At 41.7% G+C, this 139896-nt stretch overlaps 2 protein-coding genes across 5 annotated transcripts; one reads left to right on the plus strand and one right to left on the minus strand.

Annotated features, from left to right (window-relative positions):
- Nucleotides 1-67274: 67274 nt before the first annotated feature.
- Nucleotides 67275-109216, minus strand: BRD1 (bromodomain containing 1). 4 transcript variants are annotated; one of them, XM_056847778.1, is made up of 13 exons: nucleotides 109116-109216; nucleotides 99914-101291; nucleotides 96723-96879; nucleotides 96439-96570; nucleotides 94421-94549; nucleotides 93592-93904; nucleotides 91554-91814; nucleotides 88421-88525; nucleotides 79897-80032; nucleotides 79423-79550; nucleotides 71684-71793; nucleotides 70479-70633; nucleotides 67275-69110 (listed from the first exon to the last, which is right to left on the minus strand). In XM_056847778.1, exons 2-13 carry the CDS (start codon nucleotides 101275-101277, stop codon nucleotides 68927-68929), a joined length of 3174 nt encoding a protein of 1057 aa, XP_056703756.1. In that variant the 5' UTR covers nucleotides 101278-101291; nucleotides 109116-109216; the 3' UTR covers nucleotides 67275-68926. The 4 variants fall into 4 exon arrangements, with proteins under 4 accessions (XP_056703756.1, XP_056703755.1, XP_056703754.1 ...); XM_056847777.1 differs by having other exon boundaries at nucleotides 79483-79550; nucleotides 88421-88909; XM_056847776.1 differs by having other exon boundaries at nucleotides 88421-88909.
- Nucleotides 109217-129472: 20256 nt separating this feature from the next.
- Nucleotides 129473-133993, plus strand: ZBED4 (zinc finger BED-type containing 4). Its single transcript, XM_056846000.1, has one exon. It carries the CDS (start codon nucleotides 129609-129611, stop codon nucleotides 133107-133109), a length of 3501 nt encoding a protein of 1166 aa, XP_056701978.1. The 5' UTR covers nucleotides 129473-129608; the 3' UTR covers nucleotides 133110-133993.
- Nucleotides 133994-139896: the final 5903 nt, after the last annotated feature.

A 139896-nucleotide genomic window follows, 5' to 3' on the forward strand; every position in this document is an offset into this window, starting at 1 on the left:
TTCCCCCCATAGTTATGACAAAAGCTTTACACGAGGAGTAAGCACTGCTTTTGTCCTGTTAATAGCAATATTGTTTGCAATGGTCTGAGTAAGGTGGTTTTGCCTAGAAGGAACCAGAGTACTGGTAATAGGAATACTAATGGTTCTTTTCAGAGAAAAAGAAATAACTTTTGAAACATGTAAATGACTGACCATCTGTATAGTAAATTCACAGTGGGTAGCCGTGTTAGTCTGTTTGCAGTAGTCAAAAAGGGCAAGAGTCCAGTAGCACCTTAAAGACTAACAAAAATATGGAAAAAAAATGAAGAAGTGAGCTGTGGCTCACGAAAGCTCATACCCTACCAGAAAATATTTTTGTTAGTCTTTAAGGTGCTACTGGACTCTTGCCCTTTTTGACATCTGTATAGTAGACTTCTTTTCTAGGATGAGTTGTAAGGCTATTTAGAGATTTCTCCTTTTGAAAGAAAGATAGAATTAGAAATTTATCTTTTAATATGCATTTGCCTTTTTAGAAGAAGGAAATAATGTCTTTAGATATACATTGCAGGCTGAGTCCATCCTGGCTTTTTGCACTTGTGCAAAGCTTTCCTGTGAGTACACGCTTGCCAAAAGTGTACATGGGAATTGTTTTTGCAGCACACACACCCCCACATCCCATGCTGTAATAATTTCAGCCAATTTTGTTGACTTTCTTTTCATTGCTTTATAACCTACTGCTTCAGTTCTTTAAGGTCATTTTTTAATTTAAATTCATGTTTGCAGTACCTACCAATTTTGAATGTGAGGGGCATACTCTGTGATCCTTCATCCAAGCCATTAAAGATGACTTCTGTTCTCATTAATATGGCAAAGTCATTTTCTCATGCATCTCTTCCACCATGGCATATGCATGTGTGCGTGTGTGCGTATTATATATACACACAATTTTTATTTTTGGGAGGTGATAGATATTTGAAGGATCAGCCAGGGCAATCAATTATCTCTCTTGCTGTTGCTTTTCAAGGAGGGCGGATGAAGGAATTCAGAGTTAGCAAACACTGCACTCTTGTTGATGGATAAGATCTCTTGCACATAGGACAGCCAAAACTCACAACAAGGCTCAGTCATATCTGTGTGTGTATGTATGTGTGAGAGAGCACCAGCTCCAGGTTGCTGGATACCTGGGTATGATTCAATATATTTCACAGTCCCCTCTCCCACTGAACATCCTGTCCCTTCATGTATTCATACACACACACTCATAAATCCTTCTAGAGACCAAGGAGTGGAATGTGACTCTGACATTCCGTTAAACCCAGCTGGGGCTGGCAATGCAAGGAATGAAGAATAGCTGTGCTCTACTCTCTCCAGCTTTCCTGTACCCGAAGGGAGTCAAGCAAAAAGGAGCAGAAAAACCCCGTCCTCTGTTTATTTGTTTACATTTGTATACTCTACCTTTCATCATGACTCAAAGTGGCTTACAAATCACAATTTAAAAACATGTTGAATAAAATAAAACCAAAACTAACCCCCTCCTCTCCCAGAGACGTGTGTAAAGTGCCGTCAAGTTGCAGCCGTCTTATGGTCACCACTTAAGGGGTTTTACAAGGCAAGACGCTAGCAAGTGGTTTGCCAGTGCCTTCCTCTGCATAATAACCCTGGTATTCCTTGGTAGTCTCCCATCCAAATACTAACCAGGGCTGATCCTGCTTAGCTTCCAAGATCTCACGAGATTGGGCTATACCATGCTGCCTTCCCTCCATCCCCAAAGATACCTGCAGTCTATAAAAGCCTTTGCAAACAGAATGACCTTGCAGTACCCCCTAAAACATTCTAGAGATGGCACCCCCTTACTTCCTCATTGAGCCTATTCAACAAAATGGGAGCTGTAATAGGAAGGCATGGGCTCTAGCTGATGCTATAAGTTACCATAAGCAGGGGGACAACCAGCAAGTAGCAACCTGAGGACCACAACTGGCACATGGGGATATATGAGAAGAAATGATCTTTTAGATATGTGGGTCCTAGGCTGTGGTGCCTCTTCCAGCGGAGAAGCTTAATCAACAAATGCTTAAAAACTAACAATAAAGAATCTGCAACATCTTTTCAAAACAATCCATATATAGCAATTTTCCAACTGATTTCTAAGTAAGTGACCACGGGAGCTTGGTCTGCTAAACTTTTTCATATGATCCTAATCATGAACATGGAAAGGCATGTTTATGGGATCACAATATCTATATCCATTTGGGAAGCCATATCTATATCTATATCCATTTGGAATGGCAGGGTACACACTTTAATTAACATATAATATTTCTACGATACACAAAGAGAGTGACTTCCTGCTTTATGTTGGTCTGTCATAGTAGCTAACCAGGAGCTGATGTGCTGAAGTGACTAACAGTGCATTCCTAAGGAGAATTACTCCAGTCTAAGCCCATTGAAATGAATGGGCTTAGACTGGAGTAACTCTCCTTAGGAATGCACTGTAAGAGCCTGAGTTCTGACCTAAGAGATCTTGGGTTCAAATCTCACCTTTGCCACTCCGTATATTGAAGAAGAAGAAGAAGAAGAAGAAGAAGAGTTGGTTTTTATACTCAGCTTTTCCCTCTACCTTTAAGGCTTCCAATTGCATTCCCTTCCCCTCCCCACAACAGACACCTTGTGAGGTAGGTGGGGCTGGGAGAGTTCGGAGAGAACTGTGACTAGCCCAAGGTTGCCCAGCAGGCTTCATGTGCAGGAGTGAGGAAACAAACCCAGTTCACCGGATTAGCGTCCACCACTCTTAACCACTACACCATGCTGGCTCTGTTGCTTCAGAGAAGCCTCTCAGCCTCCCTCCTGATCTGCACCATGCCAATAGCAATATAACCCTTCTTCACAGATCTGTTGCATAGATTAGTATCAAATAATGGGTTTTATCCTGTGGATGTTCTTCAGGCAGAAGCAGGTCTTTCTTTGCCTTTCCCTAACAGCCTTCTGTGATCACAAAAATGCATTGCCAATTTACTCTTACAAAACAGGCAGGTAGCTCAGAAGGCTACAATGAAGAGGAGAATCAGGGCAGGTGACCCTCTTCTGCCATATTTGCACTCTGAAAGCACTCTATAAATAGCAGATGTTATTATTAGTCATGTAATTCAATGCAAATATGGGCGGATGGAAAAACCTTTAAAAAACTAACTGTGGTAATGTTACTTTCGGAGTTACTTTCAGGCTATATAGCCATGTTGCTTTCAGTCAAAAAGAGTTATTTAAAAGGCAAAGCTAGGTGTGAATTTTGCATGAAATTAATCTGTTCATTACAAAGGGAATATAAATTAGCATTGAGCAGGACGCTGGAGAAGCAGCATATATATTTCCTAAATAAATGCATGCTTGCCTGCCTGCCTGCCTGCCTGCCTGCCTGGGGCAGAAAATTTACACCCAGTTATTAATGTTAGAGTTGAAGTCACATTCAGTCTCCAAATTGAGCTTTCACTTTGGCATGGTTGCTGGAACTCTTGCAAACTTTTACCAGCTCAGGACTACCCATTGCATGTCCCTGTTGGTCTATCCCTTAGATTACCCTTTGAGATGTAGACATTTAGGACCCTCCGGAAATGGACTTGCACCTGGAACTTGTTCAGATATGTAGCCGTATGTCTTCTTGCCTTGTGCCTATAAACTATAACTTTGAGGTCTTCATACTTTTTCCAAACTTGGGTTGGGAGACTGTCACTTTGGCAATGATTCGTTTCCATTTGTGTGTGTCATTGCCCAGACTTGGCACATTCCCATTAATAGGGTAAATACATAAGCCAGCAGTCCTTAGGAGTGAGAAGAGAGGGGTTTTCCTGCCTGTACTCAGGGTCCTCTAAATGTGAAGTTGAGACCAAAGTAGAACATGAACCTGATTCACACTGTAACTCACAATATCATTCAATACTTTGGAACTTACCTGTTATGAACATATGGCTAGGGAGCAAAGTTAGTACTCATGTCCATTCCAGAAAATGCAGCTTCTGTAGTAGTAGTAGTAGTAGTAGTAGTAGTAGTAGTAGTAGTAGTAGTAGTAGTAGTAGTAGTAGTAGTAGTAGAAGGAAGAAGAAGAAGAAGAAGAAGAAGAAGAAGAAGAAGAAGAAGAAGAAGAAGAAGAAGAAGAAGGTTTTTATATGCTGACTTTATCACTTAAGGAAGAATCAAACCAGCTTACAATCACCTTCCTTTCCCCTCCCCACAACAGACACCCTGTGAGGTAGGTGAGGCTGGAAGAGTTTGACTAGTCCAAGGTCACCCAGCTGGCTTCATGTGGAGGAGTGGAGAAACAAATCCAGTTCACCAGATTAGCCTCCGACGCTCATATGGAGAAGTGGCGAATCAAACCTTGTTCTACAGATCAGAGTCCACTGCTCCAAACCACCGCTCTTAACCACTCCACCACACTGGCTAGTGGGGGAAAAAAAGGATTCAATTATATGTGATTTCTTTTTCTTTATAAAACATGAACCTACAGAGAATCCAGATTTCACTGTACTTTGGGACAGTCCCATTGCAACATTGATTTACAGAAAGCCTAAATGTAGCCAAACATTCAAAGCTCAGTTGTTGAGCAAATAATTCCTTTCCTGTTTAATCCAACTATTACAATAATGCAGAAATTAACACTGGTTGGTTTTGACAGAGTTTTATCCCATTGGTATAATATCTGCAGTGTTGTAAACTGGATGTGTCATAACAGAGCATATCTTCCTTTACAGATGAAGCACTTGAAGTTTAACATTGGCCAGGTGGTCACTGATGAAACAAGACAGGCCCCGAAGAAAGCATAAGATGAACTAGAAATGGAGAGTTGTTCACTGGGGAGTTCTGGCCTTGATTGGACAGTTGTGTTTGATGTTTGCTGCATAACCATATGGCTGGATTTATGGTTTCTGGTAACATGCTGATACTGTTCTGCTGAATAAAACAAAACAAATGTCCACCTTAAGCATGGGGCTGGCTCAGTGCTGCTCTGTATGTATTAAGGAATGAGATAAGGAGCAGCATACCTTGTCTCTCACAAAACTTTAGTCTCTGGGCTCAGAATACAAGCTTCCATGTCTCATAATGCTCATCCAGAATGAAGGTGAACCTTACAATCTCCAGATCAGTAACAAATATAAATAAAAATAAAAAATAAAACATTTATTTTGCGCTTTTCTTAAAACTAAAGCTAGCTAGGACAACATTATTCATATAATTTATGCAACAACCAGTTCATTAGGCAGAAAGTTGGCCTTGATGAATTCTCGTAGGTTCTCTCAAGTTGTGTCCAATCACTTCCAGGATCCATTTTGTTTTGTGTGAATGAACAGAGTTTATTTTTTCCTAGTTACTGAATTTTCTCCTAAACATTGTTCATCACAAAATCATGCAGACACAAAAATGCATTGCAAATTATAATTATATGGCATATAGTTATGGGAGATTAAATCTTTGTCCTGAATTCCTATGCTGGAGACTTTCAGTCTATCAATATGCCCCACTGAAGCCTATTAGGTAAGCAACGTGTAAAACCCAGAGGTGGGTTGAGTGTATTCCTGGCACTATAGAGAATGGAAAAGCCACATCCCCAAACAATCATAGAACATAGCACCAAGACTGGTGCTGTTTTCTTTTCCCTGAAGCATGTTTTTGTCAAAAGAAAAAGGCAGTTTTGGTTTTCCCACACTTCCTGGTGAAGGGGTGCTTCGGAATAGCCCTGGAGGTACCACATTTGGATCTGTAGCGAGCACCTATTCAGAAGCATCTGCCTCCATTATAAGAGAGTGCTTGGCTTGCAACATCCAACATTTTAGCATCCATGCCAGCCATTTTGTGGTGGTGCCCAGTCCCCATTCTCAAAATTTTCAAAAGTGCCCACAGGATATTTCCCCTTTTCTGGGGAAACACATTAAACACATTATAAACTGTCCCTTTGAAATCAATGAGACATAAATGTGCATAATGTTGACAGGATCATGAACCTTCTCTTCTGGAAATGACTAGCAGACGACTGCGATTTGCATGGTTTTCTCTCTGCCTTTGACCTAATCCTTCTGCAAGAGACATGGTCAACTGATGAAGTTTTGTTAAACGGGTTTCTTTCCTATCCACTCCCGGCTTTCAAAACCAAAACTATGGGATGATCCCGAGCTGGCCTCTGCATTCTTGTCTCACAAAAATTGGGTCTATCTCCAAAGGTGTTGGCTCTAAATCCCCCACTAGTCCAGGCCATTCTTTTACCTCTGGCACCACTTCAGCTAATAGTAATTAACGCATATATACTACCTTATGATGATGATTCTTTCTTTGCTGACCACTGGACACGGTTAATCCAATTTACAGTGAACTTGGAGCAACAGTATCCCTCTGCCCTTCTCATGACTGCAGGCGATTTCAATGCTAGGATTGGAAGGGACAACTACGCTCTGTGTCACCTGGCAGAACTAAATCTAGACGACATGTTGTCTGATACCTTCTCTTTCACAAGATCCTCTAAAGATGTTTCCACAATCAAAGCAGCGCTATACATGATTGAGCTTTGTCTTCCAACAAACAGGATTATTCTTAATGGGTCATCCCCCAGTGACCGCCTGGGGGAATTTACATATAGCTCAACCCATGGACACAGTGTGATTGACTATGTAATCGTATCTGCTGCCCTGAAAGAACATGTAGTTCATTTTGAGGTAGTGGCTCAATCCGAAAGTGATAACTTTCCACTATTTACCAAGGTAGCTATACAACGCGCCCCCACCCTGTTTATCTGCTGACAAAGCAGATTATTGCTACCAGCCTATCAGGCGGTCTCCATCTATAGGGAGAAAATTGGTAACTAAACCTATGGGCATTCCAGACTCCAGGTCCCACCTCCTTCTTTGATGAAAGCTTTTCCTATGGATATAGTTTGCAGGAAAGGCATAGGATACAGGGATTAAATGACACAGCAGAGACAGAATTAATACTGCAAAACAGATGTTCAACAAGTCTCCATCTAGCTTTCAGTTTTGTTGCAGCAATCAAGAATTCACCACCGGCATGCAGATTTATGTATGACACATTCCCAGTTGTGCATAAAAACAACTCTTTAATTGTACATGTTACTCAACAGCCTCATTATATATCGGAGGACAGATGCTTCATTTCCTTGCTGCATCGTTTCCTTGTTTAGCATCATTTGTTTGGGAACATTCCCTCATATTGTCACAAACTGTACAAGGAGGATTTTTGTCGTCACATTTCTGCAATCAGTATTCTTGGATTGGAGGTAGACTTCCTTAGAGGTTTGCTAAGCAATTACACAGTTCAGCTTTTAAGGTATAAAGAAGGGAAAGACACAGGGCTGGCACCAGTATACCCTGAAGTAGGGTAGCTGCTGGGGCTCAAAGCTTCCGGTGGGGCCAACTGCTGCAGACGCCCCGCCCACATATCTACTGATGTGCACAATCGCACCCTTCCCCTGCCTGCTTGCAAGTGCTTCGTCACCCACAGTCCTTGCTACATATGCTGCCTGTCGCTGTTGAGGAAGGGCATGTAGGTGGTGCAAGTGTGCCTGGTTGCCATGGCACTGGCACTCCCAGCTGTACCCACTGCCCAGCATCATCAAGGAAAGGGCATGCAGGAGGTGTAGGCATAGAGGTAGGTGGAGAAGAAGTGGGGCCTGGTAGTGGGCATAGAGCTCCCCTGTGCACTCCTTGCCCAGGGTCCTCAAAACCTGGAACTGGCCCCAGAGAGGCATATGAAAAAAAAAAAAAAAAAACTTCTGCCTCAATTAAAGCAATATTAAGGGCAGAACTGTTTGTTTGTGTGTGTGTGTGATTGATGTCCTGGAAACACAAACTGCCTCCAACACATATAATGTGAGTGTGGGATGAAGTAGCAGCTCATCAAGGGGAGGGGGTATCTGAGGCCCCCTCTGGCAACCCACTTTCTGCCTCATGGCTGTCTCTCGCCCTCACTGGCTTGGCCCAGGATCACTGATGCTCCTTCCCTCTTCATTTCCAAGGAGTCTTGCAGCACAGATAGAGCACTAGCTACTCTGGGAGTATGGGAGGACCACATCGTGGTGAAGAGGACAAGGCAGGGGTAGCAACCAAGGTAGAGGCTGCTGCCCCCCAAGAGCCACTGCCTGAGGCCACCTTGTCCCATCCCTAGGGCTATTCAAGAGAGGAGGTGACAAGGTGAAAGGGATGCTGAACCCTTGCTCCAATGGCTGCTCTCCTCCTGTACTTCACCCTCCCCCCCAACCAGGCTCATTCCATAGGCAATATGTGAGAAGATCAGATTTTTACCCATGTTTTAAAATTGCTAAATAGCAGGCACAAGGAACGTCCAGTTGGTGTTAGGGTTTTTTGGGGGGGGGGTTAACTCTTCCCTCCATCACCATTTCCTCCTCCCACCCGCCATTTCAGAGCTGCTTTTGCCCCTTGGGAAAAACATGTAGGCAAGGCATCCTGTACGTCTCCTGTGCACTTGAGAAGCTCCACCAAAAGAGTTGGCTAAAGTCTACTCAATGCCACTGAAGCCCCTTGCACAAGCAGGAAGTCTGTGTGTGCCTCAGAGATCAGCAGCAATCTGTGTGAGGAGTGCCTGGATTACAATGAAAGTATGGATGGCATAATTTATGTATGTGTGCATGTAAGTGCTGCCAGAGGCATGGTACAGCCTGATTTTGCCAGATCTCGGAAGCTAAGCTTGGTGGAAGCTAAGCTCGGAAATGGCAAACCACCTCTGTTATCAATTGCCTTGAAAACCCCTTGCTGTGGTCGCCGTAGATTGGCTGCAACTTGACGGGACTTTACACACACACGTAAGTGCTGTCAAGTTGCAACCGACATGTGGCAACCTCAGCAAGGGGCTTTCAAGGCAGGTGGGAAGCAGAGATGGTTTACCACTGCCTTCCTCTGCAGAGTCTTCCTTGATGGTCTCCCGTCCAAGTACCAACCCTGCTTAGCTTCTGAAATCTGATGATCAGGCTAAACCATGCCACCTTCCCTCTGCCTTGCCCTGACCTAGATAGCCCATGCTAGCCCAATCTCACTAGATCTCGGAAGCTAAGCAAGGTCAGGCCTGATTAGTACTTGGACTGGAGACCACTAAGGAAGGCCGGGATTGCTGTGCAGAAGCAGGCAATGAGAAATCACCTCTGTTAGTCTCTTGCATGGAAAACTCTATGGGATCTCCATAAATCAGCCGTGACTTGACAGTGCTTTCCCCCACTAGACAAATAAGAACAGGGGGCATAAAGAGAAAAGGCCTTCTCCATTGTATGTCCCTGAGAACTGATATCCAGAGATATACTGCCTTTGCATATGGAGGTCCCACTTAATTAACTGGCAGATCTATCATCCATTAATTTGTCTAGTAATTTCAAAAAGTTATCTAAGAACCTAGTGGCTACGGCATAGCCTGAAACTGTAGATTTCCTAACTCAGCAGTGTGTGCTATGAAACATTACTTCTTTTGGTCCGCAAATGTTACTGTGCAATCCTGAATTATGAGAAATGTCCTCTTTATCTGCATAGTTTATAACTTTTCAAAGCTCTATCATGTCTCACCTTAAATATCCTTTTTTCCCCCTAAATGAAAAATACCTCAAAGGCATTTCCTCTCGGGAAAGGTGCCCCCAGTGCCTCAATCATTTTGGTTGTTTTGTGCCTTTTCCATTAGAATCATAGAGTTGGAAGGGACCACCAGGGTCATCTAGTCCAACCCCCTGCACAATGCAGGAAACTCACAACTACCTCCCGCACACACACCCAGTGACCCCTGCTCCATGCCCAAAAGATGGCCAAGATGGCCTCCCCCTCATGAACTGCCTAAAGTCATAGAATCGGCATTGCTGACAGATGGCCATCTAGCCTCTGCTTAAAAACCTCCAGGGAAGGAGCACTTACCACCTCTCGTGGAAGTCTGTTCCACTGAGCAACCACTCTAAATGTTAGGACATTCTTCCTAATGTCTAGACAGAAACTCCTTTGATTTAATTTCAACCCATTGGTTCTGGTCCTACCTTCTGGGGCAACAGAAAACAACTCGGCATCAACCTCTATATGACAGCCCTGCCCTTCAAGTACTTGAAGATGGTTATCATATCCCCTCTCAGTCTTCTTCTCTTCAGGCTAAACATACCCAGCTCCTTCAACCTTTCCTCATAGGACTTGATCTCCACCCCCCCACCATCACCACCATCTTTGTTGCCCTCCTCTGGACACGTTCAGTGTTTGGTCTACTAAGACCCCAAGATCCTTTTCACACACACTGCTGCTGAGACAAGTCTCCCCCATCCTATAATTATGCATTTGATTTTTCCTACCTAAATGCAGAACTTTACATTTATCTCTGTTGAAATGCATTTTATTGGTTTTAGCCCAATTCTCCAGCCTGTCAAGATCATCCTGTATCCTGGCTCTGTCTTCTACCTTATTTGCTACCCCTCCCAATTTAGTATCATCTGTAAATTTAATAAGCATCCCCTCTATTCCTTCATCCAAATAATTTATAAATGATTTGTGTGTACTTTTGAGGTGGAACCACCAGAACATCAAATGAAGCCATACAACAGTTTTAGAGAAAGGCATTATAACAAGAATTGTTTTGTTTTCAATGCCCTTCCTACTAATTCTCTTATATTTGCATTTTTTCCACTACACTGGACTGATATAATCACTGAAATGCTTAGAATGGTCCCATATTTCTTCATTGGGGAATCCCTGCCAATTCCAATCCAATTGACATCTTTATCTAAAGAGTTTTTCTCCCCAGTGTGCATCAGTTTCCTTTTAATTACACTGAATGTCATTTGCTATTTTGTTTTCTGTTCTCCCAGTTTGGAGAGATTCTTCAGCAGTTCTTCATAGACTGCTTAGAATTTCAAGAACCTAAATAATTTGCTGTCATCCACAAGCTCATTTAGTTTACCCCTCACTCCTGACATCAGATCACTGATGAATAACACCAGCCCCAATACAGATCCTAAGGCAACCCAGTTGTTTAATTCCCTCCATAGTGAAAACTGTCTGTTTATACCAACCCTCTGCTTATTGTTCTTTAACCTATTTTGAGGCCTTAAAACTTCTGGTTTTCCCATGATCGCTAATGCTGAAGGACTTGTTCAGACTTTTGAATGTCCAAGTAAGTATCACCTAGCAAATCACCTTTATCTACATGCTTTTGGACATACTTTTTAAAAGTTAAAGAGGTGGGATCTCCTTTTGCAGAACCCATTCTGATTCTTCCTCAGTAAGGTTTGTTATTCTGTGTGTTCTGCAACTACAGATTTAACAAGTGGTAACCCACAAGACTCCCAGGTTGGGGAATCCGATCCAACCTAAACAACCACTTGGGATAGCTTGCCCTTCCCCCCCCCCCCATCCTTTCATTCACCAAGAGACTTGTGGGTATGGGGAATTTTGCTCTCCCATCCCCCTCACCAGGTCCAGTGGCAGAGGGGGCACAGTGGAGGAGTGCAGGATTCTGCTCCTCCTTGGCCACCCACACACTTTCAGCACTGCTGCAGCTTCAGCAGCAAGGGGGTGGCAGAGATTCTCCTTCCTCCTCACCAACCCACTCATCATCAGCATTGCTGTCTCAGCAGCTGCTTCAGTGGTGTTGGGTGTGACAGAGTGGCAGGTGGAGAGAAGGTGGATCCCAGGAGACAATTGTCTGTGCAAGTGAAGATAACTGCTCTCTAGTTTTAGATGGGGGGGAGCCAGCGTGGTGTAGTGGTTAAGAGCGATGGTTTAGAGCGGTGGACTCTGATCTGGAGAACCGGGCTTGATTCCCCACTCCTTCGTATGAAGCCAGCTGGGTGACCTTGGGCTAGTCACAGCTGTCTCAGCCTCACCTACCTCACAGGATGTCTGTTGTGAGGAGGGAAAGGGAAGGTGATTGTAAGCTGGTTTGAGTCTTCCTTAAGTGGTAGAGAAAGTCGACATATAAAAACCAACTCTTCTTTTTTTCTTTCTTGGTTTTTTTTTCCTGCAAATATAGGGGCTTTTGAGTTTTGAGAAAAATCTCCCTTCTGTCAGTGTGGCCCCAGTCCTCAGTTTTAAATATCCACCAATTTGGCCATGTGGAGAATTGCATAAGTGTGTGTTGTGCCACTTCCAACTTAGAACATCTTCCACTGTGAAGACCATATACCATGCAATAATTTATCTAGTCCCTCTGCCATTTCTTTGTCCACCTTCTGCACTGTTTTCCCACCTTTAGGCAACAAAGGTCCTTCTGTCTGCCTGGCTTGTTTCCTGCTTGCAATGTATTTAAAGAAATGCTCGAGGAGGGTTTTTTCTTTGTTTTCATGCCTTTAGCAATTTGCTAAATTCATCCCTGACAAAGCTTTTGCAGCACTTCTTCAGAAAACAATGGATAATGAACAGATTGAAAATCCCAGTAAAGATAAGATACAGGCATTGAACAAAACACAGTGTAGTCTTCTCTTATTCTGTTTCATCAGCAATCCAACAGTGCCATCTATCAGACTTTGTTAATACTAGATTATTGTGGAAATACAAATGCAAAGTGTGTTTCACACTTCTTGAAATACCTTCATGATCTCATTTAGCGAAATGATAAGGGAAATCTCACCCAAAAGCCAGAGAGAATCTTTAATCTAATTAAGTCATGTGTTTGTAACATAAAAGCAGTACATTGTATGTCTTGTTATTCCATTGCATGAATAGAAATTATCTTTTTCAGTGGCATGCAGTTCTCTTTGTTAGATATCACCGGACATACTGCTTTTCTTCTAGTAAACTACCTCATCTTTTCTTATTACGTTAACATCCAAATAGTATTTTTTAGAACACTAGAATGTTAGAATAGTTGAGCCAGATATGCTAAACATCACAGATAGATTATTTTAAAATGTACAGAAATATCTTGTGAAAGAACAATAATAAGTCTTTTGTTATCTTAAACATTTTTGTGGTTTGTGGATTAAAGCCTGTTCCATTATGAAACGTATCCTCTCCATGCACCAGAGAAAGTGGGGTCTTGTCCATAAAAGCCTTTGCCAGAATAACAGCCCATTCCTGAGCTCAGGGGGCGAAAGAGCTCAAGAGGCATGCAAGGAGCCGCTCTGTTGTCCAGGCCGCATGCATGGCACCCAGGCTGCTGGCACCGCCAAGAGAAGCACAGATGCCAGCGTTGGGGCGCACATGCTGGCATAGGTTTGCCAACCTCCAGGTAGTTATATTAATAAGAAATCACCATATACTATAAGTCAAGTTTAAGCAAAGTGATAGTACTAGGTGAATAATTCAAGTTCAAACAAATAAGTGTGTGTCAAAAACACGTTTAACTAAACATGACAACAACCAGCAATAAGTATGAAACAACAACTACGTACAGGGTATACACTAAAACAATACAAGCAAGACAAGTGTGAAATATAACGAAATTATAAGGTGAGTATGAATACTTTTCTTTCTTTGTACTTAATTATTTCTTCTTTGTTACAGGTATTTCCAATTCATCACAGCTTATTCAATATCAGTCCTAAGACTTTTTGACATGGAACATGGAACAAGAAGGGAACGTTGTCCGGATTAACTATTACGCTTTCGCTACTATAGCGTAGCTTCATCAGCCAAAGTTCCAATTCAATATTTCTTTCAAACTATAAATATACAAATAAATAAATTTCATAAGCCATTTAGCTTTGTCGTTGGTGTCATTATTATTATATTTATACAATGGAAATATTTATACAATGAAAATATCTGTTGAAAAGTAGTGAGCATACCTTCAAATTAATGAATTTTTTCATAGATTTAGCCAAGGTTATTTGGAGATCTTAAAGCGCCTCTGCGGCTGTTCATTCCTTCTCTGCATCTCATGATGTGTGCTTAATGAGACGCAGGTGTGTGTTATGTGACTGGTCAATCTACCTAATGGTGATCTGTGTGCTAGGCTCGAAATGGCTCTAAAAGGTATATTCTCAAAATGATGTTAAGCTTATCCAATATGCAAGGGAAACAACCAGGGGATCTGAACAAGAAAAATCAAAGAAAGCAAGACAAGTCTAAATCATTATTCAAGTCAAAAGTGGCATATGATTTAAACAGGTGTATGAATCTCATTTCCTGTCTTAATAGAATTTTTTGAACATTGTTAATTTCAAATTCCTTTATACACCCAGACTACGAAAAAATGAAGATCATTCTCGTTATGTTTCTTTTCAATAAAATGGGTGACCAGGGGCGCGTCAAGTACCCGGGCCCTGATCTGGGATCTGTGCTCCCCAATATGGAGCTTCACCGGTCGAATCGTACTCCCAATGTAAAGTTTAGCACATTTGCAAGAAATTGCATAAACCACTATACTAGTTGAACAGTTAGAAAAGTGTGTTAATTTGAAACTAAAAGTCGAGGTAGTGGAACTAAATTCCTTGACTGGCAAGCTTAACGCGCATAATGTGCAGGAACCACAGGGAAAATGTCCAAACGTGGTAACAGAGGGAGATTGGGGTAAAATATCAGAGTACACCAATGAATCTCTTATGGAGCTACTCCTGCGTAAGCCAAAGATAGGTTTGTCAGCTCAGCCTGGAATGCTGGAAAGGATGTGCCAGTGTTTGTTAATAATCTTTTGTATCATTCCTGAATGTCGGCTGTAAGACAAGGAACAAAACAACCTAGAATTGTTAGAATTGGGTTTATTTTTATTCTGCAACATAGTGCTTCATTCTAACTGGTCTGCTTTTAGCTTAGCCTCTCTTACAACATGCGTGGGATAACCTCTCTGTGTTAAGTCAGTGGTTAATTGTTTAGCTGCTACCTCAAAGTCGCCTGTGTGTGTTGAATTTCGCTTTATTATACCTAGAGCCTAGTACTATCACTTTGCTTAAACCTCCAGGTAGTAGCAGGAGATCTTCTGCTATTTCAACTGATCTGCAGCTGATAGAGATCAGTTCACCTGAAGAAAATGGCCACTTTGGCAATTGGACTCTATGACATTGAAGTTCCTCCCCTCCCCAAACCCCACCCTCCTCAGGCTCCACCCCAAAAACCTCCTGTCAGTGGCGAAGAGGGACCTGGCAACCCTATGCTGGCCTCCCTGTGCTAGTGTGACAGTGCGGCCCTGGGATGCCGGCTCAGCCAACCGCCAGTGTCCCAACGGCGCAAGTTCCCATGCTGTCATCCCAGGAAGTGTTCCTGGAGAATTCTGTGGTGCGGAGCTGCCAGTAGGCAACTTCCTGACCCCTTTCAGGCCAGGAACACCACCCCCACTCCACCCCCAGCAACAGCGTTGCTGCACCAGGTTTTTCCTGGTGCAGCCTTGCTATTCTCAATGGGAGAAAATGCCCCATTTTCTAAATTTTACCTTTTAAAAGACTTTTTTAAGCCTTTCAGTGGCTGGGGAACCTCTTTGGAGGCGCCGCAGCAGCACCTCAGCCACGCTGTTCCCAACTGCCAAAAGGCTCAGGAATGAGCTGTAAATCTGTTGGCTATTAAGGTGCCGCAAGATTCCTTTTTCATTTTCCCCATAACAGACGTACCATGGCTACTTCTCTGCAGCTTATGAAAGAAGTTAGACTAGGAGAATTATTTGAAAAGCCCAAATGAATAAGATCAGTAAAACTGATATTCGTCAAAGAGAGCTATTTCAGCATCTCTGACCTCTCTCTCAGCTAGTGGTATTTGCAATTAAATGGTCAGTCCAAATGTGTCAATCTAAAGAGTGTTAAGTACACTTAGGTCCCACTGATTCCAATACAATGTTGATTTAGGAGTGCTTCACTTTCTCTGGATTAAGCTCAGGGTTATCATGGGCGCACTTAAACAAAACTGATAAATGAACTGAATTAAAATCACATAAAGATTCAGTTGGTATGTTGGCCTGATGTTCTCAACAGAGAAAACGGTACCTAGTTTTTGCTATTGAAAGATATATTTATTTGCTTCATTTATGTCCCACTTTTCTCTCTAAAGAGGACCCAAAGCAGATTTAATCATTTTCTCTCTTCCATTTTATCATCTCAACAACCCTGTGAGGTAGGTTAGGTTCAGAGTACGTGACTAGCTCAAAGACAACCAACAAAATTCCATGGCAGAGTGGGGATTGAACCTGAGCCTCCAAGATCCTAGTGTGATGTTCTAACCACTACACCACACTGGTTTTCATATATTATGAATGTTAATCTGGGTTGGAATTTTAATAATAATATGTTTTTAATGTATGTGTGGTCTATGCTTTCTATTTGTGTCATTTGTAGATTTTGCATTTTGGTATTTGACAAAGGCTGCAAATAAAGAATAAACGAATGGATGGAAACTCATCAAAATAAAATTGATTTTTTAAAATGCAACCATGCAGTCATATAATGGGATATCTCATCCGATTAGGAAACTCATCAAGGAAGGCAAGCAATGCCAATTGAATCAAGGGAACATTACAGCCACTCAGAGGGTTTCAAAATGCAAATATATTCTATATTTCTAATTTTTTTTTATTGTTGGAGCAGAAATGTGTTTCTCACATTTTACCCTGACAAGTGACATTAACAGTTGTTCAAGAGGTAGAAATTCATCAAGTATGGTTTATTCCTATCAATGCCTACCCATATTAGAAAAGCTGTACCACTTCAGTGAATTTCTGTCATGCAGCTTTTAAAGCCTTAGAGCTTCTGTCAGGGAAAAAGGCCCTACCAGATGCAAATAACAAAAAATAAAGACTGATTGATTATGGAATTCACTGATGTCCTGAGCAAACTGGCAGAAAAGGAAGGATGCATTGCCCCTGAGTTCTCAAAGTGTCCATTTTTCCCTTATTGGAATGTGATAAAAATAGGCAGGTTTGGCAAAGATATGCACAAAATTTGTACTGGGGAAGGCCAGTGCATTCAACTCAAGGTTCTTTTCAGGAGCCCATCCCTCTCATATGCTGAAAACCCTTGGAGGAAAAACTGATAGCACCAATGTAGTTACCCCTTTAATTTTGCAATATCTCTCCCCCCCAAAAAAAATACTGAAAGATATCAGCTCAGACCCAGTCACAATACAGTTTGGGATGATATGGGTAGTACTTATGGGCAAATCTACATCTTTACATGTTTAGGGTTGCCAGCTCCCCTCTTCCCATCAGTGGGAGCTTTGGTGGGGGGGTCCGATTTGCAAGCGCACAGCAATCAAACGCAATAATGTCCCTTCCAGGGTAAACCCGGAAGTGATGGGAATGCTCTAGCATATCCCTAAAGAAACCTCTATGGAAACCATAGAGTTTTTGGAGGAATGCGCTCAAATGTCCCCGTCAAACCTGGAAGTGACAGGGATGCCCTAGCATACTCCTCCAAAAATTTTATGGTTTCCTAAGGTTTTTTTTTTTTTTTTTTTGAGGGACGTGCTAGAGCATCCTCGTCACTTCCAGGTTTACTTCAGAAGGGATGTTATTGTGCAACCTTTTAGCTGGCCTGTTTCCCCTGCCAACCAGCTTACGGACGGCGGGCAGGCCTGTTAATTGGCAGGAGATTGTCCACCATTAACAGGCACCTGGCAACCCTTTATAGAGTCAAACCATCTCTTGTTGGGTCTTCCTCTTTTCCAGCTGCCCTCAACTTTTTCTAGCATGATTGTCTTTTCCAGTGACTCTTGTCTTCTCATAATGTGACCAAAGTACAATAGCCCCAGTTTAGTCATTTTAGCTTCTAGGGTCAGTTCAGGCTTGATTCGATCTATAACCCACTGATTTGTTTTTTTGGCAGTCCACGGTAACCGTAACATTCTCCTCCAACATTTCAAAGGGACTTACTTTCTTCCTATCAGCTTTCTTCATTGTCCAGTTTTCACACCCATACATAGTAATAGGGAATTCGATGGCATGAATTAACTTGATCTTGGTGGCCAGTGACACATCCTTACACTTCAGAATCTTTTCTAGCTTCTTCCTAGCTGCCCTTCCCAGTCTCAGCCTCCTTCTGATTTCTTGGCTGCAGTCTCCCTTTCGGTTGATGATGGAGCCAAGGAATAGAAAGTCTTGAACAATTTCAATTTCCTCATTGTCAGCCTTAAAGTTGAGTAATTCTCCTGTAGTCATTACTTTTGTCTTCTTGATGTTCAGCTGTAGTCCTGCTTTGCCACTTTCTCTTTTAACTTTCAGCAGTAGTCGTTTCAAGACTTCATTATTTTCTTCCAGTAGGTATGTGAGGTAGGAGCATCAACATTTCGATGACTGAAAGGGGCTCTTATAACGGCAAGATATGTTGTTTTTCTCAAATATTGTGCTCTGAACTGGCATAGAGATACTGTCACAGGACTGTAAACGTGTATTAATAATATGTACATTTACTGACAGTTTCTAAACCTAAAAGTATACATCTCCTCTGGCTAACTGAAAAGCTGGATTTCTCAGTGAGATTCAGACTAATAGTCACAGCTGGGTGAACCAATCACAATAAACAATTTGTTTTGACAACTGTCATAACATTCATTAAATAAATTATTCAACAATGTCACCCATCTTTAGAAATCATGAAATAATACACAGATTGAGGAAAGCCTCTTTCTAGTTCTGAGAATGGAAGAAACATATATGGAAATGCTATGATTGCTAGACATCTATTAGTCAACAAGATTACTAAAAGAGAGCACATCAATGCATAGGACTATCAAATTGGCTCACGTAACTGTGTGAAGAATTTTCTCCATTTAGTGGCACTGCATTAGTTCCTTAATTAAAAGGGAAGCCAATGTAAACTTCAAAGCAAAAAAAAAAAACTACAAGCAACATGGCAATGTCTCTACCAAGTACCACAGCTATAATATATTCAAATCATTTTAAGAATGAGAAAGAGAGGTTTGTCAGCTCAAATCAAACCATACTATCTTGAATGGGTACTCTTAAGCTGCAGGATGGATCCTTGACCACTGAACAAATTTGACACCCAAATGAACTTCAGAAAATAAAAATGGCTATCGGGGTAGAAGGGGAGACTGGGCACTTAACTGCACGCTATAAAATCCTTGGGTCACATCCAAGTCTGCCCAAAGGACCAGGACCACTATCAGAAATTCATTGTGAGTTCCCAAGTGGGAACTCACTTCTCAGGCACACAGGAGCCCAATTCAGATCAGTGCCATGGTGCCCAAGGAAAATGGGCTGAAGCCTTACCCTCTGTGCTATTTTCCTGACCTGAAATGGCCCAAAAGATAGTCTTGCCATTTGCCTGCTGGCAGCAGGCAATCACTTGCCCTCAATCCCCTACCCTCAATAATTTGACAAGCAGGAGAAAAAATGGGAGTAAATGGAATTGATGGGAATGCTCTAGAAATTTCCCCATTTCTCTGTGGGCTGTACCATAGGGATTAAGGGAAACTCCTAGAATGTCACCTGGAAGTGGCATCAAGCCTCCTAAAACTTCATCTTCTCCTGGCACCACTCTCAAAATCTCCTGCCATTTGTCAGTGCAGGGCTACCCAGGGGTTCTTTGCCACATTAGAGAAACCTACATGTACCCCCATTGGTACTTGTGAAGCCCCCCCCCCCCCCCCCCCGCAAAGAAGCAAATAGCCTCCCAGCCTATTCAGGTCAGGAAAATTAGGCAGGGAGAAGGATTACGCATCCTTTCCCCATGTGCCATAGTCCTAATCCAGATTAGGCTTTGTGAACATGGGAACAGGGTTCCAAGCTAGGATATCTCAGGGCACATCTGATTGAAATATACTTTGGTGGATCTGGATCCAACTTGAGAATTTTGTAACATGTAGTTACTTCAGTCTGCACAACATCCTCTGGCCCTGAAAACAGAAAAAAGGAAGGATCCTTTTAACTACCATTGATTTCCAAAGGAGAGATTCTTCTTCCTTCTTCTGCTTTGACACACAGACAGAAACCAAAACAATAGAAAATAATACCACCCCAGTCAAACCTCTGGCAAGGAGAAAGGGTATTTTTTAATACTTCACATAAAACAAAGCATTTTTATCAATTTTTAGAAAGCTTCTTTACACTAGATATCTTAAACCAGACACCTGAAAAAATACTCATTTTAAAAAATATAAAACAAACATAGCACTAGCATGAAACAATCATCCTTACATTAGATGCAGTGGGAAGGGCTCCTCAAACATTACAAAGGAACCAGATATTGACAGGTTCATTCTGAGATATGAATGGATTTTTTCAAAGGATGTTTGCAAGTTAGTTTAAAAAGACACAGAGTGAATATTACTATAGCACAACACATCTTCTCTTTCATATTGTGTTCACTGTAGAATAAGTTATATTTTCATCTACAGCAGAGTTTACCCATTTTCCAGTCCCAGATTTTCCATAATATTTTCTGTGTGGCTGGTTCACTCTCTTCGTTTTCATTTATATACTGCCAGCTCCCATCTATCCACAGCTTTCATTGCTTGCTTTTCTCCATCCTACCGGACAAAAGGCTACTCTTATGACAGGACATGGAGAAACAGAATGGTTTCCAATTGGCAAATATATCAGATAAGGATGTATTTTACCTCCCTATCTGTTCAATCTATATGCAGGACATACCATAAGGAAAACTGGATTAGATTTAGATAAAGGTGGATTGAAGATTGGTTGGAAGGACCATTGACAATCTGAGATATGCAGATTACACCCCATTATTGGCAGAAAATAGTGAAGACATGAGATGACTGCTGAAGAAGATTAAAGCAGAAAGAGCCAAAACAGGATTGCAGCTGAACATCATGAACACAAAGACAGTGACTACTGAGGGATTACACAATTTATGACAATTAGGCTGATGATTAGGGTTTCCAACCTCCAGGTACTAGCTGGAGATCTCCTGCTATTACAGCTGATCTCCAGCCAATAGAAATCAGTTCACCTGGATAAATGGCCGCTTTGGCAATTCTGTGGCATTTAAGTCCCTCCCCTCCCCAAGACCCCCCCTCCTCAGTCTCCACCCCAAAAACCTCCTGCCAGTGGCAAAAAGGGACCTGGCAACCCTACTGATGATGAAGAAATTGAAATAGTTAATGATGTTCTATTCCTTGGACTATTTCCAATCAAAAGGGAGACTGCAACCAAGAAATCAGAAGGAGATTGGACCTGGGAAGGGCAGCCATGAAGGAACTGGACAAGATCTTGAAGTGTAAGAATGTGTTGCCAGCAATCAAGATCAAGATAAATCATATTATAGTGTTCCCATTATTATGTATGAATGTGAAAGTTGGAATTAAGAAAGCTGACAGGAAGAAAATTGATTGATTTGAAATGTGGTGTTAGAGGAGAGTCTTATGGATACCATACATCGCCCAAATGAAAAATAAGTAGGCTCTAGAATGAAACAAAGCTCAACAATCCCTAGAAGCTAAAATGACTAAATTGAGGCTATCAAACTATGGTCACATGAAGGGAAGACAAGACTCACTTGAAAAGACAATAATGCTAGGAAAAGTTGAAGGCAGCATGAAAAGATGAAGACCAAGCATGAGATGAATTGAATTAATGAAGGAAGCCATGGCCTTCAGTTTGAAAGACCTGAGCAATGCTCTTAATGTTATGTTTTGGAGGTCATTAATTCATAGGATCTCCATAAGTCAGAAGTTACTTGATGGCATATAACACAAACAATGGAAAAATCTGGTAGCTTTCGATGGTTCACAAATGCATGAAAACATTGGAATTACTTAGAGACATGGAAACCATTTTGATTCCCCCTTTGCACAGGGTTGAAAGAGAGTACACTTCAAGCTATTTCAGTCAAGAATATAAGAACACAAACAAAGCTGTCTAGTAATCGGTGCGACCATTGATTCATTAAGCTCAGTATTATCTACTCTGATAGGCACTGGCTCTCCCAACTTTGAGGGAGAGAAAGGAATTCCCAAACACCAAATTCCTGTGATACTTTAACTAAAGGATCTGGTGCTCGAACCTGAGGTCTTTTAAATGCAAAGCATACATTTTACCATTGAGGAATAGTCCCTTGCCACAAGAAAAGCCCTGTTGGATTAGATCAATGGTCCATATAGTCCAGTATTCCATTTTCCAGACGGACAAACTAAATGCCATCAGAAGAACTAAAAGTAGGCTATGGAAGCCAAAGTCTGCCCATCTTTCTCCCTCATAGTGACTTGTTATCAAAAAGACTCTGCCTCCGAACATGAAGGTTTCATTTGGCAATTATGTCTTAGCCACTGATGGACCTATGTTTCAGGAATGTACCTAATCTCCTTTTAAAGATATATAAACTAGCAGTAGGGTTGCTAATCTTTAGATAGGACCTGGATATCTCCCAGAATTACAACTGATCTTCAGACTACAGAAATCAGTTACCCAGGAGAAAATGGCTGCTTTTGAGGGTGGACAGTATGGCATTATTCCCCACTGAGATCTCTCCCCTCCCCAAGCCCCACCCTCCTTAGCCTCCACCCCCAAAGCTCCAAAAATATCCCAGTTCAGAGTTGGCAACCCTAGCTAGTAGCTCAGTGATCTGTTTGCTTTTAATTTGTCAGTTATCTTAGAAAGTCATCTGTTGCCCTCTACATTTTGTATTTATTATAATTTTTGAATCCCACTTTTCTCAACATAGAACATCAACTCAAGGCAGCTTCCAACACTAGGCAAGCTAATGAAAAAAATAGAAATCAGAACTTAAACACACCACCCCCAACAGACAATTAATGACAACAGCACCAGTAACCATCCTGCCAGGTATAATATGCCCCTAACTCAATACCTATCAAATGAAATATGATCAGATGAATAGTTCTCAGAAGAATAGTTTTCCTTTCACTAGAAGGAGATTTTGCAAAAGCTTGAGAAGGTTCATATCAGGCTCTTCAGAGACCCTCTCTGAAAATCTTGTATGGGCATGATTTTAGTTTAACATTTGCCTGCCCGCAGTGGGCAAGCTCCCACACTCATTCATCTGTGCTTGGTGATGTGATCAGCAGGAAGAAAAGTATGGAGGGAACACAATGTCACAGCCTCCTTTCATGATGCTCTAGGAATTTCTTCAATTTCTATTGTCTTTGCCATAAAGATTTGGGGAATTCCCAGATAATCTGGGGAGACTGTAACTTCCAAGTCATCACCCTGAAGAGACATCACAGTGTCTGTGATGCTCTCCCACCCCCGGGGTTCCACCCTCCATAACCTCCCAGTCTTCACAGCTGAAGAGCTGGAAACCCTAGTAATGGGTGTGTCCTGAACTAGCACAACAACGTCCAGACATCAACACTCTTCGCCAAACATATAGAAGCTTAAGTTCTGAGTTGTTAGTAAAGGTTGCCCAAACAGATTTGCCTTTCAAACAACACCCCAGTTAATTACTTCCTAGTCAGTGAAGTAAAAAAGGTAGACATAAATGTGGAACTATGATGGCCAAAATGGCATGTTTGTGCCAAGTTATTCCCCATGATGCTTGTGAGGAGAAGGAGAAGAAGAAGAGGAGGAGGAGGAGTTGGGGTTTTTATGCCGACTTTCTCTACCATGTAAGGAAGAATCAAACCAGCTTACAATCACCTTCTTTTCCCCTCCCCACAACAGACATCCTGTGAAGTAGGTGGGGCAGAGAGAGTTATAAGAGAGCTGTGACTAGCCCAAGGTCACCCAGCTGGCTTCATGTGTAGGAGTGAGGAATCAAACCCAGTTCTTCAGATTAGAGTCCACCGCTCCAAACCACTGCTCTTAACCACTACACCACACTGGCACTTACTATGTGTAGCATTTACTATGTGACATGATAACACTCCTGCCAGCAGCTGCCAATAATGTGAAGTAGGCAACATTCTCTAAGCAACATCATGTGGCAAGTGTCGCTTTACCTTATAGAGGGGTTAGGGAATAACATAACATGTACAAGACATTTTCAGTGGCAGCTCGGTGGCTCCAGGAACACACAGTTCCATCCTAAATGGAAGCCAAATTCAGTCCCAACAGTGCAATGGTACTTGATAAGCAATTAATTTATTACATACTCCCATTCTGTCCCCCTAACAATGCTATCATTGTGTATGTTTAAGTGAGAAGCTTGACCTTGGTTTGATCATCCTTGCAGCAAAACTGCGTTAAATAAACTAGTCTTATGCAGAAATGATTCCTAAAATGGAATGAGTTATTTTAAAATAGTAATCACCTGAGAGGGAACTGTTGCCTCAGCACACGCAAACAAACCCAGCTAGGCAACGACTATAGCCGCAGCATTACGATGCAGCAGTCCCTTGTTTATAGCCTAGCACATTGACATTCAATAAACAGCACTGCATAAAATTTCATTTCCCTGTAGGGAAAATTTCAACTTACTTTATTATTCCTTTGGAATATTTTAAATGAGGCAAAAATGAAGATAAACTGCCGTTGACCTTAGGCATTATAAAGGCCATTAAGGATCTCGCTCTGCTAGGCCCATCTGTTGCTTTTGAGGCCAACAATTCATTAACCTTATTAGTGCCAGCCCCTATAGCCTTGAATTGACATTTCCCTGGTTAATATGGAAGGCCCATTTCCAAGCACATGTTTGAATGGCTGATTAAAGAATTTTGTCATAAATTTAGGAGGAAGAGCTGTGCCTGGTCTGTTCATTGCTACAGCCAGCAGAGAAATTTCCAGTATGATCGCTTCCGGTGGACACTGACTTTTGTAAATATTCAGATGTAGCTTTCCATAACCCTGCTCTGCCTAATCAAATCAGCAGAAGAATAAAAAGGGGGGGGGGAACCACAACCAGACATCTTGGCATCAGTAATCATCTCTCCATTTGTAGCAATATAAATCCTACTGGTATATGATCCAGTTTTGTACAAGGCTTACTGATGAGCAAAAAAACAAAAAAAAGTAAAAGAAAGAGGGGGAAAAAAGAAAGAAAAATTATTCACTCAACTGATGTGCCCAGGAGCTAGAAATGATGTGAATATATAAAAATAGATTAGCAAAGTTAACCCTTTGCAATAAAAACAAAGTTAGCCGAATGGCTTAGCCTTTTAATCCAAATATGTGCCACATCCATCTAAATTCCCTCTTACATGGATATGTCAGTTGTAAGTGGAAAGAGCCTTACTTTCCTGATTATTAAAGTGATTTACTGCATGGATTAAATGACTCGGCTTTGCTGAGCTAGCATATGCAAGCATGTAGTGCAGACTGGGGGGGATGTGGTAGAGGGGGGGAGAGTCAATGTTACAATGGAGAAGCCTCAGCAGGATACACTGATAAGTTCCTAAAGAAATTTAAAACCACTGCCCTGTGGTTGCTGAGATGTGGAAGTGGCCTGTTCCATTAATTTCAGAGCATATCTACACATGTAAGAAAGGCACACGTGGATCAGTTTCCTCGACTGAAATAAACAGATTAGCCGTTCTTGGGGAAATTCTATGCCAAGTGTATAAAATAGACTTATGTTGAATCATAACACTGGTCCATCTAGTCTGAGGGGCCATGGCTCAGTGGTAGAGTATCTGCTTGGCATGCAGAAGATCTCAGGCTCTATCCCTGACAACTCCAGTTAAAAGGATCAAGTGGTAGGTGATGTGAAAGACCTCTGCTTGAAACAGCATTGCCAGTTACCCACTGGGGTCAGGAGAGATGCTCCTGTTACCTGCCATTCTTCTGGCTGTCGGTGGGAGAAAAATTAAATAAAAGATCACAGTCTGCTTAATGGTGTTATGTCACTTGCTGGCCTAGTGGTTATGGGGGAGTAGGGAAGAAGAAGAAGAAGAAGAAGAAGAAGAAGAAGAAGAAGAAGAAGAAGAAGAAGAAGAGGAGGAGGAGGAGGAGGAGGAGGAGGAGGAGGAGGAGGAGGAGGAGGAGGAGGAGGAGGAGGAGGAGGAGGAGGAGGAGGAGGAGGAGGTTGGTTTTTATATGCCGACTTTCTCTACCACTTAAGGAAGTATCAAACTGGTGTTAGAAACACCAAACCTCTTATTCCATTTTAAAGAAATAGCGGGAGACTGAGGCCAGAGAAATCCGTTTTAACATTTTATTGCAATAGAACGGGAGTTAACACCTTTCGGCTTGTCAACTCCCAGATTTGACAGGCAGTCTGTCTTCTTTTATTCCCTACCATCCCGGCCGCATTATTCCCTCCTCTATCCCCCCACTGGAAGGAGGGGAGGAGTTTACATCTGTTTCCAACCATACTATTGGATATAACATACAACTTACATCATTTTACACCATCCCCAACCCACACCCCTTTGTTTCATTGGTTACATCTTATTACTATTAATAAGCTCTTTGCCATGCGTTGTTTAGTTTGAGGGCCAGTGGGGGTACCTGGTTCCCCTGGTATCCCAGGATTCGATGGCACACCTGGTCCTCGTCACTCGAACTGTCAGCCTTTCTGTGAACTTGTCTGCGTGTCTGTTAGGATTTGCTAGTTTTGCCAAGTTCTAAACTAAGAACTTCCAGCTAACCTTCCCTTGAACTGTCTGCCTGTCTGTTCCTAAAATATTTTACGAATTGTCCTTTTCCCTGTTGTGATGAGTGTGTTAGAAAGGGACTTGTATTGTACCAGAGTTGGCCTCTTATAGTAATGGCTGTTGTGCTTAAACCCAATAGCACCTTCCACCTTGGTAAACCTGGTGGTGCTGCTTAGGTTCTGAGGTAGTCTGTTCTGAGGTAGTATGCTCCTCCTGCTCCTGGACCTGGTTGCCTCTGTGGTTCAGCAGCATCTGGAAGGATCCCCTCACTGTGGAGACAATCAGAAGATCCCTCCATAATTTAAGTAGCTAAGGAGCTGGGAGGTTGAAACTGCATAGACTCCTACACACTGACAGCCTGACCAGTGGTCCTTTTAAAGGGCTTTCTTACCTCTGATACCAGTGCTAGGAGGTAACATCAGGGCTTCAGCCTCCCTGCCCTATATGCTGGCCTTCCTGGGCAACTGACCAGTCACTCTGTGTGAAACAGGATGACCAACCACTGGTTTGATCCAGCAAGTTTCTTCTTATGTTTTAAATGGTTATTCTATTATTTGGGACTACATCCCCCAACAGCCCCTGTCTCTGGCCTAAGAAACAGTTGCCTTTTTCCTGAGGGGACAGCAAAGATGGGAGAGAAAGGGAGAAAAAGAGAAGGAAGCAGATTGAGAGAAATCTGCTGCCAGGAACAAGTGTTTGAGAGATGAAAGAGCTCCTGTGGGAATTATAAAAAGGTGGAGGCAAGAAGCTTGAGTCCTATTATTAGACTGCTGCTAAAGCTAAAGATTAGAGTTGCCAGCCAGGTTTTTCATTCCAGCAGGCGCAAAAATGGGGGGAGTGCAACATCATGCAATGTTGCAATGTCACTTCCTATTGTACTCAGAAGTCATGTTGTAATGCTCTAGGAATTCCCCCATCTCTTTGGTGAAAACCTAAGTGCCACCAATTCACTTCTGACTTATGGCGGCCCTATGAACTAATGACTTCCAAAACATCCTCACATTAATAGTCTTGCTCAGATCTTGCAAACTATGTTAAAAAAACATAGAGATTTGAGGGATTCCTAGAATGGTATGACATTGCTTACCAGCTCCATTTTGCTCCTGCTGGAGTGAGGCTGGGGCCAGGGACAGCAGCGGTCAATCTGGTAACCCTGCTGATGATGCTGATTAAAATAGACTGTGTTGGAAGAACCCTGAAATAAGGGAACAAGGGGACTCTTGCGACTTAACTGGCAAGCATAAAGACCTAGATACAAATTTACCCTTGAAACTCAATTATCATTTCCCACTCCTTCTTAGATGAAGCATCCCTGTTTGCTTACCTCATTAAAATTCTTGTTGTAAGTAAATGTCAGTAGAAATTCTGGAAGCCACCAGGGTTGAAAAAGAAGTTGATTCCTGAAGTGCCCCCTTTGCTTGCCTCTAATCTGCATAGGCATGCTTCTCATTTGTATTGTCACTATTTATTCATTTATTTATACCCTACCTTTTCCCCCTCATCAGGGCCAGCAAGGCAGCCAACTGTTAAAACGAGCATTATAAAAGAACAACACCGAAACAATTAAAGCCAGAACTGAAATGCCTACGTAAAAGCACAGGAAGCAACAATTCAAAGAAAATAACATTACGCGTTCTTAAGAATTGTGTCCCTTGTCTTCATAATGTGTCCCCCCCCCCCGCCCCGTCCCGATGTTTGGAAGCTCAAGAGGCAGTGTGATTTGAAGGCACCCACATTATAAACAGCATGCTTTTTATTTGGGGCACTACCCTGTCGGCTTTGTGACAGAATGGAGATTTGAAGGCAGGTCTCCAAAGTCCTAGTCCGACACTCTGGCATAATCTAATAACAGTCACTAAAACAATAAGAGAGAGTAAAATTCCTGTGAAGAAAAAAATCAGAATCAGAAGCAGTGAATCGATGGTCAATAAAAGCTGCAATAAAATAGAATTCTTAATCAAACAGAGCAACAGTGTGGTCAGCCCATACAAAGGATTTCAAAACAGAACCAAAAAAACTTGTAACCTGACAACCCCTTTTTGAGTTGTGGTTTTATTCCTTGTTTTAATATTGATAACTTTTATATGAGTTTGTTGTATTGTTTTACCATGTGTGTTGCTTCAAGAAGGTCTCTGGAGAGTAGAGTTGCCAACCTCCAGGTAGTCTCAACAAACACAGTACCTATGCTGAAAATAACGAGGTTGTGAAAACAGCAGCACGAAGGCTCACAATAATGTAAATATTGTATTAATTACTAATGAAAATAATTGTTAAAGAGCTTGGCAATATAATTTTTTTGACAATATAATTAGAAACAAAAAAGAAGAAAAAGCATTGCTTCATGCATATAATCAATTCAACACAAAGTAAGTACACCCAAAGCAAAATACATGTACACGGGCGAATTGCCCTCAAATGAGAAAAATGTTCCACTAACAAGTGGTAAAGAGTCTCTGTGGTGTACTTGATATATCAAGAAGAAGGTGATGAAGGAAGCCAAGAAGCCGAGACGACACCTCCGGTTTGGTATTCGTTTCGCATGTGCTTCTTCAGTCGGATGTTGCCATCATGTGAAAACTCTCTAGGCAAAATAAAGGCTTATATAACATAAAATCCATTGCTAAATATTTTCTGATATATAAAAAAGAGAATGTTCTTACCATATGTCTTACAATTGACCCAGGGGGTTCATAGACCACAGGTTCTCATGTCCTTCAGCGAGGTAACAGATCATGAAATAATGTCAGGGTATGAATTTTAAAGTAGCAGCTCATTACATACAGGTGAATTGAATACATGGCATTCTGAGGGTCTTAAAGCTACATATTACAAAAAGCAGGATAAATCAAAGTCACTGTTAAGTCCAGTAGGGGTCAGTGTTTTAAAGAGAAAAATGAGTTTCATTTCTTGCCTGTGCAAAATCTGGGCTACATTTTGATGATGAAAAGGTTTGGGTCTATATTTCCATAATGCAAAGAAGAGCATGTCATTCTCTGAGTGTCCCTTTTTCAGAAAATGCTCTGTTAATGGCGCTTCGAGATTCCTCGCTTCGAGATTCCTGATCTCCAGCCAATAGAGATGAGTTCACCTGGAGAAAATGGCCACTTTGGCAATTGGACTATACAGCATTGAAGTTCCGCCCCTCTCCAAACCCCGCCCTCCTCAGTCTCCGCCCCTAAAACCTCCTGCTGGTGGCGAAGAGGGATCTGGCAACCCTACTGGAGAGGCAGGATATACATTTTCAAAATAAGTGAAATAAAATAAACCACACATAATTAACACCAAACAGCAAATTCAGAAATAGCAGTCTTTTTTTCTGCTAAGCTAAGTAGTTTATAATCAGGAGTAATTATAATACCTCTAAGGACACACAAGATGGGTTCCCCAAAAAAATTGTAAGGAAAAAAGCGACTGAAAGAGAACAGCCTGTCACTTGACTCTGACAGAAATGGAGGAGATGGAACATCAAGGTTTCAAATGTGGAGGGTGTTGTGCAGCTGATCGCTAAAAGAAACCCAATAACAACTGCAGAGCCTGGCTTGTGAACTAAGTTATGTAAATTGAAGAATGCCCTTACTGTCAGCAGGTATATTATTTCGAAGAAGACAGACAACTGTGTTAATCTCCCTCCTGCTTAATCCCTGTCTCTTCACAAATCATCATGTCGACAATTTAAACAGATTTAGATGTGACTGAAATCAAGAACAGGAGATCGTCTCAGGATGCTGGAGGTTGATGCAGGCCTCCGAGAGGGGTAATTTTGTTTGCGGGGGAAAGAGAGTATATGTGTGTGCGTGTGTGTGTGTGTAAATCTAACAAATCTAACAAAGCAGCCCTCTAACCTAGCCCTGAGGATCAAATCCAATTCTACCAAGATACACATTAAGTCCTGTCGATCATGGCTTTGCCCTTGAAAAAGATGAATGATGATGAGCTTCACCTCATTCTGTTTGTCCCTAGAGATCAAGGAGAAATTTGGCTTTTCAAAAAAGAGAAGAACTTGCTTGGAATGAATGTGTTTATTGTTTCTTTCTTCAAATTTGGGAGCAATTGTTAATCTTTTGAAAGTAACATCTGCCCTTTAAGTAACAACAAATTACTTAAATAATGGAAACTAGGCACTGCCTGGGGAACTGGGACTAGGAGAATGCACTGTGGCTTGTGTGTTAAGAATCCTGAAAGTATTAAATTATGAAAGCACGGCTTTAGATTTAAACAAACTGATTCTTTCTTTGCGTTACAGTAGAAAGAATCCAACTCTTCCACATTCTCTCCAAGCCTAAGAAAAATGTATTTGGAGACAAGAGCCATTAATTTCAATAGAACCTAATTCTAAGTCAGCGGGCTTAGAGAAGTGTATATCAAAAATGGAAATCTACTCAAAAGTGAAGAATAATTTCAGGGTTTTTCAGAATCTTTTTCCCCTGAAAAATCTTGGAAATATTTGGGAGGGCTGAAAATGCCCGAAAAATACCAATAGGGTATTTTTGCAGGTATATTTTTGGCTTGGTTTCAGTCAAATTCACACTCTTAGTCATTGACTCAGGATGCTGGACTACTGGATCATGGATCATTGGCCTCGGGGGGGGGGGGGTTCACCATCAGAGGTAGTTAACTGGAAGTGAAAAGGCAGACACCAAAGACAATCAAGGGGAAAGACAACCTGACATACTTATTGTAGGGCACTATGGGGCACAGCTGCACCGAAGGAATGAAACTTGCCATCATAAGCTGCTGCTCAGTGGCTAGCAGTACCAGTGTGTGGGCCATTAACAGCCCATACTGGGTACCGATAGTCATGCATCTGAATAGCACTAAAATAGCAGCCTTCATACTTTCATCACCATCTCTTGACACCCCAGTATATGTGTCGAGTCTCCCACCAAATCACCAATCAGTTGTGGCTTCCTTTAGACCTCCAGTGAATCACCTCATGAGCCACTGCTGCTATGAATCTGCTGCCTTCCAGTTCTCTCCAGCACATGCCCCAACCCCTCATCAGGGTTACAAGGAAGTTGGACCACTGTTTTTACTTCATAAGGAGTTGCTCTTCTCTCATTTCCTTTTTTGGGCAAACACTCACTGCTATCAGCCCTGTACCGCTTAAAGATTCTAGATATGCTTTAAATGAGAGACATTCCCTTTCACTGAAAATTGCCAGGGTGTCTGTGTTCATGTTCTCAAGAGCTTCATCGATCACTGCCACCCTTATCTGATCAAATTAGCATTTGTGAGGCTAAGCCTAGCATAGCCAACAACCATCTTCAGCATAATCTTAATTACAGAGTGAATTATCATTACAGAGCTGGTCTGCAGGACCACAATTTGCAGCTCAGTGTCTTAGAAGAAACCCATCAGAAGATTAATTAGCGGTTTGTTAACTACCATGAAGATGAAAGGTGCTAATAACATTATCGTGAACACTTCCAGACCACAGTTTAAAAATGGGGGGGGGCTTGCCTTCTTGACTGCTCCTTCTCTACCTAAAAGACATCTCTTGAAGTACTTTGGCCCAAAGAAGCCATAAAATTGATCCTGAAATCACTTAGGAAAATTCTATGGTTTTACTCTTTGGGATCAAGTTGCTTCAATACTTGTCTTCTGGAATAAAGAAGGATGAGGAAAAGAATCTTAACTATGGACATTTTCTCACATGTAATCTATAACTCTGCCAGGGAACAGCTGACTTTCCCAGAGTCCTTTGGGAGAGGTTTACCTCAGGTTGCACAATGAGATAAAATTGCAATTGATGAAATTGGGCCGCTACTCCATTTATAAAGGCTGGGTGTTATTGGAAGAGGTAAGTAATACTTCCTCCTCCTAGCAGATTTACAGAAAGAGGTATTGTTTCTCTAGAGCTTCAGTTCTGTAGAGTTGTATTACTAGACATATCAATGTGAAGTTAGCTTTTTGGCTTAACATCATGTTGGTTCTTTTATTGTCATGTTTTGTAGTTCAAGGCTGTAGTGAGTCCATTTTTTAGAGGGAGAAAGGTAGTGTACAGATATTTTCAACACAAAAGCCATTTGTGTGTTCATACAACTAAAACGTCTCCGTTATCCAGCTTAATGGGGTTACAGCCCATTCCTGTAAAGTCGGCGTGTGGAGTTGCTGGGGAAGAGGCGCAGCGGCGCCTCTTCTTAAGCTGAGTTGCGCACGCCGCGTTTCGCTGCTTTTTTTGTTTTCAACGGGGCCAAAAGCCCTATTGAAAACAGTGAGGCTGTGCCTGCTAAATAGCAGGTGCAACACCGCTGTTCCCACCACCGGCGGAACCGGCCGGACCAGGATAGAAGGCAGCCTAATCGATGTCTCCTCCCCTCGGCCCGCCCCCGGAACACCCCCGTGAGCTGGCGCGGCCTCTCTACGCTGTTGCCGGCGCCACGGAAAGGCCGCACTGGTGGAGGGGCGAGGCGCGGTCCTGCGGCGCTCGCCCGCCGGCAGGACTGGCCTCGCTGCCAGCGTAAGTAGGTGTAATCGCACCATTACACGCACTGACACTGGTGGCGTGGTCACGCCGCCTCCTAAGAACTTTCGGCCCATTTTTTCAGGAGTGGGCTGTTAATCTTATTAGTATTGTCTTGTGACAGAGGCTGTATGAAAGGGCATTTTCCCCCTTTCATTTTTTTTGCCATCAAATGTTCTTATACAATGTTCAATGTAAGTGGAAAACTACAAAGAGGAAGTGGGATGGATTTGGTGGCATTAAACCTCACAGGTATATTGCTTTTATTAGCACTATTTCCCACAGGCCAGCTGTATACTTTCTAGAAAGTGAAACTGCATGGCACCTGAAATACCATTTGTTATGCCTGGGGCTTCTATTGCTTAATACTGTATGAAAATGTCAATTGCTAAGTAACCATTTGCAGCCATTTTTCCCCCAAATCAAATGTCTTGCTAGAAAATTTTATTTTGATCAATGTACTGGATCTGTATATGGGTTTGCACAAGAAGGCTCTGGGACATTTTTTAATGGTTCTTTCCTTTTTGATCCCATTTATAAGCTGCTGCATTATATTGAGTCAGACTGGTGATCCATGTAGCCTAGAACCCTCTACCCTGACTAGCAGCTGTTGTCCAAAATTTCAAGCAGAGATCTTTTATAGCCCTGCTACCTGAGAGTCATACTTATATGTATGCATACATATGCACACACACTTGAATAACACAGTTTTGAGTTTGCAAAACATGTCTTTCTAAATACACATGAGTCCCATCATCTGCCATGGTGACAGGTACAAATTGTGCTTATTTTTTATTTTACTTCATTTATGCCCCCCTTTTCTCCCCAATGGGGACACAAAGTGGGTTTCGGCATTCTCCTTTCCTCCATTCTATCCTCACAACAACGCTGTGAGGCAGATTAGGCTGAAACTGATTGATTAGTCCAAGATCACCTAGCAAGCTTGCACGGCAGAGTGGAGATTTGAAACAAAGTCTCCTAGATCCTAGTCTGACACTCTAACCACTACACCATACTGGCTTTTGGAGGCTGTGTGGTTTGCAGGGATCATGTTCACTGAATGACCACAAGACATGGGTGCCTTCTTTCACTCATTTCTGCTCAATGACTTGTTTCCTCTAACTCTCAACAACTATGAGTGCTTCCATGTGGAGTGGGGTTGTGAAAACAGACCTATGCCATGGCAGAGTGTCCTATATTCTGCAGGCAAGGTCAGTCAGGTCTCCTCAAGTGGTAGTGCCTCTAGGCTTAGACAGCGATGCTTGAGTGTCAACAGGAACTGGAGAGAAGGAGCTGGAACAGGGACAAAGACTTGTACCTAGGGGCCTGGTTGATCCCACAAGCTTCCCCTCCCAGCTCAAGGCTTAAATAGGCGGAGAGAACAGCCACTCCACCTGCTCTGGAAGCAGCACTTGGGGGACTTCTTGCCAGGCTTACATATATCCACCATGATCTGGCCCAGGAAGAGGAGCATGGGCTACCCACCTGGCACTGCCACTTTGCTGGGTCATCTCGACACCAGCCCTCAGCCTCTGCCATTCCTGCTGGGTGGAGGAGGATTCTGGTGGACTTGTGGGCTGAGTGCTTAGTTGCCCCAGGACCTTGGGGGATAGAGGGAAGTTCTGGCAGAGGAGCTCCTACTGCAGGCTCCTCGGGGGCAAGTTCTGCATCAGGTCAGCCAGGTGCATCTGCCCTGCAGGGGTCTTCCAGAGTTTCCTGCTCTAGCCCAGGTCATGTCTCTGGCTCCTCAGACTCCTCAGAGGCTTTTGGGTTGGAGCCCAGAGCCAACAAAGTGGGGGTCACAGCACAGAGGCAGCAAGTAGCACAGGAGTCAATGACAATAGCATATGGGAGGGGCAGTGGCTCAGTGGTAGAGCATCTGCTTGGCATGCAGAAGGTCCCAGGTTCAATCCCTGGAATCTCCAGTTAAAGGGACTAGGCAAGTGGGTGATGTGAAAGACCTCTGCCTGAGACCTTGGAGAGCCACTGCTGGTCTGAGTAGACAATACTGACTTCAATGGACCAAGGATATGATGCGGTATAAGACAGCTTGTTGTGTTCACTCACCCTTTCCCATGCCAGTCACTGTTGCTGCCGCCCCCACCCTTGCTACGCCCCATTTCTCCATGGCAATCACACAACACCCACCATGGCCATGAACCACCCATTCCTCTCACGTTCTCTTTTCCTGCTGGGTGACATTGTAATGCTACAAAATGCAAGTTGTACATTAAAGACCAACAACAAAATTTCCAGGGTTTAAGCTTTTGTGAGTCAAAGTTCCTTTGGTGAGATACTCAGTCATGCATCTGACAAAGTGAGCTTGGACTCACAAAAGCTTATACCCGGGGAAATTTTATTATCTTTAAGGTGCTTCTGGTCTTTAATTTTGTTCTATTACTACTGCAGACTAACATGGTTACCCACCTGAAACTGTTTGTCTCTAATGCTATTGTGCCATTTGTCCAGAGAAGGGGGGGGGGACCTTTAAAGAGCCAAAAGGTGGGAAATAGTGCATGGAAGTAAGCAGCCTCATGCCATTTTGAAACCAGAGCTCAGCTCCGCCTCCTCCCCATAGAGGCAACAGAGGGAAAGTCCACAGAGACACTGCCCTGCAGCCATCCTGAACACTCCCCTTTGAACCCAAGAAAAAACAGGTTTGGTTTTGCTCCAGCTCAAAGGGGGAAGACCCTGAAATACCACAAGTCATGTTCAAAATGAGCATGACATCATGTGAACATTCCACATTGATCTGGTGGCCTCCTGAGGAAAAATCGCCTTGTGGAGCAGCCGATCTTGAGTCAGTAGTCTGCATCCTACGAAGGCTGAACGGGGGTTTACAGAATGGATCTCTCCCCTTTGGCCCTTTTTCCTGCAGCCCACTGTGCTCCAGTAAAAGCAAACAAACAAACAAAAAACACCCCAGCTTTTGAGGGCCATGGGACTTTCAATAACAGAGTGGGATGCAACATGGGGGACATGTAACTTGGAGGGGGAGGTGAGTGCCTAATTAGTCTATTCACTAGTCTGAAATTCTATGCAGAGTTTCTCCAGTTTGTGCATGCATGTGCCATCAAGTCACAACAGACTTGTGGTAAACTCAGCAAGAGGCTTTCTAGGCAAGTGAGAAGCAGAGGTGGTTTGCCATTGCCTTATTCTGCAGACTCTTCCTTGGTGGTCCCCCATCCAAATACCAACTCTGATTAGCCTCTGAGATATGACAAGATTAGGCAATACCACACCATTCCACGTCATTCTCCAGTTTGCCCACTAGTGGGCTTAAACTGAAGTAACTCTGCATAGGACTGCACCGTTAATTTATCAGTGATATAAATGAAGATAAAGACGAGGAAATCTCTTTTTTTTTAAAAAAAGAATGAGTTTGACAAGCCACCATTCTATGATACTGGGCAGGTTCAGAAGAGGAGAATGTCTGTATTAAACATGGAGAGTAGCTTAAATTTCTTACTAGTACTGTCTCCTTGGGATGGGGTGAAGCAGAAGACAGGAGATTCTGCTTTGCCTACTGTTTCACCAGTACCCCACACTGGCCTGTATAGAGTTAATTTCACCCCTAATCAAACATATCTTGATCTTCAGTCACCCTTAAATATTAAGTAGAAATCAATCAGTTTCTCTACATGAGTTCTTTGCAGACTAATAAAAAGATATAGACTAAAAAGAGAGATGATTTGGTTTTGGTTTTTTAAAAACCTCCCCCTTCCTTTAGTTTCATGACTAAGAGTTGAGTTGAAAGGCAAGGTTTAAACTATATTACATCCCATTATATATATACTGGATGATTCATTATATTGCTTTTGCACTCCAGCATATCTTTCAAGCCCTGTGTTTGAGTTTGTAATCAAAATGTCTGATCCCAGGCAAGTATAAACCTAGATTATTAATTTGGATCGAGACAGTTTCATACGCTGAAGAAAACTCAATAGATGGAAAATGGATTGTTTTCCTTCAGTGATTATTTATTCTATAGATCAGGGAGTTGCCATGAGCACTGTGATGCTCCCCTGTGAGCTTTGAGCTTTGGTATTTGTCGAGTAGGTTGCAGAATTGTTCATCCATTACTAATAAACAATCTGATTAACATTATGTGGACTCTTTTGCTTGCTTCTGGAAAATCTGTCCAAAACTTTCATAACTAGTCACCTTCACTTTGTCATACTCTTTTCCACAATAAGCTGGAGACATTTTTTTCTTCACAGTGCATGACCCAGAATATGCATCCATGGTCACAGTATGAGGGCAAGATAATATAAAGAAATTAGAAAGACCCAGGCCTGGTGTGTGTAAGATTATATTTATTCACAGCTGGCTTTGCATTAGCAAAGAAGCAGGAGTCCTACCATGAGACAAATTGAAACAATCATCTTGGGTGGTGAATCTGAAGTAGGGTTGCCAGCTCTGGGTTGGGAAATACCTGGAGATTTTGGGGGTGAAGCCTGAGGAAGGCAGGGTCTGGGGAGGGGAGGGACTTCTATGCAGAATAATGCCATAGAGTCCACCTTCCAAAGCAGCCATTTTCTCCAAGTGAACTGATCTCTGTTGCCTGGAGGTCAGTTGTAATAGCGAGAGATCTCCAGCCACCACCTTGAGGTTACCAAAAAAGCAAAACAAACACTGATGGCTAACTGGTAAGTATATTTTCCACAAAATGGATGAAACAATAAGGCAATAATGTATGCAATTACAAACATGAAACTTGTAAGTCCCAAAATGAGAAGTCCAGGATTTTTAGGACCGTAGCCCAAACAGAGCGCTAACCATTTGTAGCGCAATCCTATGCTCCGGGTACGCTGATGTTTACCCAAGCTGTGTGTTCCTGAATGAAGATGCCCAATCTCGCTGTAACTTGAGATAAGGGATGGATCACGGAACTGTGATCAAAGCTGTTAACCCCCCCCCCAAAAAAAACAGTGCTATATTATGATACATACAAAGTGGATTGAAAGTGCATTATGTGTGAAAAGCTCCCAAGTAGGGTTGCCAACCTCCTGCTATTACAACTGATCTCCAGCCGATAGAGATCAGTTCACCTGGAGAAAATGGCCGCTTTGGCAATTGGACTCTATGGCATTGAAGTCCCTCCCCAACCCCTGCCCTCCTCAGGCTCTGTCCCTAAAACCTCCCGCTGGTGGTGAAGAGGGACCTGGCAACCCGACACCCAAGGCTAGACTACTGTAATGTACTGTATATTGGTCTCTTCTGAGAATCAATTTGGAAACTCCATATAGTTCAGAATGCCACAGCTGGGCGATTAGCAGAAGCTAGATGGAGTATGCATATTACTTCCATTCTGCAGTCACCCCACTGGCTTTCCATCAGTTACAATATCCTTTCAAAATACAATTACCAGAACTGCACACAATATTCCACATGGGGCCACAGCATATATAAAGGTAAAGGTAGTCCCCTGTGCAAGCACTGGGTCATTACTGACCCATGGGGTTATGTCACATCCCAATATTTACTATAGGAACATCAAAATACTAGTCTTTTATTTTCAATCCCTTTCCTAATAATCTCAAACACATAGTTTGCCTTGTTCACTGATGCTGCACCTTGAGTCAACATAATAATTGAGTTATCCACTACAACGCCAAGATCTCTGTCTCTCTCAGTTTGGGCCATTTCAGATCCAATCAGCATATATTTAAAGTTAGAGGGGTTTGTTCAAATGTGTATCATTTTACATTTACCTACATTGAATTACATTTGCCAGATTATTGCTCACTCACCCAGTTTAAAGAGATCCTCCTGGAATATTTCACAATCCTCCTTATGATGGTAACCTCTGCTTTTCCCCACTCTCTACCCTTTTCGGAGCTCTTTCTGCAGCTCTGTCAACCAAAACTAATGTTGACTAAAAGCTGCAGCTGACCTGTTCTTTGTGAGGGCAATGGGACTGCCATTTGCTTAAATACATAAAATAAATCATAGACTTGGGAAGGGCCCAATGGAATATCTACGGTACTGGGATTACAGCTATTATGCAGTTCTGGTTTTAATAACTAAATGTTACCAACCCGCAAACCCGTGCCGAGGGAACATAGCAGTTGACTGCTCATGTGTTGTGGACATTGTATTTAAAGCAAACACACTCTGATACAGTGGCTTTTTTACAACAACAACAAAATACTGAACGAAAGCAGAAAAGGCAAACCAGGTCTGCATTTAAATTTCCCTACTGAAATTTGTCTTTGTGATAAATAGAATTTCAATAATAGGCTTATCTGAACTCTTGAAGCATGAAAGGAAGTAGTTCCTGCTAATCACAGACTAACAATCGGAACTCTGCCTCTCACGACTGAGCTCCTCTAATAAACTGAAGAGTATTTAATAGGAAACCGCCAGGCTTATTTCTACGCTGCTTAAAGGGTCGCTTGACATCTGTCAAAGCTTTTCAGGCCCCAAAACAGGAAAGCAAAAAAAAAAAAAATGCTTAAAAAAGAAAGAAAGGACTCTTCATTCAAAATCCTTACAAGTTCAAGCAGAGCCAAACTAGCAACTGAAATCTCCATCGCTGTGGTTTCAAAAGCCACGTGGACATCATTGAGGTCAGTGAGACTGCATTGGGATAGGTGGGGTCAGGCAGGGAAGTCATATAATCTCTTCAGCAAAGCCTGCTCTGGGTTAAGGACGTCAGATACAAAGGTGTTATGTGGAGTGCTGCTGCTTTATGCCAGAGAGATGAGTAATAGCCTGACGTGATTTCTAAAGGCATCACAAAGATAACTGCTTAATGAGAAACAAAGTGGCAGTTTATTTTATTTTTGGTTCTTGTAGGTTATCCGGGCTGTGTAACCGTGGTCTTGGTATTTTCTTTCCTGACATTTCGCCAGCAGCTGTGGCAGGCATCTTCAGAGGAGTAACACTGAAGGACAGTGTCTCTTAGTGTCAAGTGTGTAGGAAGAGTAATATATAGTCAGAAAGGGGTTGGGTTGAGCTCAACTACTTATCTCTGAATTTGGGTTAACTGGAATTTTTAGAAGAAGTTTCCACATCATATTCCATCAGTCCCATATTAATTTCTACATTATGACTGAGTTCCCCAAGGTCAGAATTCCATACCATAGAGATAACATCTGGAGCTACAACCCACAGAGAAGAGAAGCATGATTTGCAGTGCAGGGTCACACCCTTCTAAGTCTATTGAATCAATGGGCTTAGAAGGGTATAACTCTGTATAGGACTGCACAGTTGGTTATTTCCCACAACTCCTCTGTCAGCCCTCTAGGAGGTGTCACATCATTAATGGAGGATATAATCCCAAATATAACTTATGCTGGTGCCCAGGCTGTTTTGGAAGATCTCTACAACCGTGATGTGCTTCATCTTACCAACAGAGGTTGGGACCTCATGTCCCGTTTGACAGCCTTTTGATGACCATACCTCTTGCTTCATGAAACTAAAGAAGTGATTGTATCTCGACTGCTTAGAACTGCAGCCTATCTCTGCATTACAATCCTCAGGGGTATACCACCGTCTCTCCTTGTATAAACTGCTGAATTCCCAGATGGTTATAAATATCTACCTTTATCTCTAATGGCCTATTAAAATACAGCAAGTTCAAATGTCACAAGAAGTCATTAGCCAAAGTCACCTAGACACATCGAGCTGGTGATGTCTGTAATGTCTTTTATTTCTCTATATTTATCACAAACAAAAAGGAGTTGGTAACTCCTGGATCAATCAGTGAGACAAAATCTTTGTTGCATAAGCCATCAGCCATGGTAAATAATCAAGAGCATTTATATGGGTATAGAGTGTCTATTTCACTTAACAAAACGAAAGCATTACATAAATATTCTGTATTTAGGATATGCCAAAACTTACCTTTGCAGCAGTTTAAGCAAAATCAGCTCTAAATAAGAAGTAATCTTTATCCCCAGGGAAGAACTACTAATCTTTTCCAATAACAACAATGGCTTGAATGCTAAGCTTGCTTTCGGTTTATGGTGAGCCCTTTTGGATGCATAAGAGGGGGAGGGTGACTGTGGCTGCCCCCCACTGTAATTCCCTACTTTGATCCCCATAATATTCCTGACCTATGAGGGTACAGTATGTTTTTCTGTCAAGTCACAGTGGATTTATGGTGACCCTGTAGGGTTTTCAAGGCAAGAGACATTGGCCACTGCCTCTTGGTATTCCTTGGAGGTTTTCCATTCAAGTATTACCAAGGTCAGGGAGAAGAGTGTAGGATTGGCCCAAAGTCACCCAACAAGCTTCCATGGTGCAAGTGGGTATTTGAACCTGGGTTTCCCAGGTCCTAGTCTGACACCTTAACCACTACACCATGCTGGCTCTTAGTGCAGTATTGAAGGGACATAAATAACTGCGGATGGAGGTGGAAGGTGAAAAAGTCACTGTTCAGGCAGCACAACTCGTTCATGCTGGGTTGGATCCAAGCCTATGTAAATTGCATATATATTTTCCCTTTCAGTCCTGGTTCAGCCCAAAGGCAATACATACAGTGCAATCCTAAACACAGTTACACCTTTCTAATCTCATTGACTGGGGAAAGGTCTTTTACAATTGGGGCCGCCACTTTGGCAGCTGAGCTCGGATTGCCGGAATCATGAAAATGGGCCATTGGTAGGTGGCAGTCCTCCGTAGTTCGCACGTACATCCATCCACATCTGGCCTCTAACCTGTTGTCCTAGTTGCAGCATCATGCTTCAAGTCAGTCTGGGTCTATGGCCACAGCATTGTGCACTGAGCTTGCATATATGCTACGTCAACTGGTTGGGGGACACATTTTGGCCTGGAGGACTTCCTGAACATCTCTTGGATTGGGCGCCACAGTATGTGGTAGAGTGAGCTGGTACCAGCTATCCTGTGTCAAATTGAGTGTTATGGTTCTCCAGATGCTGTCATCCAGCTCAGAGAGAATGACCTATCTTCCTACAAAAGCCTTTACCTGACCTCCAGTTAAAGGGACTAGGCAGGTAGGTGATGTGAAAGACCCCTGCCGGAGACCTTGGAGAGCAGCTGCCAGTCTGAGTAAACAATACTGACTTTGATGGACCAAGGGTCTGATTCAGCATAAGGCAGCTTCATGTGTTCAGCTAAATTTAGGGGAGGAGCTGTGGCTCAGTGGTAGAGCATCCGCTTGGCATGCAGAAGGTCCCAGGTTCAATCCCCGGCATCTTTAGTTAAAGGGTCTGGGCAGGTAGGTGATGGGAAAGTCCTCTGCCTGAGATCCTGGAGAGCTGCTGCTGGTCTGAGTAGACAATACTGACTTTGATGGACCAAGGGTCTGATTCAGTATAAGGCAGCTTCATGTGTTCATGTGACCTTTGTGATACAGGTGGATCTGCACTCTCTACTCAATAGGATTCCCACTACATTTATCCTCTGCTCCGACCTGTTGGAGAGGTGCACCTGACATGGTGCCTACAACCCTGAAAAGGTTAGTGGGGGCAGAAGAAATGTCACCAAGGTTGTTGGTGACTTTGCATCAGGAGGCCAGAGGATCCAGCACCCAGACATCTCATTCAAGCAGGAGGCCCTTTTCAGGCCAGATGGCATGCACTTATTGGAATGGGGGCAGGACGTGTGGCTGCCTGGTCTTCTGGGAGGTCTCTGGGAGTGGTGGCAAGTTTGGTGGGAGGCAGGTTTGTCCAGGCACATGCCTCTAGTGGCTGATTTGGCATTGGGCTAGATCCTTTTGGAGGATGATTGGGCCTGTATGTCCATCATCCCAGTTGGGCGCCCCATTAAGGGGCCTTGGGAGCATGGGTTAAGGAGACATGCACAGCTCAGGGGTTGCTGACCTCCTGGTGGCAGAGGATCACACAGTGGCCTTCACCCCAGTGTTTCCATTTGGCTGCCATCCCAGGTTCTTTTCCCTCAGCAGGTGGGCTGAGGGACAGGTTTTTCATCATGCAGCAGGTGGGTTGATCAATGCTTTGGATCCATTGTCCGATGCCAAGCCAAACCTCTGCAGCTGTTATCAATAAAGTTGTGGCCTGTTATACCCACATATGGTATTGTCTTTGTTATTTGCCCAGCATCCATCCACCCATTCACCGGTGGGGCCGCAAGCTGGTGGAGTAGACAGGTACAGCTTGATCACCTCCTCCCTTGTCTCCCAGTCTCTATTAGACTTATTTCTATACACATATATAGTTCTTCCTCATTTTATCTCCACCCAAAGTGACATTATATCTTCCCCAAACTCCACCCTCCCTAGGCACTGCCGCCCAAATATCTGGGGGGCATTTGCTGAGGCAGTGTTGGAAACTCACAAACTAGGAGCAACCTGAGTACCAGAGCCACTGTATTACTTGGGGTGCTCACCTTGAACCTAACTAGCAGCTATGCTGGTGTAGGAGGGGATGGTGGATATAAACCATGTCCATCAGTTTCTCCTGTGCTACCTGAAGAGATTGCCTTGGTTGTTTGGGAAAAGACCTGGCCTTGTGTGATGAGCAAAATGGTCTGGTGGAGCATCATTCAGCTTGCATGCTAGGGGATTCCTATCCTAGTTTACTTGAGGTACCAAACTAAACAGAATTGACTTAAATTGACTTAGAAGGATGTCACTCTGCTTTAGGTGGCCCTCAGTTCAGAAATAATGACAAACGACAAAGACGTAAGGGAAGGAATCTGAAAATGGGAGGGGGAGAAAAGAGGGAAAGAGTATGAATCAAGGATTCAGGCATGAACAGCCAAATCATGTTATATCTCAAGCTATAATCCTGCATGATGGAAGTAAAATGTCACTGTGCATCTTTTTGGCCTTGGCCAAATCATTAGATCATAATTATTATCAAAAACTGTTGGAAGTGAAGGACTTTGTTCGGTCTCTTAACCTCAGACCTCATAGGGGAACTTGACTAGAGAGTCAGAGAGATAGAGGGGCCAAGGCACTGGGTATCCTTTCTCTACTGCTCTGACACTATCCCTCTGATGTGTAGATTGCTATTTTCAGGAAACTTCTTTCCTCCTTTTTGTGCCAGCACTCACACACACACTTTCTTCTCCATCTTGCAACCATGAGGGCAGGATGCAGGTCCTGTATCTTTCTCCATCCTAGTTAGTTAGACTAGATTAGGAAACTATATTTACTCTATCCCATCCTGAAATGAAGTTCCTATAATAAATCTAGTATATTAGTTTGAACAGATAAAAAGGCTCCAAGTTAATTTTGTCCCTGGCATACACAGAGATTAGATGGGCTTTGCTGTGCACAGTAGCCTTTGAGCATTCTGCTAAATTACCAGATTTTATATGCAAAATCTAACAAAAATTATGTTGGACTATTAATGGTTTTGTCTATTGAAAATCTTATTATTACAAATAAAGAATCTAATCCTAATTATTCTCACTTACTAGAAGCAGTTCTGGCATTACAAGTGCCTTTCTACCAGTGAGATAGAGCTAGTAATTACTCAGAAACCATCGTTTTTTGCATTCTGAAGCATGAAAATTCTACTTTCCCCCAAACATTTTATTGTGGAGGTGCTGTGGTCGAGTGGTAGAATACTTGCTTAGTATGCAGTTAAATGGTAACCAGTATTGGGAAATCCTTACTTTGCTTGAGACCTTGCAAAATACAGCTAGTTAAAGTAGACATTACTGAACTAGTTGATAGGCAATAGGTTCAGGATGGACAAAAGGAAGAATTTCTTTATTCAATGAGTGATTAAATTATGGAATTAACTGCCAGCTCTACTGATAATAATATGTTGGTGGTCCCCGGCCTTAGTAGTGTGCAGCTATCCTCAACAAGAGCCAGAGCTTTCTCGGCCCTGGCTCCGGCCTAGTGGAATGCTCTTCCCAGTAACATCAGTCCCCTGCGGGACCTCAAGGAGTTCTGCAGGGCCTATAAGACCCTATTCCACCAGGCCTACAACTGAGGGCAGTCGCAGGTGTTAGCAGTGCTAGCCTCCCTTCCCCCTCCCCCTTTTCATCTATGTCTCTGCATTTGCATTGATTTGAGGGGGCCCTGCTTGCATGATGTTTTTCAGTGAGTGCTCTATGGTATTGGCACCATCTATGGTTTTAATAATTAGGAGATTACTATGATATGTTTGATTGTTTTAATTGTTTTATGTATATATTTATATTTGCAGATATGCTGATTTTATGGTTGTTCTCCCCCCACCTCCGAGCCTGGCTTTGGCCAAGGAGAGAGGGCTATAAATTGAATTAATTATTAATTAATAGGGGATGGCCACGAGCACAGATGGCTTTACAAGGGTCCATCGAGGTTCATGGAGGCCACTTTATGCAAGTCATGGTAACTAAAGGGAACCTCCATATTCAAAGGAGGCAACATCAGGGGAAGGCACTGGCCTCTATGTTCTGTTTGTTAGCTCTCTAGGGCAACTGTCTGGCCACTGTGTGAAACAGGATGCTGGACTATATGGACTACTGGTCTAATCCAGCAGGGTTCTTCTTACATTCTTATGTAGATGGTCCGATTCAGTATAAAGTAGCTTTGTACTTTCTGTGTTCTGCATACTATGAATGCCAGTGACAATCCTTCATTTTATTTGATTGCATTCTTTTGTGTTTCCCATTCAACTTTCCTTGTACTGCCATGCATCTATTTTCTTTTCCTGTGGTAAGATTTTTTTAAAAAATTGAGATCTTCAAATTTTCCCTCCCCATATTTCTTTAATAAGCTGACACACTCAAATGTGCTTTAACACGTTGGGTTGGATCCAGCCTAAACTGGCAATTTCTGCTGATTCCCTTTTCCTGCCTCAACCTCCCCCCACCCCCCACCCCGCATGCCATTCCTTGGCATCTTCTGTCCCCCAGGAGCAGTGCTTTGTGGTGATCAGTAGGATGCTGTCAGAGGAAGGAGACAGGAAAGTTCCTTTCTGCCACTGGGAAATATAGTCTGGATCCAACCCATTGTCTGTTAAACCTAATTTTCTATGCCAGCATGCATTTTAAGATTTTCTTTTCTGTTCAGTTGCAATCCATATGCAAACACACATTAGCCACTTGCTGTTGTCAAACAGTTCCTTTTAAAAAAATGAAGTTCCCTCATGACTTTCAGAGCACTGCTGTTAGTATCAACAAATACCTGATGTGCAGGTCTGTATTACTGTAATATATTAAATGCAAAACACATATGAATCCCCTGCACATACCAGATCTCCATGCACATCAACAGACAGAGGAAGTTTAGGCATGCAAAAGAAAGATTTATATCTGTGTGGATCCCACAGTGCTCCATGTCCACACGGGATGCCCCTCACCTGCAGTGAATCACAGTGCAATCCTCTGCAGAATTACTACATTATGAGCCCAATGGGGCTGCACTGTGAGCAGAGGTTTTTGACTAGGAAATAGGGTTGATTAAGAGAACATGAAGCTTCCTTATATCAAGTCAGATTACTGTTTCATTTTCCTCTGTAGCAGCTCTCCATGGTCCTAACCTGAAGTCTTTCCAAGCCCTTATACTTAATAACCTTTTTAACAGGGAGTGATTTCCTATATCGAAAGCATGTGCTCTGATGCTGAGCTATGGCCCCATTTCATGCTATGACCCCATTCTATTCTGAGTCACTGCAGATAGTTGACTAAACAAAAATCATCCCCCTCTAGCCACAATGAATCCTCAGTTGTCTTTGTTCTCTGCTCTGCTATAGAACAGTCAACTAGAAGGCTCATTCTGGAGAAGTTTCCAATTTCCCTTTAACCACCTTGAGGGCTTAATATTTTAACACCTTATATATGTCAAGACATCTAAGATTACTATCTCTTCAAAACAGCAGGTTGCTGAGCATAGAGAGGTAGCATTTGCAAAAGTGTTATCACTGCTGGAATTGTCCTAGCTGTATTTCGGTTCAGTCATAAACTCAGAGATTGCCCACCTTAAACCATGATGTGGTGTGGACAATTCCACTGTGATATGGTGATCATGAGAATGGCTTTGTTCAGTGGTTCAGTGTAATTTCTGTTGCCTGGCCCCTCCATTTACCCAAAGTATCTCATAAATTCACCAAAAATTGTCTGTGAAGCAGCAGCAATATAAATTCCAGTAGTAGGATTCCTATGCCTAGTATTCTGGCAACAAAGCTCAGCCCCACCTCTGCAATGTAGTGGAATATCCGTGGGCAATTCCTGCCCCCCCCCACATGCTGGATAGAACCCCAAGTTTTCATAGAGAAGCACCATGCCATAGGTTGGATCCATTAACCTTTTTCACTAAATCTAACTTAATCCCCCCTTACTCTTGAAACCCCAGTCACACATAATGTTTCTCCATGAAAGTCCCATGATTCCCAGCATAGCCTGTGAGTGGTCAAAATAGAGCCTGTCCTTCCATTTTCACTGGTGGAAAAGCTGGTTGGATCTAACCCAAAAGGAAGCTGACCCTCTGGTTGTATTGTGGTCCTTATTACTTGGACCGCTGGAGAAGCCACAGCTGCCTAGCATCAGCAAAACATTGCACCATTGGAAAGCTGACAAAAATATGAGGAGCTGAGAAGGTGTTGAAGGTGATGGAACAGAGCTGAATTTGAGCAAAAGGGCAGGAGAGAATCAGAGTGCTCAACACAAAGAGTTCCTTACCAGACTTTCTGCCTGTCTTTAGATTCCAAATCAGATGCAGATCATTGCCTGATTATGCTGAGGGTATTTTTGGAATACAGTAACCTTTAAATGCCTGTGCATTTTTTTAAAGCTGGCCTTAATATAAGAGCTGGACTAAACTAATTATTTTGAACATCAAACAGTGTGCAGAAATCTATTCATTAAGCCCTTTTCTTTTCCTTCTTCTGTAAAGTGACTCTGACTTTATTAGCATGGAATCTTGCTTTAATTGGGTACTAATGATAGTGCCTTTGCACTGGGTTTCCACTGCAAGTATCTTGGGGGCAAGTAAACATCTAAATAGGGCTTGAATCTCAGGTTAACAGAGCCATTATGAAAACGGAGACACAATTACAATGGCAGGCACTTCCTTAAATCTACCTTGGGGCTTCACATTTCTAAACAGAGTAGAATGAGACCAAAGCAATTAACAGCGGCATCAGTTTTTGCAAAAAGAGGGACACCAGTCCTTTCCTATGACTTTCTTGCACTGACCTCTAAAATCCATGTTCCAAATTTCTCAGCGATGCATTATTTATTTCTGCCGATACTCGGTTTCATTATTTCTATTATGATTTTACAGAAAAGGCTGTACTGAGAAATTCCTCCTGTGAATGCTACTCATTTTTATGTGTTGAATTTCTTGAGACAAATAGCCTTCCACCATACTGACTAAAACAAGCTTCTGAACATGTTTATTTAAGGAAGACACTGACACCTGCTAAACCAGTTTTCTTGGTGCCTTGTGGAGTAGCCTAACAGTGATTTAAAATGCCCGTGATTTTTGCAAATTGTATTTGATAATAACAGCTAAACTTGGGATTTCCTTTCAAAACTGTCTAGAAACTTCAGTTTCAATGTAATAGCCAGGCTATTGTCAGGGACTGGATACAGAGATTGTAACATGCTTGTGTAGAAAGATCAGTACTTACTTCCCATCTGTGTCTGGATATAATTCAGAGTGCTGATACTTACTTTTATGGCCTTATGTGGCTTGCAGTTGGGGTGCTTGAAGTGAGGTGCCTTCACTGAAAAGGCACTGTCTCTGGTCATCGTTACAGGGAGAGAGGCCATGGCTCAGGGTAGGCATCTGCTTGTCACGCAGAAGGTCCCAGTTTCAATCTCTGGCATCTTGTTAGAAAAATTAGGTGATATAACTAACATCCCATGTTTGCAGGACAATAATCTTTCCCCCCTTACAATATAGGCTTCCCTAGAAACCTAATCAGTGGCATGGGAGGAACCTTCTACCCACCTCCTGACCCACTGTGGATAGGCGTTAGTCATGCCTACTGCCGCATTAACTCAGTCATCTCAACCAGTCTCTCCTGTATCTCATACCAGTGCCCCTCACAAAAGAAAGTTTAAATTGCCCTATAGACGCTTTGATCTTCACTACCATTCCAATTTCAGCCAATAGTATTACTTCCCCTAGCTGTCCCCAGGTAAACCAAGGTGCATAAAAGGAGCTCCTCAAGTACCTTTGTTTTACCTGGAGTAGCTGGCTCTGCTCCCAAACCTTCTCCTTCTGCTGACACAGGACCACAGGACTCCATTTTAAAGACAGGCACTGTATGGTCTATCTTCTCCCGTTATATATTCTCTCTTGAAGACCACCCTCAATGTCTTTCTTCCCATTCCTATCTCTTATTTTCATCCCCCCTCCAAAAAAATTCCAGCCAGCCAGCCTTACAGCCAGCTAGCTTCCCCTTAACACCCTCCTAACTAGCTAGGGAATCCATTCTTTTGATTCTAAAATTCCTTCCCAATCCTTTCCTTCATATTTTCTGGTCTCTTTTTGGGCAACCCTGCACCTATCTGTAGTACCCAGACCGGTTTTCTCTGGACCAGCCATGTGGGGGGAACACAATATTTTGGGTCAGTAGTTTGGGCCAGGCTAGCCCAAACTTGACATATCTCAGAAGCTAAGCAGGGTTGGCCCTGATTAGTACTGGGATAGGAGCCCATTGAGGAAGTGCCCTACACAGAGGTAGGGAATGGCAAACCACCTCTATTTGCTTCCTGCCTTGAAAACTCTAAGGGGTCACCATCAATCGGCTGTGACTTGGTGGCATTTTCCACCACCAGTTTAAATGAACTGCAGATGGACACTAGGATTGGAGAAATGAATAATTTTGCACACGTAAATGCTTCTGTACTGATTATTTGAACTGCATTGTCTTACTCTCAGATTGCTTCCATCTTCCTTTCCTTTGCTACTCGATGCAATAAATTTCTATTTTTTATTAAGCATCTCTTTCCCTCTTATCTTCCTTGGGAGATTTACAGCCATTCCTGAGCTGAGGCGTATGGAGACAGCGGGGAAGAGGCGCAGCAGCGCCTCTTCCTAAGCCATTTCCCCAATGTTGTTAAACAACAACAAAAAAAGCCGATTTGCTGCTTTGTTTGTTTGTTTGTTTAATTGGGGCTTTTCGCCCCATTGAAAAAAGCAAGGCTGCGCCTGCTAAATAACTGGCGCAGCAACACTGTTCCGGCCACCGGCGCAAGTGGCCGAAAGGGGATAGGGAACCTCCTAACCGGCGGCTCCTCCCCACAGCCTGCCCCCGGAACACCCCCCTCCGCCGGCGTGGCCTCTCCACATCGGTGCCAGTGCCACGGAGAGGCCACGCTGGCGGAGGGGGGAGGCGCAGTCCCACGGCAATCAGCCACCCCCGGGACTGCACCTTGCCACCGGCGTGAATGCGTGTAATTGCATGATTACATGCATTTACGCCGGCGGCCAGGTCATGCCGCCTCCTATTGACTTCAGCCCCATTCTCAGGAATGCGCTGTTATTCAGCTAAATCCCAAAGCTTTGCATACAACAAACCTGGGATCTGTGTCTAGTCTATTTGTGTAGAGGATGCTCACATATGCACATGCTAATATGGGGACTGATCTGGTTAACATCTGGCAGGCATGGTTGGCAAGTAATATTCAACTTGTTGGGTCAGCCATTGTGCAGGTATGCAGCATCTACCATTGTGAGAGATTTCCAGTCTTTTTAACAAAGGGCCAATATTCCAACACAGAGAGCACACAATAGAATTGTCTGTTTCAATTGAAGAATTTTGCTTAAAAATATCTTCCACTTTGGTGATGTTTACTTACCTTTACAGGAAAAACAGGTGCTGGTTGGCATGTTGATACCAGACTTTTCATTTAACAGAAAGCTGTAAGTTTTCACCCCGCTCTGGCAGTTAATGCTGAGAGACAAAGATTGAAGCATGGAGGCAGCAGCAGACAGACCTTCCAACTACTCTTTCCACCCCCAAAGTGTTCATGCAAATTCCTCTGTGTTTCTAGCAATTAGCATTCATCACCATTTCTAACAATACTCTCTGATCTTAGCTGCCATTCTAAAGAGGCATCCAGTTCTAGAACAGATGTTAGGAATATTAATCACATCAGATTTTGCGTTGGCCTGACCTTCCTGTGGGAAAGTCAAAGGGGGTAGATAAGGCGTGTCTACAGACATTAATAGGATTTAAGAGAAACCTGAGTAAAATCCTTATATGTTATTAAGTTGGAATCGAAGCAGGTGCAATATCGTCACTGGTGCTGACTTTTTTATTACTGTAAATTTTATCTATAAATAACTCAGCTATTTTTGTATTCTTAAAACCTATCTTTTGTATATCATGGCCTGCAATGACCTAAAGCATTAAACATTGGCAACTACAATCCCTGTTAATGCAAATTTCATACTTAATACTTTAGCACACTGGTGCTTCTCTGCCTACACAAACCATTTGTCATAGATCTAGCTGAGAATGTAACATACTGATAGGTTGTTCTATAACCACTGCAGACCTAATCTGTATGATTCAAACTGTGCAGTAGGGTCAGATGGACAGAAGGATCCACATGGTAAACCAATGTGTCCATGTTTCCTCTTTCCCCATTCATTTCTATCTTTTTAAGGGTCTCCCATCTTGATTTCATGGTGCCTGTTCATTCTATTGCATGTTTAATTTAAGAGTCCATTGATGTTTGAGATACAGCAAGACAGCAGCTCAGAACTGGGTCCATAACTCAGTAGAAGATTGCATGCTTTTCTTGTAGAAGATGACATGTTCAGTTTCTGGACCCTTCAATGAAAGGAGCAGATAGCAGGTGACATGAAAGACAGTTCTGCCTGAAATCCTGGGAGTGGTTTGCAATCATATTAGACAATTGTGGGCTAGGATGGGCAATGACTTGCGTAACTATCAGACTGTATATGTACAAACCGTTCAGACAAGAAAGTTAATGCAAAGGTGTATCCATGTACTGTGCAGTCCTGTGTTGAAATCAGTGGGCTTAGGCTGGAGTAACTGCATAGGACTGCACAGATACTCTTCTAGGCACGTGCATCCTTATTGGAGGAATACTATTTTGAAGTTATGTTCCATTCCCAAGCCATTTTCTTTACCTCCATATATAAATTTCAGCAAGCTCCAGCTGCATGGTTGATTCAAGAAAGTCAACACACAATTCAGTTACAAGACAGGTGAGCACGTTAATATATCCTGATGTGATTCGTTATTTGCCCCCTGAGTTTATAGAAGATAGTTGAAAGCTGAGCAGCAGCAATGAAAACCTCCATGAACCATTGGGAAAGGGATGGGAAATAAAATGGCCAATGTTGTGTAAAGCTATGGTACTGCCTCATTTGGAATACAGTGTGTAGTTCTGGTTGCTGAAATGCAAAAAAGTTATTGCAGAGCGGGGAAAATTACAAAGGAAGAAGATTAGGGGTTGGACCACCTATCCTAAGAAGAAAGTCTGGAGAGTTTGGGACTTCTCAGTCCCAGACTCTCCTTCTCCCATAATACTAGAACTTGGGGGCACCTAATGAAGTTGATGGGAAATGGGTTCAAGACAGAAAAAAGGAAACACCTCTTTAATTATTCAATGAGTAATTAAATTATGGAATTCACTGTCTATGGGTGTAGTGATGCCCACAAATGTAATGGCTCTAAAAGGGGGTTATGACAGATTTGTGGAGGGGAAATCCATCAATGTCTACTAGCCATGGTGACTGAAGACAGACTCCATCTACAGAGGCAGCAAACCTCTAAATGACAGTGCTAGGAGGCAGCACTAGGGGAGGACCTTGACAGCCAGCGTGGTGTAGTGGTTAAAGAGTGGTGAACTCTAATCTGGAGAACCGGGTTCGATTCCCCATTCCTCCACATGAAGCCAGCTGGGTGACCTTGGACTAGTCACAGTTCTCGGAACTCTCTCAGCCCCACCGTCCTCACAAGGTGTCTGTTGTGGGGAGAGGAAGGGAAGGAGATTGTAAGCAGTTTTGATTCTCCTTTTTAAAAAAACAGGTAAAGAAAGTTGGCATATAAAAACCAGCTCTTCTTCTACTTTATGCCGTTTCTTTGGCCCACCAGGTCAACTGGTGTAACAGTTTGCTGCAGTAGATGGAATACTGGTCTGATCCAGCAGGCTCTTCTCATGTTCTTAAATCGATACCACTTCCCTATTTGAGAAAATAATTTTGACTTGCTCTCTTTACTGGTGTCAGACATGAATTCATCACATTAGCAGAAAAATGTGGAAAACATGTATTGATTTACTGGACTAATAGTTAAGCATTTCTCAGTACAATGGCCCATAAGTGTCCTTCAGCTGCCACACAAAGTCTTACAACCTCCATATCTGAGATGCCTCTTTCTATCTCAGGACTGATCTAGACATGAAATAGAATCAGGGGCAGACTGCCGAGATGGTAGAATGGACTAGACCATTTCATTCTCTGTAAGTGGAAAACTAGCACAACATGTAAAAGACTGTGCAAGGAATCATTTTTCCTGAGATAATTATTTTGTTTTCTGGGAAACTGTACAATAGAAACATTTCAAAAGATGACTTTCATTATGTGCAATCTGAAGCGGTACAGCCCATTTGGCCACCTGACCTCAAGATTCTATCGCCAAGGCAATATAGAATATATAAGTTCAGCTCTGTTAGACATTTAATGAGGATCTTGTTGCAGATATGGAGTAATAATTTTATATGGAGGAAGTATTAGATATTATTTGTGTTTTTCTCAAAATAATTAAAAAAAATTCTATCACCCTATTCTGCATGTGCAATCAAGGCCTCTGTCTGTCTGTCTGTCTGTCTGTCTGTCTGTCTCTCTCTCTCTCTCTCTCAATGGCTGATTGATCCTGATGTCACAGTAACCTTGGCCATAATATTTGTTGTGGCTACTCCAGTGTGTATTGGCTTACTTACTTTTGACTTAAAGACTGAGGAAGGCTTACCAGCTTCGACAGCTTAATACTTAGTTGGTAGAGGTGGAGCACCACTATGGATTAAATCTATTAGTGTCAGTGCTGCCACCTTGGACTTTTTGATAGAAAACAGACACCCATGCCTGTGTCTGTGTGCACACATGTGATACAGACCAAGTCCCAGGAGCAGATGTTTTACACACTCATGATTTCAAACACCCTTGTGAAGAAAGCAATTATATTATTATCCAGTCACAGATGGGGAAACAGTCACCCAATTGATAGTTCTGGTAGCAAAATCAACAAAAGAAACCTGTAGAATCTTAAATATACAGTGAAGTGTGCTGATAAGTGGCAGCCAGCTCATGGCGACCCTCTGAAGTTCCACCTCATTGGGTTTTCAAGGCAAGAGATGAGCAGAGGTGGTTTGCTGTTGCCTTCCTCTGCACAGAAGCCCCAGTCTTCCCTGATGGTCCACCATCTAAGAACTCACCATGGTCAACCATACTTAGCTTCCAATCTCTGATGAGTTCAGGCTACTCTGGGCTAATAGGGCTGCTACAGAATCTTAAATGTTAGCACATTTATTGTGACACATACTTTGTTGCATGAGAATCTACTGCATCAGACACATGAAGTGAAGTTGATGGAATATAAATATACTCCCAACTTCTCCAAGCAGCAGAAAGTTCTAGGGTGGTGCTATGCTACTACCAGGGTTGGTTTCCTATGGATGAATGATCAATGAGACTTTATGCTGTTTTTGTAAGGTGTGTTTTATTTATAAATATACAAGTAGACCATGGGAGTCCTCCTACAAGACTGCAGATCTGTTAACTCATATCAGATTCCAATGAGAGAATGATCTGATACACAAGATGCTTCAGCACACTCACGGCTCTCTGTCCATCAAAGCCAACAGTTCTCTTTCTTCATACTCCTACTCCTTCCCCCTCAGCTGAGAGGGCCGATTTCCCCCCAAGCTCTTATGGGTATCTAACCAGAGCCAAAATTGCATCTATCTGCTAATAGTGATTGCCCACAGTGGAAGGTTAACATTTATCATGGGTCCTGGCTCCAACAAGGCAAGACACTTTAAACTAAACCCATAATGACAAACCCATATTGATTTCAAGCATTTAGAATACATACCTGTGAAGTTACACCCTTCCACGTCCATTGAAGTCAGTGGGTTTGGAAGTGTGTAACTGCTTAAGACTGAATGTTTGTTTCCTTTGGAAGAGACTTATAGTGCTTTTGTAAGATTTTATGTAGGGACAAATGCAGTACCTAGCATAATCACTATTCCTGGATGAGGTCCCCAAAGACAGCAAATGCTACCCAAGGATGACAGAACTTCAGCCAATTCAGCTTTCTCTGCCTCTCTCTACAGTCAGTCATGCAAGTTTCCTTTTTAAGCACACTCCATTACATTCTCCCTTGTTTGAATCAAACCTGTGCATCTATTACTTTGCTGTTTCTGTTTGAGTTGAAGTTACACATTGCCCAGAGTTATTTGGACGTTGTTTGTGTATACATACCATCAGAGAGACAAATGAAGTAGGCACATCAGCAACAAGAATGTTAAAAATTCACAGTGGTACACAATGCTTCCTGAAAAGTTCACAAAAGCTCACAAAATGGCTATTTTTAATTTCCTCAGGAAAGTGTCTCCTGAAAAATATAAATGTAATTCATCATGGCTTGTTAATGACCATGATGAACAGTGTAACCCAATGCAGATTTATTCCAGTCTAAATCCATGGAAATCAATGGGCTTAAACTGAAGTACTTCTGCATAAGATTGCTCTGTAAGTGAATTGCCAACTGATTCAACATTAAAGAACTCTAGCAGTAGGGTACTTTGAACTGTGGGGGGAAAGGTCAATGTATGTTGAAGGAATTAAAGCTAAGGGTAAACAGACATAGATGGGCAGCTGACATTAGTGGACTGGAAGAAAGCTGACCCTGGGGAACCAATGAAGCTAGAGTATAGTGTGGAAAGAAATCAGAAATCCAAAAATGAGATTAAGCTTGGAACAATATATATATCTCTGACAAATTCCAGGCTCCACATAGACAGGTAAAAGTGGATTGTCGTAGTGTGCCAGTCCAAGGCTGCCATCTAGTGGACATGCCAGGCAATCTGCAAAAAAGGATTTTCAGCGCAAAGCCTCATCTCCCCTATGGCTTGATACGCAGACCATTTTGTCATATAACTACGTGCTGTCTACATAGTTTGGGATTGTTGGTGGCAGACACCCCTCTCAAAGGAAAGTGTAATCATATTTAGCACTGCTGAAACATTACAGGAATCATTGTCCTCTCTCCTACCCCAAATTAATAAAAATCTATAATAAATATTTTACAGCTGCAATCCTTCCCTCTTGCACAGGGCATTTTTATTGTGCAGTTTAATTTAATGGTTTATAAATTTACACATAAAAATTGAATTAAATCTTTTAGGGAGAGGGACTTTATTAAGAGGGAAACAAATCTGTTCTCTCACTAGACAGCCAAGCTGTGATCTTGAGCATCGGCTTGCATTTTTTCCCTGTTGAGTTTTACAGATGTAGTTATTTTGAGGGTTTATAATGTCTTCTGTTTTACTAAGTGATTGGCTTGAAAATCTTGTTAATGGGCATAAGCAGTAAGGAGGAGCCGTGGCTCAATGAGAGAGCTCAATGGGAGGTGCTGTGGCTCAGTGTTAGAGCATCTGCTTGGTATGCAGAAGGTCCCAGGTTCAATCCCCGGCATCTCCAGTTAAAGGGACTAGGCAGGTAGGTGATATGAAAGACCCCTGCCTGAGAACCTGGAGAGCCGGCTGCCGGTATGAGTAGACAATACTGACTTTGATGGACCAAGGGTCTGATTCAGTAGAAGGCAGCTTCATGTGTTAATGTGTTCATATGCTTTGTATGCAGATGGTCCTTAGGCTGGTTTCTTAGCAGCTCCATTTAAAAAAAAGTTTCAGTATCAGGTGTTCTGAAATACCTTTCTCCATCTAAGACCGTGGAAAGTTGCTACCTGTCAGACTGCATGATACTGAGCTAGGAGGACCCATGGCTGCCATCTCAAGCACTGGCTGATTCAGCTCACTTTCTTCTAGCCTGTCGTCAACAGAGAGCAAGTTTTTTGTTGGACGGTTCAGCTGTTCACGAGCAGTCGAACTGTACAGTTCAGTGCAATCAGAAGCATTTGATGCATGCTTTTTTTGAGCACAGACTGATGGGAGTTGTAATTTCCTCCCCAGGTTATATCTCCCACCCGGGAATCCAGTGGGAGAGTTGGGGTGGACACAAGGTTGGGGAGGTGGCAGCACCAATGTAATGACATCACTTGTGGGGAAATCCTGAGAGTTACAATGGGTAGCTCTAGGAATCAAAAGAAACTCTATCATAAAACCAAAGATTGGCTTTATTTCCAAGCAGTGGTGGGCAATGAGATCATGCAGCAGGAGATCCCCAGCCTCATCTTGGCAGCCCTATATCCCGCCCCCCCCCCCCCGCATACAGACTTGATGCTGTTCACCAATCCACAGCCAATGGCTTAAGTAAAAAGTAAATGAAACAGTCAGTCAGTGATGTATAAACACAGTGTGTATCTGCTTGGTTTTTTTTTTAACTCTTATCATTTGGTGTTTGGCTGTGTCCCCGTAATCACTAGCTGCCATCTTTGTGGATTGGCAGCATACTGCACATGCCCATTTTCACACAGTTTGATGGGAGTTGTCGCTCCTTGGCCCACTGCTGCACTCTGTATGGTTTATATGAAGAGTGAGTTGACAACCACCGTTACTGTACATCTGCAAACCTATTTGGCACACTATTTGAGTTGGTGGTGTCACGGTGAGAAGATCAGAGGTTTGGCTCATGGGTGATCACTATTGTTGAAAAACGTTCACCAGTCAAACATGTTCAGAGCAAAGTCGACCAAATTCTTAAGCATTAAACAGCTTCACATTTTCAACTTCCTCTGTGAAACTCCAATGAAATTAATAGAGCTGGGCAAGGAAGATCCAGCACATTTTTCCTCTTAAATCCCCACTGAAATTAAATAAGCTCTGTTTTGAGGCAGCTCCTCTTTATTCCAATAAGGCTTATACAGAAAAAAACTTCCCAATATATCTATGTAACATAACATAATTTCAGAAGCAAAGTTCTTCTTGCCCGGAAGTCTCTCCTTCTGCAGTACATGTGGGGCCACCTAATTCAGTGTATATAGAGACAGTTCATGGTTGCTGAGAAAATTGTACTTGGCATGTGCTCAGAAGCACCCTTTTTACCATTATTACCAACAATGGCCTTGAGATTTGATTTCTAAGTAATGGAGGGCCTGCATTTTTGCTCAAAGTAAATTCCTAGTAGCAGGCAAGCTGGATTACTCATTTTACACAGTCACTGTGCAATTGGGATAAGGAATATGTAATCGGTGTTCATTAGCATGATGCCCATAATAGTTGCAGCCTCCCCCAGGAAAGTGAATTGATCCTATCTTTGCCACTGCCTTTCTTAAAATGTCCATTCTAAAAGCAGCTCTTCTTCCTTTGGTCTGATTTCTCGGGCTGCCTTGAACATCTTCTCCGGCAATCAGCGCCTTGCAACAGAAGGGAACATCTGGAGGATACAGGTTCATTATGCAGAAGTCTGCCTGAGCCGTAGTCCCTGCTCTGTCATCTACTATCAAGAAGTCTATTTTATCCGTAAGATAAAAGCCAGGAGTATTGTTTCATGTTACTCAAGCCCTGGCAGCTTGGGCAGCATTTTCTTTGCACAATTAGCATACAGCTTTCTACGAGACCTCAAAATGCCACATTTGTGTTAGAAGCCAGGAGCCCCTGATGGAAGCAGCCCTAAATCACTATTGACAATACATTGGGGAAGGGGGGGGGGCGTTACAGAGAGGGTGACATATGTTCTGTTTTCAAGACTTTCTGCTTGCAGCGCAAGAGTTGGGAAAGCCCAGGGATACACCCAGGTACATGTTTGGTATCAAAAAATTCACGAGGACCTGATTTGAGAGTCATTTTGCATCAAGGTTTGTTCACACTGAAGCAAGTAGTGCTTCTTTTTCTGCAGGTGGTTATGAACCGCATGTAGAATCTTTGCTATCTGCTTATACAGGGATAACCGGAGATAATTTATCTGATAATTCCTGCACACTTTGACAAGCGGCCACAATTGCAGGAGTGTTTCTGGCTTATCTTGTGAAATTAGCTGGATTGTGCTAATGTTTCACCACATGGTATTGTACCCAGATATATGTCCACATTAGAGTTGCCAGGTCCCTCTTCACCATCAGTGGGAGGTTTTTGGGGCGGAGCCTGAGGAGGGTGGGGTTTGGGGAGGGGAGGGACTTCAATGCCATAGAGTCCAATTGCCAAAGCGGCCATTTTCTCCAGGTGAACTGATCTCTGTCGGCTGGAGATCAGTTGAAATAGCAGGAGATCTCCAGCTAGTAACTGGAGGTTGGCAACCCTAGACAAGAGTGAACTGATAGTCTCAGATTTAGCAACGTTTCTGAAATTCTGTTTTGCAGTTGGCAACTTACCTTATATGTTCCATATGATTATTATGCATATTGTATTGGTTCTAGTTTCGTCATCCATAGTCATAGTCATAGCTAAGTGCGTTTAGTTAGGTGTTTCTTATTGTTTTAACTGTGATATTGTAGTAGTTCAAGTATAAGTGTCACACACACACATGCGGCATTGCAACAATTAATAATTTAATTATTTTTAAATTATTCGCTATATTTTTGGGTTTGGCCATAGCGGCTGTGGTTTCATTATATTATCCATTAGAACAGCATGAGTTTTCCTCTTTTTTGTACCTGGAGGTTGGCAACCCTAATGATGGAGGAGGGGAAAATGTGGGGCCTGGAGATCACCTGGAATTAAAACTAAACCCCAGATGACAGAGATCAATTCCCCTGGAGAAAATTGCTGTTTTGGAGGGTGGATTCTGTGGCATCATACCCCATCGAGGTCCCTCCCCAAACCCCACTCTCTCCAGGCTCCACCTCCAAATCTCCAGAAATTTCCCACCCTGGAGTTGGCAACCCAACTACTACTCTTTGGAGTCAGAGGGGACAATTCCATATTCCTTCTTGGCATGGATGGTAGGATACAGGCAATAGACAGCAAGACTTGCCATCCAGCTTCTGTCTGTGTTCAGTTATAAATACAAAGAAGACTTCTTCTAAACTGAGAATAGATCCTTCTTGCCTCCCCCTCCCCACACTGCAAAGCCCATCATTTCATCTGAAAGGCACATCAGTCTTTTGGCTAACCATACACCAGGGACCTTGACAAACAGAAGGGCCACCTGTCCAGAGTTAAAGAGAAATTACTCCAGCTCTTGTTTTGGGGCCACTTGCCTGTGCATTTGTCTAATAGTGCAACCGGGAGCAAATTGGCCTTTTTAGATTGATTTTAACAAACACCATGTAGAGGCAAACAAGCCCTTTCTGTTTGACATGATTCATAACAAATGACAATGTTATTCTTGGGTGGGGAGGGAAGACGGCATGGTATAGCCCGATCTCATCAGATCTTGGAAGCGAAGCAGGATCAGTACTTGGAAAGCAGGCCACCAAGGAAGATTCTGCAGAGGAAGGCAATAGCGAATCACCTCTGCTTATGACTTGCCTTGAAAGCCCCTTCCTGGGGTTGCCATAAGTCAGGTGTGACTTGACGGCCCATCACACACACACACTTTTAGAGGTGGGGAGGATACAGGACAAGAGTAGGGTTGCCAGGTCTCTCTTTGCCATCGGCAGGAGGTTTTTGGGGTGGGGCCTGAGGAGGGCAGGGTTTGGGGAGGGGAGGGACTTCAGTGCCATAGAGTCCAATTGCCAAAGCAGCCATTTTCTCCAGGTTAACTGATCTCTATCTGCTGGAGATCAGTTGTAATAGCAGGAGATCTCCAGCTAGTACCTGGAGGCTGGTAACCCTAGACATGAGTGAACTGATAGTCCCAGATTTAACAATGTTTCTGAAATTCTGTTTTGCAATGTCCAGAGAGGTTAAAATCCCACCCTTACTTGTACCATTAATCAGGATCCAGTTGCTGGAAAGTAACATCAAGTCACAGCTAATTTATGAAGATTCCATAGAGTTTTCAAGGCAAGAGACACAGAGGTGGTTTGGTTTGCTATTGCCTGCCTCTGCGTAGCAACCCTGAACTTCCTTGGTGAGCTCCCATCCAAGAACTAACCAGGGCCAACCACCCTGCTTAGCTACCAAGATCTGATGAGATCAGGCTAGCCTGGGCCATCAAGGTCAGGGCCAGGATCCAGTTACTTTCATATAAAAAGGAAGTTTGCAGCATTGTCAATGTTCATAGAGGGGGGAGCTCCCATATGCGTAATCTTCTGGCCCTGCCTGGGCAATTACCCAAATGTGAGTGAGGCGCATATGTATGTATCAATCATATCCCTTTAAGTTCCTTCCCTATGAGTGAAAACATTTGAAACAGTGTCATTCTTGATGGTATCATATCTAGAAGATACATCAGAGGTGCTTAGGACCGTGCTGAGAAACCTCTCAACAACTGTGACCACACTGTAATCAAATTCAGCATATGTAATTGGAAAGTTGCTTAAGTTCTCTGACTATGAAAGGGATAGCATATTCATTTTCTCTATACCATTGAATAAATTCGTTAACCCTATTGAGTCCACTCTGCTTCCTTAGTAATTTCATTTCCTTAATTAAAAAAAACAAACCCAAAACAACCGAATCCTTTCCACATAGAAAGGTGCCCTTAGCCATTTTGGTTGCTCTTTTCTGTCCCTGTTTCAGAGCTACAGTATCATTTTTTGAGATGGATAATAAGAACCGTATGTCAGAAATACAAAGGCATTGCATTACCTGCCATCTTGTTTTTGGTCTCTTTCTTAATAACCCGTAGCATGGAATTTTGCTTGTTCCCACCAAAATCTCAAGATCCCTTTCCTGGTTATTCACTGCCAGTTAAGACTTTATCAGTATACAGGTAATAAGGATGTTTTGCTCAGTGTGTATCATTTTGCATTTATTTATTAATTCGAGAGCCCAAAACAGGCTGAGGTGGAAGGAGGCACTCAAGGATGACGTCAGCTGTCAGTACCGACTCTCAGAAGCCCAGCAATGGATGGAGGCAGCAAGCTGGCAGATTGGAGAAGCAGGATTGAGGCATACGTGTCCCCAAAGGTTTAGGAGTGTGGTAGCTGAGGGAGAGGAGCTTGCCTTCTGTGTAATGCTGGTCAACTGAACATCAAATGCCAGGTATCAAAGCTTTTACCTCATTTGTGATGTTTGGAATGCACCCATTTTTAAGAAATGCTTTTGGAGCATTTCACAGCAAGCTTTGGTTCTCACCATCCTGCATAATTTAGAGTCATCTGCAATCTTACTTCATGGCTGTGATTTCATTCAAATATTCAATATAATTTATGCTCAGTGTCAGATCCTTCATTGTGCCTATTTACTTCTATCTTCATCTTTTTCTGCATCCATGCTATCTTGTCCCATAACTGCAAAGTTTATTCAAGATTTTTGGATGTGTCTAATGTCTACTGGATCCAGTATACCACTTTTAACACACTCAACTCAGAAAGGCTTGACTATCACAACCAGATGTGATCACGATGGGTAGCCATGTTAATCTGTCAATACCAGTAGAAAAGAACAAGAGTCCAGTAGCACTTTAAATACTAACAAAACTGCTTGCAGGCAGGTCCATCTTAACGCATGGGCCCGATGGGCACTTCCCCAGGGGGCCCACGAGCACAGGGGCTCTATGCTAATCTGTGTATGTTAAGTGATTTGCCATAAATAAATACTATTATAAACCATTTACTTTTTATTCCTGTGAGTGGTTGTCGTAGGGGCCCCAGCACACTGGTTTGCCCAGGGGCCCATAATGCTGTTAAGATGGCCCTGCTTGCAGGGCATGAGCTTTTGTGACTCTTGCTCTTTTGTACAACCAGATGTGAGCCCCTCACCCTGGCTAGCTGCCTCTCACTCAATGACTTGAACAAACAGGTTTGCATTGGGTTTGTTCAAAACTGTGCATGTGCAAAAATGCTGCTAATGCAAGCAAATAGGTAGTAGTTCACGTTGCTAAATGACTACTTAGGTGAACACAGAATGGTAGTTTTTTTTCTTTTGCTTTTAAACACAGTATTAATTACAATATTCACAAGATTTGTGAGATTTAATTGTTTAAATCTTTTCCTGCCCACCGAAGCAATGGTAAAGAGAGGGGAAGGAGCAGAACTCAATCAGGCTGTGTGAGAACATGCATGCCAAAGAATGCAACCACACTGTACTGCGTGGTGAGGAAGGAATACAGCAAAGCAGCCTGCCAAACAGCCACAAATGGGCCTGTGAATAGATGAACAGTATGTTGAAAATTAGGCTTCCTGCTCATGACTGGTGAACAGGATGTGAGCTGAACTGGCCCAAGTATGAGCATCCCAAATTGAGCACTCAAAATAAATGAACCTTACCGTTTAGCAGTACAAAATATGTTGAAGTTCAAAATTTATTTTAGACACCCCTTCCGAGAACAATTTCTTTTTTTTTGTTTCCTAAATTGGGCTTAATCCGCGCAGTGAAATCCGTTCTCATTTTGGAGATGCTGTTTATAAGTAAATATTTAGCCTCCATGCAATGGCCAGCTGAGCTCATGTTAATAAGAACTACTTTTGCATGGAAAAATAAAAAAGGTCTGTTGTAATTCTCTCTGGGGTTTTGGATACTTGTACTAAATGAACACCTAATCCATCATTGCGAAGGGCTAAAACCCCTTAAAGATCATTGTGCTAATTTAATGCTGTCATTTGATTAATACTTTGTACTTCCAGTTTTCTAGACCAGCGGGGGGGGAAAACACATGCACACATCGTGGGGAAAATGAGTGTTATTACTATAACATGAACCACGGGAGCTCAGCAGCATATAATTTTTTACTGCCTACTTAGGACTCGAGCAAAATAAAGTGTGTCTATATAATGTGTCTAAGAAAAACGGAACCCAATAGCCATTAGAGGCAAAAGGAAGGGCCCAAAGAGATGTGAAAATAGTTATATTAGCCCAGGGGGGCTTTGACCTTGTATTTCTTGTCCAGCAGCTTTTCTGTATGATTTATGGAAGCCAGGTACATTACATAAGCAATTTGTGACCTAGCAGGGTGGTCTTCTACACAAAGGGAGAAAAAAGAGAAATGCCACTGAGGGTATACAACACCTTCAGAGGCGTCAGAAAAGGGTTTTGGGGGCCAATTAAAGCAAAACCACAAGGTCACAAAGAGAGCCATAGTGACAGGCCGAAAGCAGTGATATAAGCATGTTTCCCTAGAGAGCTGCAGAGTATTATAGCCCATTACTTAGGGATGGGACCACTCCAGAAAACAAGCAAACAAACAGAAAGCCCTCGTTGGAGCTGCCACAGATCTAACCTCTCATTGAGGGGGTAATTAGTAAGCTTTGCAGAGAGGAGGAAGTGCAAAGTGGTGCGGCAGTCCACTAAGTGCGTGGGGCCTAGGCCAGATAGGGCTTTCACTGTTGAAACCAGGGTCCTGAATTGAGCACTGAAAGAGACCGGCAGCCAATGTAGATGCCAGTAATATGACTGGCAGTGCGTTCCTGAGGTGGGGGGCTGAAAGTTCTCTGGAGGCGGCGTGACCCCGTCACCAGTGTAAGTGGCCTCTTACCATGGAATAAGAGGCACTTACGCTGGTGCCGTGGACCTGCACACTGCTCCTCTGACGCCGCAGTCTCTACGGGACCTAAATCCCGGAAGAGAAATGTGGTGTTGGCGTGGGGGGGGGGCATTCCCGGGGCAGAGCTGATGGTAGTCAGATTCCAAAGCCCCTCCAGCCCGGGAACACCCCTCCAGCAACAGCATTTACCTGGTGCAGCATCGCTGTTTTCAATGAGGCTCCCCCCCCCCATTTTTTCAATTTTTGGCTTTAAAAGGGGGTTTTTGAGCCTTGCAGCGGCTGGGAAACCTCTTTGGAGGTGCCACGGCAGTGCCTAAGCAACGCCGTCCCCGGCAGCTGCAAGGCTCAGGGATGAGCTCCGGGCCTACTTGTTTCAGGCAACCAGGCTGCTGCATTTTGCTTTAATTGAATTTTTGAAGCTGTCTTGAAACACAATCCTATGTAAAGTAAGTTGCAGTACTATAGTCTCGACGTTTCAGTAGCATGGCCAGAAAAGCTGGATCCAGAAGAGAGCGCAGCTTATGAGACAGATGTAACTGAAAAAAGGCATTTATTGCAACGTGGCAAACCGAGGTCCAGACATACCTATAGGCTCTTAACGGAATCCACCAGTCCCAAAGGTACCCCATCTAAAGTTAACAGAGCATTATCTTCCTTAGCACCCATCTTTCCAACTGGTATCACCTGTTTGGATTGTTTTAGCTTGTTCTCTTAGCTTTCTAACAAATCCAGGCTTCAAGAATGAAGACATCTTCTGGTAGCTTAAAGGTGTATATATATGTGTGTGACGTCAGCATACTGGTAACACCCTTCAAGTTTTGGACAGTATCCCAGAACATTAATACACATATTGAACCCCACTGGGGACAGAACCCTAGTGAACCCATCAGCTCTTAGATACTAATTCTCCCTGCACCTGTTCACTTGGGCAGGAATTGTAGTCACACCTCTTGTACACACCTGATTTGTTGTCATAAGATGGCATGTGTCAAATGTTCACAGGTGAAAACTGTCCAACAGAGCTACCTAAGCTGCCTTGCTCTTCAAACCCACCCGGAATGGCAGATATGCCACCCACGAATATGTGGAAATGCTCTGCTATGACACATTCCACCTCCTCCCCTTCCTAAAGGGGAGGAACAAGGCAGACTAGCCCTTACAATTGAGGCCAAAGTTTTTCTGCTCACCCTTGACCCAAATTCTTCTAGCTTTACTTAGACTCTTCTTCCACAGCAACAAGTTATATTTATTCAACCCCCACCCCAAAGAATCCAATACGTTCTCCCTGATGAACCTATCCAACCACTGTGGTAATCTTCCAAGGCTCTACATTGGGTGTCGCCACATTCTGAGATTAGATGGGTGAAAAGCTAGGAAAGGTTCTTGAACAGGGCACCCAAACCCTGGAACATCTCCCCCAGGAAGACTCACCTGTCAGCATCTTCCACCACCAAATGGAGTCTTGTTTCATCTAGCATTTGTTCAGTTTTATTGGTTTTTAAGATGTGTTTTCTATCAGTTAGCCACCTTGATGGCCCTGATGAGGTAGGAAGTTGGGGTATAATTTTTGTAAATAAAAATACTTAAAACACCTCCAAGGTAAGCCAGCCAACTAGCATAAGGTGTCTTCCTACTAGTCTTCATCTTCCCTTGCCAGCCCCCTCCCTGCTCAACACCACCGCCACCTCTCACAACTCATAATTCACAGTGCAACCCTGCTGAGTAGTGCCTATCAGCCACTACAATTTCTCTGCTAGCTAATGAGCTGAGTCTCTCTCTTCAAGCGTAGTGCCATGCCAGGGTCACCACAGTAGTCTTTGCGAAGCTTGTTGGAGCTGCGGAAGCTTGAGGTGCTACCTTGGGGTCACTAGGTCCCCTCCCTTGCAGGCTCTTCCCTTTTCTCTAGTTGCCTCAGCACAGGTCAGGTGTCTTCCCACCCAACCAAGATAAAGCTTTTCCACACATGGGCAACTGGATGGGCAGTGGCTGTTTCTAGCTTTCTCTCCAGCTGACAGAGGCACTGGTACTTCCTGTGCTTTCAATAACTCCACCACAAAGCACAGAAGGGAAGTGCATGCAGCAGCATTTCCAGCATGCGGTACCCAGGTAATGGAAGGCACACTCTCTTGCCCCTCTCTGCAGGCTGTGGGAGAGGCAACCCCCGCTCAAGGGAAGGCACCAGTATTAGAATGGGGACAACTTTACATACTAATAAACTTGTGTGCCAGTTGAGGATGACCACCCACATTTGTAAAGCCTTCCCCCCAAGTTTAAAGAAAAGTCTTTTTCTTTTCAAATACAGCAAACCAACTATAACAGTTGCAGAAAGGTATATGCAGTAAATGTTGATGTAGGAACAATGATAAATGACAAGATACTTTCAGCATAGTTCTAGTGCTGAACAAATGATCCACCCTAATCCTAGTATTTCTACCATGACTAGAAAAATCAAACATGCAAGAGGCAGACGCCATTCCTCATTTTTAATTAAGATCAGCAGGCACATTAGCCAGGAAGTGCCTGAAAGCTTAAGTCTCCGCACAAATCGACTATTTCAACTTTGCCCAGCCATGCTTATATCAGACTTTACATTTAAGGATTGCAACTCAATCAGCAGTATCTTTGGCATGATTATACTGGTCTCCTCCTGTGAGCTTACAGAAGAGTCTCTGAAGTAGTTGTATTTGTGTGACCATAACTTTATACATAAATGCAAAAACTGATTAGAGCAACTTCTCTGATTTTCTAATTTGTTCTTAGAGATCATGAATGTTGCTTTGTTTCTAAATATCAGCTATTATTTTTAAATTTGGCACAAATCCAAAATACAGCCTAATGTACAAGTCTGTATTAGTCCCACATATAAATTGTCCTGTTCAATCTCCACGCTAAAAACCAGAGCTAGAAAGGCCATTCTAGGCCTCAGGCAGACATTCTAAGGGGCCCAAATGCATGACAAAAGTATCACTTGAGAAAGGAATTTTATTTCAAGCTTCTAAAGGGGGTATTACAAACCATAGAGAGTAAAAACATTAGAAACTATTTCAAAATTGGCTGTAGCTTTAAAATAAAAATCCAAGCAGGTTTTACAATGAAGAACGCTATTCAATTAAATTGTTTAAAAAGATTTAAAAGTACTGGCTTTGCCATATTTTGCTAACCCATTATAAAAAGCTGGGCATAAATATTTCGTGCATTCATATGCATTATTTGGTGTTGCATATTATATACCTTGGTACAGTATTTATGATATCACTGAAGAGTTTGACGCAGTGCACTTATAAATAATGTAGTCATTATAAATCACATTGAAAACATACCTTGCCATTTCATTGTTACAAATTCAGTATTCCAGTGAACATAGAAATAAAATAGCTACAACAATCAATATTTTGACTTTATTTTTAATATAAAAATGTTATTACTGCAAACCCACCCTACCATTTTCCTTCCCTAAATGTAATGCTTTTACTTCTTCGAAATAAAAATAAAGTACTAATTCTATATACATCACATGTACCATACAAAAATGTATCCAAAGTTTCTATTGCTACCAAAGTGTTCTAAAATTAAAAGTTACATAAATCTCCTCATTGGAAACAAAGATTACAAGTTACAAAAGAAGTCAAAATTACACACAACCCATCAAGTTATTTTGTACAACCATTTCCAAGACAGCTTTTCCCCCAAAGCAAATTGTCTTATGTGCCTGTATAAAAATGTATATCAATATACTTTCTGATTTATCTTTTCTTTATAAAGCAAATTAATACATTTTCTACAATAAATATAACACAGGGAGGCACATAAAATCTAGGGGAGATAGATGGGATATGGTTTTGCAAGAAATAATATACTCACAGGCTTCAAGCCAATTTTGCGTAAAACACAAAATAATTTCTAAAGTGATATTTTGGGCAACAATGGAGTGTTTTTGGTGATTTTTCAAGTGATGTACATAGCATAATTTTTTTTTTACTTCCGTCGTCTTTCTCACAAAGTACCCTCCAAAATAATGCAGTTTCCTCTCTTAAAATACACATTTGTTGTCGTAAATTTACATCTTAACTATGTGGTACTTTGTGCAAAGAGTAATGATTTATGCAAAAATCAAACATTCAGAGGTCTTGTTAAAAAGCTACAGATCACAACAAAAATAATACATAAGCAGCACCATATCATATGATTTAGGCAAACTTATTTGATGTTATTTTAATTCTCAGCACCTTAAGCTGGAAGGTGGCGCTTAAGATTTTTCAAAATGCAGAAAGAAACGGAAGAAACAATCTATCCCTTTCTCAGCCAAACAAAAGAAATAAAAAGCTACCTCTAAAATAAGAATAAGTTAAGAGTTGAATATACATCTATGTACACTTTATGAACACTATGAACAAGGTATTTTTAGTGGAAAATCCTTCCAACAGCAACACAATAATAAAAATCAGTATGGCAATGGTGATTCAGAAGAACTGCTCAACCAGTGATGTTGGTAGAATTCTGCCACTGGCCCAATGATTACCAATTTGTATCTTCAGTACATTCTTGGAGACAGAGGTTAACTTGTAGGTTTCTATACAAGATGGGGCTGGGTGTTTTCTGTGCCTTGGTTGCACCCTAGTCAATATCACTGAAGTCACTGACGGGTTCACCATGAACTCTACTTAGATGGTTCATCGCACGATCAAAAGCAACTCTCACAGCTTTGCGAATACTTGAGTTCCGACCTTCCATCATTTTTAACTTGTCTATTGTTTCATCAATCCCAAGTGGAATCATTTTTGATTTTGGAAGCCACTGCCTATAATTGACAAAATAAATTCTTCATTAAGCAATGCCCTGAGCATGAATATCTACTGTCCAGTGCAGAATTTATTTTTAAAGATGTTTTAAAATGGAAAGCAGTTATAGACATTAAAGAGTTTTATAAAATAAATAAGAACAAGCTTTAAAAAAAACATAACGAGAAACAGCATAAAAGTAGTAGTATCCATATCTGCTGAAAACATAAAGGTTATTAAAAAAGCTTTAGTCTTCTGTCTAAATCTGTGTGATGCTGTTGCCCAGCAGGCTTCAATAGAAAGAACACACTCAGTGTTACAACAGAAAAGTCCCTGCTTTGTGCACTTAAGACCTTTTCCTGTAGAAGTGGAGCCGAGTCTCATCTACAGTTCCCAAGAAACAGAGAGACATACAGGAGAAGTCATTCTACAAGATAAGCCAGACCTCAGTTCTTCATTAGGTTACAGTTACTAGCATGAATTGTGCCTGGATGCGAATCAGCAGCTAGTGCAGCTGAGCAAGATCTTACACAATTTCTCCCTTTATTTATCACTAACTAGAAGACAGGCAGTAGGGTTCTGCACCAGTAGTATCTGTTGAACAGTCTTTGAACCAAAGTCTCACATACACATCACTGCGCTGTATTGGATTTACAAGGTTTATCAATGACCGTAACCACATAAATGGTCATGGTAAGATCCTTGTTCAACAGAGACAATCAGAGGGTAATGGACAAAAGGCCCTACAAAACCTGGGTGTGAACTAGCTCTATCAGGGAAACTGTGATCCCATCCAGACTACTCAACCATGCCTACCATGTATCACACAAGAACTACATAGAAACATTTTGAAGACTCCTCCACCCAAAAAAACAGCAAATATCAACCAAGATCTTGCAAAATCTCACAAGATCAATGTTTGTGGGGCTGCCTAGCAAATTACGTAATAGAGCCTTGGCCTAGGCAATCCCGGCATGACTGTAGATTTGGAGGAAACCAGCAGTATGAGGAGTGGGGGGTATGGGAACTCCCTGCCATATGAATCACAGGTCCTCGGCTTGTCAGATCTAATTCTTGTTAAAGAACAAATTTTGATATGACAAACTTTTTTTAATATGTTGCCTTTAGTGTAGAACTGGACTTTCAGGATGCCACATACTGCGAAAAAAAACTGTACTTATCAAGCATCAATTTTGTATCTGTTTCCCTCACCAAATTGTGTACAATTCTGCTCTACGCTTTTTGTCAGGCTCCACCCCTAAACACAAATAGAGAGGTGTAAGACTCAATTCCTGACATTTGCCACTGCCTCTTCCTGAACTCCTGCTAATGGCCATATATAAATTGCTTTATACTTAAAAAGTAGATGCAAGGGGAAAGATACATACCAGCTTCTTTTATTGTCAAAAAACAAAACCAAGAAAAGCTTCTCATCAGATTTGGTCTGCATTTGTTCTCCAATTTTCAAAACATCAAGGGGTGGCACTGGTATTGTAACACCATTGTGATGACCAGCAACACGAGGCATTTTAGGATCAATTATCTATGAAATATATATTTAAAAAATATTGTGAATTACCAACCCATATTCTTAAGGATTCACTTTTACAAATAAAATCTCAATACATATCCATACCACGTGTACACTAATGTAGACCTGATTCCGATCTAAGCTAGGCAGTGTAGGAACAACTTCCTCATGGCTTATGTGGCTACCATTCATAATGTGGTTACCTATCATCCTGAAACTACTTGAGTCCAGCCCCAATACCTATATTAGGCCTCAAAATAAGAAACTGGGAGCAATCCTTCCCACTAATCGCAAGTATCTGAATCTATTACTAAGGCCTTAACATGCTATGCATAAACTAACTGGCAATGGCTAGATTTCCCAAACAGGTTTTTACTCACTGCACAATTTAGCAGCCATGTATTCATGTTGTCTTATTCTAATGTAAAGGTCCCCAACCTTCTGGAGCCTGCAAGCATCTTTGGAACTCTAACACAGGGTAGATGCAACAACAAAATGGCTGCCATAGAAGGTGGAGCCAGACATAAAATGACAACCACAAGAACTGGAGTCAACCACAAAATGTCAGGGAGCGAGGTAATGCATAAACATATATTCATTCATCAACACATCAGGCAGAAGCTCTAACAGGATGCCTTTTAAGATGCACAGCCAATCAGATCTTCAGTAGCCAACCAGAAGCCCTGCTGGGTAAAAACCCCACCTGGGCCCACATACTTTCTAAAAAACAATTGGTGGGCACCAGGAAAGTTGTTGATGGGTACCCACGGAGTTCACAGGCACCATGTTAAGGATACCTGCTCTAATGCCAGTCATTTGCAATGGTCCAGACTTCTTAGTTTGTCCAATACTAATTAAAGACAATTTAAAACTATATATTGAGAGGGGATCCTTCTAATATCAGACAAACAGGGTGCATTTGGAGCATCTTTTTCTGAAAAAGAAGTAATTCAATTGCAATAAGCAGATGCAAGTTTCTATTCAGCTCTAACTTAGATTCAAAGTAGATTTCGATATAGAAAGGTCTACTTTAGAAATATTGCTTACATAGTGATTACTCACCAGTGCTGGATAAGAGGGATATCCACTGCATTTGGCCCATACAACTTTTAGAGGCTCAAGAACCGAATTGGAAGTATCAGTTGAGATCCACATGCTGCTGTGTCCAACTTCTAAAACAAATGCAAAGTTATTTTAGAACTTAATTATATGCTCAAGCTAATTCAAACACTACAATGGCAGCACGGTAGTCACTAAAAATGCAGATTATGTGGGAACCAGAATAGAACATTTCATGAAGCAAGGCATATATGATTTGGACAAATATATCCAGCAATTTTACCCCCCCACACCCTTTTTTTGGCAGAATTAAAACAATCCTGACCTTTTCTGAATTGATTCCTACAATGTTTTTTCAGGCAAAAAAGACTTTATTCATACTGTAGATTTACCAAGTGAAATGATGCAATACTTCCACTTATTCGCTAGCTGTTTGGGATAACAGAACCACAGAATTACTAAATAAACTCATACTAAAGAGGGTCACAGACATATGAGTAAAGAAATATTTTGTCTCTGCCCCTTTCAGATTTTGAATTTAATGGGAGATTTCTAATAACAAACTAGCAATTATATGGTTCTAATGCCCAACAGCTGCATCCTTCAGTTTGTCAATTTATCAGATGGTTCATTTTGGCCAACTCAGAAAGCATTTGTAACTCACATTATCAGGAATATTGCAAGTTGCTTCACAAACCATGGGTAAATTTGACTGAAATAATCTTATCTGAGCTCTGTATTCCATTCCTCAAGCAAGAGTTCACATTATTGTTGAAGGCTTTCACGGTCAGAGTTCATTGGTTCTTGTAGGTTATCCGGGCTGTGTAACCGTGGTCTTGGTATTTTCTTTCCTGACGTTTCGCCAGCAGCTGTGGCAGGCATCTTCAGAGGAGTAACACACTGTCCTTCAGTGTTACTCCTCTGAAGATGCCTGCCACAGCTGCTGGCGAAACATCAGGAAAGAAAATACCAAGACCACGGTTACACAGCCCGGATAATCTACAAGAACCAAAGAGTTCACATGTTTTAGAAGACTAATGCTGCTCAATTTCCATTCTTTAACTGACCTTATCACTATTCTTTTACTGGCTATGTACTAGACTGTACATTGACTATGGAAAAGGCTTTCAATACTCATAGGCCTCACAATTTACACTGGCTAGGAAAGGTGACAGGCTAAGATGAAACAGCTGTGAGCAAATAGGTAAGTAATGTTTGGAAAACTCAATGAATGTTGAAAAAAAATGTATAAAAGGGATGTACTTAGGAAATAAGAGCAGCTTGATGGGAGAATATGGCACACAAGGGGAGAATGTGGCATACGAAAGGCCAACAGTCAAAAAGTAAACTAACCACAAACAAAAGTTGAAGGAGGTAACTGGCAGAGGTCTGAACACCTATAGCTTTCTTGTGGGTCTCTTCTATAGCTTTCCCTAGGTTTCAGGATGTTGGTTGTTTGGAGCGCCCCACTGGGGGATGGACAAGGGTACCAAGGCAGTTGACAAATCATAGGACCAGGTCCTGCGGGATCCTGGAAAGGCTTTCTCTTCTTAGGTGGAGGACACAATGGGGTTGGGGCCCAAACCTCCCCCACCTCATCCTCAGAACCAAGAGGGCTCTAGACACATTCTATATGCAGAGATGGGGTCCAAGGTGGGGGTTGGATGACTTCAGGTTCAGGTACTGATTTCCTCAACAGTGTGGAGGAAGTGGACAGATCGGAGGAGTGCTTATGCTTTGACTTCCGTGGCTCCAAAGAGCTTCTTGGAACTGAAGCTGACTGGTGGGCATGTTGGGAGGCCAGATCCGAGGACATAGCCAACAGCGCTGACACCACCAAGGGTGCACAGGCTGGATTCTTGCCCTCAGTGGAGTGATGCATTAGAACTTCAGGGGCCATCAAAGCCTTCTCCCATAATGTTGGTTTTAATGTCTCATGTCGGGCCTTAGCAGTGAACTGCTTGCAAGCATTGCAAGCACCAACATTATGGGATTCACCCAAGCATAACAGGAATAAGGAGTGACTGTCAGTTTTGCACCATTTTGCTGCCACACTACACTTTTTGAACAGGGCCATGCTGTGATGAACAATGAATAATTTGATGAAAAACTACTAATATTCTTTTGGGGGAGGAGAGCAAAGAGTTCAAATAAAAACTTTCTCTACCTCAGGTAAGGCTTTCCGACAAAGAAAAAATTATCCTGAGGCCCTGAAACACCTAGGGGGGGGGGGGGGCAGACTGTGACTGCACAGATGACGGCTCAAACACCAGTTACAAGTAAGCAACCTTCTCTTCTTCTTTGTGATCTCTGTGCATCACACTGATGGGACTAAAATGCTGACCCACCAGGAAGTGGAAGCAGGTGCATTTTACAGGAACAAGGTAGGTCAGCCTGACCAAACACAATCCCTTCGCATTAAAATGTCTAAGGCACAGTGGCCATCTTTAACCACAGCAAATGGAGATTATAGGAGGCCACAGGTTCAAAAGGGTGTTTCATTAATGGCAACAAAAACTAACTGAAGGTTCAACATAGGAACAGTGTTTGGAACCGGAGGATAATCTCAACAAACTTATGAAAAAACTGCTTAACTGCTGATAATAAACAGAACTTGCAACAGCAGGGCAACGCATTGAAATAACCAGGAGATGCATACATACTGAGAATATTGCAAGTCTCTATGAAGAATGCATTGATGGATCTGTAAAGCACGAACAACTCCAACAGACTGATGTGGAGAACAGCTTCTCAAGGGGTCCATGGATGGCTGAAGAGCCTTGCGAATTACAGATGAAAAATCAAATGTATAATTGTAGGATGAGGGAGACTTGTCTTAGCAGTAGTGTGTGCGAAAAGCATCTTGGGGTCTTAGACCAAACACTGAACATGAGTCAGCAGTGTGATGCGGAACTAAAAAGGCAAATGGGATCCTGGGCTGTATCAACAGAAGTATAGTGTCCAGATCACGCGAAGTAATAGTATCACTTTACTCTGCTCTTGTTCGACCTCACCTAGAGTATTGTGTTCAGTTTTGGGCACCGCAATTTAAGAAGGATGTAGACAAGCTGAAGCGTGTCCAGAGGAGGGCAACAAAGATGGTGAGGGGGTAGAGACCAAGTCCTATGAGGAAAAGTTGAAGGAGTTGGGTATGTTTAACCTGAAGAGGAGAAGATTGAGAGGGAATATAATAACCATCTTCGAGTACCTGAAGGGCTATCATATAGAGGATGGTGCCGAGTTGTTTTCTGTTGCCCCAGAAGGTCGGACCAGAACCAACGGGTTGAAATTAAATCAAAAGAGTTTCCGTCTAGACATTAGGAAGAATTTTCTAACAGAGCAGTTCCTCAGTGGTACAGGCTTCCTCGGGAGGTGGTAAGCTCTCCTTCCCTGGAGGTTTTTAAGAAGAGGCTAGATGGCCATCTGTCAGCAATGCTGATTCTATAACCTTAGGCAGAACATGAGAGGGCATGTTGGCCATCTTCTGGGCATGGAGTAGGGGTCACTGGGGGTGTGGGGGGAAGTAGTTGTGAATTTCCTGGATTGTGCAGGGGGTTGGACTAGATGACCCTGGTGGTCCCTTCCAACTCTTATGATTCTAATACGGCCAAGCACGGTGACACAGAGTGACAGCACTTGCCAATGATACTGCCCTTCAATCAGCTAAGTGGTGGGCTATACTAATCTCCTCACCGAAGCAGTGGTTCCCAAAGTGGGAGGTACCACGTCCTGGGGGCAGAGGGATTACCTGGGGGGAACTAAGAGGTAAAGGGTGGCAGGGGGGCACTGGAGGCAGGCCAATTTGACTGTGTTGTTCCCTTATTGACGACTGACCAGGTTACAGCCTAGAGCAAAACACCTTCCACGCTTCATGCTCTTACTGCTTTCAAGGTTATTTCCTTTGGTCACATTTGTTTGTATTGGCGATCTGAGTTGTCACAAATCACAAGATAACCAATTACTGGAAACTACTATTGATTTTCTTATAAATTAAATTAAATACTGTACATCTGTGGTAAATGAAGGTTTGTGCATTTTATTTATTTCAATTCATTTATTTCAATTTATATCCTGCCCTACATCCTGGCCAAGGCATGTTTGGTAAGTAGTGTGTGTGTGTGTGTGTTTTTATATATATATACACACACACACATATGTATGTGTGTGTGTGTATATATATATATATATATATACACACACACACACACACTTTTTGACATTGTTAAGTTTTTTAAAGACATGAATGCTTTGCTCCATGACACAGCTTATTTATCAGAACTATTTGCAAAGTTTATTAACTTTATTCAAATGCAATGTAGACTGTTACGAGGTATACCAATTTCCAAGGCTGTCGGAGCTAGAAAGGAAAGTGGGATACAAGATGATGATATGCCTGAGCAATTTGAGGATCTTCTTTCAATGGAAATTCCAGATCGGGTGATCAATCCATATTCAGATTCTGAGGAAGTTGGGATAGTGGAGAAAGAACTAATTGAGCTATAAAATGACATTGAGCTGAAGCCAACGTTTAAGAAATCATACCAAGTGTTCTGGTTACAGAAGGAAATTCCTGATCACTATCCTGCACTCTGGACAGTGGTTAAGAATGTGTGAATGAACACTCCTGCTAAGTTACTTTAAACCAGACATTGGGAAACTGGCATCACTTCATCAAGCCTGTCCATTGCATTAAGAATTTCCTGAACAGTGAAGTAGTTACTAAATGCAGCATCTAAGATTCTTGCTAAATGACTATCAGACTTTAAAAAGAAGAGTTGGTTTTTATACTCCACTTTTCTCTTCCTTTATGGAGTCTCAAACTGGCTTACAATCACCTTTCCTTCCCCCTCCCCGCAACAGACATCCTGGGAGGCAGATGAGGTTGAGAGAGTTCTAAGAAAACTTGTCCCAGGGAAGGTGTTCCTGTAGAGGCTTCATCTTCCAGAGTAAGTGCTCACACCACAACAAACATGCTGCATAGTTGCTATTTTAAGGCAAGGAGAAACAAAGGAGTAAACTTGTGCCCCACGCTGTCCAAGGTGTAACCCTTTCTACCTGTAGGTGAGGAGTGGACCTTCTGCTTATTCTTACATAGAACCACCTCCACAATGGGAGTTGGGGGGTAGGATGCATAAATAAGAAGGGACATGATGTCTGTTATACCTTGTACATAACCTCAAGATGTTTAGCAGAGATTGAAGCAGAAGAGAGTTTCATCAAGGCAACTGACAACATGCAGGAGGGCAGGCAGCATGGGTACAGCTGCAGGAGTGTGTGATTCAGCCCCTGTGAGTGAGCTTCCATCTGAAGCTAAGGGCTGGTCAAGGCATCTCAGACTAGAAATGATGCCACCAATGGAGGCTAAGGCTGTGATGTTCAGGAAGGTCCCTGATCTCAATGTGGCTGAAGATAATTGAGTAGAAGGGACTCTTCAGTCCTGAAATGGTGAAGAGGGCACATGCTGTGAAACAAAAGTTCAGTCCTAAAAACTGATCACTGGATTATGATCCAGTGGGTGGGCAGGATGATGAACCCGAGAGGGTGTGTGTCCCTCTCTGAGACGTAGCATCAAAAGGATGAAGGCCAGAATGGGGAGGAGGCAGAGATATAATCCCAGAGCTCTCAGGGTGGGTAGTTACAGGAGGCTCAGTGTCTGTTTCTCGATAAAAGAGACTGACCAGTGGGACCTGTCTTAGGATCAAAGGCAATTGTAGTAAAAACAGTCTCTGGAGACCAATCTTGAAGCCCACCGACACCGTAAGCTACTGCTTCACAGAACTGTCCTCAGTTTGGCCCTCAGAGAGGGAGTCCACATGCTGAACAACTGGAGATTCCCTAACAGGAGCTAGCAGCCACCGACAAAGTGCTTTGTAACTTCGCCAAAATGGGTACAGCAGAAACCACTGACAAGTGCTCAGGGGCTGCTGACGACTGCTGAAGGGGATAGTGTTAGAGCTACTGTATGAACAGTAGAAGCCTCTACCCTTCTTCTTCGTCTCAATGGACGAGAGCTTCGACTTAGAAGGGCACTTGGAGGATAAGTAATTAGCAGTAGTCAGTGCCGACGCTGTAACCAAGTTCAGCATTGAGTCTGCCTGGTGGGTTAAGCTGGAGGTGGAGGCTGGGACTGAGGATAGGTTGGAGTCAAGAAAGAATCTCAACGAGAAAAAGAGGGAGACAACAGGAGTTCCAATAGGCTTATTTAGAATACTTAATAGTGATGGTAGAAGTCAACCCAATTCAGTTCATCGAGACACAGGAGGCATTTTGAATGAATGTTTTAGTGGACAACTTTCCTTTGCTGGAAACCACAGAGCTTCAAGGCAGTCTTCTGTGCCATACAAAAAGAAAAAAATGTAGGGGGAACCTAAGGAACCTTCCCCTCCAGTGCCATACCCATTGGAAAAGAAGAAGAAAGGTGTGCCCCAAAGGGCAAGCAAGATGAAAGAGGAAAAATACTTTATTTCATCAGCAAAAAATATCTTTTTCAAAAAGGGTAAACTTAAGAAGTGGTCCAGAAATGTTCTTTGGGATGTCTCCATTGCAACAGTGAAAGAAGTGTATGGAAAGTGCAGCTCCACTCTTTCTGAGCATGTGTGTTGCTACTAGATGCTTGTAAAGGATGCAAACTGTGCCCAAAACATTCCTTTTAAGCTTAGCTCTAGAAGTTTCTCCAAACCAAACTTGCACATGCGCAAATGTCATCAGTGTGACTGCACAGAGACCACAAAGAAAAATAGTCTGGTAAATCTATAAATTTGCCAAGCTTTCTGGCAATTTGTTTTACTGAGTTAGTCAATAAAAATAATACCTACAACACCCACACAAAGTCCCACCCTGTGGAAGAAAAGGAGACCCGTGTTTTAAAATAAATCTGTAAAAATGGAAACAAGAAAAATGGCTGTCCAGAGAGGAGTTCGGATGCAAATGTGTGTGAGTGTGGTGAGAATATGAGACTAGATAGATAGAAAGACACCAGGATCACGGGCAAGTTACAAAATCCCTTATTTAAAGGACAATGTCATAATAAAGCAAGACATACACAAAAAATTGGATTCCATCAATCCATTCTGATAGAAGTGCTTTCCTCAAGTGGAAGGAGCCTTCTCACGTTGCAAGAATAGTTTCAGTTGGGTAGCTGTGTTAGTCTGTAGTAGCAAAACAAAATGTGACTAGTAACACCTTAAAGTCCAACGAAATTTTCCAAGGTATAAGTTTTCGTGAGGCAAAACTCTTCATCTGATAGTCTAATGAAATGAGGTTTGTCTCACAAATGCTCATAGCCTGGAAAATGCTGTTAGTCTTTAAAGTGTTATTGGACTCAAATAATGTTGCAAGAGACCCTTCCACCAGTGAAAAGTCCTAATGGAATGGATGCATGTATCCAACCCCACATAATCAATGTAATACATTGCTATCCTGCCCTTCCTCCAAATAATTCAGGGCAGCATACATGGTTCTCCCTTTCCCGTTTTATGTTCTCAATAACCTAGTGAGATAAATTAGACTGAGAAAGAATGATCTCCCAGTGACCTTTTTGTAATCTGAAATTAGGACTTCCAGATCCTACACAGACATACTAACCACACTGGCTTTCAAAGGGAAGGGGCTTCCATTTAGCTGGGCACTAGTGCACATGTCTTTGGCAGATATGGTTCTTTTGTTTCCAAAGAAAAGCCCTAGAGATTGCCACCTTTGGATTCTATGTATTTATCCTGTGTGTTGATAAAAGTGTCAGTTACCAGCTGCAATTCTCGCCGCTTTTGCGTAGTTTCCATTTTCAATGCATGATATCAACTCACTTCGGTCTTCTAACGTGTGTCTTCGTATAAGCGCTGGTTTGCCTTTTCCACATTTTGGCAGGCTAAAACTACAAGCATTTGAAGAGTTACTAGAAAAATAATAAGGATCATTATTGTGGCTTGCAGATATATAACATTTTAATTTTTTGTCGATCGTTACAAATATGACAATTTAAACATCAGATTTATTACATGGTTACTGATGTTTTTAGTTGGGCTGCTATCTATCCTTTGCCAGCCTGAATGGATAAAGAAATATTGCATCAGTACCCATTCTGACAATTCACAAATGAAGCTGGGAGTTTTTGGGTTTGTAGAGGCTCATTTAACCTAGACATTTCACTCCAGTTTAAGCCAGTATATTCTGTGCTTCAGTTTAGATTTTTACTTAGACTAAAAATAACACACTTTTACCTTGAGTTACACAAAAGGCTATTACTTGAAGATATACTAGATTCAGATGCACAACGGCGACGAGGTTCTACTTTTCTTCCTGGTGTGTCATCTAACTCTGATTCTTTACTGCCATCTCCAAAACCATTTGAAAGGCCTGCCCGGTTAAGAGAGAAATACATGTGATTTGGAAGTGCATTATATTTTCACACAGTTCCAATATACACAGAGCCTCTTAATACAACTGAAACAAGTGTAAGAGAAAAGAGGCACTACTAACAGAGACGTATAGAAATATGTCGACACCAGTGAAGAAACAACAAAATTAAGTCCAAGGAAGAAATGCAGATCACAAGACATATTAAACACTACAGTTGTAAAATAGTACATTTAGAACCAAGTCTGAGAAAACTTATAAAACCAACTAAAATCTCATTAAAGCAAATGAAAAACTGCCTGCCACAACTGTAACAGTACCCTTAACATAGCATGCAAACTATGAGAATTGTGACAGTGCATATTGCTTACTCTACAGAGCAGCAGTCAGAAGAAAATGAAAAGATGCTGTCCTCAACCTCTCAGCCTTCACATAAATAATCTCAAGAGATAAAAGGATGCATCATGTCCATTTAGAGCACCAGAAGTTTCCAAAGCCATACACAAGGCTGCACATAAGTCAATGAGCCACCACTATTGAACATATCCAAACCATCATACCACTTACAGTAATTAGAATGGTTGATTTGACTTCATTTTAGTCTTGATATTTTGTTTTACAATTGACAAGGAAACATTTTAGACAGAGTTCAACTGGTTACCGATCAAGATTGTGGATGTGCCACTTCAGGTCATCAATATGTGCTGTATACATGAACCTGAATACTCTTTTTTCCTGTTTTTAGAAATGGTGAATAGTGGAAGCACAGAATTATGCATCTTTGGACATCTTAAAGGAAATACTGTCAATATCTCATTTCTAAAAAGCTAAGCTTGTTGTGAGAAATACCAGTCACCATAAGAAGGTTACTCATGCTTATATTAGTCAACTTGTACTACTACTAGGCTATAAATCTGTGGCAATAAAATCCAGAAACAACCAATTCCAGAACTACATACAGTACACATGAATCCTAGAAATGACTTCTCACTTGACTTCTCCCTATACCCAAATATTCTGGTGTAAGGAAAGATGTTCATATAACATGGAAAAACAAAGTTCCCCAGTATATGAGGCAAACCAAAAATTGTGGAGAGCAGACACTGAAGTTTACTTAGGCATCAGAAAATTGTGACAAGGGAAGCTGTAATAAATAGTCTGTGACATGTTAGTGTAAATGTCTCCTTTGAACTCTCCATGCTGCTTCTACTTTGAACATTTTCAAAGTTCATAGTTGTGCATATGACCATTACAGGAAGATGGTGCCTAGGAAAATTATTCCAAGACTCAGAAGAGCAAAGGCAAAGATACTTTAGTGAAAAGTTGTCATTGGAAAAACCTTATGTAAATAAAAAATTCCTCATCAAACAGAGGATAACACAACCATAATATCATTTTATAAGTTAATGATTTTAGCCATAACCAAACAGATGCACATGGGTTGGGAGTGGGTGCAGGAGGCCGTCAGGCACTACAATCTGGGAGGCTAGGAAATCTGATGCCTGAGACTCCTGATCTTTAGTTGTCAGTAAGTCATCTTCTGAACTGCTTTGTTAGCTGCACAGCAGAAACTATATTTGAAAGCAAAACAAAATCTGTACACACACCTCATTTAAGCACACGCCCAACTGAAGTTTCATTCCCTACATTTCCCCAGTACTCTAAGACTTAAGACCTCTGTGGAGTTGCAGAAATATATACACAAACACAGAGTACAAATACACAAATGAAAACCAAACTGTTAGCAATATGCTGTGAACACACAGTTCAATGTAACGCTGCCAACAAAATAACTATCAACACAGTGATTCATAGAAGGAGACAGCAATGGTGAAGGGAAGTGCTTAAGAGCTACCAACATTTTGAGCAACTTCAGGATCTTCAGATATTTTGCTGTTGAGGAAAAAGGGGAAACCACAAACCTTTACCTCAACCTGTTCCACATATTGGCACATTGACAGATTTGTCCTAAAGTCCTAAAAATAGTTCGTACTCTATTTTCAAAAGAGTAATTAACTTCCTGTTTCTGTGTTTCTTCCCAGAGCAACCCATAAACTGCGATAATGTCCAAATCAGCACCTTATGATCAGTACTTTCCTTACAAACCAAAAATCAGGGAACTATAGCTGAATTGCATGATAAACATTAACCAGTTTGCCAATTTAAGCCTTCAGAGCCAACTATGGTTATGCTCAAAAGCAAGCTGAAAGGCAAGTCACATTGCTTCTTCCTAAGTCACATACTCACTCCAAACCTCCACAGTCATGGTTTTTAGATCACTTTTAAAATCAAGCCTCTAACATACAAATGGTCACTTGCCTATTAATAATTATGTCCTGCATGACTTTACACATGGTTTACATATAAATCACACAAGCAGCAGCTTAGGGATATGGTGTTTAGTGGAATTCCTCACACCATTTCATCCTGGCATGCAAGTGAGTTATTTTTGCTTATGTGGCAAACCACATCATTACAATCAAACCAGTAAATGTGTTTTTCCCTTGTCTTTTGGGATTCAAAACCAGAAATAAATTAGTGTTTGAACTCTTGGTTTGGATAGAAAACATAAAATATAATTTTCTAGTTCTGATGTAATGGCAAACCATAGTTTTCCACAAGTGGCTACGCATGGAGAGGAGGGAGGTTATGAAACCGACGACTCCTCCAGGTTTATTACATAGTGGTAATATGTGGTTTGCTGTTATATATGAACCATGCTATGTTTGCACGCAGACCTGCAAACAGTGAAAGGAAAAAGTTCTTTTCCAAAAAATAAAATAAACCAAATAAATGAAGAAATGTATGCATAGGGCAGGGGTCTCAAAACTGCAGCTCCAGAGCCGCATGCGGCTCTTTGGCCTGTTGAGCTGGGCTGCGGAGCCGGTGCGCCTGAGAGAAAAAGAGCGGGCGAGCGGGCACGCTGTCTCTCCCCCCCACATTGTGGAGAATGGCCGGGTCCCCCTTTCCCTTGCCCTCAATGGTTGGGAGGCTAAAGCCTCCCCTCCCCTCTAGCTGCGCGATTGCTGGGCGAGTGGCTCGGCGGTTCCTGCCCCCGCCCCCACCTATCAGCTGTTGGGCGGGGCGGGCTTCCTTTGGTAGACCTGGCCTCCGGCTGAGTCCCATTGGGAGGTCATGTCTACCCACTGGCTTTCTTGGCGGTAGACCTGGACTCCGAGGAGGGGAAAAAGTCCCCCTTCAGAGGCCAGGTCTACCAACTGGCTTCTATGGGCCTCCAGAGGCCAGGTCTACTGCCAAGAAAGCCAATGGATAGACCTGGCCTCCCAATGGGACTCAGCCGGAGGCCAGGTCTACCAATAGGCTTTTATGGTGGTAGACCAGGCCTCCAGACGAGGACTCCGGACGGGGAGGGGGAAATGGTGGGGATTTACAATTTAATTTTTATCAATAAATAAGATCACTATTAAGTATGATATCAAGTTTTATTCAGTGTACCTATAGTTTAATTAAGACTTAAAACTTTAATTAAAGTTTATTAAGTTAATAAACAGTGTACCTACCTATATAGTTTAAGTTTAAGAAATTTGGCTCTCAAAAGAAATCTCAATCGTTGTACTGTTGATATTTGGCTCTTTTGACTAATGAGTTTGCCGACCCCTGGCATAGGCGAATGATTACTGGAGTGTAGTTTAAAAAGTAATGCAACTTTAGTAACAGCAGTTTCACTATTAGTGTTCTCTAGATTTTGCTAAAACAACTATCCATGACAGTTTTCATATGAAACAGACTGCATATACCATTGGGGGAAAGTACTGCAGTATTTTTAAATTGTGGTGGGGTGGGAGAAGAGAATAAACCCCTAACAAGTTACACTGAATTTACCAACACGAAGAGCACATTTTCAGAGTTTTTACATATGTATACAAATAAAGAAATGCATATAAGTAGTACAGATTATGTCTCCTATGATTCTGTACTGATCTCTTAAAAAGTTAATGCAGTAGCAAGCAAGCAGTCATGAAAGAGCTGAAGGGAGGAAAGTGAAGGTGACCTCTAGAAGTGTGAAAAGTAACTCAAAATGCCGCATTTAGGAATTCAATCTCCCTTTTGTGTAAGGCATCACACAAAACTTGTCCGAATAATTCCTTCTCTGCATAGTTCTGCGCACAGCGGACCAATATGTTAATCAAGCAAGAGGAGGCACTCCCAAAAAGCCACTTTCTGCCACTCAGTGCTTGTACAAAATGTTTGCATTTTAGTAACTACTACATTCTTTATAAGATTCTCATATTTTGCAAAACCAAAAGCTGAGATAAAAAGTAGTTACCACAAATTGGTGCACAAATTAAGGGAGTCTAAATCCTGGCCAAGGGATGGTGTTTGCAGAGGAATGGAGACCAGGAAAGAAACATTCGTAACCAATCAACCCACAAGGAGCATTTCTGAGGTAAGAGCCCTGGGGATTGGTAAAATTGCGACAAAATATGTCACATAGATTGTAACATACAACTTTATAACTTACGGAAATGGGGAAATATACTGAATGAAGAGAATAGGTTCATATATATCAAAGACTTCCTCCAACAGTGTTCAAGATATTGATTTTGTTTTAAGGATGGCTGGTGTCTCCAACATGATCCAAAATAATTACTTGAAATGTAATTGTCTTTCTGCGTTCCAAAATGATCATTACATTGAATTCCAGTCCGTGTTCAGGATAACAGAAAATAATTAGGATCCAAACAGATAAATACTCAGCATATTAGTTAATATGAGAACCTGGAAGACAGTGAAAAAGCCATTTAGTCTCACTGAAAGGAAAAAGAGCTGTAAATAAATAAGCCATCCTCCCAGTAGTATCCAGAGCAAGATTAGCAAAAGCTAAGCAAACTTTCCACATATGCTATTACTTAACATAGAATTTGGAAGTGAGACTAAAATAGTCTCCAATTTGAATCAACTGCTCATTATTGAAAGCATTAGAAGCAGAGCATTCAGGAGACATTAGTCATAAGAGATACCAAGAACATGGGTTACTTATTTTGCAAAAATTCCTTCCAATGAGAGTAAGATGACCAACTTAATCTATCATAAAGGTTTCTAAGGCTGGCTATGCACTTAGCTTCTCCATATGGAAGTTAGCCTGAATAACTCTGAAGATGCCTCAATACCGCAGAAAGACACCTGCAAAGGAAGCAGCTCAAACATGTCATTTTGGAATATGTGTTGTAGATAAGCAGAATAGTGTACTGAACCCTTAAGAATCAAGTTTAACTCTCAGCACATGGAAACAAAATAAATCATCATTATCAAGTAGATTTTGATTTAGCTGATAATTATGCAATGATAATTACGCAAAATGATCACATTTCAAATCTGGGTTTTTAAGATTATTTTAAAAATGTTTGAATCAAGGAAAATTTAGACTGAGGTACTGATGCTGAAAATTTTCAGAATGTACTGCATATCAGCCTAGTGATACTGAGGCTTCAAACAGAAGATAAATGTATTAGAGATTTATTCAGATTAATGTATTAGATTGATGCATCTAATAATCTAATAGTATTACATTAACGTATTAGAGATTTATTTAGAACAACAGACTCATCAATCAATGGCTAGTTAATGTGAGGTTTTTTTGCATGATGTTTCTAGTTATTTTCAACTGTTCCAAGGGAAAGTGGTTTCTTCTTTCTTAAACCTTCTCAATTTTGTTTCAGTTACATCGTACAGAAGCAACTTTGCTTTTTCTTGTGAGGTTACATCTACAGAATGGATTAATTTCTCTTTGCTTACACTTTCAGTGAAATACTGGGGAAAAATAGAATTTTCTATATTTTTCCTAACATTTTCCAACTCAGTGGACAGTCTATTATTTTTATTCGGCCATCCTTATACTGATGCCAGCTAAGCTATAATTCTGATAAATGCATTAATAAGAACATTCTGGAAGATCCTTTTGATATAAACAGATATCAAAATATTGCATGAATAGTAAGGAGCCAAAAAGAAAACCTTCTCTTAGATTTTTTTAAACAACAAACAAAGCATCATTGACAAGGGTCATTAATATTCATGATACATTTTAGAACACTGAATTGATGAAGTCTGGAGACATGATGAAACCTCTTTTCACCATCTGCATCAGAGTAAAGAAGAATGAAAGAGTGGTACCTAAAAATGAAACAAGACAACTGAGCAAGATGACTTCTACAAAGGACTTTGAATGCAGCAAGCCATCAAAGTCAAAGAAAAAAATATTTGGTCACTGACTGAAATGACATTTACACAAGATTTTACAGGGTTCTTAGTTTTATGATGTTTTTATCTAGCATAAAGAGTGCATATAAAAGGCTTTGAACTAACAGAAGCCAATACCACTGCTACTTCTTTTTAACTCCTTTGCCACTGATATAAACCAAATCAAAGAAGACTTGCTTCTGGGCTGGGACTATAGCCTACCTTGTTTTCTAGATGCTACAATAATTTAAAATTTATAACATCGATATATGCTAGGAATATAAGACTGATAAAGGATTTGCTCTTGCTGAACTTATAGTTAAGTCCATTTTTCACTGAGGACTGTCGAGCCACTGTTCAGTAGACAGACTCTGGTTTTACAACAGACCCATTATTACAGCAAAGCCTGAACTGATAAGTTTGAGAAGATGCAGGTAGGCTAGGGTGTAAGGGTTCTTTAGATAACTCAAGAAAACAAAAATGTGGGGTTCATTTGTAAAATGTTGGTTTCCAAACTACATAATCAGCTAAGTATCGGTGCTCCATCAAAACAAACACAAGAACATGCTTCCAGTAGCTACCCAGATAAGCTGTCAGGTTAAGTTTTTCTAAATTCTTTGTGCATTCAGTATATGCATTAAACACAGAAATACTAGTCAATCCAATTATCTGGACCAATGTTACGAACTGCAAAAAACAAATCCTAATATGTGATACATTCTCAATGACCCTGTGAAGAGGCAGGGAACCAGGTGCTGCCTATGAACAGTCATCTTTGATAACTATACAAATTATAGTCCAATCAGCCTAAGAATTTAAATCCAGGTAGAGAAAAAAAATGTGGAGACATAACCTGAGAGGATAAATGACAGCACTCAAGCAGATCACTGATTAAAGCCAGAGTTCCCAGCTGACACTGATCACCAGGCCCCATGTAAAACTGGTTCTAAAACTGCACTGGACCCAGTTGAAAGAGTGTGCGTGTGCACACACACCCTACCTGAAAGATTAGATTTTGTTTTACTTGGATGTACACTGTGCAGATTAGGCTTTAACACAAATAGAACAGATGAATATGCCTGACTGTTAGACATGGTCCTATTTTGATTCACTGGCCTTTTTATGGCTGTGATCAATGGATTCAGAACAAGGATATCTGAAGAGAAATTCACCAATTGTAAACAGTCAATCATTATAAACAACTTGATAAGCAAGTACAAAGCAATGATAATGCCCCATTGACTATATTTTGCACTTCATGAATGAATTTTATATAGTTTGATAACTTCACAACATGTAAACTTCTAATGATTATCTTTGTCTGCAAATGAGTACCTAGACAATGAAATCAAATTAAAGTGTTATGATGCATGCATTTTTATTTTTTTAGGGAAAAAATAGTTTGTTTATCAGATGAAAGTATTGACAACAACCCAGACAAGTTGCAGTCAGGATTACCACATATTTCCAAACTCCAGGAAATCTCCACATTGTATATCAACATGCTCCAACATGTATATCAAATGCCTAATTAAGTGGATCTTTCTCTTTTAGTTTCAACAGGGAAACCCTTGAGCATTCACGAGCTGATGTGCACATCCAGATCACCTATGCAATAATGTGGATCAAGATATATTTAGACCAAATAAAAGTAATTAAACAGCTGTTTTACACATGACTCAAAATTCTAAAGGGCTTCTAAATTTTTTCCAACTTAACAACATAGATAAGCAGAATTTTTCAGGAATTACAATACAAACTTTAGGGTACAACTGCTCACCCTCTGGTCTGTGAATGTTGCCAGAAATGGCACAATCAGAAAGAACTGGTCACAAACTATCTTGGAGAGTCAATCTACCAAGCTGTCTTCTGAATGAACATTAGAATATTTTATTTATAATTAAATACAAAGCACACAATATGCAAGGTAACATCTGACAGCGGACATTCAAAATGACTAGTGGGAAAGAACAGGAGAAATATCTACATTTTCGCACAATTTGAAAAGGAGCAATCCCAATCCCAAATTAGACAACATGGATAAAACAAATTCACTAGCAATAGATGATACCAAGTTGTCAAACATAATGTTCTAGATTTAACCAATTTAAATAATACATGTCTGCATATTAAATGTGCCATTTATCCATGTTGTCTTTGAAAAGAAATACAAAAGCAAACATTTACCTGTATCCAAACGCTTTACAGGGGACTCATCATCCACCTCAGAATCTCCACATGCACTCCTTGATCTTTTTCTGGGCTGCAGTAGTGTCTCCAACCTTGGAAGGACTACAGACAAAAAGGTTTTGGTCCCTAGCTGTGGAGAAGTTGGCTGGGTTTCAGTGTTCTTTGCAGACTTTTGGGGGCTTACACTTTTCGATTTGCAGAAGAGAATAGATGTACGTCTGTTTACATCAGTTGATGACTCAGCTACAGCAGAAACGGTCGACTCACTGAGATTACTGTCAAGTAAGTGTTCTGGAGTGTGTCCATTTATTTCTTTCTGAATGGAAGTACTATACAATTCATTGTCAAATTTTACTCTTTTGTAAAGCTTATTCTGCTCTGGATTGAGTTCTACTGGTTTGAGGGTTGGTGGCTCTGAATTAGTCTCCGAGTTTGAAGGAAGAGGTAATGCATCTGATGGTTCAAGTTTAGGGGGAGATTTATCTCCTGAAAAAATTAATAAAGTTGAATTTTTGAAAACTGATAGTTATAAGAGCTACTACATAAAACTTAGTATCAAATATGTAGCCCACAATAAGTATTGTTGTTTGATACAGAGTATACCACCTTACATATATAGACTTTATACAAATCTATCCTAGTTAATGCCTGGATTTACATGGGGAATATGATGGGCATGGAAAAGATCAGATATAACCCTCAACACATTTATTCCACAGTAAGTCACCCTAGAATGAGAGGACTTACTCATTGTGTTGTGGACTGCAAAGAGTTGAGTCAAATATTTAAGCCTCTAAAATACTATGTAATGTGATAAGTAATAGTATTTTGTAACTTGACATTTATTAAAGCACTTACTGTTCAGTAAGATGCATATACACCTTACATATCCATCTTACTCTTTAAACTGTTTCTACAAGGTTATTCTTTTTTACATTTGTATTCTGAGTTACAAGAATTAATAGGGAGCTATAAAGCTTGCCTAAATTAATATAGCCCTGACCTGGATAGCCAAAGGTAGCCTGACCTCGTCAGACCTCAGAAACTAAGCAGGGTCAACACTGGCTAGTATTTTGACGGGAGACCTCCAAGGAATATCGTGACGCAGAGGCAGGCAATGGCAAACCACCTCCGAACATCTCCTGCCTTGAAAACCCCAGCAGGGGTCGCCATAAGTCAGATGGGACAGCTAATTTTTTAAAATTAATGTCTTTACTAAGTATTTCAGAACATGTTGATAATCATGGCTACTATTTTTAATTCAGAGGCTTTTTTCAGATGTAACAAACTATTGTCAAGAAGTCCTGAAAGGAGTTTCAAGCTCACTTCAACACAACCTCTGCCCCTTCTCCACAAAACGTGATTAGCCAAAAATACACTAGTTACTTCCACTTCGAGGACAAATTACTATCCTAACTGGAAAACTGCGGTCAGTACTTGCCCTGCACATGCAAGGGGGAGAGAGAACAGAGAATATATGAGTGAAACTGAAGCTCCTTCTAGATTTGTTCAAACAGTAAGAAAGCATGGTTTGCCATTACATATGCACCAAGCCTTACTGTCTGTGGTAGATAGTTAGCAGAAAATTTTACAGGCTATTATTTGAAATAATATCTGTAAAAACCCACTGCTCTAGAGGTTCCACTTTTCCCACACTATTTATTTAAATGTCAATTGAGACATTCTTCACAGAAATTCCATGCTAGTAAGACTGCTTGCTATTTAGTTAAAAAAAAAAACAGCACTATAATGTCCTTACTTAATATTAAATATGCATGAATGACACCTGAGAAAGGCAAATCTACTTTTACTAAAGTATTCTGACAGCATCTTCAACTACCAGTATCAAGTGGGTGCTTTTCTGGAGTGAGCAACCCCAAACCCGCCTTGAACATTGCTTGCATTGCTCCTGGTTTCTCATCCTATATATTAGACTCCTCCCAAACTGAAAAAAGTGCGACTTTTTTGAATAAACGTTGAAGAAATTTACAAACGCATGTTATTTATTCATACAATTTCAATTTTTTTCAAAGGTTTCATTTTTTAAAAAATCATTTATAAAATTATTTGATTTTTTAAAATTAATTGGGTTTTCTGATCACTATTTTGAAAGGGTGATTAATATGTATAATATCTAATTTGATAAATATTTCCAAATAAAGACAAAGATGTTGGAAGACAGCGGATTGGAGTTAATATATGTAGTAAAGTCACAAAAGTCAAGATGTATATCCATGATCTCCAGGACCATATGGCTAGCTGACATGCCCTTACACTAAATGGACAATTATGCTCAAGGAACGTCAGAAGCAGTTCCTAATGTGGCAAAAGGGAGCAGCTGCTTGTAAAAAAAGAAAAAAAAATATGACAGAAGTCCCACCACACAAATGAAATACTTTCATACACTTCTTACGCAGGGTAACAGCTGGATAATAATTGAAAGCAACACTGTGCTATGTAGTTATATCAGTTTATTTTCATATGCCTGCTTTTCTACCGCTTCCATTCATATGTGCCTCTTTCAGATTAACCTATAATCTCTGTGGTTATTTACAGTTGAGAGTGAGTGTATTTGTGCATGCACACAAATATGTGTTTAAGTACAAACACACACGTTAACAGACAACTATATGCTGACTGACAAGTTGAGGCACAATTTTCTTTTAGTTTATTCAAGATACCTTTACTTATTTTACTACCATAAGAAATTTGAGTTGCCTTATTCAAATTGAAATCATTTGGAGCTTCACCACTAGCCTCAAACAGGTAGACATTCAGCACAGCTATATACAATATGTAATTTTCCAAGACCTACCATCTCTGCACTATGCTGCTGGCATGCAATCTGATCCTTTGATCAAGTCTGGCTACGTTCAACTGTACTTACTCCCAAACAAGCATGCCTAGATTCCAGCCCTAGTATTCTTTGAAATTCAAACACTGTGATTTTAAGGAAGTCCTTAAAAGAAACTAAGTAGTTTCATTATTTCAATTAGATTTCACATAACTTTCTACAACTGCCAAGCTTCTAACACTAAATAAGCACCCCCCACCCACCCCAAAAAAATCACTGACTGTGCTGATTACTATCTATTTTTTGTAATACTTGTGTGACCAGTAAAGCTCTTACCTTCTTCTTCACCTTCTTGTTCTAATACTGCATGTTCTTCTTCAAAACTTCCAATACCTGATTCAGTCTGAGGAGGCTGATGATGTTGCTGACTTATCTTGCAGCGGATCATGTTAATCTCCTTCTTTAAAAGCTTTGCTCGCTTGCTTCTAGACCCACTGGATTTCATTGCACAAGTAAGATCAAGTTTTTCTAGCAATTCTCTCAGCTGTTCTTCCAAAGACATGTGCACTCTGTTAGCAGGATTCAGTAACCTATCCACTGAAGTTAAAACACAGGCATTTAACAGAATTTTTTTCCACAGCATTAAAGACACAGCTTAAAACAACACAAGCATGCTGTAGTGAGAATGTTCAAGTTGCAGGACTCTATTCAGTCACTGCAACGGATGCAGTGCAGCCAAAGGTTTACAATAGTTAAAGCACATTTCTGTGTTAAACTGATGAGGCAGAACCATGTAGTTCCTTCCTACCTATCTCTCTAGTCTCTTGCTAGAGGGTTTGGCCAGCACATTATTGTGCCACTGCTAGAGCTTTGCAGCTGAGGTGTATGGCCAGTGAGCATGCTTCCCCAACTTCTCATTGCCTTGAGCTGCAATGAAAACAGCTACTCTTTACCCAAATGTGAGTAGGGCATCTCATATCCTGCTGTAAAACAAAATAGAGGCCAGTTGAGGCTCTCCTCAGATATCTTCTAAGAATGATGTTCTTCATGACAACCTGACATCTTGCTTCATGGCTGAAGGACACAAAGCATATTTTGCTTACAGAAAATTAAAGGAGAATATAATGGTTAACTTTCAGGTTTAAGAGCAAATGGGAAACATTTCCCCTTATTTTACATTTCTGTGAGCAAAATACATCCTATTCCTTTTAGCTACTGCTCCTAGGAGCTGCTTCCATGACTATTATCTTCTAAATGCTCTTTTACTTGATATCATCCTTCTTGACAGTTCTTTAATACTGAATGTGTTTAACTTTCTAATTAAGTAGCTAAGATTATACTAAAACTGTAGCCCAAAGGTTATAAAGTTTTAATTAAGCCTATCCCATTTTTGAAATCTCATGAGCAGATCTGGTGAGAAACTGTGCAGGAGAAGCACTTGCTCCAAAAGGTCAGTAAAGATTATTTAAGTCAAGTCACTATTAGTGCTGCTAAGAATAGATGCCCTTTTAATGGAAGCAAGGGGGCACCTACTAGAGTTTAGGAAGGGTCTAGTGTACCTACCACAACTGGAAAAAAAACCCTCCTGTATAACTGAAATCTTATTTATTTAATTCATTTACACCCTGCCTTTCTCCCCAATGGGGACCCAAAGCAACTTACATCATTCTCTCCTCCATTTTATCCTAACAACAGCCTTGTGAGGTAAAGCAAGCTAGGCTGAGATTATATGACTGGTCCAAGATCACCCAGTGAGCTTCCAAGTTAGAGTAGGGATTTGAACCTGGGTCTCCCAGATACCTCTCTGACACTCTTAACTAATATACCACACTGGCTCACAATCAGATCTTTTTAAAGAGATATGGCCCAGGTGTATGTTACAATGCAAATAGGAAAAGGAGGAACAAAAACCTCCTACAACAAACAGAGCAAATGTAAAGTTGTGGCACATGTACTGATTTCAAAATATAAACATTCTCCATAAACAATAAAAAGCAAAACGAATACTGAGGACAACCAACTTGTGGAAGACTTGAAAAAATAATGGGAGAAATCTGTCAACACTAGCATCTATCAAGTGGCATCATCTTTCTCACGTCTAAAAAGTTTTGCTCTCTGTTACAAATGGAGTAGAAATGCCTACAAGGTAGACTAAGGAAAGACTTTACAGTCAAGTTATCACATGAAGTGCCTAAAACCCCCATAGCCATAGTCTTTTTGAACAACCTCACAAACACAAGTTATAATGCAGCATGAATGGGTACTACCGTATAGAGGAAAGCATATATACTTAATGATGTACATGAGACTTGCAAATAAGAACAAACTTGGGAACTCGCCCATTATGTTCCAACTATTTATTTAGTGTCCTTACCATCTTCCCAGGAGAAAGGTGGAGGAGATTCAAGTTTAGGCCGTTCAGGTAAGTGCATTCCAGTTTCATTATTATAGCCAATTGCCTCAGCATCTCGTCTAGCTTGCCTCAGAACAACACCTCCTTGATCTCTTAACCGCACAGCAGCTCTATAGAATATTGTGTCTTTTGCATTGTATTTCATACAATTATCAATAATCAGGTTGAAATCCTCTTCAAACTCGGTGAGATTTTTATACCCTTGGGCATCTAACCGTTTTTTCATGGTAGAGAAATCCATGGGATTTTTAATATGATCCAAATAATCTGGAACCTAAAGCACAGGTTTGAAAAGATGGAGATGAAAAGTCATAAAGAGGAAAAATGAAATTAACACGCTACAAATCAGAGATTCCATCTTACAAAATGACAATGAACGTGAACTATCAATGGAAAGTAACAGTTGCTTGCTTTCTCACCAGAGAAGTAAACCTGTGTATTAATGACTTGCACGCAAATGTAAAATTGGGTGTTTCCTGTTAACCTGGAGCTCTGCTTTCCAAACTTCTCTACTACCCTCCCTTCTGCTTTAAAGCTTCCTGAACATTGACCAAAAAACACTAACACAATAACCTCCAAAACAATTTGGAAGTATATTCCCACTGAGATCTTTAAATATAAGCAGGGGTTTTGTTTTAGTGGTGCATGGGGGGGAGGAGATGGGAGTAGGTGGTTCCATTTCACCCAGACTTTTGCTCATAATTTTGTATCCAAATCTGTTTCTCAGAACAAAGAAACTGAAAGTTATACCGCACAGTACTAGTGAAGTACATAATCTGTATCAGTTCACCTCTTTAAGATTAACTGGTTGGGCAAAGATGCGAGCAGAATCTTTTTCCTGTAGTTGATCCAGCACTGACTGCAGTAGTACAGCAAAAGGAGTTAACTGAAGCTCCATGGCAACTTGTTCCACTTTGATCTACACAATGGAAGGGAAAAACAGTCAACATATAAAACGTACAAAAAGCATACTAGCCTTAAAACTGGATCCCACAAACAATTTTAATCAGACGTAATTCCCACTGAGACTGGTGGTACATACTTCCAAATGTGCATAAGACTGTAACCATAACATTCTGATACAGGTTGAGTAGCCCTTATTTGAAATGCTTGGGACCAGAGCTGTCCCTTATTTCGGATATTTCTGTATTTTGGAATATACATTCGGAGTTTAGGCTCCCTGCCGGAGGACATGCCACGGTGCTGGGGTTGGAGGGGGGGGGGTTTGGCGCTTTCTCCCTCAGGCTGGCCATCTCTCTTCGTGTCTCCAAGACGGGAAGGGTCAAGAGGTTTGGAGGTCTTACTGCACTGCTGGAGCGGGGTGGGTGGTGGCACTTCCTCCCTCAGGCTCCCTCTCCCACGTGTTCCCTCTAATTCCTCCCCTCTCCCAGTTGCTCCATTTCCCTACTTGATTTCCTCTCTGCAGCTGCACTCTCTCTCTCACTCTCCCTGGCCAGCTGGGTTTGCCTGTCAGCTCCATCCAGTCAGGCTCCTGCCTCAGCTGCCTCTTCCCCATATTGTTAGTTAGGACCTCTCCAGTCTCTGTAGATCCCTTGTTGCCCTAAAGCCCTGCCTCCGCCTGCCCAAGCCTGGCAACCCATGATTCTTGGGGGCTTCTGGAAGTGGGCCTGGGGTCACAGCTGGTCAGTGGCAGGGGGGTCAGTGGAGTCCGCAGGACCAGCGGGAGTGATGGCAGAGACCACCTGGCCTCCCAAGGCAATGGTGGTTGGGGCAACGGCAGCAGCAGGGCCTTCCCAGCCTCTTGAGGTGGCTCCTATGGGGCCTGGATGTCTTCATGGTGTGATTGTGGGGAGGGGGAGTCCTGGCATTGGGCTGACACCGATGTGGGGGGGGGGCTTGGTGTGCTGCTGAGAGCCCATAGTGCCTGCATGTTTGGCAGTTTTTGAATCATTATGGTTTTTGGATTTCTGGTTAAGGGATACTCAACCTGTAGTATGGTAACACAGGCAGCAATGGCAGGATTTGTTCTGCAACAAACTTACAGCTTAATTATAAAATGCTGTGTGAATTTGGCAATACTACTAAACATACCATTTAAGACAATGAAGTCCTCCCAAGAGAGAACACATAATACACAATATGACTAGGGTAATTTTTCAAAAAAACTGAGAGCTTTAGCATATTTCATCACACATATGCCTACCCCATAACCTACAAAACTGGCCTTAAGTCAATAAAATTTAGGTTAACACTGTTTAACTATAAAGGGACAATGGCCATGATCCAGGTCTTTGAATAAATGACTCATTATGTGCTCAAGGATTTTAAGTTTAGCTAAAGTTTGGATGGTAGGTACAAATGTAATTTAAATTGGACTACTGGACATATTAATGGCGATCTCTTAACTGTGGCAGGAAAGGATCACACACTCCCTTGTCTCAAGTCCACTCCTGCCATACTATGAAATAAAGTTGAGATTTAGTATTTAAGCCAGCTCCAAAGTGGTGCCAATGTTACGCTTAACCATGGTTAAAGTAAGGAGTGAGAGATCTCTGCTGGAGACAAGAGATGCTCGTCCCATGCAAACAATGTTGAACCCCTCTACTAATCTCTGAATTGCAACTAAAAGAACTACAATGGTCCTTTATAATTTTAGTCAGTATATGATTTCTCCTATCACCACCACTGTTCCACTTATTTATCATGGAACTGTTTCCATCTTCTGTTTTCCCAGATTTGATGGAACAGGAAGGTTAAGAAAAACATTCAGCAGTAAAATTAAGAAACTGCTCTCTATTCTGTCTCTATCACCTAGAGGCTTCAAAATCCTAATAAAAAGTTATATACCTGCTCTCTTTTTAATTTTTCTCGTTTTCGTATAAGTTCTATCAACAATCGTGCTCTCTCAAGATCATGGCGTAGCCTCTGCCAGTACTTCAACTTCTCCTTTAAAGCTTGTGTTTCTTCATCATCTTCTCTCTTTAAAAGGGAAATAAAAAATAGAGTGTTACAGTATTGTATGCTATTCTACTTCACAAACCAATCAGTCAGATTTGCCCATGTACTTATTCAAAATTATGTTACGAAGATTTCATACTCAGTGGCTTAACTATGCTTTAGAACATACATACCTGTTGCGTGTTTCTTTGTGACTGCAAACTGGATTGTAGTCTTCTTAATAAAGGAACACCATTTCTAGACAGCCTTTTTAATAACCAGTAACTGTGCACCCTTTCAACAAATTGCTTCTTCCGCTGAATGGCAACCTGATTCATAATTTTATTTAATCTAAAACATGGAGAAAACAATACATTATAATCATTTGCAACAGTATTTAACTGCAGGTTGAAAATAGAAACAATTTCTTGCTCCAAGAGATATTTTGAACTGTGACTAATATGGTCTACTTTGAACTTTGGAATTCCCACAGATCTTGGATTTTTTTCTTTACACAGTGGCAAACTCTCATGCCATATCATAAACCGTTTTTGAAATTTCTCTTAGTTTTAAGAACTTTATGGGAGGGGCATCTGTCCAAGAGATAAATCAGAATCTCTTAGGTGTACAGAACTAGTTCCATGGTTCTTTTGATCCAGGCTACTATGAACAATTGGGATAGAACACACAAAATCCAAAGAGAAATCAAATTTCAGTTATTTGGTGACTCACTAGGAATGGTCTAAAATAATGGGTTGGATCCAATGACCCCTTCTCCTAAGTGAGATGCCCTCTGACAAAGGAAAATCTTGTGTGTAGTATAAGGGGAAAAATCAGCTTGGAGTTTCATGGATTACAGCAAAGCTTTCAACTGTGTGAATCATTAAAAGTTATGATGGGTTTTAAAAGAAACAGGTGTTGCGCAACATCTGATTGTTTTGATGTGTGATCTGTACCCTGGATAAGAGGATACCGTTAGGACAGAGTATGGAGAAACAGAATGTTTTCCAATTGGCAAAGGTGTCAGACAAGGATGCATTTTATCATCCTATCTGCTCAATCTATATGCAGAACATATCATAAGGAAAGTTGGATTCGATTTAGATGAAGATGGAGTGAAAACTGGTGGAAGGAACATTAACAATTTGAGATATGCAGGTGACACCACATTACTGGCTGAAAACAGGGAAGACATGAAAAGACTACTGATGAGAATTAAAGCAGAAAGTACCAAAGCAGGATTATAGCTGAACATCAAGAAGACAAAAGTAATGACTACTGGAAATTATACAAGTTTAAGATTGATAATGAAGGAACTGAAATTGCTAAAGATTTACTATTCCTTGGCTCAATCAACAACCAAAAGGGAGACTGCAACCAAGAAATCAATCAAAAGGAGATTAAGACTGAGAAGGGCAGCCATGGAGGAGTTAGAACAGATCCTTAAGTGTAAGGATGTGTTGCTGGCAACCAAAGATCAAGATAATTCACGCCACAGTATCCCTTATTACTATATATGGGTGTGAAAGTTAGATAATTAAGAAAGCTGATAGGAAGAAAGTTGATTCATCTGAAATGTGGTTTTGGAGGAGAGTTTTATGGATACCATGGACTGTGAAAAAGACAAATCAGTGGGTTCTAGATCAAATCAGGCCTGAACTCTTCCTGTTAGTTTAAACTAATAGAGTACGCAATGATGGCAAAACTCTTATACATATTAAATCAATTTCAGAATGTCAGGAAAATTAAATTAAAACAGAATAAGAATGATTTAGGTATATGTCTAAAAAACAAGTAATAAATATTAGATATGGAAAAGTATGTTGAGAACAAAGAGTAATGTAAATCCTGCCCTAATCCTGGCTTTGGCTGGGGAGGGCAGGCCAGAAATTTAATCAATCAATCAATCAATCAAAGAAGTTGATGGCTGAGTTGTAATTTGGAATGGTAAGTTCCATGTATATTGTTGCACTGTGTTTGTTTTAATGTTTGTTTGTGCTTGTTAAAAATAAAACTTTAATTTAAAAAAGCCTGAACTCTCCCCAGAAACTAAAATGACTAAACTGAGGCTATCGTACTTCAGTCACATTATGAGAAGACAAGAGTCACTGGAAAAGAAAATAATGCTAGGAAAAATTAAAGGCAACAGGAAAATAGGAGATGGGTTGACTCACTCAAGGATGCGATGGCCCCCAGTTTGCAAGACCTGACCAAAATGTCCTACCGTTAACAGCTTTGGTCAGGTCTTGCAAACTGAGGGCCATGGCTTCCTTGATTGAGGTCTATAATTCATAGGGTCATCATGGATTAAAACTGACTTGGCAGCACTTACTACACACACATTTATTGTTGTGATATATCTATTGCATACTTTATCTCATAAATGATGTACATATTTTGCTAATGAAGTTACACAGTGATACTTCGGAAACAAGTTTACAAGAGTTACTAGCTCACCTGCCCCATACCTGTTTTAGTTATGTATAACACACTGACTTTCTGTAAGGAAAGACCAGACTCTCTTCCAATTTGCTGAAGAATTCCAGCTTCCTGACCTGATCACCTAGATATAATTCTTATCTAATACAGGAGGCCAGAAAAATGATTATGTCCAAGTTTGATGTAGCTGAATTACGCGACTATGCAACTGTGTTTGATTCATCTAAGCACTAGTTTCCTCATGCCTTTGCTTCCATCATAGCATACTAATCAAAATAAAAGAATTCCACTGAAGATGTTGGGATATGGAGGTTCCTAGGCCAGATCGCTAAACATTTGGGGAGGGGCTGTGGGGAATTACAGCTGAGTGAAACAATAGTATTCATGCTTAACCCCACAGTGTTCAAAGGACACCTGGCAGTGCAGTCATATCCTAGTTATTCTAGTATAAGCTGACGAAAATGAATGAGCAAGACATGATTGCACTCTTAGAATTAAATCAAGCACCTTCATTACCAATCCTATGCAAAGAGATAAATACAGTAAGAGGGATCTCAAGGTATGCACACAGTGTTTTGAGCAAATACCAGGCTTTTCACATTATCCATTCTTACTACAGCACTTTATGCTCACAAGAGCTGCTATTAAAGATTGGGATATCTTTATAACTCAGGATAACCTGAGTTTGATCCCAATAGAAGTTGGTTTCAGGTAGCCGGCTCAAGGTTGACTCAGCCTTCCATCCTTCCGAGGTCGGTAAAATGCATACCCAGCTTGCTGGGGTTAAAGGGAAGATGACTGGGGAAGGCACTGGCAAACTACTCTGTAAATAAAGTCTGCCTAGGAAACATCGGGATGTGATGTCACCCCATGGGTCAGGAATGCCCCCGGGTTTGCACAGGGGACCTTTACCTTTAATGCATTTATCTTTAATGATTTTTCTTACCTCTGAGGGGGAATACATGGAGCTGACACTGCAGGCATAACTGTACAGGGTTCAGCTGCTGCTTTCTTTGACTTCTTTGCCTTTTTCTTGATTTTTGATGCAGACCTTGTTTTGGCTAAGCCCTCTTTTCTGTAGAGACCATTTTTCAGTTCAGCTTCTCCATAAATATTCAGAGGTCTCCGAACAGAACCTGGTGGTGTATGTACATCGCAATACGCTGTTTTTTTTACTGAGAAAGTTGTGCCACTGCCTGTCAGTTCTTTCACTGGTTCCATTTTCATATACAAACCAGCTTTTTGAGCACACGTAACATGGAATGCTGTGTAGCAGTTTGCTTTGTGGCACTGAATACAGGCACCAACACCTTTCTGTTTGCAGAGGTAGCATGTTAATTTCCATCGCGCAGGGGGAATGTTCCTGACTCCATCTATTGGCTCGATAAAAACTGTATTGGCAAATCCAACTTCTGGAATCCAAAGAGCGCACACAACATGTCCCCACCGATCATCATCGGTCTTTTTAAAGGCACCTCCTTTGTTTGGGCACAGTACACAATCTACAGGCCGGGAACGGGACTGCAGACACTGCCTGCAAAGCCACTGGCCCTCAGGTATATATGGCACCCCGTAACACTCCTGATGCACTGCTAAGTTACACATATCACAAAAAAGAATTACATTGCTATTCTGGCACTCTCCATCCATGCAAATACAACAAACCGCATCTTCATCAATTAAAGATTGATGCTCACCCTGTTTCTGAGTCTCACAATAAGACTCTTTTTCAAAACGGTCCATAAGAAATTCGAACATATTTTGTGATACAACAGAGACTCCATCACTCTTTCGCTTCTCATTAATTATTTCTAACCATGCATAATCTTCTTCATCCATATCATACTCCACTTCATTATCAAGTTCTTCTGAAGACTTCTCAATGAATTTGTAGTAAGTTGGAGGCCTTCGAGGAGCAGAAGGTGGACTGTACTCAACAATATGCACTTTGGGTTCCGGAAGAATACTTGCTGTAGATGGAATGCCATGTGCACTTGGAAGAGCTTCATTTTTCTTTTTAATTTTGTTGTTTCTATGCCGCTTGGTTCTCAAAAATATTGGCGGTCGCTCGCTATTTTCTTTATTGCTATTGCATTCACTCAACTCTTGGGCTGTAAGATCATCTTCTAATATAACTTCCAAGGGTTCAAAGATACTGATTCTGTGTAATCGACCTTCAATTTCTATTTCTACCATTCTTTGAGCTTGGGCATAAGTCAAGGTTTCTCTAGTAGGAGAGTGTTTAATACTGCAGGGAGAAGAAGAGTGCCTTGCTGAAGATACTCGATGGCATCTTCCTTTCCTCCTCATTTGGTACTGATTATCTGAAAATAGAACCATATTAATAAGAGGAAGTTCTCTCTTTTAAAGTCAATTAAAAACAACAACAACAACCGAGTTTAAAAATCTAATTTCCCCCTTACCCACCCTTATTTAATCTTGGTACCTTTAATTCTAAAATGCATTTACGATATTTTAAACCACAGTATTTAATCAAGATCATATTAAGGATTCCACACACCTTTGTAATTAAAAAAAATGTACATCATTTTAAAAATACAGAAAGTCCATGCTTTAGAGCAGAAATATGTGCATTGACATTAAGAAAAAAGTTCAGAAACCAAAAGAGTATAGCAATAGTACCATTGTCACTGATATCCCTTGGAAAAAGACCATGGTGTTAATATTCACATTTTTCAGTCACCAAGTAACTTAAATTATTCCTGAATTGCTCTACAATTTATGTTTAAATTTGAAGTACGACATATTTATTCAACATCACCATTTCCTATGGCTAAACTATAGCTTTTCTACTTGTTCACTCACTACATATTACATAAATAATACACATTTCCTGAAGTTAAATAACAGCAGCTGCATCTAAAATGATGTTTGTTAGTGAATGGTATAGAAAAACAGGTATCCAATGTCTTGTACCAGAGAGCACTAAATTTAAACTTTTCTTTCTCTTAGTAAATGAAAAAAAAAACACAGATATAAGAAATCTGAATCATAGGATAAGCAGTCATTCTCACTCTTTACAGAACATGGCTGAGGCAAGCTATAGCCATTATTGAGGAGTGCGTTAAAACTTCAGCCCTGTTTACCCATAAAAATATGTAATGGTGTATTTAACCTGGCAACTTGCTAATTAGTATTTTGCACAACAGTATGACAGAATTATATTTGTGTTCCTATGATAATGAATGACTCACCAAGCATGCTATTTTCTAACTTGTGTCACACCCACTGTTTTTACTATATATGTTTTGAAACACGTTCTGACAAGCAATTAGCATTCAAAGGTGCTGAACTATACATTATAACCTGGGCAGATACAATATACTGCCCAAGAAACAATACTAGTAGCAAGCAGAAAGCACTTCCGCTTGTAGGGGAAGAGAGAAATATAGGCTGCCAATTTTGCTTTCTAATTGCAGGGTACCTTAATTTTCAGAAACAGCTTTTCAGAGGGATGGGAATCATGGAGCATACGCTGTATCCCACCCATGAAAATTATGTTTATTCTTCACATTAATTTGCTTTATAGTGTATCTGAGATTTTTTTCACACCTTGAAATTATGGAATAGTGAGCAGAATGGCAGCAGGTAACATGTTCTGTGGAAATTAAGAGTTACAGAGATTGGCATTTATTAAGGGACTGTGAGAAAGTACAGTAGCCATGAATGTAACCCCTGAAGATTCTTCCCCTTCCTCCACCAGCAGATAACATCCAACCATAACTGCTGTTTCAGGCCATGATGGCTAGAAATATGATAAAAGAGTAACCACAAACCCAGGTCTCACAAACAGAAACTGGCCGTGACACTGGTTTCAATGAAGAATTCACTGCACTCCAAACACAGCCCAATAACATGATAAATTTTACTCCCCTTAATGCTACAGGACAGGTTATGTTCTCTCTACAGCCAAAGAAATGTGTGTCAAAACACACTGCTGTAATTATAGACAAATTATGTATAATCTATAGCTTTAATCCCAGATTTGTAGATGACAAATTTTCTGACCTATTTAATTTACTCCTCATATTTCAGATTTATGTTTTGTATCACAAGCAACAAAAACTGTCACAAATCAGAACATAAGTATACCTCTTATGAAAAATATATTTCATCTACTGGCACATAACTTCACCAGCCCTACTGAATGGATTAGAAATAAAACGGTATTTTCTACATGCTATCTGGCTGTTTTACAATACAGTGCCTATTTTATTTGCAATATAAAAAAGGCTTGTACCTTTTTTCTTTTGTTCCCCTGGAGAGACTACTTTTATAGTAGGAAAATTGCAACACCTGGGGTCAATGAACACTTAAAGACTAAGGTGGGATGAAAAAAGCACAGATTGACACAATCTGCAAGATCAGACCAAGAGAAGTTGTGCAGTCATGTATATAAACTCTTAAAAATAAGAGAAGACTCAGGTTGCTGAAATTAGTGATGTGGGCTTCCTGGGAAAATATGAATCAGTTTTCTGTACTCTAAACAGAGGGAATGTGACCTGATTTAGCATTATTTATTTTGATGTATTTTGTATGATGTACTCTAATAATGTATTTTGATGCAATCAACATTTCAAAAGTACCCTGTGACATGCCATGGATGTGGCTGTCTAATCATGTTTCAACATAATTTAAATCACACATACAGACAGTACCTGTCTAGAGACAACCACTTGCAAAAAATTAATTACAAAATCTTGACTAATATTGTATTGTCACTGATATCCATTCATTATTATTCATTTTATGAATCTTGGAAGTTTGGCCACAGGAAAAATACAGAACTAGGATGAAAAGACACTTTGGCTGAAATATAGGGGCTCTATGACATGCACTTGAGAATATATGAGACAGATTATTTCCCTGTATTGTGTATCCAGGCGCATCTTATTAGTAGAAAAATTATAGATAGCTCTGCTTTGCAACAGGGCAACAAACTGACTGAAAGCTAAAATGTTGAAGACTAGTACAATACATTGATTCAACAGCCAGACAGATGCTGTGAAGCATCTAAAATGCTAGTAAAGGGGCAGCAGGGGGAAGCACAAGAAAGAACAAGTCACAAGAGTTTTATTCTGAAAATTCCCACGCCAAAATGGTAACAGGAAAAAAAAATGCCATGGGTTGTCTTTCCTCCCTTCTCCTTGGGCAGTGAGTTGGATCCTAGAAGATTTCTGCTTGCACAGGGCATGAGCTTTTATCTGATTTCCCCCATTACTGCAGCCTGCATGCCAAAGAACATTTTCTTACACAAGTGCTCAGTAGAGGATTGGGGGGGGGGGAGAGAATGTTGCAGTCATACTCCAGTCTCATTCTTCAAACTCCACCAACAGATCTATCATTCTACTGTACCAGGCTCAAGTCACCTAGTCCAGCATCCTGCATACACAGCATCATAACAGCTGTCCTGGAAGGCCAAACAGGGCACAGAGGGCAAAGCCTTTCCTTGATGCTGCCATATGGTAAGTATTCAGAGGTTTTCTGCCTCTGTATATGGAGGTTCTTTTTGTTCATGGGTAGAGGAAGCAGAATGGCTAGGGAATATCTTGCTAGTTCAACAGCACAAGCGTTCGCCTTCTTCCTGTTTGCAGGTATAATATCAGGGTGTATCCACAGATTCAAGGCTTTCGACATGAGCTAAGATGCTGTTGGCCTGTGGCTTGTATCCTGTGGCTACTGAGTGTCTTGGCCAGCGGATTCAAAACCTGGACAGGTTTCAGTTGTGTGCATTTCTGTTTATGCATTTTGTTTAAATTGTTTTTTCCCAACTGAGATTCTGCCAGCAGCATTTAGCTCGTATCAGAAAGAACAGTGGGGCCCTAAATTACATAAGAAACATAAATCATGTTGAAAACATAATTCAACATTAAGAAGAAATAATCTGTTCCCTGAGAACTAGAATAATGTTTAATCTATGGCCTTTGTTTAAATATTTCTAGATGTCACCCATTGGGGGGGGGGAAGTTTGATAAAATACACAAGATTGTGTGCAGTACTGAAGAACAAATTGTAACTATACATGACCACATGAATTCACTCCATGTTTTAATTCATTCAGAAAACCCACCCTCTAGTTCTACACATACTGCCTTCGTATATAAGCATATATTGAAATCAAGGGCTGAATAACATCCATTCTTTAATCATACTGGGCATAATTCTTTACCACCCAGCTCTATGGACAAAGGGATTCTCCTACCATCAATTTAAGTCATGACAGAGCCCTGTTTTCCCTCCTCTCCTTGCCCTACACACAAGTACTCAGTTCAACCAGTGTTACAAGTCACAAGAAGTTAGTGCATGCCTCCCATCTCCCTGTTCAGTCCTCCACTCAAGAAACATAATCTCATGACACCTGTGCACACATCCATGGGGGGGGGGGGGGAGAAAAAGAACAGAACTAAATTGGATCCTTTAAAGATCTGTCCCTGAATCTCTATTGTGACAATGCTGGGAAAACTCATACTCTGAATATGTTAAGTAGTTAACAATTATCATATTCAGAGTAACACCCCTATAAGTTCACTATAGAAGGATGTACTGTAAACCTGTTAAAAATGATTACAGGGTACCAGGGGATCTTAATGATGCTCCCGCCTGTCACCCAAAAAGTATGGCTGAATCGTAAAGGTGCTTACTCTTACATGAGTGTATGACTAGCCCAAGGTCACCAAGCAAGCTTCCATGGCACAGTAGGGGATTCAAACCTAGTCTCCATGATCCTAGTACAGAACTCGAACCACTATACCACATTGGCTCTCAAATGAAGTAAATTCATAAATGAATTTGATATCACCCGTTAACTTGCTGGGTCTATTGCTTATTCTGGTTCTGAAACTCAGACTGCTACCATAATTTTTCAAATTCAAACTCTTACAAGATCTACAGCACAAAAGAACCAATTAGAAAGTAATTATCCCTCAGCTTGTGTTTGGGAGAATTAGAAAAGTGTCCAGGGGCAAAACATGCAATAGAAGCATATGTAACACACAACAGCTGCTTTTTATTTTTAAGTAAGAAAATAATAATAGAAAAGACTGCTGGACAGCAATCATCAGCCTTAATGAATTTCTCCTGCACCGACTGCAGCTGTTCATAGAAAAAGAATAGGATAGTTATGAAATTGGAAAACAGAAAAAGCAATTAACACCCACAAATATCTACATTAGAGAAACTTTTTACACATAACTATGGGACAATGCTTAATACCAATTATTTTTACAAACATTTGAACCACCCCAAATGTTGAACTTTATGTGTAATAATTATTTTCCCCTTTCAATAGTGTTAGCAATTTCAGAAGGAAAAAATAGTTTTGAAAGAGACAGTGGTAAATAATGGGTTAGATCCTACCAGCTTGAGTCAGAGGAAGAGGTGGAGGATGGCCTGTTATGATCCCTGAAAAAGCTACGTCAAGGATTATGGGTCCTGCACGGAGAAAGTGCCACCAGGGATAAGACTGTGGTTAGTAGAGGAATAGAATGACAGCACACCTCCTGAACCAACTCACCCCCACCCAAAAAAACCCAAACACCCTGTCAGGACCTAACCCGATATTTTAAAACCTGCAGTATTAATCTTAAAAAGCTGATTTTTCAAATGCGTAAATATACCCAAAATATTAAGTATCTATTCAAATCAAGAATACTTGTTTAAATCTGAACAATCATCATATTTATACGTTTTATATGTATATAGGGGTTATACTGGATCCAACTTTATTACTGTAGAACAAGTTAATGCAGCTGCAAAAAATCTTTCTTCCAGCTCAGTCTAGCCCTTGAGGTGGCCCTTTGCCTTGATACAGATGATCTGGACACCTGGATCCATACCCCAGCAACACAGAGACTAGACTAGTATAATGCACTGTACACTGGTCTCCTCTCAAAATAAATTTGGAAACTCCAGTTGCTGCAGAATGCCATGGCTCAACTATTATCGGAAGCTAGACAGAGTATGCATATTACTCCCATTCTGCAGACACTCAATTGGCTGCCCATTTGATACCAGGTGTAATTTAAGGTATTGGGTATCATACACAAAACCCTTCATGGCCTTGGCCCACCTTATCGGCAGGACCACCTCTCCCCCTATGCTCTGCTATGAAAACCTTGCTCACCTCAGTAGGGCCTTCTACATGTGCCAACCTGAAAACGGGCAAAAATCAACAACATCCCATATATGTGCTTTCTCCACTGCAGCCCGTTTTATTGAATGGCCTGCCCAAGGAAGTCAGGAAGGCTCCCATTCTCCTGGCTTTAAGCAAACTATGCAAGATTGAATTATTCAAGAGTGTTTTTCTGCACAGGTAATAGGGCTGTACTGTACAAAATGTTCACAAAGTTACTTGAACTAGGGTCTGTGGTCTATACCACTGTGTATATGTTATTTCAAGTAGGATCCCACTATGTGCACTGCTTAAGGTGTCATGTTAATATTTATGCTATGCTTCAGTTCTGTCTTTTAGATGTCTGGTTGGTTCTGGTTGGTATTGACTCCTGCGTAATCCACCTTGAGTCTCTATGAAAAAGGCAGGGTATAATGAACACATAAAATAAACGCATACTTAAAAGTTTCCAGTGTGGTCAAGTTGGTTGTTTAACAGAATCTTCCATCTATTTCAGCAATAACACAAACCAAAACCAATCTTGAAAAATTACCATGTCAGAAATAAAGTTATTTTTTATTTGTGCATGTTACAGTATTAATTTTTTTAATTCAAGTGTGTGAAGATATTCAAAAATGTTTACACACTACTACTTGCAGTACAAATTGACAGCCAACTCTTTCAGAGTTTTCGTGTTTGCCGTAACTGCCACCCCTTAAAGCAGCCCACGACTGCTCTCATTTTACCAGTAGGAACCCAATACCAAGAGTTAGTGATAAAAACAGTTCTTGAATCTAGACGTTCCAGATCTAAGCCCAACTGGGCCACTCGGTCTCCACTATAAACATGCCAGGTGAGTTTAGTTTACTGGACAGAAGCAAATAATTTGAGAATCTTCTGCCTTAAATAATCACTATGGGAAAATGAAACGATCACTTAACTATGTTTATTTGTGTAACAAACGAGAAGAAACTAATAGAAGAGTATGCATTAAAATTATTTCCTCCCCGAAAGTGTATCACCAGGAAACAATTTCTAAACATCCTTAGAGCTGCAGCAAATACAGGAACTCATCAGAATCACTACACAACAAAACACATAAATGGACTCAAACAAAAAGGCTTACTGATAACCAATGAGGTAAGGAGCCATTTTTAAAAAGTGCACTTTGTCATTCTTACAGAAGCACTCCCCACAGGTATAACAAGACAAGTGAGTCATAGAACACATTTGTCAATGTCTACATCATCCCTATATTATGCAAATAAAAACCTTCCCTTTATCAATGTTATACAAGCGAGATCAAAGACCAAGGGATACCCAAAGCACACATGCTGAACATGACAGTATGCATCTTTACGTACAGTCAAGCCCAACAACCGACCATTAAGGCAACTCCCACGCATCCATGCACAGAATCATAACCCTTTTCTAAAAGGAACCAGAGCAATAGTAAAAAGTGAAAGTGAACTTCCCGGAACTAACCCACCCTCCCTGACGTCAGCTAACCTACCCGCTCCCCCCCCCAAAAAAAATTAATTCAAGAAGTCAGCTGACAAAACACACACACTAAATGAGCACATTAAACGGGAAGACCTAGAGAAGAGGAAGCCTCATTGGCACCCAAGCGCCCCCCCTTTACGGAACGGTTCCCCGCCCCCCGCTGCCTGGTCCCGCCTCCCCGTGACATAAACACAGCCGCTCGATAGCGCCAGAGCACGCCCCCTCTCCCACACCCCGCCTCCGCACCAATGGTGCCTGCCCAGGCCCACAGCGCACCCTTCCTTCCCACCCCTCCCGCCGAATGGTTCCTTCCAGCCGAGGCCCAGAACCCTCCGCAGCCCTTTTTTCCGCGGCCAAGCGCCCCCCGCTCCTCTTCCCCGTCCTCCCACCCCCGCCGGGACAATACTCGGGACGCCAACATGGCGCCCGCCCAACACAACAGCCGCCTCAGCGCCGCCGCCGCCGAGGCGAGACCCCCGCCCGCCCGCCCCCTTTCGCCTCGTCCTGCACTCACCTGAGGGAGCCGCCGGGACGCGGCTGACAGACCCTCCTCTCGCTCGAAGACACCACCGGGCTGGGTCCGGGCTAATGGCGGCGGCGGCGCTCGCTCCTTGCGCTGCTGCCAGTGCCGGGCGGAGCGGGGACGGAGGCCGGGGGGCGAGGGGAAGAGGCGGCGGCGGCGGAGGAGGAGGAGGGCCCGGCGCTGTCGCGGCCCCCCGCGGCTTCCCGGCGGCGGCGCGGCGGTTGCTGGCCCCGGCGGCAGCGGCGCATTCGGGGCGGGAGGCGGAGCGCGTCGCGAAGGGCCGCAGTCCGGCTGCGGGTTGGGCGCGGGAGCTGCCGCGGCCGAGAGGCTCTTCCCCTTCCTCCCCCCCTCGGCACAAACAATGCGGCGGCTTCACCACAGCGCTCGCGCCGGCGGGGGAGGGGAGGAAGGGAGCGCGCAGGAGGCGAGGGGGGAGGGGCAGGACGCGAGGGCGCCAGGCACCTCCCAACCCCGCGGACGACGACGCCGCCGACGCCGCCAAACCAGGGCTCCGCGCGCTCGGGGGGCGGGGCGAGCCGCCCGCCTCCTCCCCTCGCTCCCCTCCCGGGCGTCATCAGCCTTGCCGGCCAATCGCTGCGGCGGACTCTTCTCGGCTTTGAGTTTGCGCCGGGTTGGCGGCGGGCCGCGGCCGGTCAAGTGCGGGAAGACGGCGGAGGGAGTTGGGTCACCGCCGGCCTCGTTGAAGGAGTGCCTCGTGGCGCTTGACGGTAGCCGCCGTTTGAGCTCGCCGACCATGAATCGGTCCCGTTTCTGCAGGGCCGAAAAGGAAACGGGTCGTCAGCGTGGAAAAACTGGGCACGCTGGCCGCTAACGTTTAAAACCAGATCACGGTCGGATTCCGGTGGGGAAAAACGCCGTCGAGGGAATCGACGTTCAGATGTGCTTTGCCCCTGCCTGCTGTACGTGCTCAGTACGCGCTTTTTGTTTTTGTTTTTCTTTTTTTAACCTCAAGTCACAGCTGATTTATGGCGTCCCCTGGTGGGGTTTTCAAGGCGGGATTTTGGGGAGGGGATCGGCCATCGCCTGCCGCCGTGTCACACGCCTCTGGTTTTCCTTGGAGGTCTCCCATCCAAATAACTAGGCAGGGTGGGGGCTGAGAGTGTTTGACTGGCCCAGGGTCACCCAGCAAGCTTCCATGGCGTGAGTGGGGATTTGAACCGGGTTTCCCCGGGTCCTAGTCCAGCACCTTAACCACTACACCACGCCGGCTCTGGATCGTACCTGTGCAATCCATTTATTTGGATGTAATTTGAGAGGAGGCTGGCCGTTGCAGTCCTTTACAGGCTTACTACCCTTAAATCCGGGGGTGGTGGTGGCGGTGGCATTTTATACAGGTTGGATCAGGTTACAGAAGCAAGTCACTTTCCTTGAGACTCCTCAGAACTAGTTGGTTAGGTCCAAAGCAAGTGTTTGGAGGAGTTCCCCCAAAATTACAACTGATCTTGCCTGCAGAGATCAGTTTCCTTGGAGAAAACGGAAACTTCAGAGAGCGTACTCTGGGATCACCATAGGTTTGCCAACTCAGTTCAGTTTTTATTTTACGGTCATTTGACCAAAAAATAGAACACATCTAATCAGAAGTAACACAAATTTGTAATAAAAACAGAATCAATCAGATAGAGTCCACAAAATAAAATATATCAATAAAATCCCATATCTAAAGAGGCAAATAAGCTAGCTTCTAAGGTTTGCCAACTCTGAGTTGGGAAATTCCTGGAGATTTGGGAGTGAACCCTGGGCAGGGAGGAATTTAGGGAGGTGAGGGACCTCAGCAGGGTATAATACCATTGTGTCCACCCTCCAAAGCAGCCTCCAGGGGCACTAATCTCTGCCGTTTGGAGATCTCTAGCCCCCAGCTGGAGGTTGGCAATGCTGCATCACATTCCTGCTGAGTTCCTTACCAAACTCTGCCTTCAACAGCTCTTCTCCAAAATCTCCAGGAATTCCCCAGCCCAGAGCTGGCAATTCCATGTGGATGCAAGAACTTCAGCTGAACTCAAAGGTCTTACATGCTGCCTCTATGTGGATCCAGTTTTACATAGATGCTACCACAAACTCATTAAAAATAATAAAAAATATGAATCTGATTTAACGTATAGAGCATTCAACTTGGTTTATACATGCTAGAGAAGAAGGTAGTAGAATGGAAAGTACCATTTCAGGCTGCAGGTAATGGATTCCAGCTCTATATTCCTTTTTATAAACAATAAAAAGCTAGCACAGCAAAGAGCTCTTGCTTGCTGTGATAGTTTTATGTTTGCAGGCAGCTTTTAATACAGGGGATCATTCTAAAATATGAACATTCATGATACTCCCCTGGCATTATTGAGTAGCACAATCTATTCTATTTCTTATTCCCACCTTATTCTGCTGCATGTGTAAATCAGGACTTCCTGTGTCATCATAAAGTTTGTGGCAATTGGGGCTATTTAAATTACCTCAGTCTACCCCACAGAGTTATTGTGTTTCCTTCCCCATTCATGCATCAGAATCTTACTGTCCTGAGCATCTTAGAGGATGACCAAGTCGAAAACAAAATACATAGACCTAAAAGCACATGTGTGTGTGTGTGTGTGCAGGATGTTAGTTGTATGAATCACCAATGGATGAAATCCTGTTGTGTTTGTGTAAGTGGCTTGTGGGTAATACTGAAAGTACATCAAGTGACAACCTGAGTTGCTTTAGACTTACATTATTTTTCCATAATGAATTCAGTAAAGGAATCACTTTAGTTGCCTTAGGCCTGTCTGTGGAAGGGGGGGAAATAACTTGTCATTGGGAAGAGGATGTCTCACATCCTTTGGCAGAAAGTTTTACACATGTTGTAAATGAAGACCATATGCACAGAATACCGTTTTAATTTGATTAATGTAAATATCAACATACAACTTTGAATTAAGAGGACATGTTTGTAAAATAAAATGTATTTTATTGGGTTTGGAAGTAGTATTTAACTGCTCTGGTGCATGGTGCCAAAACAAATACAGAAAAGTTAATCTAATTGGTCACGTATTTTTAATTATTGTTTGCTCTAATGAGTGATTTCTGCAAATGGAGGGGGCAGTTTTTAAGAATAAATGATAGAATTTCCACTGAAAAGGAACAGCGATGGTATCAGCTGAGCTTAAAAAATACCATAGATCCAGAGTAAAAAAGATGTTTAACTTATTATGATAGTAAGGACTTTGAAGTGTACAATTTCTTCTCTTAAACAAGTACAATCCAGATGAATTTTCAGGTGGTGTCCAAGGGTGCCGTCTACCAGCTGCATCTGATTTGCCAGCTCTCTCATTTCTTCAACTCAGCAGACATGGTCATGCTGATCCATGCTTCCATAACCTCATGGTTAGACTACTGTACCATGTTCTACCCTAGGATGTCCTTGGGTGACTACCTAGAAATTGCAGTTGATCCAGAATGTGGCCACTTGACCGTTGCTAGGTAAAGGTAAATGTATACCCTTGTGCAAGCACCGGGTCATTTCTAACCCATGGGGTGATGTCGCATCATGATGTTTACAGGGAGGTTTACCAGTGCCTTCCCCAGTTGTCTGCACTTTACCTGAGGAAGTGAGGGGAGTGTTGTCCTTGGAACTTCCGCAGGAACTGTAAGCCTATTTTATTCACCACAGCTTTTACTAGAGTATAGGTTGCAGCCATTTGATTAGGGTGGGGTGAACTGGAGCTTGATGTTTGGATGTTTTAAATTATGTTTTGTAAGCCTCAAGTCATGGGGAAAGATGGGGTGTAAATGTTTTAATAAATAAATTGTAATCTTGTACAGTAATGCACTTAAAAATGTAGCTGATCATTTTTGCAATCTGAGAAAATACTTTACACTTTCTACAGTATTGTCAATTATTGCCTCTTATGCACATTGTATCCTCCTTTTAATCTACAGCAGGGGTGGGGAACGTCAGGCCCGGGGGCCGTATAAGGCCCACAAAATCATTTGGTCTGGCTCTTCGTGGGTCCTGGCAGATCTCTAGCTCAGAAGGATTTAAGACTGGCGATCTGCCCCTTCCCGCAGGGAGTTACTGGACTGAGCTCGTTTGCCTACAAGCCCTGAGCGGCTTGTCAGTCACTCAGTCTTGTGTTTGCTGCCCTGCCTGAATCTTTTGGGCCCAGCTGGGGACGACAGAACTCAAAAGCGAGTCACTCTACGTGGCAGACACTCTGCGCCGTCTCCGGTCGTGCCTCTTGGCTAAATGTTTGACCAAATATAGCAGGCTAATTTTTAAGTTGATAATTTTGTATGACCTGCGAATGATGTTATAAATATCCAAATGGCCCTTGGCAGAAAAAAGGTTCCCCACCCCTGATCTACAGGACCTACCTTTATAAGGCATCAGCTATTCCATTTTCATTTTTAGATTTTTTTTATTGAACTAATGCTACAGTTACACCATTAACATCCAACTAATCTTATTTATATAGCCTGAAACCAACTCCTGCACAATTTCCTTTTGAATTTTTCATCGCCTATAGGAAGAAAAAAAGGACAAATACTGTATGCATTTGAATCTGAAATAAAGTAATCCAAACAAGGCTCAACAACATTAGAATGAGTCAGATTTCTTCAAAGTTTCTTACAGAATTCTAGCAGCTTTTGTTTACTAATATGTGGAAGGTCAACAGCTTCCGAGTTACTGTTGGCTAAGTGTCTTAATTAAAAGAGTGGCTGCTGTTAGGTTTTTTACAATATGTCTATGTTTTACAGCAATGCTTCAATGTGAATAGGTTCATAATCCAAATTCTCCAACTGTTTTCCCACATAGAAACCTTATTATTGTTTTGAGTGTTGGTCTTTTCTTCTAGTTTTGCAGTTTGTCCTAGATATTTACTTCTTCATTCTGTATAAAACTAGGTCTTATCAACTTCATAGATATCATTAAGCAAACCTCAGAACTGCTATTTGATGTGACAAGGGCCCTGGAGGATCAGTATCACATTAGAATCTTGACATATCATCCAGTTCTATGAGAAAAAAATAAATAAAGAAGGCTGAAGTGCTGTTAAAAATCTAAATGCAGGACATTTTGAAAGATAAAAAGCAAAATAAATACAAAACTGAACAACTGCCCCCTCGATTTTCCTGGATTAACTAAATATATTAAAAGCTTTCCAAAACTGAGGACAGTTGCTTAACCATCATTAAAAAATGAAACATAAAAATAGGATTGAATTAATGTATTTAATTCCTGATTATATAAATTTACTTGTGAGCCAAGGTGATTTCCAATCAGTATCACTTGCGAGTGATTAAAAGATCTATTTATTGCACAGTATAGTAGTCATATTTCTATATTTAATGGTTAACAATCCTTCTTGTTCCAATTTTTAAACTTAAATACCAAATTCATATCTCACTTGAATATACTTACATATTTTTAGATGTTCTGCCAGTTTTATCTTACTTCCAACAAAAAAATCCTGTTTTAAAAATGGTTGAGCAAAATGTTTCCTGATCCTACTTGTTCACTAATTTTAGCTGAGAACCAGTGTGGTTGTAGTGGTTAGAGTGTCAGACTAGGATCTGGGAGAACCACATTTGAATTCTGCCAAGAAATTTTGCTGGGTGACCTTGGACCAGTCACTCATTCTCAGTCTAACCTACCTCATAGGGTTGTTGTGAGGATAAAATGGAAGATAAGAGAATTATGTAAGCTACCTTGGATCCTCAATGGGGAGAAATGCGTGGTATAAATTAAGTAAATAACTAAATAAATTATGCAGAGGACGTATGCTACTCCTATCTCATAATTGTACCAGCAACCATGGCTATAAATGTTTTCCTAATTTTTCTGCTAAGATTTTGTTCTTTACCTTGATTTTTTTTTGCTGTCAAGTCACAGCCAACTTATGGCAACTCCATAGGCTTTTCAAGGCAAGAGCTGTTTTGCCGTTGCCTGCCTCTGCTTAGCAACCATGGACTTTGTTGGTGGTCTCCCATCCAAGTACTACCTTGTTAATCCTGCTTAGCTTCCTAGAACTGACAAAATTGGGCTAGTCTAAGCTACCCAGGTCAGGGCATCTAGATGTTTAAATATGACTATGAGTTGTAAACTGTTGTTGAATCAGAGCTAACAAATGTTTCTGTTGAGATACCCATTTAGATCTCGGTTGCTTCCCCCCCCCCCCCAACAATATGGCAGATCCTACTTGTTTTATCCAGATTTCATTATTTGCCTCACTAGCCCTTACAATATCATTGGTATATTAAAGTTGCTAATGAAACCACTAGAATTTGTGATAAGGTCGCCTTTTACCAGATAGTCATAATCACGTATATGTGCAATTTTAAATGTGTGGAGCCATCTTCAAAAACACAGATTCCTACATGGCAACTATCATGCTTCAAAGATGTAAGATGCTTTGGAGCACACCAAGGAGTCCTTGGAATCCTGACAGCTGCTTGGTTTCTCAGAGATGAGAGCCATAAAATGCACCACGAAGTCAGATAGCAGAGATGTGTTTCCAGATACAGATAACCATTTGCTCTATCTGCCAGGAAGGGCAAGATGGAAAGCTGTTGTAAAACATGATTTGAGTATTGAGATGTATGGGACATGTACCTCGGGTTGATTGGGAGATCAGCGTTCACCCTAAATCTGGATTGGGTAAGAGGCTTCCTGTCAGCAAAGGCAAGAAAGGTTAAAGGCTTGGAAATATCTGTAAGTCTTTGTTCAAATTTTGGGAGTCAGTTTCCCCTGCATGGAAAAGGGGGGGGGGGTCAGGTTATACATTTGTTCCATGGACATCCAGGGGGGATGTCAGAGGTAAATCTTCTGCATTAAATTTAGCTTAGTATAGTTTTCCTGTTAATTACCTTAGATCTGTAAACCAGTAGGCTTGATAGTTATTTTCTCAGTCTTGTTCTCTAGCTTAATGTATAGCAATATGTTTTCCTGTTTGAGAGAGCAGACTGTGATTCAAACTCCTCCTTGTGCGCTTTAGGCACTCACTCATGCTCAAACACTCATGCTCAAGGATGACTCAGCCTTCAATCCTTCCAGTGTCGGTAAAATAAGTACCCAGATTGGTGGGGGTAAAGTGTAGATGACTGGAGAAGGCAATGGCAAACCACCCTGTAAACACAGTCTGCCTAGTAAACGTTGTGATGTGACGTCACCCCATGGGTCACTGGGGACTATCTTTATCTTTAAATCAAAAGGACTAACTACACAGTAATAACATTAGTTCAGTTTACCAGATGTCACCCAGCTGAAATCCTCCAGCATTCAAAGGCCACTCTTTCCAAGAGTCAGAATAGACAGCATGCCTGACCCATAAAGCAGGTGTGAAATCAAAAGGTTCAGGGTTGAATCAAGGAGCCATGAATAATGCACCAAGAACAAAACTAGACTGAACTTTATGGCCAATGGTCTGAGTTGGCCTGAGCTCATTTGACCAATCAGATCCATGGCTGGTGATGTCAATTAACTACGTAACAGTTACTAGCCATGTGACCCAAGGGGGGGGTCAGAGTGAGATGGGAGTGGTGGGGGCTTATCTGAAGCTAAGATCTCCCAGTTCTCACAGCTGTTGAGGCTCATCATTTTCTTTGCTAATTGGATGGAATGTGGCTCCACTGTTCTTGGCCTTGGAAACTAGAGGGGAGTCAGGAAAGAAACTGTCTCCTCCTAGCACCTGGACTCTTATCACAATTGCAAAAGGTTAGAGCTTACTGAATCTCAAACAACAGCACGTTATTTTCCAACTTAAACTTTTCTATTGTAGGCCTGAAGCAATGTGTAAGAGAACAAGAAACTGCACTAAGTGACTCAGTTGCTTGACAGATATGTTTTCCCTTTATTCATTTAATCCCATATATTTTATTACTTTGGCGAAAACCGCTTCCTCCTTGCATGGCTGAACTGTAGTTTTTTTTTCTGAATCACTTCCCCTAGAGTTGTTACAAACCAAACCAAACTCTTTGCCTATTTCAATTCTAGTGCTGTAATGTTGCAAAACTGTAGCCTGGAAATAAATCTGCCATTTATTTGATCAACTGCTCACTGTCACACCTTGTTTACATCAAAAGGTGCATTTTAATGTAGAGGATATAGAAAGGATTAAGCAACAACAAAAAGTGCCATTTTTAGATCGCTGCCATTCTGGAATTACAAGAAAGCTGCATAACTGAAATAGATTGTAAAATTTATCTTATTGCAAAAACAGACTTTATCATAGCATGCAGTTTTCATCACCATCTACTTACTGCCTCACCTAGTAATCTGCATGTCCATTCAGGTAATCTCCCCACTGGACACTAATGCAGACGTGGTGAGTCCATTAGGCATCTTTGGAAAGGATTCTGCCTCCCTGTTAGAGTCTGAATGAAGTGTCTTCGGCATCCTGGTTCTAAGTTCTGAAGCATCCTACTTCCATTATTACTGCATGTACTGGGGACTGTGGAAGTTGCCTGTCTACCAGGGTCTCCCATCCTAGTCCTTAAACCTGCAATTCTATGGACACTTATTAACACTTAAGCCCCACAAAGTGGGATATGCTTCCACATAAATATGCAGAGGATAAGGCTGCATAGCAAGTTGTGTGCCCAGGTGGCTCTGTTGTCTTTGCTTTGATATATTGGATTTTTAAAAGAGAAGCTCTACTGTATTTATATCTCCCCTCCATTTAGCAAGGCTTGCTACTGAGAGAGAGAGTCTGCTATATAAATACTAGAAGGTAAGACAACATACATCCTGAGCCTAATCATACAATACTGGTCATCAGTAGAATCACTGCATAATATATTTAGTTCAGATGACAGGTTGACCTAGATATACCCCATCAGCCTAGGAGGAGTTAAAAACCAAATGAGTAAGCACACAAAATTTACTCCATGAGTCATCTCAACCAGTTTTCTCTGCACAATTTTATCTCCCTGATTTACACAAACCTCATTAAGAATGCTTCCAGAATTTACACCCAATTTTCAGACATTACTTGAGCATAATTAATCAATGTCTACGTGCAACAGGTCTTTTAAGGTTTGAGGCAGACAAAATTATACCACACACAGTGCTTTCACATTCCAGAGAGACAATTAGCAGAACCAAAGTGTTTTATTGATGTGTAAGCACAAAGTCACACAAGCCCAGCAGCTAACTGAAGGAAAGCCCTGTTGTGTAAGATGTTAAAAGTACTGGAGCAAGGAAAGATTAGAACTAAAGATACTGCACAACTCCTGCAAAAACCTTTTCAGGTGCTGAGCAGGCTCATGTTTGAGAGTGAATCAAAACAGTAATCTGGTAATTGCATGGTTGAGCCCAGTCTGGCAGAGTCATGTGTGTATTTAGCTAACATATGACTGTCCCTTTCTGGAAGATAAGCATGCATAATCATTGGATGGGATGACCAGGTGGGATCCTCCACTGCTATACAAAATTATATACAGAAAATTGCTATAGCAAAGGATGGACAGGTCATTAGTATAGTTTATGCAGCATCTCCAATCAAAGAAGGGCTTAGGTAGCAACACTGGGCAAGACCACTGACATTAAATTCCAGGACAATGCCAGCTCTCTTCTCCATACCACAATAAATACTATTAAGGAAGACATGCATATGTCAGTGGATCACTCTTCTGCATGCAGGACCATATGTGTCACAAGCTTCCATCTGATCCTATTCATGTTTACTCAAACACAACTGCCACTTTCAATGGTATTCTCATATAAGAGCGCACAATCCCTTACCTGGATAGCCCAGGCTAGCCTGATCTCTTCAGATCTCAGGAGCTAAGCAGGGTCGACCCTGGCAAGTATTTGGATGGGAGACCTCCAAGGAATACCAGGGTCATGACGTGAAAGCAGGCAATTCCAAACCACCTCCAAGTGTCTCTTGCCTTGAAAACCCCAACAGGGGCTGTCAGAAGTCAGACTTGATGGCCAAAAGCAAAAAAAAAAAAAAAAAAAAAAAAGCACAGGATTGAACCATTACTTGGCAGTGAGCTCTGTAAAAAGCAATGAGAAACTTTCCATATTCTGGCATTTCAAAGTCAAACAAACAGAACAGATAGAAAACTACTACTGAATCTGTTTTAACTCTATTTTCATTCTCAGAATTAGCACTGGAAAAGAAAGGGGCGCATCTAATATTTATATTGGCATGAGGCCCTAATAGTTGGCTAGAAGCAGGTGTCTGAGCAGATACACCTTGCCAAGTTATAACGCAAGATGGGTAAGACACCCTGAATCCACATTTCCCTCCTTGAAGGTGGAGATGCAGGACACTAGGCTTCTATTGATTCTAGTTACAACTCACTACTTCTACTTTAATATTTGTATGGAGAGACAGGGTAAAAATACTTTAAACAAACAATAGTTCAAGTAGAACCCTCGGCACCTGCTTCAATGTATCAATGTTTACCTCATGAACCAAAAGAATTAAAGAGACATAGAAAGTTTGGAGGCCACTCAGCTGCTGACCTAAATATTATGCCCCAGAAACCCTGTGATTGAGATTTCACTGTAATGGTTATCCAGGAAATTTGTCTTAAGAATTCTGCACTCATTCACTTTTTACAGGGCCAGCTAAATTCCAGATGAAGAGAGAAATACTCCTTTTTGGATTGCAAAGGAATTTTGGAAATGGTTTCCAATGTGCTGCAATGATTTGACCAGGGCTTGAGAGACTTGGGTTCTAGTTCCCACTTGCCCATAAACGTACTGGGTTCTTTCCTTGGGCCATACTCTCAGCCTAACTGAAGTCACAGAGTTGGGAGGATGAAATAGCTGCCCTTCGCTGGTAGAAGGACTCTTTGGTGGAAGGACTTCAAGGCGGACAAAAATGCATTACAGCTGCAGGAAGGAGACAGAATACACTTTGCATACATAAAATTTCAGATTCAGTCCCTGGTATATCCAGTGAAAACGCTCTGGTTTTGTGGCACACCATGGAAGATGCTTGCAGAGGTAAGAATACAGCTAATGAACCAATAATCTGACAGTGCACTCTTATATAGACTTGCTCCAATCTAAAGCCATGGATTTCAATTATATTAGACGAGAGGAATTTTACATAGGATTGTACAGTGAAACTGAAACGCTTGTTAAAATCGGCCTGGGAAGCTTAATGCAGTCACCAGTAAATGCAGCTTTTTCACTGTAGGAAGGTAAACTTAAATCTCTAGTGTTGAAAGCAGGGCTTCAGGAAAACGGTTCAAAACAACAGGTTACTACTTTAGCCACGGCTGGGAATCGAGCTTTGGCACTCCCAGCGGGGATTTTATAAACAGGACCAGGACTTCTGCGTTTCATTCTGCATGAAGGAGGTCGCGGGTCGTTCATACAGGACAGAAGCGACGGCCCAGGCCGTACTCCACATGTGGGACATAACAGCTTTTAATTATTTGTTCCTGTCCCCCTTGTAACTACTTTCGGCGCGTCTGGTCTTCGCTTCCGCTCCCCCTTCCCTTGCCTCAGCGTCGGCCATTTTGTCGCCAGGCCCTCTTTGTCTCCCCCCGGGGTCCTTCAGGCACTGACGCTGGCACGCGACACTCAATGACGTATTTTCCCCGCGCCAGCCTCGAGCACACACGAGCGCCCGCGTGACGTTCGGCCCGGCCGTCCACGCCCCGCCCCTCTCCGCTCAGGTTGCGTGCCATGGCCTCAGCTCCGCCTCTCCTCTGGCTTGTCGGCTTGCCCCGAGCGTGGCACATGCGCAGTCCCGTCGTGGCGGCCGAGCCGGGGGAGTCCGCGTTGAGCGACTGGGCAGCGGGAGACAAAGCGCCTGAGCAATGAATGAGACGGGCCCCCCGGAGGCTTCGCTCTAGCCCGCGGTTGGGCCCTCTGGCGAAGCGGTCCCGGGGAGGGCATCGCTTGAGGCAAAGACGGGTGAGGTGAGGGAAAGATCCGGCTGCGAGGGGGGTGTGAGAGAGAGGACGTCTCCCGGACTCCTTTAAGCCACCCTCCCCAGAGCTGTGCTTGAGCGGTGAGGTGAAATCCTTCCGCTTCCCTCCGTGGGGGGGGGGGAGCGCTTTGAAGGCCGCCGTCGGGTTTGGGTCGGGCGAGTGCAAGAAACAGCGCCTGGGCCCCTAACCCGTGTTCCTTTCTCTCTCTCCTCCCCCCCCCCCCTACCCGGTTCTCTCGCGCGCCAGCCTTATTGTCTGAGCGGAGACCGGGAAGGGGGAGGAGCTGCCCCCCCTCCCATGGATCGTTCGGAGCCCCCTTGTGAGGCGGGGCGGGTGATGGAGCTGCTTTGGTCCCTCCCACTCTCCCCCCCCCCCCGTGCACTTCTCCTGTCGGATGAAGAAGCCCCCTCGGGAAAGAGCTGGGCCGCATTTCCCTGAGCAGAACAGCGATTCGGCTTTGTCTGGCCCGCAGTTCGGTCCAGCCTCCCCGCTTCCCTTTCCTCTCGAATTCCGGCTTGTGCCACCTCCCCTCCTTCACTGAAGGGGGCCGTCTCGGGAGCTCCACACTTCCTCCTTCACCCCCTCGCCCTTTGCTCCCTTTCAATCAATAATGCAATCTCTTCTTTTTCACTTCTTTGCGACACCCCCCCTCCGATGAATGGCATACTATAGTCCTGTTAACAAGTTAACAGTGAACGCACGGGTAGTGTGTGCCCTGTACGCTTAATTTTCCTCTAGAAGTGCATTGAGTGATTTTGTTCAGCATGTGTACAGCTGAATGTGTGAGGGAAACACCCATTTCTCCAGGTACTGGTCCCTAGTTTTGTTTGTAAAGTGAACGTGTGCTGGCTCTTTCTTAAGTACTCACGAACATGTAGAATGTATGTGTGCTGACTGAAACTTGTGAAGAGGGCTTCTGTGGGATGTGTTCAAGTTCCCGTGGGCACATAACTCTTTGAAAAGAGAGATGATGGGTGGCCAGTTGCGAAGAGGTCGAATAGCGTGACACTCCACCCTTCCTTGCAGCAGTCTGTTCCCTTTTAATAATTCCGGAGGGGTAGCCAGGGTAGATTGTTGCCACAAAAGTCTAGTGACACTTTAGAGAATAATCTCTCAGCGTAAAGCTTCTATAGCCCACTTTGTCAGATGCACATAGTGGGGTCTGCCTAGTGAGGAACTGCTATGTGTATCTGTCAATGTGTGCTCTAGCTCATGAAACCTTATGCTTGGATAATATCTTGTTTGTCTTTAAGATGCCGCTGGACTCCTGTTTACTGTTGCCTTTTGTGAATAGCTTAGCTTGCTTCTTGAGATGCTAAGTGCTTGACTTTAAAACAGTATAGTGCCCCTGTTCTCACCACCAAAGGTAATAAACCCTCTTTGGTTAATCGTCTTAACAGCCTAGGCAGTTAGGCGTGGGGGAAGTACTTCCAGGGATTGTTTGTGCTGTACAGATGGGCAACTTAAGGCTGCTTCCATGCAGTTGGGGCTTCCTGGCGAGTGTTCCTACAGCAATGGACATTGTATGTATTTTTTGATGTGTGGTGGAGGAGAGAACATAACGAAGAGCCCCTGAAGCTGAGTGATCACGGTGTTAATAGGTTGCTGCCAATAGACATAGTTTGCATTGGGCTAGATGGATCAATGGTCTTATGTCGTATGAGGCATGCATAACAAGAGCCAGTTAAACCCCTTCTCAGCCCCCATGTTGTGAGCCAGTGTGGTGTAGTGGTTGAAGTGTCAGATTAGGTTCTGGATAACCCAGTTTCAAATCCCTGCTCTGCCATCAAAGCTTGCTGGGTGACCTTATGCCAGTCACACAATCTCAGCCTAACCTTCCTCATAGGGTTGTTGTGAGGATAAAACAGAAGAGAGGAAAAAGGTGGGATATAAATAAAGCAAATAAATATGTGAGCTGCCGTCCTAGTGGTGGTCTCATTATTTAAAACGTTTTCTTCTTGTCTGTTGTCCCAGATTCACATGAGCAGCTTGCATTCTGTGTATCCACTGATGTTAGTGGGGTGTCACCAGTGTTTGGGCTCTTAAACATTTTCCTTCTGCATAGAGAGTTGCCACAGAGAAATGTTTCTTTCAGCCTTCATGTGGGGGAAATCTAATGTTGAAATTTACCCTTTGGTGGTAAGGTGGGATACAATTAAATAAACTAAGAAAAATGGCAGAGGTGAGAATTTTCTAAGGGCTTATAAAACTGCTAGAATCTGGCTTTCTAACTAAAACTTCTTTGTCACGCTTAGGAGCTCAGAACAAAAAACTACGATAGTAATAATAGTGTTAGGTTACTCTAGTAGATTCTAAAATCTTTTTCCAGACACAAGTTTGTCTCCGTGCTAGATTTAGCATTCCGAATTGTGTGTGTGTCCCTCTCAAGCTGTGACACCACATCATAACTTGACTTGTTGGGTAGAGACCAGCATCAACTGTCCCTCAAACTGAATTATTTACCCCATGAGGGAAAACCTTGCTATGTGGAACTGAAAAACATCTTTTAGTGCCAAGCGTTACTTAATGTATAGGAGGAATAGCCTGATAGTTATTATTTTCTTCTCCTTTTGTAGGGATTTAATTTGTAGATGGCCTATCAAGTATTGTCTTTTTACTTTGTGGTTCATTTATCTATTAGATTTTTATCTGCCCTTCCTTGTGAAGAACTTTGAGCAGAGTATATTGTTCTCTCCCCCACCCTCTTCAATTTTATCTTCAGAACCACTCCGTGAAGTGGATTAGGTTAAGATAGTTACTGGCCCAAGGTCATCCAACACACTTTGTGAACGAGTAGGGATTTGAATCTAGGTTTTCCCCGTCAGAATCTAACCATGACATGCCCATCTTATCCATATCTTATGCTTATTTTGTACTTGTAAATGTATGTCTAGTTCATGTGTATGTAATGCAGCCTTATGTCTTTTATTAGAAAAGTGCAAGAGTCCAGTAGCACCTTAAAGACTAACCAAATTTCTGGCAGGGTATGAGCTTTCGTGAGCCATAGTTCACTTCTTTAGATACCTCACGAAGCTCATACCCTGCCAGAAATTTGGTTGGTCTTTAAGGTGCTACTGGACTCTTGCTCTTTTCTACTGCTAGTGACAGACTAATACTGCTAGCCATCGTGATATAGCTATTTTATGCAATTCAATAAGAGGTATGATGGGAACTAGTAAAGAAAAAAAAGGGGGGGTTGCACTACAATAACAGACTCTTTACAGTCTGAAAAGTTTCTTGTGTGACTGTAGTTGCTATTTGTCTTACTACTAAGCAGTGGGAGAAGTCTCCTGTGTAGCTCGAAAATACCATGAGTAATTGCTTGTAATTGTTTTTGTGAAGCTCTGCTTTTGTATATATTGTATGTATGAACTACCATAAAAATATAAGTAGAATATTAATTTCTATGTCAAAGTCTGAACTTTGAAATAAGGAGAGCCACATTGAAAAGGAAAAAGGTATGAGGGAACAGCTTTTGAAATCAACTTCCCAGCAAACGAATGAAACAAGATGGCAACAATGAAATTCAAGAAATAGAGCCACTGAAAAAAACCAGGCCAGGCAGTAACCTCCAGCCTAAGTTGGGGGGGGAGAGGGTGGGGAGGCCGGCAACAGTGGTATTGGAAAAAACATGTGGCTTTGTACTTGCTTCTTGGTAAACTTTGACTTGTACTTGCTTCTTGGTAAACATTTCACATCATAGGGCTGTAAGTACCGTTGTACTTGGAACACTCTCAGATAAGTGTGCCTTATTAACGACTAAATGTAAGCTGGTCATGACTAGCCTTGATTACAACTAACTCCAGCAGGATTTGGGCCCAGGTTAGCAGTTTGGAATCTGTGCAGGCACAGTCATGCTGATTAGAATCCTTGCTTCCCTTGAAGTATGCACTGAAAAGCCTTAACTGATTGCATGATATCATAGTTTAAAGTTGATAAAGGATAACTGTTAGGCAGGTGATAATGTGAGTACTTGAGCTTCATATAGTGCATAATGCAATTTAAGCTTTTGAAACTAAGCATGTAAGCAGGATATCCTTGTATTCCAACTGTCAAAACAGCTGAAAGAAACTGTCTGTCTTCACACAATCACCCAATAGCACGGGAGCTTCCTCCCTGAAATGTGAGCCCATACTGCTGGGCAGTGTGTGTGGGTGTGTCTTAACTGCACTTAGGAGGAGAATGTGAGCAGTCTTCGAGGTTGATTCAGTGGGTTCTTAGTTTTATACTAAATTTGCAGAGAGGCCATGAATAGTGTTAGTAAAGTTCAGCAAAAAGTATTGGTGATTTTAAATACTTTTTGCATTGCACTGGTAGACCAAAGTGATTTAGTAGCTATATGGAATAAGGCTTTGGTAACCAGATGGCTGGTATATTCATGCCTGAAAGCTGGGGATATCATACATCTTCTGACCAGATGAAAAACTACAAGCTCCAGTATGGAAACATACCGCCTACAGTATATTTCTTTCTTTTCTGTCCCCCTTCCCTGATTTCTAGATCTGAAGATATTGTCTGCAATGAAGCCAGCAAGAAACAGTAGATCAGATGGGTATGTGGCTTATCAAATACTATTTATCTCATTGTTCTATATACATTTCTCTACTTGAAATAGGTCCATCACATGTAAAACTCCCTGAACAATTTAGCGGGGTTTTTTTTTGTTAAAATTGTAAACAGTAATTAAAAATATTCCAGTTAACATTATTTTAGAGCCCAGGAAATTTAACCATGTAAATAAGTAGGTGCAGAATTAGAGGTTTTGTGCTGCTAAAAAACATTAACTGTGCCGGTGTCCTAAAAATGTGTGTTACTCATATGTCCAAATATATTAGGTTTGATCATAATGCTGTAATGTTAGTGCTACTTGTCTTTGTGTAGGGTTTGAGTGTGCTGATCTGTTTTTTCAGTAAGTCCAGTTTGTGGAAGTTGCCACATCCACTTATTCATGCGAGACCTCATCAGGAGGATGAAGCCTACGAGGTATGTAAAACATTGATTCTGGCAACAGTTATTGAATTAAATACATTACAAAACTTTTACCAGATTTTGAGAGATGAAATGTAGAAAGGAAAAGGGTTTTATTGTGTCTATTTTTCTTAAAGCTGTCACTATTCTGATATTAGCCTCTTTCTTGTTGAAGATAAAAGTATTTTGGGCATTTCTTCCTATATTAGTACTGCATGTTCATTTGCTACAAGCTACTACTCTGCCTTGAATGCTATCAGTTAGCGTCTTGAGGGGGGAAAGGTTTTACAACTTTAGCTAATTCTTGGATGGCTTGTTAAATATCTCCCTATAAATACTCAAAGACAGGGAAAACTTTGTAGAAATTTACCATACTATTTGAGCTGCACAAGAATTGTTTTGAGGTAGTAAAATCCTTACTAGATACTGTTTAGCACTTAAATTTATATGTAATGAAAATTTCCACCCTCTCAATGTATTTTAGCTGTTGCTCTACAGTAAGGCATGCTCAGTTTGAATAACACTGGATCACTGTAGATGCTAATTCTTTTCCAGAATTGCTTTTTATTAGCATGCACATTTCCCCCCTTTTAACGTATCTTTTAGAATTGATAGTGCTTTCAAATTTGTGTAAGAATTCTGAATGAACAGAAATACTGTAAGGTGCATGTACTTTGGGTCCAGCCTCAGTTCTTCAGAGTGCATGGGGAAATAGCTGTTACATTTTTATGTGTTGCCACCTCTTCTGTACCACCTCCATGATTCTTCTTACATTCTGGGTGTGAATTAAATGGATGAGAGTTTCAGCATCTTTGTATTGCCATATTCTCCATAAGTCTTATCTAAACATAGTGCGCACCAGGTAGACTGCATCCATTCACTTCCTGTCTAATTTTCTCGCATACATCCTTCACCCAAGGCTACTTGCCAGAAGCAGGGGTGCGCAGGAATTAGAGCTATTGCCACCACCAATTCAAATTAACTGGCAAGGGCGGCATCTAGGTTGACAGTGGTGGTAATGGCATCATACATTTTCAGGCAGCTTTATGCTAAGTAGACTGAGGAAAATTTAAGGGAAGGGAGTGAGGAGATAGATGAACCCTTAGTCTGGCAGCCACATATGATTTCACTTAAATTCACTTTCCCTTCCATGCGCATTCATGCACATTCTATAGCAATTCAGAGTGCTTATAGATACACTGTTTTGTTTTCCTTCCCCATTCTACTTCTCTGACTAGATCTTATGGTTTCTTCTTTCCTCTGTGTTGTGTCTCACTTTTCTTCAAAGAAGTCATCGGAGTGGTCACACATGATATTTTTTTAATCAGCACATGCTGCTTATGCCAAAGCATGCTCTTCAGTTACAGGTTTCATGTGAGTTACTTTCATGATAACCTCAACATATCGCTTTGCTTTTAATTCTTATGAAATACTTTTTTTTTGCCCTCTTAGTATTGGAGCAGGCATAACATTCCTTATCCATGATTTACTTATTTATAGTATGCCTTTTTCACTGGGATTTAAGGCGGATTACACAGAGTGAGTCAATACACTCAACAAGATAGGACATTCAGTAAACAATGAATTAGGGCTTGGGTTGTAAAACCAACCAGAAGTCTAAAAAACAGAACTGAAACAAAGCACAAATGTTAGCAAGACATATTTTGTGTGTGTAGGAAGTGCTGTCAAGTGCTTGGCAACCCTGTGAATTAATATTCTCTGAAATATTCGATCATTAACAACGTCTTGGAAACTTCCTCAGGTCTTGCAAACTGTGGGCCATGGCTTCCTTTATAGAGTCAATATACCTCATGGTGGGTCTTCTTATTTTCCTGCTGCCCTCAACTTTTCCTAGTATTATTGTCTTTTCTAGTGACTCTTGTCTTCTCAGAATGTGACCAAAGTACAGTAGCCTCAGTTTAGTAATTTTAGCTTTAGGAAAAGTTCAGACTTCATTTGATCCAGAACTCACTTATTTGTCTTTTTAGCAGCCCACGGTATCCATAAAACTCCTCCAACACCACATTTCAAAGGAATCCACTTTCTTCCTGTCAGTGTTCTTCATTGTCCAACTTTCACGCCCATACATAGTAATGGGAAATACTATGTCATGAATTAACTTGATCTTGATCACCAGAGACACATCCTTACACTTAAGAATCTTTCCTAGCTCCTTCAAGTCTGCTCTTTCCAGTCTCAGTCTCCCTCTGATTTCTTGCTTGCAGTCCCCTTTTGGTTGAAGATTTTGCCCATTTGCAGTTTGGCACCTGCAGAAGGCCCTGCTTGGGTGTGTAAAGCTGTCATGGCTGCGACAATTTGCAGGATTGTGCACTTTTTTATCTGCCTCCTCCCTTCTTGTGTCTGAATTCCTGCTTCCATCTTAATAAGGGTTAAACATTTCATTAGCACCAGTGTTGACTAGCTAATACAAACCAGGTTCTCTCTTAACCAGTGTTTGCTAACCTGTTTTAAACCCCAGGGCGTGATTAAATACACTCATGATGTAAGGCCATGTGTGGAATATTCCTGTAGACTCAGTTGAGCCTTGTTCTCCCCTTATCTAAATGCACGTAGGCAAAATGAATGGTCAGGGTGAATGACAGGTTAGTGTGCACCTCCCGTAACTCCAGCAAGCCCTCCCTCTTTGGGGTGCAGGTTACTTGTGCACTGAAGGAACCACCTGATTCAGAAAGTCAGGACTTTTAAGTCATTAAAGTATGCCGTGATTCCTTAAAATAAATGTAAACATTCATGATGGCTTGGTGTCTGTAATGCTCATACATATTTTATACAATGAAAATACGGATTATCTTTGTCCCTCTGTTCCTGTCTTCAGCAGATCTAGTATATTGTCATTGCATGGCAGATATAAAGTGATTTCTGAAATATTTCTTTCAAAAGTACTGCTCATCTGAAGCACCACAAATGAATTTGATATCTTAAACCAACTAAATATTTAAATGTTTTAAAGTGGGCATGTCTAAGCTTTTGAGTACTAAAGTAACTCTTTGGATTTTGGCCATGACGAATTGTGCAAAGATGTGTCTGTAAAACGTACTATCTAAAAAGTAATTTGCAAGCATTAGTACATTTTTTCTAAAGTTACGTAGTCTTGCTCTTAAATTAATCTGTAAGAATAGCTATATTTAAAGGCTGAACATGGAAGGAGGTAATCATTTTTTGGCTGGGAAGAGCGGGGTAACAAATGGAATTAATAAATAAATAAATTTGATTCAGAAAAGTAAGATCACTTGAATAGCTTTGCTTACATATTTTATTTTATTTTATTTCCAGATGATATGAACAGACCGTAATAGAATTGTGATGAGTACATGATTTTATTGGGAAAGAATTCAAGGCTGCTTCTCACAAAATGGAGCATTTAATACCAGCACACATCAAAACTAATTTATGACTTTGAAATCTCGGGATCCTGGAGGGAAGAATGAGATGCTGTGCATTAAACCGGATTATTTTCCATAAGTTTGCTTAAAAAAAAAAATTCTTCTCAAACAGCAAATTAGGGAATACAAACTTATGTTCCCACCATATCCTTTTTTGCATTAGTTGTTAGAATTTAACTACAGTTCTTCACTTTAAAGTATGAAGTCACAGCAGAAATAACTGAAATCAACTATGGATACAAATAGGGCAGATTCCCCCCAAACTGATGGTAACTTTGTAATAGATAAAATCAATAATTTAAAAGTGGAACCAGAAGATGATAGTAATTGTGCTTTAGAGGCAGTAGATATCATAACCGAGCCAGAAGACTTAAGACAGACAGACAGCAGTGATGAGCAAGATGACAGAGAGAAGAATTTTGTCCATAACAATCCAGGCAAATACATCTCTGCAGAAAATGAAGATGATTATGGATCTCTGTTTTCCCAGTACAGCAGCACTCTTTATGATGTAGCAATGGAAGCTGTAACACAGAGTCTTCTTTCAAGCAGAAGCTTAAGCTCCCGAAAAAAGTCCCCTGCTTGGAATCATTTTTTTATATCTCCTAGAGATAGCACAAAAGCAATATGTATGTACTGTATGAAAGAGTTTAGCAGGGGTAAAAACGAAAAAGACTTAAGTACAAGTTGTCTCATGAGGCATGTGAGGAGAGCCCACCCTACTGTCCTCATTCAAGAAAATGGAAGTATCCCAACTATAGCTCCCTTTCCTTCCCCTTCATTGTTACTGCCATCTCAGTCTGCAGAGGTTAAAGATCTAACCAGCGTGTTAGCACCTATAAAACTGGTTAAGAAAAGTGTTTCCAAAATTCCATCACCAGATCAAATAACTGAGGAGTCTGTTCCTGTAATTTCTACTGAAGAAATGCCTTCAGATCTGTCATTTACCGAAAAGAGCAATAAAGAAGAATCTGCCGTTGCATCATCTCAACAGTTTTCTAACAACCAGTGTGAAGAAACAGTGGAGAGCATAGCAGAGAAAACAGTTCAAGTTCCTAAGAGTTCATCTGGCTCTAGGAGAAGATCTGCAGTCTGGAAACATTTTTATTTGTCTCCTTTAGATAACTCAAAAGCCGTTTGTATTCATTGCATGAACGAATTCAGTAGAGGAAAGAATGGTAAAGATCTTGGAACTAGTTGCTTAATACGACACATGTGGAGAGCCCATCGTTCAATTGTTCTACAAGAGAATGGAGGTGGTTCAAGCATCCCCCCACTGTACACGGCTCCTCCAACTCTGTTGCCACCTTTATTGCCTTCAGATGGTGATCTGAGTTCTGTGGTGTCTCCTGGAAAACTGGCTAAAGAACCAACATCTGTTTGTTCTTCTCCAGATAGAATGAATGAAGAAAACAATTCACATCTCCCTTTGGGAGATGCACTTATGGAAGATTCGTCATTATTGTCATCTGATGATATAGGTGAGGCTTCTTTAGTTTCTTCCCCTGAAAAAAGCCCTTTGATATTTGAACATGGTGCTCTTTTTCATCCGAATAAACGGATGATGCGGAAGCTTAGGTCGGAAGTGTGGCATCATTTCTCTTTATCTCCAGGGAATAGTCTAAAAGTCATGTGTAGACACTGCAACTGTATGATAAATCGCGGAAAGAAAGGTGATGTCGGCACAAGCTGTTTGACAAGACACTTATATAGACACCATCCTGAACTCATAGGGATCCAGAAGAATTTTATGGATGTGAGTTTAGCAAATTCTCCTTATGCTACTCTGGCCTCTGCAGAATGTTCATCTTCAAAACTGACTGAATTACCCACAATGGTTACTAATGATAGTCAAATCATATTTCCTGTTAGTAGCAAAAAGACCTCAAAACTGTGGAATCATTTCTCAATTTGTTCTGCAGATTCAACTAAAGTAATATGTATGCACTGTGGACGAACAATAAGTCGGGGGAAAAAGCCAACCAATCTAGGTACCAGTTGCCTTCTAAGACATTTACAACGGTTTCATAACAATGTCCTGAAACCAGATGCCTCAGAGCCAGTATTGTCCTCGTCTACAAATAGTCATGTGCCACTGAGCACAGATTTGTTGGGCTCTTCATCTTTTGACGAAGCCAGTGACAAATTTTCTGAGACTCACCCTGTTGCCAAAAAAATTACAACTCTTGTAGCTGAAATGATTGCACTTGACCTTCAGCCATATTCTTTTGTAGACAATATTGGCTTTAATCGACTGCTTGAATACTTGCAGCCTCAGTATTCTTTGCCTTCACCATCTTATTTTTCTAGGACTGCAATTCCTGATATGTACGATAGTGTGAAACAAATAATTGTTTCACATCTTAAAGAAGCTGAAAGTGGAGTCGTTCATTTTACGTCTGGAATATGGATGAGTAACCAAACCCGAGAGTACCTAACCCTTACTGCTCATTGGGTAACATTTGAGTCAAGGGTTCGACCACAATGTGAAGATTACCATTGTTCAGCTCTGTTAAATGTGTCACAGGTTGATTGTGACTACAGTGGTATCAGCATTCAGAAGCAACTAGAATATTGGTGGGAAGCATGGATAACATCAATTGGGCTTCAGATTGGGATTACTGTTACAGATAATCAGACTATAGGGAAAACTTTAAATGAAGGGGATCATTCAAGTGTGCAGTGCTTTGGTCACACAGTTAACCTCATAGTTAATGAAGCTATTAAAAGCCAGAGAATGGTTCAGAACTTGCTCAGTATTGCAAGAAAGATTTGTGAACGTGTTCATCGGTCAGCAAAAGCAAGAGAGAAACTGGCAGAGCTGCAGAAAGAGTATCATTTGCCCCAGCATCAGTTAATTCAAGATGTTCCATCAAAGTGGAATACATCATTCCATATGCTTGAACGCCTCATTGAGCAGAAAAGAGCGGTTGACGAAATGTCCATAGAGTGCAGCTTCAGGGAATTAATAAGCTGTGATCAATGGGAAGTGATGCAGTCTGTCTGTCATGCTCTCAAGCCTTTTGAAGTTGCAAGCAGAGAGATGAGCACCCACATGTCCACTTTAAGCCAAGTAATTCCAATGATTCACATACTCAACAGGAAAATAGAACTACTGTTTGAGGAAACTATGGGTATAGATACCATGCTGAAGTCTTTAAAAGAAGCTATGGTGAGTAGACTGTCTTCTACGCTTCATGATCCAAGGTACATTTTTGCTACTCTTTTGGACCCTCGTTACAAGGCCTCCTTATTCACAGAAGAGGAGGCTGAACAGTATAAACAGGACTTAATCAGGGAGCTAGAAATATTAAGTGCTACCTCAGATGATGAGAAACCTGTTTCCAATGGGTGTGGTATGGGTTCACCATCTAAAAACTCTTATGGGGACAATAATCTTTGGTCACTTATGGAAGACATGAAAAAAGTGAAAATTCCAAAAGAGAAGGCTAAATTGCCAGAAGAAATGGTGCTTTTGTACTTGGAGGAAGAAGTGCTTGAGCATAACTGTGATCCTCTGACATACTGGAACTTTAAGAAGTCATCTTGGCCAGTACTGTCAAAGTTGGCTGTCCGATTCCTGGGTTGTCCTCCAAGCATTGTTCCATCGGAAAGATTGTTCAGTACATCCAATGAAAACAGCAGCTTTAGCCAGTCAAGGCTAGCAATGGAACACTTTGAAAAACTTATTTTTTTGAAAGTAAATCTTCCTCTGATATACTTCCAGTATTGAAACGAATGAACAAGCTGCCAGTCTAAAATTGTTGTTGCTCACTGGATAATTACTGTATTTGTAACTTGGTTTGTTAAATTGCTCCAGTAGGGGCCATGTATGACATCTAATCAGTGACGGTAGTTCTCAATTCTAGTTTTATTTTTCAGCTTTCTATATGTCTACATGTGCCTTATTAATTGTCCTTCAGGCCAGATACTGTACATACGTGTTTTTTTAAAGGTTCTTACTAGACTTAGCTTGTCTTTGTCCTGATCACACAAAATTACGTAGGTTTTAATTGACAATTGTAAATGAAGTTTTAAAACTGTTGTTTGAATAGAAAGACAAACAAAGATGTAAACAGTTCTATTATGTAGTTTTTTATTCAATTATGTAAAAACCATAAACCAGGTACTGTATATTAGTTAAATATTGCTTTAATTACAATGGAAAAAAAAACATTTTCTAGCTGTCAGAAGAAAGCTGTACATAAAAGGTGGAATTGAAGCCATCTTTTTACATTGCAGATTTTAACTGCAGGTCTAATGTACTTAAAGGGTTATGAGAATATTCAAGTATGATGTATGAATTACAGGTGGCTATTGAGTTAGTATTGGAATAAACTAAAGTTAGAGGTATTATGGAACATCAGTTATCAGTAATCTATAATCTTGCCATTCAGTGGTCCCTTTTCAGGTTTTTTACACTGTAACTGAATTAGAGCTTGAGTATTTATAAGGTTGGGGGGGTGTTTATTTTCAGTTTTGTTTCCAGTTGTTTATTTAATACAGTGTATTTGAAAGAAGTACAAGGAGTTGGCATTATGCTATATCCTTTTAAAATAGAGTACATCCAAACATCCAGTACTACTCCTTGGTGTAAAAATGAAGCCCTGGTTTTCCATGGAATTATGTATGATGTCCTCTTTTTTTAAGTGGCTGTTGCAAGGAGCTGACAGTCTGATTCTCATCAAATTTCCCCTATAGAACTGTGCCCTGCTTAGAATGTGATTTGCTAGAATTGACCCATAATTGACAGTGTTGGTCAGGCAAATAAAATATTGTAGAACCCTCTAATCCTCAAACTGAGGTTTAAGAATAGCCAGCATTTTAATTGTAAACAGTATGCTCTGTTTTTTTGTTGTGTTTTTTTTTTTAATATTAAAGGTTTCTCTCCCCATTTCTGTGCATTGATAAAATTCTTCAGGGAAATGGGAGTTGCCTATGACCTTTAGGAAAGATGTAGTTTTGTTAAAATACTGTACCTCTGCCTAATTTTTTTGCATTTACTATGTTTTAGTGTATTTATAAATGGTGAACTGAGTTTCTGAAATTAAACATTTTATTTGCAATTTTTAGTGCTAGTTGTGCTCTCCTGGGTCTTTTTTCCCCTCTTTGGACATTAGTAAAGATTACCAGTTGGAAAGGGTTTTTTTAGCAGTATGCAGGAACATAACTACCTTGGGGTTGCATGGAAGAAGGCTTCTTGCTTTGTTTTTGGTCTTTCAAGATTGCCTCTATGCAGTCTTGCCTTCCTTACTGTGTTGGTATTACCTTTAGTTCCAGTGGGATTCAATTTCCCAAACAACTAATCAGTCTTGCAGAGAATGATGTGTTAGTGGCTTGCATTGCTATCAATATGGGTTGGAAATATCAATATGAAAGTATGCATTTCCACATGAATGGCTGCATTTTCAAAATGTTTTGCCACGTAAGCTTTCATTCTGTTAAATTCTAAATACCCCATAGAAATATAGTTTTGTCTTTAAAAGTCAAGCTGTTAACAGTGTGATTTTGTGTACATTCAGAACCTGTCAGAGAGAAAATGAATAATCTTCCAGGTGTCAGATCCTCAGAACTGGGGGTGGTGGAATTGATCACAATCTAAGGAACTACTTCTAGGCAGGCTTAAGGGTTTGCACATTCCTAATAGTTTTTTACTGTAAACACTGGATCACTTTAAACAGAATGCTGCATGTCAGATACAGCTTTGCAAATTGTCCTCTGGTGTAACCCCACTCCTGCTCATGATAGGGCATAGGAGTCTGTTATTCAAGAAGGAATTCCAAAGCCTTTTGAGCACACACACACATAACAAGGGTTTTTTTAAAATTCTGATCTTTGTTTTGTATTATTGTGGTTGGGTGATTTAAATTCTGACAGTGGGAGAGACTAGGGGGATAGAGGCACAGTGGCCAGGAGGTACGCTGCAGAGGCTGGCAGCAAGGAAGCCAAGGGAGCTGTGAATCTTGCCAAGGTGGTGGAGGACCAGGACACTGGAAGTGGAGGCTGCAGGATGAAAAGCCAGCCTGGGGCCCAAAGGCTCAAAGAAAGGACTGGCTAGAGGAGCTCATGGGGCATGAGCCAAAAGTGCCAGCTATGACTGTGGGAGGGAGGATGCCTCAGGGGCACAAAACTCGAGTAGGGGAAAGGACTGTTCACAGTGGGAAGGCTATAAGGTCTAATGGTGGGGGTCAGATCCAAGCATTAAAAGTACTGTGTCAGTCTTTGGCTGTGGTGCAAGTGGCATAGGAAGAGCCTGGGAGGTGCAACACAGAGGGTGCCCTGGTCTGAGAACACAGCAAGGTGTGATACATGGGTAGAACAGAGTTTGCTTATGAGAGCCCATATTCCATGTTACTGGTGTTAGCTAAATGCACCCTGTTACTGGTATAAAGTGACAGTACCAATACTGTTACGTTTCACATCTGAACTCTGCTCACATTTAGTTCATGGCAATCTTACCAAGTCTACATTCAGAAGCCAATTTCATAACAAAAACCACATAGTGTCATGAACTTTGATTTGTGCTAGTTCTGTTTTTCCTTCACCCTTCAGCAATCTGATAGTTGGGGATTGTAATTAATAGCAAAAATGATTAAAGTGATTAATACATGCACAGGATGTATGTAGTGGTCTCTTACTATTATGTGAAAGACACTGAGATCTCCCTGATGTGGGTTGAGACTTGCTTAACAGCTGAAACTTGGAATACACATAGTAAATCATCAGACTTAAAGTCTGAAAACTGGCTGTCTTAACACTTTTTCTTAATTTGGGGCCTAAGGGCATGTCTTACAAGTCAACACTCTCAGCACATATCAAACCTATGCATAGGTCCTAGAATTTAGGGCTATAGAGTTCCCTCGTGTTTTTGCCATGACATCAAGAAGAGGGATTTTCAGTGGCTGCCATTAATCCAAGGAAAATAGAGGAAAGATGCGTACACGCCTTCACTCCCCCTTCACCAGTACTTCTCTGCTTGGGACAGTGGAAGTTTTCAGCAGTAGGCTGAAGAAGGTTGGCACTACCAAACATGAGCCATATTCATGAGCATTGACATAAAATGATCACTTTATGGAGAAGAAGAGTTAGTTTTTAAATGCTGACTTTCTCTACCACTTAAGGAAAAATCAAACCGGCTTACAATCACCTTCCCCTCCCCACAACAGACACCCTGTGAGGTAGGTGGGGCTGAGAGAGTGTGACTAGCCCAAGGTCACCCAGCTGGCTTCATGTGTAGGAGTGGGGAAACCAACCCAGTTCACCAGATTAGCGTCCACCACTTGTGTGAAGGAGTGGGGAATCAAACCCGGTTCTCCAGAGTCCACCGCTCTTAACCACTACACCATGTTGGAGAAAGGTGGTGTCACTGTAGTCTCAGGGTTTTTTCCCACTGGCTCAATGTCCTGTCCTGGACTCTGCCTTGTTTGAGAATGTGTATTCAGTGGGAGTGAGACAGGATTGGGATTTTATTGGTGTACCACCCATCCTGCTGCCCAGCTGTCTCCATACCTAAGCTTGCGGAGGTGGTCTCAGACGTAGTGTGGAGGACACCTAGGCTGGTCGTCTTGGGGGACTTCAACATCCATTCTGAGGGTACCTTGTTGGGAGCTGCTCAAGGTTTCATGGTCTACACAACAACCATGGGCCTTTCTCAGGTAGTAGCAGTCTGGAAGGTGGGGGGGATTGAAGCGGATCACCTTGTCATGGACAGATCCCTCCTTGCTAGGTTTTTAGACAGAGGGGTTCCAAGACTCTGCAGTGGTGGGGGATTAAGATGATTTGCCCATGTAGCCTGATGGTTTTCAGACAGCATTAGGGGATTTTCCTGCTGATGTGTTCGGAGCTCCTGTCTGTGCCCCGGTTGACCTCTGGAATGTCTCTCAGGACTAAGAGCCCAGGCAGCCTAGGTTTAATGAGGGGATGTGGACAATTAAGACAAGTGAGATGGCTAGAGCAACACTGGAGAAAGACATATGACAAATCTGACATGCTAGAGCTCATTTTAAAGCTTGCTCTGTTGTGATGGTGGCAAAGAAACCATTTTTCTCTTCCACCATTGCATCGGCAAAGTGTAGACCTGTAGAAATCTGGGTGATCAAGGATCTTTTGGGTTCTGGCCAACAGGAGGTGGACTGCTTTGCAGCCTGCTGCTATCATTTTGCTAACCTTTCAATAAAATCTCACATCTGCTCTGACTTGGAGTCTACATTAGCAGCAACAGGATTGGATGGTTCCGAGGGGCTGATTTGTCCAGTTCTGTGGGATAGCTTTCAGCTTGTACAGTCTGAAAATGCGGACAGGATTCTTGGAAGTCTGAGACATACCACCTTGTACAAAACTTGCTCCTCCTGGCTGCTTAAATCTGCTGGGGGTGGGGGGGGGGTGGGAGCGGGTGGACTGAGTCCAGGAGATAATAAATTCCTCCCTGAGAGAGAGGGTGGTCACTCCTGCATTGAAGTGGGCAGTGGTGCATTTGTTCCAAAAGAAACCTACTGTGGACCCAGGAGAGTTGAATCCCTACCATTCAGTCTCAAAAATACCATTCTTGAGCAAGGTGACTGAATGAGTGGTGGCTGGGCAACTTCAGCAATTTTTGAATGAAGTAGATTGTTTGAATCCATTCCAATCTGGATTCAGGCCTGATTGTGGAATTGAAACACCCTTGAGCATCCTGGTGATGACATCTGCTGGAAAACAGAGGGACTGTGGATTCTGAACCTCTTGGTGACTTTTGATGCCATTGATCATGGTATCCTGGATTGGCTTTTGGGATTGGAGCTGGAAGACACTGTTCTGCAGTGGTCCTGGTGCTGGGGGACTGCTGCTTTGCCCCTTGGCCTACAGGGTTTCTTTAGGTTCGCCATGCTGTTTAACATCTATGTAAAGCTGCTGGGAGAGGTCATCTGGAGATTTAGGCTGAGTTGCCACCAGTATATGGATAACACTCAACTCTACCTCATGCTACCAGCAGATCCCAGAGGCTGGGGAAACTAAAAGGTGCCTGAAGGCAGTTTTGGGGTAGATGAAGGTTAACAAGCTGAAACCAAAGTGCTACTGGTGGGGGAAAGGTCTGACTCAGAAAATGGGTAATCCCCTGATGTAGATGGGGTTGCACTCTCCTTAAAGGAGCAGGTTCGCAGCTGGGGGTGCTCGTGGATCCAGGTGTCCTGTTAGATAAATAGGTGGCAGTGATGGCCAGGTATACTTTTTGTCAGCTTTGGCTGGCATGCCAGTTGCGTCCCTTCATGGACAGGAAAGTTTATGACACTGGTGCATGCCCTGGTAACGTCTAAATTAGATTACTGCAATTTGCCCAACGTGGGGCTGCCCTTGACGACTGTCCAGAAGCCATAGTTGGTAGAAAATGCTGCAGACAGTGTTGACTGGAGCAGATCATAGGGGCCATATATGGCTCGTCTTGTTCAGTCTACAAAGGCTCCCAGTTTGCTTCCAGGCTCAATTCAGGGTGCTGGTATTGACTTTTAAAGCCATGAATGGCCAGGGACCAACATACTTTAAAGACCACCTTCTCCCATATGAACCTACCCATTAACTCCTGTCATTTTGAGAGGTCCTGCTTCAGCTGCCCCTGCCATTTGAGGCTAAACTGGTGGCAACCCGAGAAAGGGCTTTGTCAGTCATGACACCAAAACTCTGGAACTCCCTCCTCGGGGAGATTAGTCTGTCTCTCTCTCTTGCTGTCTTCCACCAGTGGGTGATGACTCTTTTGTTTCTTTCAGCATAACCCCAATAACAGTTATTGGCCATCCTCCCTGGTTCTGGTATATGTTTGTTTTTATTGAAATATTTAATAATTTTGGATGTTGTTCAAACATTTTAACGTTTTCATGTTTGCCACCTTGAGGACCCTGATTAGGTGCAAGTTGGCATACAAATCAATACAATAAATGGTTAATCAATGGAATTATTATGAGTGAGGGGACTGCCTATTGATAAATGTACATGCATTTGTTCAAAACAGATTTTTGCAAGGGGAATCCAATTAAAATGCTTAAAATGCACATGTAATTTGAATACATCAGCATTCACAACTGTTGGTTTGCTGATGGTGTTTGCAAATATAGAATGTTGGATTTGGGATATGGCACATTCTGCCTCAGACAAAATAAGTGGTCCAGAAGACTAGCACCCACCCCACCCCCACCCCGTAGTAATTTGGGTTTTAAATGTGAAGGACATTCCAGTAAGTTTCACTCACAATCGAAACACCTGCCCCAGTACCTCTGGTTTACTCTAGTGCTGAAGGTAGGATACCATGATCGCAGTTCATGGCAAGAATATGGGGTTTACTGCTTCCAAATGATTTTAATGTCACCAGCAGCTGCTGCATACCTGAATAAATCATACATCAAGGCAGAAATATTGTGCCTTCAAAGAGAAAAGCACAATACAATTGATCAAATGCGTGGCATAATATGCAGGGGAAACAGCGGGACAGTGTGGATGGACTGGTTTTACAGGTTGGCATTTGGTGCATCTAAGTAAATCTGCACACTAGG

Source organism: Euleptes europaea, chromosome 3 (genome assembly GCF_029931775.1).
Source record: "Euleptes europaea isolate rEulEur1 chromosome 3, rEulEur1.hap1, whole genome shotgun sequence".
NCBI lineage: Eukaryota > Metazoa > Chordata > Lepidosauria > Squamata > Sphaerodactylidae > Euleptes > Euleptes europaea.

Bases quoted from the DNA above. Each gene is read 5' to 3' on its own strand.
- ZBED4 (XM_056846000.1), top strand. From the start codon at position 129,609: ATGGATACAAATAGGGCAGATTCCCCCCAAACTGATGGTAACTTTGTA.
- BRD1 (XM_056847776.1), bottom strand. From the start codon at position 101,277: ATGAGGAGGAAAGGAAGATGCCATCGAGTATCTTCAGCAAGGCACTCT. The intron at 96,571-96,722 runs GTATGTATGTTC...TCCCTTTTAAAG, and splicing joins CACAAAGAAACACGCAACAG to AGAGAAGATGATGAAGAAAC. The intron at 94,550-96,438 runs GTATATAACTTT...TCCATTGTGTAG, and splicing joins AAAAATTAAAAAGAGAGCAG to ATCAAAGTGGAACAAGTTGC.